The following is a 144,179-nucleotide window of genomic DNA, read 5'->3' as shown; positions in this document are numbered from 1 at the left end:
TGAGTAAACAAATTCTGGAATGTTCCTCCAAACAAAATTTTTAGGAAGGAAGCCTGCTGTGTCTTTTTTTTTCCTCTTTATTTGTAGGTGTCTTACATTGTGAAGGGGATTTAAATCACACAGCATACTCCATAGCAAGGGACTTTGCTTAGGAGCCTGAGGCTTCTGTTCTAGCTCAGTGATCTTATGACAGTCTTGCTCTTAGTTTCAGTAGTGTGAATAGACCAAAGAACAGCTGTTTATTAAGTTTTACATAAGATTAAGAAAGGGGTTTTAATATGAATATTTAAGTGTTTTAAATATCTGGGAAGAGCATTAGCAAATAAAAATTCTGTGTATGCAACAACTTCACATGTAGACAGGTTGACAGTTTCAGGAATACACACACCAATTCTGCAAAAAGGGTAGTGGCACCTTCAGTTATTTGCACTGCAATTGAAAACATTCTAATTTTGACATTCTTGCTCTGTACAGCAGCAGTGGTTCATGGAGGCTTACAGTACCCTTTCAGTTATAAAGCGAAAAAAGTTAAAATATTTCCAACTTTGAAGCTTCATTGCTAACAATTGTATGTGTGTTCTCTAATTGTGCATGGCATACTGCTAGCTACTTATCCCTGCCAGGCAGTGTTCTACTGTAAGAAGACATACATTGCTCTTCTAACTGATCTATACATTGAGCATATCAGACTTTTTGTCACTACACATTGGGTTATCTCTGTCCTACAGGGTCCTTGAGGACTCCTTGGTTAGTAGGATTTAAGAATGCTGTACAGCATGGAGGAAGTAATCCAGCTGAGACAGAATCTGGAATGCCTGAGAATAAAGCAGTGGTACTTTGAACCTGTCTTCAATCACGTCAGCCTTTCGTCAAAGCAGGAGAATGCAATGCTGTTGGTGGAAAGGAGAAACAATAGGAAATGTCAGATGCAACTTTGAAGTCAGTCCCAAAGATTATTTGAAGCCAGAGGTCAGAGGTTATATGTGACTGGTTATTGAAAGGGATGAAGATAACTGTTGGCTGTGTATTTTGTCACACTTTCCTTCTGTAGGCCCCAAGGAATCATCTGAACAAAGAAATTAAGTTTTCGCAGCCACATGTGGGATTCTTCTCAGTGCCTTTATTGACTCTATCTTTCCTTTATCAGTGTTGGTCTTTTTGTCTCTCACTAGGCAGGCTTTCTTCCCTATAGCTCATACCACTGTGCTCCTCACTACTTGCTGTTTGTAACTTTTGCTCTTTCTTCCTACTGTATCATTATTTTTTCTGTTCACTTTGGCCATCTTTAAAGACATCATAGAATGGGCTGAAACTGATAAGCATTGTAGAAAGTATAAGCATACCAGGAAGTTTTCATTAAGGTCTTTGCTCTACAGACAGGAATTTCACAGATATGTTGATACTGATTAGTGTGTCGTTCCAGCAAAGGCCAACTTCACTGGACAAAGATGATTACAGTAAAAAGTCAACTTAGTCACAGATCCTTTGGTTACAATGTTCTGACCATCTATAACTTATTGGGTTACTTTAGCGGCAGCACTGGGATAGTTTCCTAATGACAGAGGATTCTGCAGCATGCAGAGGTAACATTTTGATCAGTCTTCCATAATACATATTTTTCCAGTGATATTGTAGGCAATTTATTGTGTAGATGAAAGAACAAATTATGAAGGCATGGAGACTTAATGATGCTTTGCAAAAGGGAAACCTCTTTCAGGAGACAATATTTTTTGCCCCCCTATTTCATCACCACCCTCTCTGTCTTTTTTTTTTTCCTCTGCTCTAATTTTGAACCAAATGAAATTTCACTGCTCTAATACTTTAATACAGCAGCTACAATGTACTCCTGATCTGTGTTTAGGTTTTTAATTTTAAATATCATAATGATTTCAAAATATAGAAACAGAGTAAGAGTATGTGTGAAAAAGGGAGGTAATAGAAAAGCTTGTACTCCTCAGTTTTTAAACAACAACAACAAAAAAGATAGACTGGATGCAGAGGTAGATGGTGCCCCAACAGTTGAAGTAGGAATTGCATTTTATCTCTCAGGTACCTTTTGCTAGAAAGGAATTACTGTCTTTCTTTTGGTCTTTCCATATCCTAGTAGTCCTCCAGCTGCCGCGCTCCCGCCCCGGTTCCCTTTGTCTCAGCCCCGGCTAGCTCTTCTCTGGGGCGAGAGTGGGCGATTGAGGCACCCTCCGCCGCTCCCAGCTGGGGTTTGGAGAGTGCCTTTGTGGGTTCTGGGCAGCGCTAGCAAGCCTCGCGGTGGTAAATGAAGAGCGGATCCTGCTGGGGGCTAAGTCCAAGTTTATTGTAGCCCAATGGGGCCAAATATCTTAGAACGATGCCAGCCAACAGGAACAAGCACAAGGTGCTTGCACTGGCTTATAAACTGTAAGGGAGGGGTATCCAACGACCAATGGGGATAGCGATAGGGGGTGGCTCCGGGATGGGGGAATATGGTGGGGTCCAATGGGGGAAGGATATGGGGGGAGTCCCAGGTCCTCGCCCAATCACCCGGTGCCCTGAGTAGAAGCTTCTGGATGGATGGGAAGGGGCACCGAGTGATAGACAAGGCACCCGGGGGGGGGTAAAATGCCTCTTTCAGGGTGATGGATAGATACTGGAAAGTCGGGAAGGGAGGACAAGGTGGGAAAACTGGGGATAAACCAAGTTGCACACGGGGGTACAAAGGAATAAACCGATACATAATATAGGGATAATAAAACATACAAATAACGCAACTCCACATCCAGCATGAACTTTACATCCTTCTCCTGCACTTCAGGAGTTTGTAGAAGTCATTTAAGCAGTCTTTTATGCTAATTTTTAGTTTTAGCATATGATTACCTAACGGAGGCTATAGCTTCTTTACCCTGCTCAATGGCAGGGAAAGCTTCTCAGTACAAAGCCTTCATTCTAGAGTATACATTCTTTTATATTTAATTCTAATGGCTTCTGCTTGAGTCCTTAATATTATTGGAGAAAATTATTATCACTTGTGATTATGTGGTGTGGAATCCCAGCATATAAACTGTCATCCATTAACTGTGATTTCCCTTATTTCATATCTGGAGGAGGAATGGGAATAGATGGAAAAACATCCTTATCTGTAGCACTGTCATATTTTTTTAGACTGCAGCAGTGTTATCTAGGGAGACTAAGAATTAATAACTTTATTTTCCATGTGTTTATTTCATCCTGGCCCAGTCAAGGATCTTGCTGCAGTTAGGTTGGGTGCAGAGGAGCCTCTGCTGAAGTTCAGCCTTGGATAGCTAAAGGCACTGTGTCTTAAAGCTTCCAGCCTGCCTCAGGGGATGAGGGAGTTGCATCACCCTTTTATTCCTATCTTTCTCTCTCTCTCTCTTACCTACTTGTACCTTCCATCTCACTAGTGGTATAGTCAGACAAAATAAAATTTGTTTGCATAAGCATGACCACTTCTTAAATTAGATGGTCATTAAAGCCTCATGTTTAGGCATGAGGCCCCTGAAGTTTCCCTGAGTTTATCTTTTTTTTTAGCAAAGTTAAAAACAAAGGATCAAGTAATACCTAGGAGTCTATTAGATGCTTTTCTTGGCCATGTCTGAGGATTGCCTGTCTTGTTCATTCTGGAATAATTCAGCTTACTCTTGGGAAAACTAATTTCTGTTGATCTCAGCTCTGAGATTAGCTCAGGTGGTCAGAGTATGATGTTAAGAATGCCAGGTTGTGGGTTTTATCCCTGTACGGCCCATTCACTTAAGAGTTGGATTCGATCTATGTGGGTCTTTTCCAACTCAGAATATTCTGTATTTTCTGTAACTTCATACTCAAAGTACTAAATTTCTGGAGTTTACATGAATTTTAGCTTAGTGGTGCAAAATTTCTCAAACATTTAGTTTAAAAATTGTGTGTATGTATATATATATATATATATATATATATATATATATATATATACATACATATAAACAGAAATTTGCACATTGCACTGTCAGCATTACAAACATCTGTTTCAAACTTGGTGACATTGATATGGCTGCTAAATAGTGCATTTTTTTTTTTTAAAGAAAGGTATTAAGGGGACAAACCATTAGTTGTTACAGCTCCAACTGTATTCAACTACTGCATGCTTAAATTTGAAGTGAATTTATTATCAAGTTGTGTCGTTATGTTTCCCATTGTTTTGGAGTTCTTACACTAAAATAGATCTTAAGGCATCTGTTACTGTTCTATCAATATAGTTTTGACTTCTGTTAGCTGTTACATGGTGCAGAATTTCTTTTGTTAGGTACCAACAACTGTAAAGATGTAAAATGGTTTTGCAGTGTTGGAGGTGATAGTTAGAAAAATAACTATTTAAGTTAAAAAATTCTGTGGCAATACAATTTTGTATCTATTAAGATATTTTTTTTAGTTTTGGTGTAATTGAGTAGAAATGGATTCATCATATTTTTATTCAAAAAAGCATCTTTTTTACCAAGATCTCATAATAACACATACAGTAATTTTTTTATAAATCAGCATTACTTTTTCACTATCTATTCAATGTCCTATTCAAGAATCAAACAAAATACTTTAAAATCCCAGTGAACTGAACCATCAGGACAAACATGGCCAAAATACATAAATGGTCACAGAAACTTACTAGTGTTTTCAGTAAATGAATATTGTTGTGTAGCTCAAACCAATGAGTTAATTGTATCCACTGCAAAGATGAAATTTATTTGTTTTTACAGGTGATGTGAACCAACTTTCAGTTCTTTCATTTGTATGCAAAGTCATTTCTGTTCCTTTAAATTTATGTTTGGCAAAGCTGTTTGCTTACAATGGTAAGATGTTTTTACAGGATGGGCAAAGAAAAGGCAAAAAGAAATTTCAGTAGGAATACAAAGAGAAGCAGCAAAATAGGTTGATCAGGCAGCCATGTAAAGCTTCAGCAAGGAATGTTGCAGCTGGAGCTTCTGCTGGAGAAATTTTGCAAAAGCAGTTGTGGTGTGCATGTCATCAACAAAAAACTGGTCAAAGCCTCAGAGAAAATGTTTAGAATTTATCAAATTGTGAAACATTAAAGTTCACCTTAGGCTCTTACATTCAAGCTTAATTTGGCTTTAAATTGATTATTTTGGATGTTGAAAGCAGTGCAGCCATGTTGTTGCAGCAACCTGTGTCTTTGAATTATCTTGGATACCAGCATTTTCATAAGAATGTGGTGGTCTCCTGGACAGCACTGCTGGGCAGCAAACCACTGCACACCTAGTGTGTGTGTGGACTGATGTGTTTTGGCATAATAAAGTTTGTTTCCTGAATTCAGGCTTAAAAGTATTCATAAAAGCAAAAAGCTTCTTGCTTTCTATTTGAACTCTTTGTTTTTAAATTTAAATTTACATTACTAGTATCTCATAGGAACAACCTGGCAGCTTGAAAGATCTTGTCAGTTGTTCAATAAGAATTGTTCAGAATAAAGGTTAATGAGGTCAATTATTTTTCATTCATCTAAAGGGTAGGTAGTATTTTATCTACTACACCAAGTTCTTCACTAAAATTATAAAATAAAACTTATTTTAACTTTTTTTAAAAATTTATATAGCATCACAATTATTCTTGAATAAGAGGTGTTCAAAACCACATAATGGTGAAGTATAAGCAAAAGTAAGAATGCCTTAGGACCAAGATTTAATATTTATTTTATTTTGTTTGTCCTTTCTATTTTAAGAATAATAATCCACTCTAAAATGAGAGGAAAGTCAAGACGCAACCCTTCCTTTTTTCTTTGCATTATACGGTTGCTTTGTTCTGGGTTATGCATGAGCTATTCTTTTTTGTCTAATATGAATAAATATTTCACAAGATGATTTTAATATCTCATTTTATTCAAATTCAAAGAAGTTTAAAATCCAGTGTCTGTGTAGATATATATATTTTAAAATTTTAAGTTCCTGTCACTTAAGCTGTTAAATTGACACTGAAAACTTGGCATTGTACAAAGAACAGAAAATATTCAAATCTGCAATTCAGTGGCAAACTATTGAAAAAAATAGTCAGTGGCATACAAAATTTGAGGTATATTAAATATGCATGTGATATTTTCTCTATTATTTAGTATAAGAATTTTTATGTAAATGGCTACTACATATATACTTTTAAAAAAGGTCTAAAACTGTCACAAGGTACTTATTCCTTAAACTTTCAACCAGTATTTTCTTATAGCAACGGTTAAGGAAAAAAAATTGCTTATATCTTTCTTTTTAAGATTATACCACAGATATCAGGCTTTCTGGAATGTGTTGATTCTATGACTTTTGCTGGAATTTACTGCAGTATCAAATGAATTATGAATTCTGCCATTCTAATTAGTGGCTTTGTGTGGGAACCCAGACCTTATTCTGGGTTCCCATGTGGTGGTGAAATTTCTCCTCCAACCTTTGATTCCAAAGAAAAACTCCGCAGTCTCTTGTTGTTCGCTCTCAAGACAATTTATTGCTAGTTATCTAACAGATTATATTTTCGGGCTGTGGCTGCTTGGTCAGCGGCCTGGGTAGAGGCACACACACACCCTGACATCCTCTCTATCTGCTGTCTTCTTCGTCTCCCCCCACCCAGGGCTGCTGCTATCTTTTATATTATATATTACGTATTACATGTTTATAGTTTTCCCCCAATACCTACTACCTATATTACAAAGTGCTTTTCTACTCTAAACCAATCTGTGAATGCCAACATCACCAAGAACATGGAGGTAAGGAAAAAGAAAGAGGAAGAACAGGATCAGCCAACTTTCCTCCATCTTAGAACTTCTGACCCCCATGTACAAAGTAAAAGCCCCCCTGTACAGGTGCTAAACCCCCCCTGTACAATACTAAAAAAATTTCCCCTCTACTTTGTAACTATTTCTACTATACTATCTAACCTTTTGTGACTGCTTGTTACACCTCCAAAGTTGGTAACTCATTCCATGGCTCAAACTCAAAATCACAGCTGATTTTCCAGCTGCCTGCCAGGGTCTAAAATGCTTCTGACCAAGGCCTGGAACCTCTAAAAATGTCTGAGAGACATTGTGAGTTCCAACATTTCAGAAGAATTTAAGCTGCCCAGTCATAACCCTTACACACAGTAGATGGAGATAAGGTCCCTGTAGTACATATGAAAGGTATTTTAGGGAAAACTGTTTGGATTAATCCCACCTCAGGCAAAGACCAACCCATTCGTGGGATTGTCTTTGCTCAAGGACCTGGTTACACTTGGTGGGTAATGCAGAAAGATGGGGAGACCCGCTGTGTACCACAGGGAAACTTGGTCTTAAGAGAGAACTGGGTATAAGATTTCATGGTGTGCAGATGGAAATAGAATAAGGGGTGGATAATGTCCTGGTTTGTAAGATAAGCTTGTATTCTATTTGCCACCTGTTGGAGGTTGGGCAGGTTTGTTATCTCTTCCAAGAATGATGGTTTGCTCCGAAGAGGTAATAGTTTGTTAATGGGCCATTGACTGACTCACTGCAGGCCTGGTAACGTAACACCATCCCATTGTGAGATGCTCCACCCAGAGGGGGAAGCCAAGCACTCTTTTATTGTATAAAGGGGTACCTTTTGGGAGACAGAGCAGCTCTCTCTTTGCGGGATTGCCAGAGAAGCAGCTCCTTCAGCAGGATTACCAGAGAAACGGCTGGAGCGCGGTGAGGCGGCGGCGGCGGAGCTCGGAAGCGGCCCCGGTGCAGAGGAAGACCGGCCCAACTGCCACCAGATCTTCAGAGAAAACTATACCCTTCTAGAGATCACCACTTCAGCTGCAATTCATCAGCCACTGCAAGAGGATCAGCTATCATTTCAACTGGACTGCTACCAACACCCCGACTCCTCAGGGTGTCAGGTTGTGGACTTTATCACTAGTTTTGTTTGTACCGATTGCATTTGCCTTTTTAAATTGTTATCTAGTTTTCTCCTAGTAAAGAATTGTTACTCCCATTCCCATATCTTTGCCTGAGAGCCTTTTAATTTAAAAATCCTGGTAATTCGGAGGGAGGGGGGTTTACCTTCTCCATTGCACAGGAGGCTTTTGCCCTCCTTCACAGACTCCTGTCTTGTCAAACCAAGACACAGGAATGTGTGATTTACAGTGTCATTGATCAAATTTGCTTCTCAAGATCAAAACTGACATCATTTTTCAAAAACTTTCTTAATTAAACTTAATTTATATATATATATGTATATGTATACATATTAATTTTAAATCTTCTTCCTCTTTTAAATTATTTTTTAAATTTTAATCTGGAACTGCATCTTCTTTGTGGTATGACTGTAACACAGTGTCTTGGTTTCCACGATCATGAACTGAAGAGTATCATGATTGATCTTGGGCTTCAGTAATTTCCTAAACATCAGCTGACCCTCCTTATACCAATATTCTTTCCCTTTCCATTTTTTCTTTCACCAGTGTGTCCTTTTTTTAGGTTCTTGAACAGAAATAAAGCAGTTTGGAGTAGATATACCACTTTTAATTATTTGGTCGGACATATAACTTGATTGTGTAGTCCCTTTCCAAGCAGAGGCATCTGTTTGTTCAACAGTGTTAAATAATGGAAGAAAGCTTCCTCTTGAATTCTAGATTGCCTAAGAGCTGCAAAACTAAATTAACAGAGATGCAAACAGTGACTCAAAATCATAGCAGCACTGAAAGAATAGAAAGTAAAAGACAGAGTAAAAAAATAGGTTTATAGTCTCAAACAATGAAGCAACACAACTCTTGTTACTCATGGAATGACCCATTCTAGCACTCTCACCTCCATCTGTATTTGTTTAATATAAATTCTGGATAAGCTATTTAGTAAAGTGAAAGGAAAATGAAAATATATGTGAATTCTGCAGTTTCTAGAAAACTTTCTCTCTGAATTGGCCATGATATTAAAAAAATATATAAAATAGAGTTTCACTCTAAAAACTATTGTTTTTCTTGCACCCCTACCATTTTTAGAGTTCCTTTTTTTTTTCCATCCATCTGATTATATTAAAAAAAACCTGATTTTGTTAAAGATTGTTGTTTTTCTCCTTGTTTTTCAATGAAGCTAGTCTAATTAAAAAAAGATTAGATGATTTTATGGATTCTTCTCTAGTAGATTTTGCTTTCTTTTTTGATATTTTTCTCATATGATGATTCTCAAGCTGTGACATATGCCTGTGAATCTTCTCAGGGCTAATTTGAATGAAAAAAAAAAAAGAAAACTTCTAGCTATAGGGTGAAATTATTGTAAGCAGAAAAACTTTGCTTTAATTGTATTCAACACAATTTTGTACTTTTACAGCTTGACCAAAATTGAGTGACAATAGTCAAGGCTCATAATGCATTTGAAAAAAAATAGCTTTCTTGTTCAAAATGTTAAAGTAAAAAAAGTCACAGCATAATTAATACTAAATATTCTCTGTGGTAATGCTGTTTTTCTCCAATCAAATGCATAAACAAGTTTCTAGTTAACAGAACAAGTTATTTTTATTACAGTGAAGTATTTGCTATTTACCCCTCTGGTTTAAGCTGGCAAGCTTCAGTGGATAATGAGACTATTTCTGTCTTTTCTTCTTGTAAACAGAAAGAACATTTCAGACATTTCATATGCCGCGCTCCCGCCCCGGTTCCCTTTGTCTCAGCCCCGGCTAGCTCTCATCCTGGGGCGAGGGCGGGCGATGGAGGCACCCTCCGCCGCTCCCAGCTGGGGTTTGGAGAGTGCCTTTGTGGGTCCCGAGCAGCGCTAGCAAGCCTCGCGGTGGTAAATGAAGAGCGGATCCTGCTGGGGGCTAAGTCCGAGTTTATTGTAGCCCAACGGGGCCAAATGTCCTAGAACGATGCCAGCCAACAGGAACAAGCACAAGGTGCTTGCACTGGCTTATAAACTGTAAGGGAGGGGTATCCAACGACCAATGGGGATAGCGATAGGGGGTGGCTCCGGGATGGGGGGATATGGTGGGGTCCAATGGGGGAAGGATATGGGGGGAGCCCCAGGTCCTCGCCCAATCACCCGGTGCCCTGAGTAGAAGCTTCTGGATGGATGGGAAGGGGCACCGAGTGATAGACAAGGCACCCGGGGGGGGTAAAATGCCTCTTTCAGGGTGATGGATAGATACTGGGAAGGCGGGAAGGGCGGACAAGGCGGGAAAACTGGGGATAAACCAAGTTGCACACGGGGGTACAAAGGAATAAACCAATACATAATACAGGGATAATAAAACATATACATAACGCAACTCCACATTCATATATACTTAGCTGGACTTTACTCCTGCCAGAGAACAGGCAATGTGGTCAGAAATGTGTAAACCTGTTTGCTCAAGTTTGGAAGTGTAACAGGACTCATGCATTCTGCATGCACCAATAAGGTTTTTCCAGGTTCACTTTGGGAAGTTTTCACCTTAACGGTGTATTCAGGCAGGTTCCCAGGCATGATAAGGGACCACTTTGCAAGTGCCACAATTCCCCACTTCTATCAAAACAAACCTTACAGCAGTGGTGGGCCTGCTTTCCCAAGACCACTTCAAGGCTGGAATATGCTCCTAATCTGATTCAAATTTCTCTATAGCTATCTTGATACAGCACTCTACAGAGTGCCAGCATGCTAGCTTCATAGTTCCGGAGATCCAGAGATTGTGGACTTCATTTTTAAGAGACTCTGAGAGAAAGGTAAACTTTTTCCGTAGTTAAAATCAGTTGGTTTTTCTCTTACACTTAAAGCAAATTTTTAGGCTATGAGAATATGAAAGGCTGCTGGAAACTGACAAAGTGTTTTCCAGTATAATTCATTGCCTATTACATCTTAGGCAATTAAGATAAAAGGAGGTATTCTACTTATTTTTCCTACTCTTTCCATTCTACTTTGCACTAGAACAGGTCAGTGAGCATTCAGAAACAAGATGCTTTTATGAACAGCTTCTTTAACTTTTATAAAAAGTATTCTTTTATACAAAAGATAATAGATATTATTTCAAAACCAGGAGGTTATTTTCCTTTTCTTCTTTGGTGTGGGGTAAGAGCTGAAAATTATGTGAAATAATGTTTTACTCATAGTTGGTATTTCATTCCCAATATGTAGCAAATATGTATTAGAAATTATTTATACTTTAAAACAGAATTTTTAAAGAAAGCTCATTTCAGGGTTTCTTGAAGGAAAGGAAGTTCTTAGACCTTGATTATATAGCTATATAATTTTAAGTACCCTGTAAAAAGACAATGGACAAATGTAGCTAGTATATTCAGAAGCTAATGGCTTCCTGTGGGAAGTTTTGATTTTGTTGCATCAGTGCATTTCATTGGGACACCAATGCATATGAAAAAATATTTATTATTATTATTATTATTATTATTATTATTATTATTATTATTAATGCCTTTGATGCACTTATGTTTCAATAACACAATGTTAGAAGCAAGGCATGATGTCTAATCACATTTAACAAGTCTCTAAATCACTGAATTGTCTTATCGTCAAGGTTAGCAACACTGCATATGGAGGAAAAAAAATGTCCCCTTTTCTTCAAATTACAGCAATTATATCAGTTTATTCTGTACTAGTAATATATGTGACCTATGGATAAGGCTGCAGGCTAAGATTTTAGAAGAGCCTAAAGGAACATATTGCTCAAACCTGCTGATTTTCAGTGAGAGCTGAAATGTACTTCATATTTCTATCTGTGTACAATTTTTGTTCCTACATTTGACATATCTAAATTAAAATACAGTCTGAGATGGTTCTGTTACTAATTTAAAGGTAAATTTTTTTCACAGAGACAAACCAACAAAGACTGGCCTATGTTTTTTGGAAACATGCTGACCTTTGTGTATAGTTTTCTCATCCTATTTCATTTATGGTCTAACAAAACTATCAAAGGAGTGGAGCCCAGAAATAGTAATGCATTCCACTTTACACTAAGGAAATTACCCTTTCAGATGCACTACTCTCACTTACAAAATAAGTGGACTGTGTGTACTATCTATGGAATGTGCCATTTGGCCTTACTGATTGCCACTGGCAGTGTTCATTAATCTATTTGCCTGACATCATCCTATTCCTGAAATAGGTCTCTCTAGCATTGTTGCTTTTGCTAATGCTTAATCTTGTGCTTTCAATTTTATGGTGATGATGGATGTTATATGTATGTGAGTATAGTGCTCTATCTGATAGAGGGTTGCTACTTTGCCACATAAATGACAGACTCTTGTCTTTTTTTTTTTGACTGGGAATCTGTTGCAGTCATCAGTGTGACAGCCTCTAAGTGCATCAGTGAATGAAACAGAAATTCAGTGACCTAAGCTGGAAATAATTTGATCTGGGAAAATTTCAGGTAATATGAAGATACCTGCTTCATCTTGCAGGGTATATGATCTAATAAGCAGTTATACACATGGATTGTCGGAGGAAGAATTGATCACAAAATAAGATACAAAGACCAAATATATTACAGCAAAAAATAGCCCAACTTGCCACCCTTTCAAATCAGCAGGTTCAATCAGTGGAACCTTCCACTGAGCAGCAATTGGCATTGCCAGCTGTTTTAAAAAATCCATTGCAGTCGAGATGGGCGTCAGTAGTAAAAGATGCTATTTTAGATGGTGACTGGAAGGCTGTCAGCTCTCTGGCCTGTCCTGTCATAGTATCTAATGGGAATGCCATGTGGGAGCCCCATGAGTGGAAAATCCTACAATCAGCTAAGCAGACAGTCACAACTTATGGGATCAGGTCAGAAGCAGCAAGGAACATAATTTAATATATATTTACAGCACATGTGCTTTGTCCCGCTGATTCATCTAATATTGCCTCTCTGCTGCTGACACCCTCGCACTTCCTCATGTTTGAAAGGGAATAGAGACGTTTGGCAATTGAGGAGACCAGCAGACATACAGTAGTGGGAGATCCTTTCTATGGAATCCAGCCAGATATGCTGACTGGGTATGGTCTATATGCAACCAACAGAGTGCAACTTACCTTCCCTATTGAAATGCATCAATTGTCACAGCAGCTGGACCATCAAGCTTTGCTTTTAGTACCAGATAAGAAGCAATCTGCATCCTATGCAACCATAAAGCAAGGAGCCACCAAACTATATGGACAATTTATTGATAGGCTGTCAGCTACCTTGAAGGATGCTCCTGATGTACCACCAGATGTTCAAGATCATTTATTCCGCTCACTTGCTTTTGAAAATGCTAACTCACATACAAGAACCATCTTAGCCACCCTTCCTCAAGGCTGTCCAGTCGACGAGATGCTTGTTAGAGCCACACACACAGAACAAAGCAACCAAGCTGCGACATTTACAGCAACTATCCAGGATGCTATGCAACAACAAGGACACATGATTGCAGCTGCCTTGTCAAGCAGCAAGGGTAACAACTCTCTTCATTGCAGCAAAAGTCAACCTAACCTTAGATCATCTAAAACCAGCTGCTTTTGATGCGGTGGAACAGGTCATCTCTGGTGAGATTGCCAGAAGATTGTGTGGTGTCACAGGTGCAACAGTGACAGCCATGCTACAGAAGCTTGTCGCAGGGTGGAAAACGGCCAGCGCAGCACGTCAAGGCACCGCGTGAAGAAATAAATTGATACCCCGACCCCACAGACTCCAAGAACAGCTTCCTGTTGAACAACTCACCTGCCACCTGGGGAAGTCTTGGAGTCGATGTGGCCACAGCAATGGAAGTCACTCTGAATGATACAAAGGTAACCTTAATTCCTACCAATGTATATGGTCCAATGTACAGCACAACTTCTCTAGTTGGAGGTTTGTTGATGGGGAGATCTTCCACAAGTAAACAAGGTGTGATCATGATTCTAGGCGTCATTCATGCAGACTTCACTGGTCAAGTGAAAATAATGGTTCATGCCTTGCAACTACCTGTGACAATTCCCAAAGGAAGCAAGATTGACCAAATTGTAGCAATTGAAAATTTCCTGCCACATCGCCAGTGCCCAAAAGAGCCAACTGCATCTGAAAGACAAGACAATGGCTTTGGATCCACTGGCTACCATGTCTTCTTTACAACTAACCTGAAAGACCATCCATACAAGAAAGTACGACTACAATGTGGTTCACACTGCGTTTGATTGGAACCCCTCCATGATACAGGAGCAGATGTCTCAATTATCAATCAGATGTACGGGCCATCCAACTGGCCTTTGCGAGCTTCAAGTTCCCACATTGTAGGAGTGGGTGGAATGAAGATTCCTTCAGTAAACAGAAACCCCATCAGCATAATTTTTGAAGACAATCAATACCACGTCTCATCCCCACTTCGCAAGATCAGATCTCTTGCCATCCCCGGCTAGCTCTCCACAGGGTGATAGGGCAGCGAGAGGCACCCTCTCCTGCACCCTGCAGGGCTTTAGAGAGCACCTTCGTGGGTCCAAGGACATTGCTGATCCCAATGGCAATGAAAGGAGGTGGCACTCTTCTAGGGATAACTCGGAAGCTTAATAAGACTCCGAGGAGAGCCCCGGAGCCCAACTGAACCCGAATGCATCCAACAGAAGAGAGCGAGGTCAGGGCCTCAAACAACCACTAATATAGGGAGGGTGGGGAAACCTGATCAGCCAATGGGAGAAGACATGGGTGTGGCTCTCCGAGGGAAGGACAACTGGGGTGCTCACTTAAGAGGGAGAAGGGGAGGGACGCCAGGCCATTGTCCAGTCACCTAGCAACCCCGGAAGAAGCCTCCCGACAAAGGGGAAAAGTCGCCAAGTGACAGACAAGTCACCCGGGAGGAGGCAGGGGCATAAATCAAGGCTTTAGGGATTGATTGACACACAGGTACTGACAGGAAAACCTGGGGCGAACCAAAAGGGCACAAGGGGGGTACAGAGGGACAAACCATTTTGAACGGATATACAGTAGAACCTAAAAAAATCACGTTATCGTGACTCAACTATATGTCATGCCGTTACCCAAACTGCTTCCAGGACTGATAGGCAGAGTTGTGCTTTCCCAGCTTGGGATGGTTTTGACCACAGATCATCATTTTCCATGATGGTCACTGCAGAGCAGCCGCTCATCCTCAAAATTACCTGGTTGACTGAAACACCCATGTGGATTGAGCAGTGGCCAATGTCAGAAGAATGGCTGCAAATTGCTGACCAATTAGTACAAGAGCAACTTGAAGCTGGACACGTTCAGCTGTCTGTCAGTCCATGAACACCCAGATTTTCATTGTGCCCAAGAAATCAGTAAAATTGAGATTGGTGCATGATTTATGAAAGGTGAATGAACAGATGCAAGCAATGGGTGCTTTGCAACATGGGTTACCAGCACCAACCATGATTCCACAAGGGTGGAGCATTGTTGTCATTGATCTAAAGGACTGCTTCTTTACCATTTCACTTCATCCACAAGATACCCATCGATTTGCCTTCACTGTGACATCTATCAACAGAGCAGCACCAGCAAAACGGTATGAGTGGGTGTCCTGGGTTGTAAGATAAACTTGTATTCTATTTGCCATCTGTCGAAAGGTTGGGCAGGTTTTGTTATCTCTCTCAAAGACAATGGTTTGCCCCGTAGAGGCAATGGTTTGTTTATACACTATTGACTGACTCACTGCCGGGCTGGTAAATGTAACACCTTGAGGGGTCCCACCCAGAGGGGGAAGCCAAGCACTCTATTATTGTTTAAAGGGATAGCTTTTTGGGGAGAGGAGGCAGCTCTCTGGGCGGGACTCCGAGAGAAGCAGCTCGCTCTCTCTCTTCGCGGGATTCCCAGAGAAGCAGCTCTCTCTCTCTCTTCTTCGCGGGATCTCGCAGCGAAACAGCCGGGGAGGCGGCGGCGGCGGAGCTCGGAGGCAACCCCGGCGCAGAGGAAGACCGGCCCCACTGCCACCAGATCTTCAGAGGAAAACTATACCCTTCAAAAGATCACCACTGCAGCTGCAGTTCATCAACCACTGCAAGGGGAGCAATCGTCCCAGCAGGACTGATACTGGCACCCCGAATCCTCAGGTTCTAGACTTTTTTCACTGGTTTTGTTTGTACCGATTGCATTTGCCTTTTTAAATTGTTGTCTAGTTTTCTCCTAGTAAAGAATTGTTACTCCCATTCCCATATCTTTGCCTGAGAGCCTTTTAATTTAAAGATCCTGGTAATTCAGAGGGAGGGGGGGGGGGGTTTTGCCTTCTCCATTGCACAGGAGGCTTTTCCCTCTTTCACAGACTCCTGTCTTGTCGAACCAAGACAGATTTTGGCCCCCAACGTGGGGCCCGAGGGCATTGAGAGGGAAAAAGGATTAACAGTTCTTAAGTAATTTGGTTTTGGTTTTTTTTGTTGTTGTTGTTGTGTGTAGAAACATCTTAAGCATCACCATGTGGTCTAGTTTACCTTGGTTTGGGTGGCATGTGATCGTAGCTATACTTTTCCCATTTGCAGACCCTTATCTAAAAATGGGTCCTAAAACTACGGCTACGGTGTCTATTGTCAAGTTTGGCTTCTGGGTTAATTGGGTGAGGAATTCATGGATCTTTAATTTCCTCTGGAAGGCAGGTACATGGATTCATAGCTATCACACATTAACTGTATGTTTTTGGGGTTACTTTAATAACGGTACCTACTGCGAGGAAATAGCGCCTGGGCAAACTTTCTCCCAACCTTTTAACCATCTTTTTGGGTCTGCTCCACCAGTTCTCAAAGGGTTAAGATCCTTTCTAAGTGCTAATGATACCATACAATGGGTGGTGTTGCTGATAGTCCTGTTATATTTAGCATTCAGAGATAAGGGAAGATTAACCTGGATAACTACCCTCACACCTACACCACAGACTCCAGATGCTGCTGCTCCAGAGCCTGACCCTGCCCCACAGCCCACCTCAGAAATGAACCGCCCAGACTGGGTGAGGGTTCTGGTTAAGGAGATACGAGAGATGCTGAAGGAGTGCATTTCCCCAGCTGGTGAGAAACCGGCCCTTTGCCTTGAGGAGGGACAGTCTAATAGTACAGCTGTGGAACCCACAGATGTTACAACTGTCCAGGTTCCAGCTGAACCACAAAGGCAGTCACGGTCAGCAGCAGTTGCCCCGGTAGAAACAAGGAAGTCTAAGGTGAAAGCAGAGCACCCTGCAGATAGGGACAGGAATGGAGGAACCCCACAACCCACAGGGGAGCCAGAGATTGCTATCATCACCGAGTCCCTGACGTACGAAAGTCTTCGTAATCTGCATAAAGACATTGTGCGACGAGGGCGTGAGGCTTATGCTACCTGGCTACTCCGGGTTTGGGATCTTATGGGTACAGGCGTGCAGCAGGACGGTGGTGAGGCAAGGAACTTGGGACCCTTGACCCAGGACTCGGGTATAAATCAGGTTTTTGTAAGGGAACCAGGGTCCCTTTCTCTCTGGGAGCGGCTCTTAATGAGTGTCAGGGAGAGGTTTGTCCACAAAGAGAGAATGCAAGAGCACCATCATAGAATGCGCTGGAAGACCCTCGAGGAAGGGATCCAACAGCTGAGGGAAGTGGCAGTATTGGAGGTACTCTTTGGGAGGGATGGACGACACAATAATGACCCTGACAAGGTCAGGTGTACGGGACAAATGCTGTGGAGTCTGGCAAATATTGGGCCATCTCAATACACCACCTTCATTGCAACAATCAATGCTGATGCCCACCGGGAGACAGTGGGTTCTGTTGCCAACAAACTTAGGAATTATGAGAGTATGATTAATGGCCCAATGCAGGCTCATATCTCAGCTGTGATTAAGGAGTTTAAAGAGGAGATGAGGGAGGAGATAAGGAAGGTTAATGCAGCACCCGTGAGAGTCACAGGCCCCAGAATCAGCGCCCAACAATCCCCAGCTAGAGAGAGAGGGTACACCCCAAGGGCTAATCTGTGGTTCTTCCTGCGTGACCATGGGGAAGACATGGGGAGGTGGGATGGGAAACCCACTTCTGTCCTGGCAGCACGGGTCCGTCAACTTAAGGAGGGAAACTCTAACTGGGGGAGTTCTACCAAAGTGAAGGTAGCCTCAGCCTCCCATGACCAAGCTTGTGGGTACGATCTGTCAGACCCCCTTGAAGGGACCTCTAGTATGTATGCCCAGGAAAGGAATGATAACCAGTGTTAGAGGGGCCCTGTCTCTAGCCAGGGAGAGGCACGGGAAAACCGGATCTTCTGGACAGTGTGGATCCGATGGCCTGGCACATCAGAGCCACAAAAATATGATGCTTTAGTTGATACTGGTGCACAGTGTACTCTGATACCATTGGGACATGTGGGGGCAGAGCCTGTTTCCATTGCTGGTGTGACAGGGGGATCACAACAATTGACTCTGGTGGAACCCGAAGTGAGCCTGACTGGGAAGGAGTGGAAGAAACATCCTATACTGACTGGCCCAGATGCTCCGTGTATCCTAGGCATAGACTTCCTCCGGAACGGCTATTACAAAGACCCAAAGGGACTCAGGTGGGCTTTTGGAATAGCTGCTGTAGAGGCAGAAGACATTAAGCAATTGAACGCCTTGCCTGGACTGTCAGAAAACCCCTCTGCAGTAGGACTCCTAAGGGTGGAAGAGCAACGAGTGCCACTTGCGACCTCGACAGTGCACCGCCGGCAGTATCGGACGGATCGAGATGCCGTGATCCCCATCCACAAAATGATTCGGGAGCTGGAGAGCCAAGGGGTGGTCAGCAAAACCCACTCACCCTTCAACAGCCCCATCTGGCCTGTGCGCAAATCCGACAGAGAATGGAGATTGACTGTGGACTATCGTGGCTTAAATGAAGTGACTCCGCCACTGAGCGCTGCTGTACCGGATATGCTGGAACTCCAGTACGAGCTGGAGTCCAAGGCAGCAAAGTGGTATGCCACCATTGATATTGCTAATGCGTTTTTCTCCATTCCTCTGGCAGCAGAATGCAGGCCTCAGTTTGCTTTCACCTGGAGGGGCGTGCAGTACACCTGGAACCGACTGCCCCAGGGGTGGAAACACAGCCCCACCATCTGCCATGGACTGATCCAGGCTGCACTAGAAAAGGGTGAGGCTCCAGAACACCTGCAATATATTGATGACATCATTGTGTGGGGGAGCACAGCGGCAGAAGTGTTTGAGAAAGGTGAGAGGATCATCCAGATACTACTAGAAGCTGGCTTCGCCATCAAGAAGAGCAAAGTCAAGGGACCTGCCCGAGAGATCCAGTTCCTGGGAGTGAAATGGCAAGATGGACGGCGCCAGATTCCCACTGAGGTCATCAACAAGATCACAGCTATGTCCCCACCAACCAGCAAAAAGGAAACACAAGCTTTCCTGGGTGCCATAGGTTTCTGGAGAATGCACATTCCTGAGTATAGCCAGATTGTGAGCCCTCTTTATCTGGTTACCCGAAAGAAGAATGATTTCCACTGGGGCCCTGAGCAGCAACAAGCCTTCACCCAGATCAAGCAGGAGATCGCTCATGCTGTAGCCCTTGGCCCAGTCAGAACGGGACCAGAGGTCAAGAATGTGCTCTACTCTGCAGCCGGGAACCATGGGTTGTCCTGGAGCCTTTGGCAGAAAGTGCCTGGGGAGACTCGAGGCCGACCACTGGGATTCTGGAGCCGAAGTTACAGAGGGTCTGAAGCCAACTACACTCCCACAGAGAAGGAAATCTTGGCTGCCTTTGAAGGAGTTCAAGCCGCCTCGGAGGTAATTGGCACAGAAACACAACTCCTCCTGGCACCCCAACTACCGGTGCTGGGGTGGATGTTTAAAGGAAAGGTTCCTACTACCCACCATGCCACTGACACCACATGGAGCAAATGGATTGCCCTCATCACTCAGCGCGCCCGTATTGGAAACCTGAATCGCCCTGGGATTTTGGAGATAATTACGTACTGGCCAGAAGGTGAAAACTTTGGTCTCACTGATGATGAGGAGCAGGTACAAGTGGCAAGGGCTGAAGAAGCTCCACCATACAACCAACTACCAGCAGAGGAGACCTGCTACGCTCTTTTCACTGACGGTTCCTGTCGCATTGTAGGGATGAACCGGAAGTGGAAAGCAGCCGTATGGAGCCCCACATGCCAAGTTGCACAAGCTACCGACGGAGAAGGTGGATCAAGCCAACTCGCTGAGCTCAGGGCCGTTCAGCTGGCTCTGGACATTGCTGAAAGGGAGAAGTGGCCAAAGCTCTACCTTTATACTGATTCATGGATGGTAGCCAATGCTCTGTGGGGCTGGCTGGGAAGGTGGAGGAAGGCCAACGGGTAACGTAGAGGAAAGCCAATCTGGGCTGCTGATATATGGAAAGACATTGCCTCTCGGGTGGAAAAGCTGACGGTGAAAGTCCGTCATGTAGATGCCCATGTCCCCAAAAGTAGGGCTAATGAGGAGCACCGAAAGAATGAGCAGGTAGATCAGGCAGCAAAAATAGAGGTGTCAAAGATAGACTTAGATTGGCAACATAAGGGGGAGTTGTTCCTGGCTCGATGGGCTCATGATGCCTCAGGTCATCAGGGCAGAGATGCCACCTACAAGTGGGCACGAGACCGAGGGGTGGATCTAACCATGGACAGTGTTTCCCAGGTTATCCATGACTGTGAGACGTGTGCTGCCATCAAACAGGCCAAGAGAGTGAAGCCCCTCTGGTATGGTGGGCGGTGGTCCAAGTACAAGTATGGGGAGGCCTGGCAGATTGACTACATCACACTGCCCCAGACACGCCAAGGCAAGCGCTACGTGTTGACCATGGTAGAAGCCACCACTGGATGGCTGGAGACTTTCCCTGTACCTCATGCCACTGCCCGGAACACCATCTTAGGCTTGGAAAAGCAAGTCCTGTGGAGACACGGCACCCCTGAGAGAATTGAGTCTGACAACGGCACCCATTTCAAGAACAGCCTTATCAACACCTGGGCCAGAGAACATGGTATCGAATGGATATATCATATTCCCTATCATGCTCCAGCTGCCGGCAAAGTTGAACGGTGCAACGGACTCCTTAAGACTACCCTAAAGGCACTTGGTGGGGGAACATTTAGAAACTGGGAAATTAACCTGGCAAAAGCAACCTGGATGGTCAACACCCGAGGGTCTGTCAATCGAGCTGGCCCTGCTCAGTCAGAACCCTTACACACAGTAGATGGAGATAAGGTCCCTGTAGTACATATGAAAGGTATTTTAGGGAAAACTGTTTTGATTAATCCCACCTCAGGCAAAGACCAACCCATTCGTGGGATTGTCTTTGCTCAAGGGCCTGGTTACACTTGGTGGGTAATGCAGAAAGATGGGGAGACCCGCTGTGTACCACAGGGAAACTTGGTCTTAAGAGAGAACTGGGTATAAGATTTCATGGTGTGCAGATGGAAATAGAATAAGGGGTGGATAATGTCCTGGGTTGTAAGATAAGCTTGTATTCTATTTGCCATCTGTCGAAAGGTTGGGCAGGTTTTGTTATCTCTCTCAAAGACAATGGTTTGCCCCGTAGAGGCAATGGTTTGTTTATACACTATTGACTGACTCACTGCCGGGCTGGTAAATGTAACACCTTGAGGGGTCCCACCCAGAGGGGGAAGCCAAGCACTCTATTATTGTTTAAAGGGATAGCTTTTTGGGGAGAGGAGGCAGCTCTCTGGGCGGGACTCCGAGAGAAGCAGCTCGCTCTCTCTCTTCGCGGGATTCCCAGAGAAGCAGCTCTCTCTCTCTCTTCTTCGCGGGATCTCGCAGCGAAACAGCCGGGGAGGCGGCGGCGGCGGAGCTCGGAGGCAACCCCGGCGCAGAGGAAGACCGGCCCCACTGCCACCAGATCTTCAGAGGAAAACTATACCCTTCAAAAGATCACCACTGCAGCTGCAGTTCATCAACCACTGCAAGGGGAGCAATCGTCCCAGCAGGACTGATACTGGCACCCCGAATCCTCAGGTTCTGGACTTTTTTCACTGGTTTTGTTTGTACCGATTGCATTTGCCTTTTTAAATTGTTGTCTAGTTTTCTCCTAGTAAAGAATTGTTACTCCCATTCCCATATCTTTGCCTGAGAGCCTTTTAATTTAAAGATCCTGGTAATTCAGAGGGGGGGGGGGGGGGGTTTGCCTTCTCCATTGCACAGGAGGCTTTTCCCTCTTTCACAGACTCCTGTCTTGTCGAACCAAGACAGTGGGTTTCTCTCCCTCAAGGAATGCGCAATTCTCTGACCATGTGTCAGCTGTTTGTTGACTGGGCCCTGCGACCAATTCATCGACATTTTTCCAACGCAATGATTTACCACTACATGGATGACATTCTCATTTCAACCAAACAGTCGTTGGCAGATGCAGACTTGAATTGGCTCTTTTCACAACTGAAGCAGCATGGATTGATAGTGTCCCCAGAAAAAATGCAGCGATCAGCCCCCTGGAAATACTTAGGCTGGCTGATCACAGATGCACAAATTTGACCCCAGAAACTTACCTTACACGTTAACATTTCTACTTTACATGATGCCCAGAGACTCTTTGGATGCCTGCAGTGGGTTTGTACCATTGTAGAAATCACCAACTATGATCTGCAAGCATTTTTGCCATGGCTCCATGGCAGTGATGCCAACAGCCCTTGAGTCTGCACCCCTGAACAACAAAAACCTTTGATTCAGGTTTCAGAAAAATTACAACACGGTTGGCGTGCTCGTTGCATTGAACATTTACCGTTGTCTCTGTTCCTCTCCAATGCTGATGCTTCCCCGCTTGCCAATGTTTTTCAATGGCAAAAGAAAAAGAGTGAGTCCCAATGTGGATCAACAACAATCCTGCTTCAGTGGGTGTTTTTACCCGTTCAACCAAGAAGTCGTGTGATGGGCAGGACAGATGCTCTTGATGCGTTGATATGAAAAGGCAGAGACAGTATTTTAGAAATGGATGGAAAAGAACCAGCAGACATCAGTGGTCCCGTGAAGAATAAAGATCTAGAATGGCAGCTCAGACACTCTGCTGTGCTCCAGGAAGCATTGTTAGGTTTCACAGGAGTGGTGCACAACAAACAACCAAAAGGCCCGATGTGGCATTTCATCAGTCGTTATCAGTGGTTGGAAAGACCCTTGTGTTCACTGAAACGAGTTTAAGGAAAAACAGTTTTTGCTGATGCTGGCTGAAAAACAAAAAGAGCTGTGTGTGTTTGGCAACAACGAGGGAAATGGTAGAAACATCTAATCAGAGGTGATGTGAAAGATAGTCTACAAACCCTTGAGTTGAAGGCCATGTGTTGGACTTTCCACACCTGGAACAAAGAACCACTCAACATTGTTTCAGACTAATTATATGTGGTTGGAGTTGTGCAGAGGATTGAGGATGCACTCCTCAGAAGAACCCAAAACCAACATCTTGGAGAACTGTTCCTGCAGTTGTGGAGCGTGCTGAAACAACGCCAGCATGTCTTTTGTATCATGCACATTCGAAGTCATCAATGTAACAGCGGTTTAGGAGAAGGCAACGCACTGGCGGATGCTGTGGTCAATTATGCTGTCCATGTTCCCCCACAGAATAACTTTGAGAGAGCTCGAAACTGTCATGAGACATTCCACCAAAATGCGAGAGCCATGCACCGACAATTTCAGATCCCCATGAATGATGTACAAGAGATTGTTTGAGCCTGCCCTCAATGTAGTCATTATGGGCCTGGCCTTGGACTTGGCACAAATCCAAGGGGTCTGAAAGCTTTAGAGTTCTGGCAAATGGATGTAACTCATGTTCCAGAGTTTGGTAGACTGAAATATGTCCATGTCACCGTAGATATTAATTCTAGATTTATTTGGGCCACAGCATAAACAGAGGAAAAGGCTCTGCACATGAAAAGACACTTATTTGCCTGCTTTGCAGTAATGGCTGTACCTGTAGAAATCAAAAGGACATGCAGACAGGTGAATGGCAAGGGCCAAGTCCGGTGTTGTTTAATGGTAGAGGTTATATGTGTGTTTCAACAGGTACTTGTCCATTCTGGGTGCTGAGCAGATTCACCGGTGCATGTCCACAGGCAAAGATACCAACCTGCAGTGTTAATAATGTAAATAATGACAATTTACCTGGAACATCCCGTGATAAATCCAGTTCTGATGAAAATTAACTTCGTAGAGTACAGAGAAATAAGTTAGATTATCATAAGTGTGAAGTTAGGTTTATCAGAAATTAATTTATTAGAAGTTATAGTTTATGTTTAGAATTATGTTTGTTCCTTTTATGCTAAACAAGGCATTTAAGAACATGAGGAATATGTGGTGGGTCTCAATGTTTCTATTAAGTAATGTTTTAGTTATTGAAGTATATGGAATCCTTGACATTGACAAGAGAGAAAATATGTGGATCACTTGGGCCAAACAAACTAGGCAAGATTCATTCTCCCTGTCATTAGCCACACCATCTAACCCTTTTCGTACTTGTTTAATTGGAGTTCCGTTGGGTTCCATGGCAGAGTTCAAAACTTGGACCCGAGCTCAAATAAATGAAAAAAGCACACTGGGGGCGCAAGCTGTTGCCTTTGTGCAAAATCTTAAATTTATTGATGCCATTCTTCAAGAATTTGATCTTTTGGGTTCTGTCCCAGGAAATTACTGGTTGATATTTGGACCTTATGCTACCAAACCAGCTAAAGAAAAAAGAGAGTTAACAGATGGCAACACTTGGTTGTCTCCCAGATCACCATTGTATTATAATTATTCAGAATATTGTAACCATTGGACTCAATCTGTGACACCATCAAGAGGTGGTGCAGGAAAACTGCCCCCAGGAACCTTCCTCATTTGTGGGGACCGAGCCTGGTCAACAGTCCCACAAAATGCTAGGGGAGGCCCATATTATTTTGGTAGGTTAATGCTTTTTGCTCCCACCATACATCAGGTTCTCAGATTGCCCCAGAAGACTCAACGAGCCAAACGCAGTGGTCTCCAATTAGACCGCAATTGTAAAGATCAAGTGTCATTATGGGGGCACGCTTCTGTAGCACTAGCCTCAATTTTCACCCCAGGAGTTGCTTCAGCGCAAGCTCTCACACAATTGAGATCTCTAGCCTGTTGGACAGGAAAACAAATTAATATCACATATAAACTGATAAGTGAGCTTGCTGCAGATGTAGATGATACCCATCATGCGGTTCTGCAAAACAGAGTGTCCAAGATTAAAAAAAACAAACAAAAAAAAAAACGTTTTCCAATTACCATCTGAGTAGGAGTTGCCTTGGGGCAGTTTTCCTTATCTGCTGTTAATAGCCCCATCAATGCCTGGCCACATGACTCAGAGATAACACTGTCCAGGAGGAGGAGGTGATTAAGGACACACCTTGTGACTCATAATAACCCATTGTGAGATGCTCTGCCCAAGGGGAGGAGCTAGGCATTCCCACCTGGATAAAAGTGGAGATTTCTAGACAGAGGAGAGCCTTTCCACAGGTTCTCTGAGAAGACACAGCAACTACATCTGCCATCCCAAGAGGACTGCAGCTACTCCCATTCAGACTGCTACCAGCACGCTGGCCAGGTTGTATTCTGACTTTGTCAGTAGCCTTTCCCTTTGTATTATTGCATGTATTTTTGTCCTTTTCCCCTTTTCCCAATAAATTGTATTTCTGACTTGGAGTCTCTCACTGGTTTTGCTTTCAAACCAGAACATATTTTTGGCGCCCAACGTGGGGCAAGAAAGTACTGAGAGAAGTCAGAATTACAATCTTGTATTTTAGAGGGTACCTATTCACTATGATGCTTAACATGCTTTTTTGGGTCTTATACCTAGCTCTCTATATTTTCCCGAATGTGGGGAATTATTTGGCAATTGTAATGCTCATGTGTAGACCAGGGTATGGTATGAGAATTGCTTTATTGGTCTACTATGTCTATTGCATTATGACCTCTGAGGCAATGAACATGATTTGGAATATGTACTCAATTCTGTTTGCTTGTCCTAATCTAGGCTGCTACGTCTGGGGCCTCGGCAACCTCACCCAGCCCCTGGGGGGAGGGGTAAAGATTGATTTTTTCAAACCTTTCAGGCTTGACACAGCAGTTTTTGAAAATGTTAAGTTCCTTCTGGATGCCAAGGACAGCATAATGTTGTTGTTAGTTCTTCGTCTTCTCTGCACAGTCTGCAACATGCTTAGAAACAAAACACTACATAGTGTGGTGTAGCAAAACATACATAGTGTGATGCAGCGTCTTCTTGAGGAAGAGGAAACAAGAAGCAAAGCAGCAGTGTCTGTGCCTGCACAGAATACCACAACAGCATCCATGTCAACGCAGGCTGCCATAGTGAAAGAAGGAACCAAAAGGAAAACAACAGTGTCCATGTCTACGCAGACTGTCATGGAGGAAGAAATAAAAAGCAAAGAAAAAGTGTCTATGTCTACACAGACCGGCACAGAGGAGGAAGGAACCGAAAGCGCCATCAGCATCTCCACACAAACCATCACCAAACTAGAGCAGCCTGAACCCATAGTAGTTGCCCCCGTTCAGAAGAAGAAATCGAGGAGCAAATCAGTCCGCATAGTGACTGATGAGGACACTGCAGGACCCTCGCACCCAGCGGAAGAGACAGAACCAAAGATCATCACTCGCTCTCTATCCCTAGGTGAGCTATGTGATCTGCAGAAGGAATTCACCCACCAGACAAATGAGTCCATCCTGACCTGGCTTCTCCGCATCTGGGACGCTGCAGCCAATGACACCATTCTGGATGAAAGTGAGGCCAGGCAACTGGGATCACTATCCCGGGATGTGGTCATTGACCAGGGGATTGGGAGAACCCAAGAAACTCTCAGCCTCTGGCAGCAACTGCTTGCAAGTGTGAGGGACAGATACCTTTGTAAAGAAGACCTCCAGCTGCACCAAGGAAAATGGAACACCATGGAACAAGGTATCCAATGCCTGAGGGAATTGGCTGTGTTGGAGATAATTTTCACAGAAAACGAGAGATTTCCTAAGAGTCCAGATTGTGTCCAGTGCACATCACAAATGTAGTTGAGATTTGCACGGCTTAGACCAGAGATGTACTCTCGTTACCTGGCAACACTGCAGTGGAGAGAAGGCGAGGACAGGGTGGGCGTATTAGCGAATAAATTAAGAATTTACGAGGATACGGTCACCACCCCATTTCGTACCCATGTCTCGTCCGTGGAAACAAGGTTGGCTGAGCAAGTCCGGGACTTGATTGAACAGAGTCATAAGAAACTAAAAAAGTAACTTAAGGAAAAAGGCAACCATGTTTCATCAGAACCAAGAAGAATCTCTGCCATTAGGAGCCAGCTCTCCCAAGACAAGGAGAGGGGATACACTCCATGAGGAAACCTCCGGTTTTTTATTCAGGAGCATGGAGAAGACATGAGGAAGTGGGATGGAAAACCCACCTCTTCCTTAGCAGCCCGAGTACATGAACTAAAAAGAACACCTAACACAAAAAGAGTCAATGCTGCTCCAGTCTCTCAAACACAGAGTTCCAGACAATATAAGAATAATGATATAACTGATCCTCTTGAAGGAACCTCAAGAACCTGTTTACCAGAAGAGAGCAACGTGTACCATGACCAAGAATAGAGGGGCCCTGCCTCTAGCCAGGTAGAGGACAGGGACAATCGGATCTATTGGACCGTGTGGATTCGATGGCCTGGCACATCTGAACCACAAAAATATACAGCTTTGGTTGACACCAGTGCCCAATGTACTCTGATGCCATCAAGTTATGTAGGAGCAGAATCCATTTCTATTTCTGGGGTAACAGGAGGATCCCAGCAGCTTACTGTATTAGAGGCTGAACTGAGTTTAACTGGGAACGGGTGGCAGAAACACCCCATCGTGACTGGCCCAGAGGCCCCATGCATCCTTGGCATAGACTACCTCAGAAATGAATATTTCAAAGACCCAAAAGGACATCGCTGGGCTTTCGGGATAGCTGCTGTAGAGACAGAAGACATCCGGAAACTGAATACCTTGCCTGGTCTCTCAGATGACCCTTCTGCTGTGGGACTGCTGAGAGTTGAAGAACAGCAGGTACCAATTGCCATGACAACAGTGCACCGTCAGCAATATTGTACCTGCAGAGACTCTGTGATCCCCATCCATGAGATGATTCGTAAATTGGAGAGCCAAGGGGTGGTCAGCAAGGCCCATTCACCTTTCAACAGCTCTATATGGCCAGTGCGCAAGTCCAGTGGGGAATGGAGACTGACGGTGGACTACCGCGGCCTGAATGAGGTTACACCACCACTGAGCGCTGCCGTGCCACACATGTTGGAGCTTATGTACGAGCTGGAGTCCAAGGCAGGAAAGTGGTATGCGAACACTGATATTGCAAATGCCTTCTTCTCCATTCCTTTGGCAACGGAATGCAGACCTCAGTTTGCCTTCACCTGGAAGGGAGTGCAGTACACCTGGAACCGACTGCCCCAGGGGTGGAAATATAGTCCCACCATCTGCCATGGACTGATCCAGGCTGCACTGGAAAAGAACGAGGCTCCCGAACATCTACAGTATATCGATGACATCATTGTGTGGGGGAGCACAGCAGGGGAAGTCTTTGAAAAAGGAGAAAAAATTATCCAGATTTTACTGAAAGCTGGTTTTGCCATTAAACGAAGCAAGGTTAAGGGACCAGCTCAAGAAATTCAGTTTCTAGGAGTCAAGTGGAAAGATGGACGTCGTCAGATCCCGACAGAAATAATCAACAAGATCACCACTATGTCTCCACCTACCAACAAGAAGGAGACACAAGCTTTCCTAGGTGCCATAGGCTTTTGGAGGATGCACATTCCCGAGTACAGCCAGATTGTGAGCCTTCTCTACCTGGTCACCCAAAAAAAGAATGATTTCCACTGGGGCCCTGAGCAGAAACAAGCCCTCACCCAGATCAAGCAGGAAATCGCTCATGCTGTAGCCCTTGGCCCAGTTAGGACAGGTCCAGAGGTCAAGAACGTACTCTACTCTGCAGCCGGGAACCATGGGTTGTCCTGGAGCCTTTGGCAGAAGGTGCCTGGGGAGACTCGGGGTGGACCACTGGGATTTTGGAGCCAGAGCTACAAAGGCTCTGAAGCAAACTACACTCCCACAGAGAAGGAAATCTTGCCTGCCTATGAAGGAGTTCAAGCTGCCTCAGAAGTAATTGGCACTGAAACACAGCTGCTTCTGGCACCCCGACTACCAGTGCTGGGGTGGATGTTTAAAGGAAAGGTTCCTTCTACACATCATGCCACTGATGCCACATGGAGTAAATGGATTGCCCTCATCACTCAGCGCGCCCGTATTGGAAATCCGAATAGCCCTGGGATTCTGGAAATTATAACAAACTGGCCTGAGGGGGAGACTTTTGGATTATCTTCTGAAGAAGAGGAGCAAGTGGCACATGCTGAGGAGGCCCCACGATATAATGAGCTACCAGAAACTGAAAGACAATATGCCCTTTTTACGGATGGTTCCTGCCGAATCATAGGCACTAGCCGGAAATGGAAAGCTGCAGTGTGGAGCCCCACACGACAAGTGACACAAGCTACTGAGGGACAAGGTGGATCAAGTCAGCTTGCAGAGCTTAAAGCCGTCCAGCTGGCTTTGGATATTGCTGAGCGAGAGAAGTGGTCGAGGCTCTATCTCTACACCGACTCATGGATGGTAGCTAATGCTCTCTGGGGATGGCTAAGTCGCTGGAAAAAGGCTAACTGGCAGCACAGAGGGAAACCCATCTGGGTCGCCCAGATCTGGCAGGACATTGCCTCCAGAGTAGAGAAGCTGAACGTAAAGATTTGACACGTGGATGCACACATACCCAAGAGTCAGGCTACTGAGGAGCATCACAACAACGAACAGGTAGACCGAGCTGCCAAAGTGAAAATATCACAAGTAGACCTAGATTGGCAGCATAAGGGAGAACTATTCCTAGCTCGTTGGGCCCATGACGCTTCTGGTCATCAGGGGAGAGACGCAACATACCGATGGGCACGAGACCGAGGGGTTGACAACATCTCACAGGTCATGCACGACTGCAAGACCTGCACTGCAATCAAACAGGCCAAACAGATGAAGCCTCTGTGGTACGGTGGGCGATGGTTGAAATACAGGTATGGGGAATCCTGGCAAATTGACTATATCACACTTCCCCAAACCCGACAAGGTAAGCACTATGTACTGACCATGGTGGAAGCAACCACAGGATGGTTGGAAACCTACCCTGTGCCTCATGCCACTGCCCGGAACACCATTTTAGGCCTAGAAAAACAGGTCTTGTGGAAACACGGCACCCCTGAGAGAATTGAGTCAGACAATGGAACACATTTCAAGAATGGCCTCATCGACACCTGGGCCAGAGAACATGGGATTGAGTGGATATATCATATCCCCTATCATGCTCCAGCTGCCGGGAAAATTGAACGATGCAATGGACTGCTTAAGACCACCCTAAAGGCACTCGGTGGGGGAACTTTCAGGAACTGGGAACTGAACTTGGCAAAAGCTACCTGGATAGTCAACACCCGAGGGTTCATCAATCGAGCTGGTCCTGCCCAATCTGAACCCTTGCAGACAGTGGATGGAGATAAAGTCCCTGTGGTACATATGAAAGGTATTTTAGGAAAGACTGTTTGGATTAATCCCACCCCAGGCAAAGACAAACCCATCCGTGGGATTGTTTTTGCTCAAGGACCCGGTTATACTTGGTGGGTAATGCAGAAGGATGCGCTAACCCGTTGTGTACCACAGGGAAACTTAGTCTTAAGTGAGAACTATGTGTAAGGTTTCATCATGACGAAGATGGAAATAGGAAAAGGGGTGGATAATGTCCAAGATTAAAAAAAAAACAAAAAAAAACGTTTTCCAATTACCATCTGAGTAGGAGTTGCCTTGGGGCAGTTTTCCTTATCTGCTGTTAATAGCCCCATCAATGCCTGGCCACATGACTCAGAGATAACACTGTCCAGGAGGAGGAGGTGATTAAGGACACACCTTGTGACTCATAATAACCCATTGTGAGATGCTCTGCCCAAGGGGAGGAGCTAGGCATTCCCACCTGGATAAAAGTGGAGATTTCTAGACAGAGGAGAGCCTTTCCACAGGTTCTCTGAGAAGACACAGCAACTACATCTGCCATCCCAAGAGGACTGCAGCTACTCCCATTCAGACTGCTACCAGCACGCTGGCCAGGTTGTATTCTGACTTTGTCAGTAGCCTTTCCCTTTGTATTATTGCATGTATTTTTGTCCTTTTCCCCTTTTCCCAATAAATTGTATTTCTGACTTGGAGTCTCTCACTGGTTTTGCTTTCAAACCAGAACACAGAGCTGCCATTGATTTCCTTCTTTTGGCACAAGGACATGGGTGTGAAGAATTTGAAGGCATGTGCTGCATGAATTTATCTGACCATTCTCAATCAATTTATAAACAGTTAACGCAATTGAGGGACAACATGAAGAAATGTGTAGTAGTAGACACTCCATTTGATAACTGGCTCAATTCTTTAGGTTTTGCTGGCTGGATCAAAGATTTAATTCATTTTGGTATTGTACTTCTTTTTATCTTTATAATTATTTTGATTTTTATACCGTGTTTATTAAAGTGTATGCAAAAATTAGTTCATTGTGCCTTCATGTCAGCCTGGGTAGCTCAAAAAAGAAACAAGAGGGAATTGTTACAGAATTTCTGAGAGACAGAGGTCATAATTTATGTTTGGAATGAGATTTGAGCTACTCCAGTCAAGGCCTCAGATTTGGGCCTTGTGAGGCCTTCCATTCTGTGACGCAGTTAGAAATTAAGAGCTTGTGGTGCAGTTAGAAATTGTATTAAGGTGTGATGGGAAGCACTGGGCTGTATGGGTGTGAAGTAGTATAGGTTTATAGTGTAAGGTTTAGGCCACCTTAAGACAATGATAAACCATGTTAGCTTGCCAATCAGAGTGCCTTTGTAATCTGTAAACTATATTGAAGTGTATATAAACTGCCATCTTCTAACTAATAACGGGAGAACATTTGATTGACCATATTGGCCTGATCTGCGTTTGTTCAGTCCAGCTTTCCTGTCTAGTGAGGTCCCTGGCTTTGAGTAGGAAGTTTGAAAGCCCTACATCCTGTACAGAGCAAGACAGTTTGAGTCTAAAATGCTGGCTACATAGGAAGTGCAAGCATTGTGGTCTAAATCCTATTCAAGTTGCATTACTTAATTTTTTAAAGCAAAATCCTTCAGTTCTTGAGTGATCGTAACATGGTTTATTAATAACTTAGGCTAGCTATTTTTTTCAATGAAACAGACATGTTATAAATTTCTTACTGGAGCATAAATTGTTTGGTTTACAGAGGAAATATACTCCAAATGAAGCATTCTTAAGTGTGTTCAATACTGTTATGATTAATATTATTTCCAATTTTTATTCTTAAAACAGTTTCCTCATCCCTTAAACTCTTTTCCCAACTATCAGCATAGCTTCCTTTTTTTGTCCTTTATTGATCCATGATTTGGTCTTCTACTTGCCTTGTTTTCTCTGGCACTTGTGCTGACACAATTTGCTCATGACTCTGATTTCTCTATTAGCACCTAGTAAATGTTTGTAGTATTTCCCATGGTATCCCTGCAAATACTGATGAATAAGGATTTTATGATTTACAGGCAGCCAGAAAGGAAGTGTATACATGTATGTATTTGACTAACACAGTAGCTTCTGTGATATCAGTTGTGATCTATAGAAGAGCAGGAGCACAATTCATGATTCATCATTTGTCTGTAGTATGAAGAGCAGATTCTGCTAGTAAGGGTGACATCTACACTCTTATGGCTGTCATCTCTGGTCCAGAATGGTGTTTCAGCTGGCGCCAGTCCTCCAGCAGGTCAGTTCCAGTAAGTCACATGTTTAAAATCAGAACTCAGAGTACATTGGATACAAATTGGATATGCCAATAGATCCTTTCCTTACTCATGTTCCTGTTTATTTAAATGAAAGCTTGTTCTGAGGCATTATGCTCACAAATAGTGAGTTGCATAAAAAGAATGGAGGATATAGCTTTAGTACATTCAACATATATCATTAAGATATACTCTCACTGAAATTTAAGTCTAAAATATCAGTTGGCAGAGGAAAGTGTTTTGCCCTTTTATAGAAAGAAAAATGTCTTAAATATATTTCCGGTCTTAAGTTACAGCCTTTCCAGAATTCACATTAGAGAACATATAAATCTATATAATTTAGTAGTTTAAAAGCATCAGTTGATATGAACTTTGTATGTCAAGAATATTCAGTATGAGCAGACTACTCAGTTTTCATGTAAAACTTTGCAACAGGAGTTGGCTTCCTGTGTTCACTTTGTGAGGCAACTCTTGTATTTGCTTTGATGAGTATAACAGCTGTAGGTTTTCCTTTTAAAGTAAGTTATTTTTAATGCAGGGACTACATAAAATGCAACTCCTTCAGTTTCAGTATTCCTTTGGAAAGCAGAGTAAGGCTTTGCATTCTTACAAATTGTAATTATGTTTATTTAGTTGTCTGCTTTTCTAAGTGATTTTTCAGTATTCCTCAACCAGTAAGCATTTTAAATCTATGAAATCTTTTCTTCATACATTTTTAAAATTTTTTCTGTATCACACAATTGGCACATAACATTGTGCAATACGTGATAATGATTAACTTTAAAAGAAGTCATCATAATATGGATAGTTTATTATCTGCATCTGAAACTTGGGGAAAAATCCTCAACTGGTTATCTTTAAAGATTACAAATAATCCCATGTAATGAAACCAGTCTAACAGTGTCAGTTAGATGGTTGCTTACTTCAAGCCAGAGACAACAACTTGGTTTTGTTCTCCTCAGGTTTTTTTCCTCAAAAAAGAAAAAAAAAAATGCTTATATAGTACAGTTCCTCATAATTTGTGATGCTTTGGCTTACATTGCGTAGAGCTACTATTTTTTTTTCAAATGCAATTTTCATCCCCAAGTATGGATGGCTTCTAAACACAGAGTAAATACTATGACATATTCTGCAGCACCAAATTGTTCATTTTAGTTAAAGGTGCACTTAGGGCAAGAAAAGACAGAACTCTAAAAATATGTTTGGACTTAGACATTTCTTTCATGGTTTTCAGTTGCATCCTTTAGGTCAGCCAAAATTCCAGAATTTTCTTGACTCTTGCCTGTGAAAACAAGTTACCGTGTCATCTAATGTAGCTTGAATGTAAAAAAATGAGACAATGAGAAACACTGAAAATGGCATTCTTCAAAGGGTTGTGGTGATATTTTGATGGGGTTGGTTGGTTGGTTGGTTGGTTGTGGAAAGAGACAAAAAAGCTTTGGAAACATTTTAAGAAGTCCTTTTGGCTAACATCTAGATGGCTGTCAGGAGATGTCAGAAACATTTTCATCTGTGGTCTTAGGCTAGAATTAATTTCACTTAGCCTGAAGCACTAAACTGAGCTTGAAAGATTCCCTGAGAATATTCCACAGCTGATTCATAGAGCTGCATACCTTCACAGACTGATTTACCTGTCTTGCACTCCAGCTCACCAGGGGAGAAATATTTCTTTTTCCTCAGATTATATGAGGTGGTCAGGATGACACACTGATTAACTTGGTTGCTTCCATTCAAAGCTACGATTTATGAAAGCCTCCATTATATGACTCCCTTCTTGTTGCGATGAGAGTTGAAGCATTTTTGTGTATCTCAGCCATTTCCACCCATAATGAATGATAGACACAGAAGAGGGGAACTTGTTATTTTTTTTTTTTTACATTTGGCAAAGTCAGGACACAATGGATAAAATTCAGGTAGTAACAGAGGTTTGTGAGTGATTTTTGTAAAGTTGGTTTATTATTTTAAGAAGTAACTGCTGTTTATTTTCCCTGGTCCCATGATTTTCATAATGTTACGTCATAATGATTTCAGTGGCTTCAATATTCTCCTTAGTGAAATAACATTAAAAAGATTAAAAAATCAAAGGATTTTTTTTTTTTTTCAGAAGCAACACACAAACTACACTGGTATTGTTGGCATTACAGTCATTGTGGTACAGATCCAGAAAAAACAGAAGTAAATCTGTGCAATCACCAAAGCTAATATCGTTGTCTCATGTAAACAGTAAGACACTTCTGGCAAAATGTCATTTGAAGTCTAAAGAAATCTCATGTGAAGGAATCTGCTTTGAAATAGTTATTCTTACTCATGGTATTTGTATGTTTGTTTTGATCAGTCTCTCATGTCATCATTCTGGAATATATTTTTAGAGATGTGATTTTTTTTTAATTTAAAAATGGAGATTATTTTCAAGATCATTTTAGCTTTTATGTAATGCTAGAGACTTATAATATGAGGGGAGCTGGACCAGACAAAACACAGATCAAGCCAATATGGTTAAAGCTACGTTCTCCTTTTATTGTCTAAAAGACGGCAGTTTATATATACTTCAGTGTTATAAACGAGCACAATAGGCTGTCAAATCCAATTAAAAGGATTTATTAATAGCAGAAAGCGAAAGCAAACCAGCGCGCGCTGGGCGGCAGTCGTTTCAACTACCGCGCCTAGCTCTCTGTTTCCCCCCACTTATTGGGTTGTCTCTTCCGGATGTGTGACGCTCTGGTGACGCTCTGATGTCTCTTCTGCGCAGGCGCACCCTGTTGTTAGGTGGTCATTCTCTGCCTCTTGATGGCGCCAGTGGTCTTCTTTAAGGTTGTCTCTGCGACCTGGAAATTCCCTCAAAAACAAGAAATGTTATCTCTAGGCACGTTTACATGTTTTGCCAAGTCTGTAACGGAACTATCCTTGAAACATATCTATTTGCTTAGGTGTTTGGGTGCCTAGCAGCAGCTTTTTCAAAACAGTTTTAACTCCCTAAAAAGTTTGTAACGAAGTCGTCCTTGAGAGATAGTCACTGGAATGCATGAGATAGACACTGGAATGCCTGGCAAGATGAGAACATGTTCAGACAAGTAAAAACTCTAATTAAAACTCTATTCTGTGAATATGAGAGACTCTATATGAACAAAAAGGCCTTATTTTCCTAACAATATCCCCCCTTTTTATTTTAACCTCCTTTTTGTTCATTAAAGCGTTCTAATTCTCTCTTGCTCAATTCTAAATACTCTTCAGTCTCTACTTCGCTAAGTGGCTCATACTTTGGCCTTACTATCATTAAATGTGCAGCTTCTAACCTATTTTTCACTAGTGTAATAAGTTTGCTAAGAATGCATGGTCCAAAAGTAAGTATTAGAATTAGTAAAATTACTGGTCCTGCAAGGGTGGATAATAGAGTGGTCAGCCAGGGAGAATATGTAAACCAGGATTCATACCAACTTTGCTGGGATTCTCTTTCTCTTTTTCGTTGTTCTATTTGTTTGCGTAACTCAGCCATCGTGTCTTTTACAATACCTGTGTGATCTACATAAGCGCAACATTCTTCTTGCAAAGCAACACATAGCCCCCCTTGCTGTAAGAATAACAAATCTAATCCCCTTCGGTTTTGGAGGACTACCTCAGAAAGGGATTTTACTGATTTAACTAGTTCACTTATGGCTTTATCTATTCTACTCAGATCCTCATCTACAGATGTGCGCAGAGCTTTCATACCTTGGGTTTGACTTACCAGGGAGGCGACCCCTGTTCCTACTCCTGCTCCTCCTATGCTGAGCAAGATTGCTACCGTTAGTGCTGTAAGTGGTTCTCTCGTAACCAGGTAGTGTTCAGGGGTCTTTTGATGTTCTAACACATATTCTTTTGGGTGGTATACGATTCTGGGGATTATTAGAACTTGAATGCAGAAGTCTGAATTATTAAAGGCTTTTACCGATAGGCAGGGTGTAACTCCAAGTTGTTGACATACCCATTTAGTATTGACTGCTGGCATAAGCCAATCAAAAGGCTTGTCTGCTTTGCTAATGCTCATTGTTGTGTTGCAGAGGTGTCGCATATCTGCTGGAACTTTTCCTACGCATTTTCCTTGCCCACTAACTTGGGACAAGGTAATGCCTGGAACATTATCTCTTTCTTTTTTCCAGAGACACTCTTTTGGATTTGTACCATTTATTTCCCTTGCCTCAGATGTAATCCCAATAGCTTCATAAAAGGGTGGATTTATCATATAGCAAAGCCAACATCCTTTAGTTAGGTTAGGATGGGTATGATTCAGAACTCCAAAAGTAGCTTGCATGATTTTCCATAAAGTTGTATACTTCTGCACTAATAACTGAGGTTCTCGATTACCTTTGTCTATAACATTATCTCTGGCTTTATTACTTTCTTTTAAGTCATTGCTTATTACTGGGTTTGGGCCTATAGGGCTAGGGTCGTGTGGCGCTACTTCTTTTTTTATTTGAATCAGATTTCCTGGATCATGTCCTTCTATCCAATGCCTAACTCCCCATGTTTTGCCTATTAACCACCCAGAATCGCTTGGTTGAGTGACATTTAGGTAAAGAAAGGTGCAGTTCCCAAGTAAGTTTTTCCCAGTCCAAGGCCACTCTCGTGGTCGTTTACATCCTACTGGTCCATGTCCTACCTTTAAATATTTGTCTAATCCCCCACCCGGAGCCCACGCTGATGCTATTGTTTCACAGCCCCAATAGGCACAGTAATAATGTTTGGGGTAATTACAGTATTGCTTCCCTGGGTTTGAAGCGGGGCACATATAGAAGCTTGTTAAGTTTAACAGTCGCCCGCATTTTAAATTCCGAGTTAAATCACAGATCCCAACTTTGAAGCTCGGTGCTCCAGGTCCCGTTATTGTTTGTAAAATATGACGGGTATCGTGATCCTCCCATCTGCTTAAGGTCCATTTAAAGGGTTCATGTGAATTAACTGTAGCACTCTGAAGGGGAAACCATACAAACATAAAAACCCATAGGATTGAGTGATACGCACTGCAGGGGAGGATGTTACTTATCATGCTCAGTTTTACATTCCCATTTTCCCCCATTCCGTTGTCACCATTCTCATACTCATGATGATTTACGTTCTTTTTCAAGGTTTGGGAGGGCCCCTCATCCCCACTATCTACCTCTCTGTCTCGCCTGTCAACTTGGTTGCTACAAGTTACAGGGCAAGCCATCTTCCCGACAGCAGAGATATTCTTCAGGGGTGGGATCGTTCCCTCTCTCCCACTTTGATCTCCGGGAGATCCAATTTTTTGTATTCAACTGTGGGGTGTCGCACCTGAGTTTTTTAACTAATTTGCGACACTTGACCTGGACTATATCCGTGAGGAACGGACCCAGGGGCTCGTTGGAATGGTAACAGTGGAATTCAGGGTTTATTCCCTTTACGAAAACCTCCCACCACTCAGGGGATCCTTTAGTCAATTCCCGAGTGGCAACCTTGTAATTTAGTACTTCAGATGTCAATTTGCGCTGCTCCAGCCAGCAGCGTTGACATACACTTTTTGGAGCTCTCCCCTTTCTGCAGTGAGCCCACCACAATCCTTTACAGATTTTGCAGGAAAAACAGGCAAAAGGGTAACAATGACAATCTAACCAGCTACACCTTACTCTAATACTTTGATGTTCAGCGTGGCCCTCCCCTTCCCAAGGTCTCTGTTCTTTTTCAAGTCGGATGAACCGATAGAAGGGCTGCTGGGCTGAATCCTCTAGACGTTTACAGTATCCTGGAGGTTTTGTTTCTCCAACTAGTTGTACTTGCAGTTCCCAGTTATCTCCAACCCAAATGTCTTTAGAGCTGATAGAGCTCATGAAAATTATTTGTAAGTTCTCTTTACTGTTAGCTTTAAATCCCCCGGCTTCCCGTCAATTTTCCAGCTCGCTTCTTTGGAAGCTGTATGAAATCGAGTTGGATCCACTGGCCCCTTTATTCTGCTAGCATGAGTCCATCCCTTCTCTGCTGTACGGACTGTGGAGTCAGTGGTGATTAAAACCAGGTATGGTCCGTCCCACTTTGGGGTGATTGAATCTTCCTTCCAGCTCCGGATGAGGACCCAGTCGCCGGGTTGTACCTGGTGTAACACAAGATCTAGGGGTGGTCTTTGGGCCCACATCCCTTTTTCCCATAACTGTTTTTTATATTTCATTAAAATGGTCAAGTATTTATTAATACTTTGATCAGTAATATTAGGATTGGTTTGAACTTTTTCTAGGGAATAGGGCATCCCATATAGCATTTCAAATGGGGATAGTCCTATATCAGCTCGTGGCTGAGTTCGAACATTTAATAATGCCAACGGCAAACATTTTATCCAGGATAATTTGGTTTCTAGTGCTAATTTGGTGAGTTGTTTCTTAATTTCCCCATTCATTCTTTCTACCCTTCCCGAACTCTGTGGATGCCAGGGAGTATGTTGTTCCCATTTTGTGCCCAGAGCTTCTGCTAGCATCTGTGTTATTTTTGAAGTGAAATGGGGGCCTTTATCAGAGTCTATCGTTTCTGGGACTCCATATCTAGGTATTATTTCTTCCAGCAAGGCTTTTGTTACTGTCCGAGCTGTTTCTCTGGCAGTGGGGATTGCTTCTACATAATGTGTTAAATGGTCCACTATAACCAAAAGATATTTTAGTCTCCCTATCTTGGGGAGCTCAGTAAAGTCTACTTGTAAATTTGAAAAGGGCCTCTTTGCCACTGGCCTCCCACCCAGGGGTAGTTTCCTTAGGTTTCTTCTGTTTACTCGTAGACAGGTTGGACAACTTCTAGTAATCCCTTTCGCTAAGTCATGTAGGCCCACTGTCATATAATGGGTGGCAAAGTGATCCACCAGTCCCTGAGCGCCCCAGTGTGTTCTCTGGTGTAATTTACTAAGCATCCGCTGGGCTATGGCTCTAGGTAAAACCTCCCTTCCATCCTTTAACAGCCATTTCCCTGATTCCTCTTTTATTCCCAATTTTGTAAGCTTCTCCTGTTCTTCTATTGTAAATATAAGCTTATCCTGGGTAGTCGACCCAGGGTTCTTTGGGGTATCTACAAGGTCCTTCCTAATTCCCTCACTTAAGGTTAATGTCTTAATAATTGCAGCTTTCTTTGCCTCATAGTCTGCCGCATTGTTACCCCTACTCCGGTAATCCATTCCCCGTTGATGCCCTTTTAAATGGACCACTGCTATCCTGGTAGGGCCTCTCAAAGCCCTCAGGAGGGTTATTATTAGTTTCTGATGGATTAAGTCCTTTCCCTGTGAATTTACGAGGCCTCTCTCTTCCCATAATTTCCCAAAAGTGTGCACCACCCCGTATCCATATTTAGAATCTGTATAGATGGTCCCCTCTTTTCCTTTTAATAGTTCCAAGGCTCTTAGGATAGCGTATATCTCGCAGGCTTGGGCTGACCATGTTTTGTCTAGGGGTCCAGATTCGATTACCTTTAAATCAGGCCCCCCCACTATGGCATATCCTGATCTCCTTTGACCCTCAACTACTCTGGATGATCCATCAACAAACAATTTTTCCCCAGTCTCTAATTCCTCTTCCTCCAGGTCAGGTCTAATTTTGGTTTGTTCTTCTATAGTAATTACACAGTCATGTATCAGTGATTCAGTTTCGGGCTCTCCGAAGAGGAAGGAGGCTGGATTTTGTAATGAGGTGGTTTCTAAAGTGAAATTAGGGGTTTCTAATAGAATCCCCTCATATTTTAGGAGCCTGGCATCGGAGATCCATTTGTCTGCTTTTTGTTGCATTACACTCCGTATGTTATGTGGAGTTAATACCTTCAGAGTGGCATTAAAGGTGATCTTCCTTGCTTCTTCTACTAACTCCGCACAGCCTGCAATTATTTGTAAACAGCCCGGCCATCCCCTGCTTACAGGGTCTAAGATTTTAGACAGATATGCAATAGGTTTCTTTTTCCCCGCCCAGTCCTGGGTAAGTACTCCATAAGTTACTCCATCTGTGATATTAACAAATAAAAAGAAGGGCCTCTTTAAATCTGGGAGGCTTAGGACTGGAGCATGGACCAGAGTTTCTTTTAATTCTTGGAATTTAGATTTTTCCTCCTCTGTCCACTTGAGGTGCCCGTCTTGGGTAAGTTTTTGATACAGAAATCTTGCCTTCCCGCTATAGTTCTCAATCCACTGCCTACAATATCCTGTAAGTCCTAATACCTGACGAATTTGTCGTTTACTTTGCGGTAGAGGCAGAGATAGGATTGCTTGTACTCTATCTGGATCAATTCTCTTTTCTCCCTTTTTCAAATAATGTCCCAGGTACCTAACTTCTTCTTCCACAAATTGTAGTTTTGCTTTAGAGACTTTTAATCCTTTTAGTCCCAGGAAATTCAATAGTTTAATACTTTCCTTCCGGACTTTGTCTTCTTCTTTACCTGCTATTAACAAATCATCCACATACTGAACTAGCTTTACCTCTGGGTCTGTTTTATAGTCTTGCAAAATTTGTTCCAGGGCTTGCCCGAATAAATTAGGTGATTCCGTAAAGCCTTGTGGAAGTACCGCCCACCTGAGTTGCTGTCGCCTCCCCGTGTCAGGATCTTCCCATTCAAAGGCAAAATAATCTCGACTGGATTCGTCCAGAGGGCAGGCCCAAAAGGCATCCTTCAGGTCTATTACACTATACCACTCATTTTCAGGTCCCAGTTTGCTTAAAAGAGTATAGGGATTTGCCACTACTGGGAATCGGGCTACAGTTCGCTTATTAATTTCCCTAAGGTCGTGCACCAGCCGATAGGATCCGTCTGCCTTTTTTACCGGGAGTATAGGGGTGTTAAAAGGCGACATACAAGGCTCTAGCAGTCCTTGGTTTAACAGCCTTTCAACCTCAGGTTTTAACCCTCTCCTCCCTTCTAGTGAAATTGGATACTGTTTTATTCTTACCGGGATTTCGGGATTTCTGATCTTCACTGTAAATGGGGTTATATTTAATTTGCCCACAGTCCCTGGATTATACCACACTTCGGGGTTTATTTTCTCTTCATCTTCTAAACGGAGGGGACAGAGTCTGATCTTTAATTCCTTCTCTACCACCTCAATTTGAACTCCCAATTCGACAATCAAGTCTCTCCCTAACAAATTGTAATCTGCTTCAGGAACTAATAGGAAGTCACCCAACCCCACTTTAGTTCCCGATTCCACCACCACCCCTTTAATAATTTGTACTTCAAAAGGTTCCCCCTTAGCCCCTATTACCGTGGCTGTCTGTTTTGACAAATTACAGCCCTGAGGCAGAAATTGAATAGTAGATCTTTCTGCCCCTGTATCGACCAGGAAATCTATTTCCTGGCCCTGGGGACCCACCTTCAATTTTATCAAGGGCTCTTTCTGATGTTTCCTGGTCCCCATAAAATAGAGCCCCTGACTCCCCTATTCGATTTTGAACTCCTCCTCGTCCCTTAGCCTCCTCCTGCACTCCCTCTTGAAATGTCCCTTCTTACCGCAATAATAGCATACCCTTTCTCCTACCTTTCCCTTGTCACCCCCCCCCTTCCGAGTGACTCTCTTTTGTTCTTCCTCTACCCGCCTGCTTTCCCTCACTGCAGCAACCATCATTTTCACCTGTCTCTTCTGACTTTCATCCTCTCTGCGGACATAAACCTTCTGCGCCTCTCGCAATAATTCTGCTAAATCCCTATCCTGCCAATCATCCATTTTCTGTATCTTCCTCCTGATATCATCCCAAGATTTAGAGACAAACTGGACTTTGAGAATTGCCTGTCCCATTGGGTTATTCGGGTCTAACCCCGAGTACAGCTGGAAACTTTTCCTTAACCTCTCTAACCATTCAGTGGGGGTTTCATCCTTCTTTTGTCTGTCGTTAAATGCTTTATTTATATTCTGGCCCCTAGGAACGGACTCTCTTATGCCATCAATTAATATGGTTCGAAAGTCCTGCATGTTAGCTCTATGGGCCGCATCCTGGTTATTCCAATTAGGATTCTGGAGAGGCCATTTGGTGTCGGCTGGCTGCTGGGCATGCGCGGGTAGGGCATCCCAGGCTCGCATTCCAGCAATTCTTATCATGTTCTTTTCCTCGGCCGTGAATAAAATGTTAAGTATAGCTTGTAATTCCTCCCAAGTGTATATATTAGGACCTAAAAATTGATCCACCCGCTCTGCCACACCCAGGGGGTCTTCTAGCAAATTTCCCATCTCCTTCTTAAAGTCTCTAACATCCCCCGAACTTAAGGGCACCGAAATAAATCCAATCCCCGGCTGTGGTCCCCCCATCGGCATTTCCCTTAAGGGAAATAGTTTGCCTTGCGTCTTACTCCGGGTAAGAGGACCACGCGAGCCTGAGGGTTGATCAGAGTCTGAGTCTGATTCTTCCTCATCCGATTGTGGAGGAGGAGGGGGTGCATTTGGTGCAGGGGGAATGTAGGGCGGGGGTGCAATAATTACTTCTTCCGCTCGCCCCTTCTTTTTCTTTCCCCCTGAAACCTCCGAGAGTTTAAACACGAGCACCTCCGGCTTTTCTATCCAGACTTGGGCATAGGCACTCTCCTCAAGGTTAGAAGGTTGTTTAGCGTGTACCCAACCATTCAACAGTTGCTTTACCCAGTCCTCTGAGGACCCAAAGATGGGCCAAAACACACCTTTAGAAATCTCTTGTCCTCCCCATACTTCTATGCAATAGTGTATCATCTTTGCCTTATCCTTCCCAGGTGCCCCTGGAAAGTGCTCCCAATTTGTTAGCATAAACCCTAAGGGACTCTCCTTAGGAATTGGGGGAAGTTTTACCCCCACCGGGGAGGGGGATTTATCCTTGCTTCTCCCCTGCCCCATGTCCTCCGGAGTACCTTCAATCACTCACGACAGCACAATCGCTTCCCCTGGTTCGTGGCCCAGGCCCTCGCGGGCTCTGGAAAACGCACTACTGAGGGTCCACACTCGCTTGGAGAATCCGGCTGCCAGTCCTCCTCTCACACACACACACACTCGCCGTACTCCGGGATCCCGAACCCCGCCCGAACGGATCCCCTTTATACTCACGCGTCCTGCGCCTTCGTCCGGACTTTTGTGCACAAAAATTACGGGGTACCCTGGGCCCGCTTCCCTTTCTTTGCTTTCGCTCTCTAGGCTTTTAGGTTCGTCGGTCGGGATGAGGGTAAAAACCCCGGTCTGAGTCCGCTCAAGGGAGCGGAATCGTGGCGCCCCTCTCAGAGAGAGGTTCCCCAGATCCCGATCCGAGTCACGGCACCAAATTGTTATAAACGAGCACAATAGGCTGTCAAATCCAATTAAAAGGATTTATTAATAGCAGAAAGCGAAAGCAAACCAGCGCGCGCTGGGCGGCAGTCGTTTCAACTACCGCGCCTAGCTCTCTGTTTCCCCCCACTTATTGGGTTGTCTCTTCCGGATGTGTGACGCTCTGGTGACGCTCTGATGTCTCTTCTGCGCAGGCGCACCCTGTTGTTAGGTGGTCATTCTCTGCCTCTTGATGGCGCCAGTGGTCTTCTTTAAGGTTGTCTCTGCGACCTGGAAATTCCCTCAAAAACAAGAAATGTTATCTCTAGGCACGTTTACATGTTTTGCCAAGTCTGTAACGGAACTATCCTTGAAACATATCTATTTGCTTAGGTGTTTGGGTGCCTAGCAGCAGCTTTTTCAAAACAGTTTTAACTCCCTAAAAAGTTTGTAACGAAGTCGTCCTTGAGAGATAGTCACTGGAATGCATGAGATAGACACTGGAATGCCTGGCAAGATGAGAACATGTTCAGACAAGTAAAAACTCTAATTAAAACTCTATTCTGTGAATATGAGAGACTCTATATGAACAAAAAGGCCTTATTTTCCTAACATTCAGTATAGTTTACAGATTATAAACCCAGCTAACTAAACATTGTGCTGACAAGCAATCAATTATTAGTTAACTACTAACTCTTAACGTCATCAAGGCCTACTAATTTATTTTAATTAACTCTAGTAAGGCTTATCTCTAACTAAAATCTTAGCTCCTCTAAAATCTCTAAATTCCTTAAAATTTACATTTCACACCTTAAGGCAAAGACAAACAATGTTTGCTGACCAATGATAGTGTGCTCACAATTTGTAAACTATATTGAAGTGTATCTAAACTACCATCTTATAGACAATAAATGGAGAACGTAGCTTTAACCATATTGGCTCGACCTGCGATTTGTCCAGTCCAGCTTCCCTCATATTATAAGAAGTCCCTAGCTTTTTTTCCTTTTTTTTTTTTTTTTTCATGTTGTACTAGTGGCATCAGCTCTGTTCTATTTACAGTCATTCCCAAATTTGTTTTAAAAAAGTGGGAAATCCTTTTTTAGTTATTTTTTCCTCTATTGTCTTGATAGCTAAAAAATGTAGGCTTTCTTTGTTTTCTTAGTAAGAGAATCTCCAGCTTTAGTTTCCATCTGTACTTTGAATTCTAATTCAATAACTATTTTCCAGTTAACTGCAATGAGATCTGGACCAGATAAGCATGATAATCATTGGCGTATGGTTATTAGCAGTGCAAGTGTCTGTGATAACTTTATCATCTTCTTGTTTGCTTTGAATTAGTGTTTACACTGCCTTCAGCACATTGGTTGTGTTTCTGCAGTGATGTACAATTCTTCTGACACCACCATCCAATCTTCATTAATATTCTGTCCTAAACAATTCATTTACTAATGTTTCTGCAACAGTTCTGTTAACTATTTCTTTCTACCATCCCTGTCTTCTGGGTTTGACTTTGTGACTGTTGATTGTGCTCAGATCAGTGATCAAGGGCCTGAACATCAATAGAATATTATGAAACACAGGATAACTGGGTTAAGTTAAAATGGAATTTTAAAAAGCAGTCTGTATTTTCTTTTCCAGCCTTCTTACTCAAAATTAGAGATACAGCAACAACAAGCCAGGAAAAAATATGCCTGCAATATGTTTGAACATGTCACATTCACACATGATGAGCACATATTGAAAAGTATTTATTTTACAGTATCTGTAAGTCATTGGTCCTGTGTATGTGGACATATACAGTTGTGCATCAGCTGTACTGCAGTTGTCCATACTTGGTAGTGGAAATAATATTATTTACAATGTCAGATGTACCTGTCAGCCTTGAAAATTTTAATGAATGTATATCCCTACTTTTGTAGTTATCTGGATACTGGAAAGAAATGTTTTCCTAGAATTACCAGGTGTTGGCAATTTCTAACTGAATAGATTATCACTGACCATCAGTGTTTGGTAGATAATAAGAGGTGAATTGTCTACTAAGATGTGTGGAGAAGATTTCACTCTGATTTTCAAAAATAATATGATTTGCCAACAAGTTGCGATATTTAAAAGAAAGAGATAAAAAATTTTATAACTGACATCACTGTGTACTACACCATTAACTTAAGGAGTATGTTTGTCAGACTGGATAGCTTGAGAGAGAGTTGTAGTAAATGGCAGAAAATACTCTTAATTTCTGCTGCTTTATTAGTCTAGCCAGCATGGTATAGGTAATTTGCACAGACTCCTGCAAACTCCAAATGAAGGTGAAAGGCCAAACCCATTTGGTTTGGGGACCTTCAAAAAATTATTTCCTAAGAATTCTGTATCCTCCAGAATAAAATCACTTTATTATTCCTATATTTTCAAGAAAGTCACAGAAGTTTATGATTACTGTCTCTTCTAGTTTGTTTAGCATTATTAACTGCAAACAATGCAATTTTCTAGAACTGGGTAGAATGCTTCCAAGAATTAAAAACAAAAGGCAGAAGGTTAGAAATGCATTACACCTCCATCTGTACAAAAGTGAAGAAAAAATTGAGAAAATTTTATCTGATAATCAGGAAACATAAATAAATAAAGAAACACAGAAACACCACTAGAGATGATAGAGCTGTTCTGTGGAAAGCATGAGTTAGAAAATCCATCTTGCATAATTAAAATACTGGACCGTTGTGCAGGATACTGTGAAAATTCATACCGTGTTTTCTAGAGGAAGGTAAGGTAAATAATAAAACATATTACTGAGGAAGAAATTAACCAAGACAGCTGATGATACTTCCTTACACTAATAGATTTTAAGAAGAATCAATTGTATGTAAGGATACTCAGACATTTGTATTAAAAAATTCAAAACACATATTTAAGAAAATAAATATTTGTGTGTGTGTGTGTGTGGGGGGGGGGGTGTCTCTGGATATGTCTGCATGCAATTTCATATGTACCTGTGCACTGTTTTCTCAGGTTATAAAATCCAGTGGAGAACATTTTCATGGAATATATGGTCATAGTGATCTTATCTATGTCCAAAGCGTTAAATTAATTTATTTTAAAAATTGAAATTCAATTTTCCTTCTTGTCCTTGTTTAGGGCAAATTTGGGACAAAAAAACCTCTGGAAGGAGCCCCCAAAAAACAAACCCCCATGGCCCCTCCCCACCCACCTGGTTCGGGAAGATTTTTCTCAGAGACATGTGGAAAAGGACCTGTTTATTTAACAAACAAAACACTCCCCAGCACCAAAAAAAAAAAAAAAAAAAAAAAAAAATTAACAACACCAGATGACAACAAACTCTTAACTCTTTCACCACTCTGAAGAGATGACAAATTCAGAAAGTCTTTCCTGGGAGTGGTCGCCCAGGTCTGGGCGCTGGGGATTGCTCTCCGGCACTGGGGATGGCTGCTGCAGATCACAAAGCACAGGCTCTTGATGTTCCTCGGTGTTTCCCAGGTCCCAGTCCGGAGCAGGTTGGAGTGATATTCAGGAAAGGGAAAAGAAAAAAAAAAAAAAACAGTCCAGGGAAAGAATTGGACTGCTTAGCTAAACTAACTAACAAGCAAAAGCAAAGGCAAAAGCAGAAGCAAGCAAGCAAAGCAAGCAAGAGATAGCCAGCAAGCAAAGCAAAGCAAGCCAGCCAGCACTAGCCTCTTCTAGACAGCAGACAATGGGGGGAGGTGAACCAGCTGATAACAAGGCAAAACAAACCTTCACTTTCAGGGTCAGTTCTGAAAGCACAGAACATAATATCAAACATAAACAGAACACACGATTGGGGATACCAGCATCATAACGTCACCCCATGACACTTCTTCATTGAAAAATTGAAGAGACCTTTGGCTTTTCAAGGCAAACATATTTATAATTGTATCTGCTACTTTTTAATTTTCTTTTTGTATTTAGGTATTTTTAAGTCAGCTTAATCATTAAAGTGTCTCAATATGTTGCCATTTTATAATACTTATCATGCAGCAGCACACTCCAAATAATCAAGGAAGTGGAAAATAAGCTGACCTAGATCCTAGGAAATGTTAGTTAATAACTAACTAAATAAATAAATAGGAAGGGATATGACATCAACTGACAAGATAATAGAGAAAAAATTCAAGGACTGAATGAAAGTTATTAAGAGTGCATTAAAAAGAAAAAAAAAAGGAAAAAATATAGATACTTCTCCAAGGAAAGAAAACACAATTTTTAATTTTTTTTTTTGCTATTTATTGAATAGGGAGAAAATGAAGCGTTCCTCAAATTGAAATTGTCTGCTCATTTGTTCATTCTTTTTTTATCATCTTTTCTTAGTTTAATGAAGGAAAGCATCTTAATTTTAGCACAGCTGGATCTTATCCCTTGTGCTTCACTCTAATTACTTTCTGTGTAGAAGCCAGTTGTCGTGGTTTGACATGGGAAAAGAATTTTCTCAGAAGGAAGAAGTCAATCCAGTCAGGGGTCAGGTTTGGATACTGACACTTGGGGTGACCAATTGAAGGTGGACACGCCTCTGAGAACACAGAGGAGTTAAAAGCAGAATTCCCAGGAGAACTCTGTCTCTTTGGTTCCAGTCATCTGAGAGTGCAGACCTCCCCTGCCCAGCCCAGGCTGAGTGGGGGAGAGGACCCATGCGGCCTGCAGAGGTAGGCCAGGGGATGAAGGGTCTGGAACCAAGCTGGGCCACTCCTGCGGACAGAAGGGTGGAGAACGTCTGAGATGTCTTTATTCCCCCCCCCCCCCAACCTAGAGGGAAAGAGATAGAGAACCTGCAGACACCTGGAAGTTTGCTGGCAGAGGAGAAAGAGAAGGGGGGGGGGGGGGGGAAGATGCCCAGCGTGGGAGATGGGAGATGGAGTCCTGGGCTGAGATTTCAGCCATCCGGTGAGTCCGGGACTTTTAACTCTTTCCTGGGAAATGAAGGCTTTGTGAAATATTACTCCTCCTCAATTTGAAGGAAAGAGAGACAGCCTGGGACCTCAGATGTTAGAGAAAGAAAGTTAGGGGGAGATGATGGAGTGGCTTTTGGCTAGACTCTTCTTGTTAGCCATAAGCTAAACAACTCCTTCTTCCAAGAGGGACTGCATTTTAGGGGGATGCAATGGTGAGCCAAGAAACCTCCTTCAGCAACTACCAGTTCAAGAATAAACAGAGAAAGTTAAAGAAAGTGTGAGGATGCCCTCCGTCTTCAGAGAAGAAGACGATCTCTGTTCTTAAACCCTCAGCCCCAGAGGTAAATGGGGGGAACTGTAGTCCCGAAATTAGACACTGGACTGTTGTTCCTATTAGTCCTTAACAAAGCATCTTTAAAGGAGCCCTATAAGCAGTCTCTGTCCATGCACGGTGGTGAGAGCATTGTGACATGGAGAGGAGAGTGTCACACTGGCCAGTGTGTCTGGGCGATGCCATGTGTGACATGGAAGCACAAGAGGTGGCATCTGTGTTTCCTATGGGTCTATGGTGCAAAGGAGACTCCTCTCTCCCCTGATAGACTCAATATTGATTATACTGAAGGGTAAAGACTTGATTAAAAGTCCAAATGTGTCTCGCTGTAGTTTACTAGAATTGAGTAGTGAGAAGAAGTATGTTTTAAAAAGTTTTCATTTTAAATTTTGTGTGTGTTTTTTTCCTTTCTTTTTCCTTTTATAGTAGCAATAGTAGTAATGTAATAAAGTTTCTCCCTTGTTATTAAGTTTAACCTGCTTTGCTCAATCGCATTTCACAGCTTTCAATTAATAAGTTACATTTTTCATGTGGGTGCTGGCATTGTGCCAATATCAAACCATGACACCAGTCAGGAGACTTAAATGGTCTCATAGAGACTCTTGTGAAGGCAGCCAGATGGCAACATCTGCTCCAAACTGATACTAGAATTTCAACACTGAAGTTGTTTTTAAACTATCTATGTATTTCATTAGGTAAGAAACTTATATGCAAAGTTGTATATTTATATAACAGTTATATTTATACAACATAAAATTTTATGTTTATATAACAAGAACATTTTCATTATGCAAACTAAAATCTGGAGTTTGTATACTACATGACATTTCATGTATGAATAGTACAGAAATAAGCTGGTCCTAGTAGTAATCTTGAACATTTGGTTGGCAGATAGTTCTTAGTGAGAAGTAATGCTTAATTTGCAGATTAAAGACAGAGAATGGTATGGAAAAATCACTTTTCACAGTAGGTTTCATTGACATTTTAGCCCGCTAACACTACTCAAGAATGAAAGTTTGAGTCCAGAAACATCTGCACTCATATACTGAATCCAAAGTGCAGGACAAGGAGTAGGTTTTCAAAAGCAATATGTTTTCTTGCCCAGTTTATATGTATTTCTCACACACCCCTTCTGCTCAAATAATTCTGTTGAAAAAAAATTACATTTCTGAGGATCAGTGCATTGTAGTGATTTGCGGTTCTTATTTTTTGTCCTGTAAAAAATACTTTCTCAAGATCTTACATTTCATTCTTTGTGTAGTACCTGAGTGCCTCACAATCTTTTGAGCTATTCATTCTCATAATACTGAAGTGAAAGGAGGAGATCGAGAAAGCCAGATCATCTCTGAGGTTTCTACAAAAGACAGTGGAAAATACTAAGACTGAACTTTGATTCCCTTACATTCAAGTCACTGTTAAATTAAATTTCTTTACGTATTTTATGGAGGTTTGCTTTGATGATAGATTATTCTCTGTAAGAGCCCTTATGTTGCTTAAAAATAACTTTTTTCTTGTTTCTTTTTGCCACTGGTAGAATCAATGTAATTACTTAAAACAGCTATGCTAAAATCATGGATTGATGGATTATGTATAAGGTCTCCAGATGGTAATAGCTTTATATATTGTTTCCAGCTCCTCTGAAAAATTTAGAAAGAATCCAGAAAAAAAATCTAAAAAAATTGTCATTGAAGTTAGGAACATTTGTGACACTTGTTTTAGTGGTTATTATACAAAATACATAATGCATTATGAGTTGTTTTGAGGACAAAATTTTGAGGTCTAAATTGAGTCATCATTGGCTGGGATATTGTGGATATACAAAATTAGGTCACACATAAAAGTGAAACATTTTATACATTTAGTTGGCTGCAAAATGTTAATTTTTCCTGGGAGACAGGAAGGAGTGTGTGTTGTATTGTGGTTTTATATTTCTGTAACAGTTCTGTAATGGTTTGCCCCTCCATCCCCCATTTTCTTCCAGTGGTTCCACCCCGAGTTTTCCTGCCATTCCCTCAGTGCCAATCTCCCTGAAAATGCTTAGTCACTTCCCCCTCCCCTCCCTGGTACCTCATCCATCACTCGGCTCCCCATCCCATTCTTCCAGAATCTTCTACCCTGTGCGTCAAGCGATTGAATGAGGGGCCAGGGTCCATCGCTTAAGTTTTCCCCATTGGTTCTTGTATCTGTCTATCCTTTCACCTTCCACTCCCCCAAATCCCCCCATTGGTCAATGGGCGTTCCCTTCCCCTTGTTACCGCCCCAGTATTTAAGATGTTGCAAAAGCCTTAACGCCACTTTTGCCTGCTGGATTCTCCGTAGCTCCGAGCTCCATGGAGCCTGGATTAAAACTGAAACTGTTTCCCCAGCCTTGAGTCGACTTCCTCATTATCTCCTTGGACACTGCCTCTCCTCCAGACAAGGAAGACTGTGTAACTTTCTGCCTTAGCCACTCCCCGACTCTCCTCGAGATCCAGGGGAGTGACCCCCAGAGCTGACTGTGCCTCTGCTGGGCAGGGAAAGCCACGGGGCTTCAGCTTAGCACAGTGGCAAATTGGTTACCAGGTCCGGTTACAAAGCAGGTACTAATGGTATTTCTAAGTGTCAGTTGATCTTGTGTTGGTCTTGTGAATCTTGTGTACATTGAAACTGTAGTATGTTTGGGTTGAAGCCTCACAGGTGGGATATGTTACTGCAGGTAAGGAATACATAAGAGTGAAAAGGATGGCTTTCTTCCTGTGTTTTGCAGTTTCATGTAGTAGGTTGTCTTACATGTAGTAGATAGGGACAGGCGAATGGAAGATTTCGGGATGTGACGGAAAGCAAAACCCTTCCGCCTCATCCTGTAATACGTGATCCATTACCCCCAAGACATATAACCCCACCTAACTCAGTAGTTTTCCACTCCATACTAATCCTAGAAGACCCTACCTTCTTCCTTTGACGTAGCAAAGTCCCCCTTGACTATTTAACCTCATGAGATAAGATAATAAATGCCATTTGACCATCCACCACGTTGGTGTCTGTGTTTGTCTGTGGCCCGAGTGGCCTGGGTGAGGCCAGGCTGCCGTGCTGTTCCATGAAACCAGGTCACCTTGCCTTCCCCTGAAGGCAACATATCTGGTGCCGAAACCTGGGAAGATTCACTCGGGTAGCGGGTATCGCCTGGACAAGAGGCAGCGGCCAGGGTGGTGAGACCAATTCTTGGTGGGGGAGACATCCCCGGACCAGCGATTCGTCATGGACGCCATCGTGAAGGTCGTGAGTGCGATTCATAAGCAGTGGGGTATTAAGTGTAGGCTCAAGGATTTTTATCTTGCTATTGCGAGGCTCCTAGAGCTTGGGGCGGTTAAATGTCCCGTGGATGTATTACATCTGGAGGTATGGGACAAATGCACAGCCACGCTGGCCGAGGATACGAAATCTTCAGGCAGTGGCAGAAGCCTTAAGGCGTGGGGCAGAGTAGAAAAAGCCCTGCGCGGAGAGCTGGAAGAACAGGAAACATGGAGTGCAGTGTGCACATGTTTATTAGTTACACCCAAGCTAGGGGTAGGAGCGGCAACGCAAACCGCCCCTGAGGGCAATCTGCTCAGGAGTGGGGATCCAGGGGGGCCTGATGTGTTACCTCCCTCCCTGAGTCAGAACCCAAAACCCCCCACGGAACCTTCCCAAAAATCCATGGGTTCCCCATCCGTCCCGCCGCCACCGATCAGTGACCCGATGCCAGAGGTGCAGCGCACGCAATCCTTATGGCAGGGACTGGCAAAAGAAGCCAGAAAGGCAGAAACTGCAGCTCAGGAAGAAATCCGAGCCGCGCCTCCGCCCTACCTGGCCGAACATGGCCCCGGTGACCAAGAAGATGGACGGAGCGTGGGTGCACTTGGCGGGAAAAGCCTGGAGGCGTGGAGTTTTGCTAATGCGCATATGCAGGTAAAAGAGGAGGAGAGCAGCAGAGGGCACGGAGCCAATCGGCAGCCGTGCCTAACGCTGCTACAATTTAAGGGAGAGATCTCCCCCTGTGGGAGGCAGGGCAAGCTTGGGGCGCGGGAGCGGCGCCACCCCTGGAGGGAGGAGCGGGGTCAGAGCCGCACAAAAAGGCACCGAAGCCCGTAAGTGCTGTGGCATTCAACTTCCGGCTCCGAGTCTAGCAACAGCAGCTCCGGCAGCTCGGAAGAGATGACAGAAGCTGACTGGAGCCCAGAGCCGGAGAGAACAGAGCCAACGCAATTTAAAACAAAAACGAATAAAGCCTTAAGCCGCGCCGAAAGGCAATGACAATACGAACCAGCCCAGTATACCAATTGGGGAAAAATAAAGATAGCCTGTGCTGAATGGGCCCCTGTGGCCACTATTCAAGCCTTCCCGGTGAGGATCACCAGGCCGGAGGGGAACCAACAAAGGATATATACTCCGTTAAACCCCAAAGACGTACAGGCAATTGTCAAAGCCATTTCAGAGAAAGGGATTAACTCGGCCATGGTCTCCACCCTAGTCGACGGTCTCTTTGGTAATGACGACTTGCTCCCCTTTCATATTAAACAAATAGGTCGCATGATGTTTGACGGTGCAGGAATGATCGTGTTTAGACAGGAATGGGAAGATAGTTGTACAAGGCTACTAGCCCAGGCATCTGGGGCGGGGCAACCACTGCATGGCTCGAGATTATTCAGGCTGATAGGAAAACATGATGATATGATCACGCCTCAGCAACAAGCCGCACAGATGCAGGCTGAGGAAGTCAGGGCCACAGGCAGAATGTGGACAGTGGTCCTCAAAGGGCCAAGAAGGTGGGTGAATGTACGAATTATCAGGCTCCAACCGCCAGCACTTCAACCGGTAGGACCCAAGAAAGTTATTAAAGATGTGCTGAAAGGGAAAAACACAACCCACCCCAAAACCTTGCCCTCAAAGGTCACCAATACCCCGACCGGCCATGCAGATGCCTTCCAGATAGGCCGCTTAGCCGAGTCAGACCCCAACCCAATCTTTCGCATACTAGAAGCTACCTTTCTATCCTTGAACGAATCCAACCCGAACCTAAATGATTCCTGCTGTCTTTGCTATGATGTTAAACCTCCTTTCTACAAAGGGATTTCTTTAAACACCCCCTTCAGTTACTCCACAGCCAAAGCCCCCCACCAGTGCAGATGGGACACTCCCTGCAGAGGAATCACCCTGAGTCAAATCACAGGCCAGGGTAAATGTTTTGGCAATGCAACCTTGGCAAAGCAGAAAGGCATCTTCTGCACCAAAGTTGTCAAGCCCAACAGAAAGACCAATAAGTGGGTAGTCCCCTCCGTGTCTGGGATGTGGGTTTGTCAGCGATCTGGGGTGAGTCCTTGTGTGTTCCTTGCCAAATTTAATGACTCTATCAACTTCTGTGTCCAAGTTCTAATTGTTCCTAGGGTCCTGTACCACTCAGACGAAGAGGTATACCACCTTTTTGAGGAACCCGGCAGGCTCCACAAAAGAGAAATAATCACGGGTATAACTATCGCAATGCTGCTCGGCCTGGGAGCAGCTGGCACAGCCACGGGTGTCTCAGCCATGGCGACCCAACAACAAGGACTCTCTCAGATGCAAATGACCGTTGATGAGGACTTGCAGAGGATCGAGAAATCCATCTCCTATCTAGAGAAATCAGTCTCCTCGCTTTCAGAAGTGGTCTTGCAGAACAGGCGAGGACTGGACCTCTTGTTCATGCAACAAGGAGGACTGTGTGCAGCCTTGAAAGAGGAATGCTGCTTTTATGCAGACCACACGGAGGGCGTTAAAGACTCCATGGCAGAACTCCGAGATAGACTGCCTCAGAGAAAGAAAGACAGGGAAACCCAACAGAGATTGTTAGAATCCTGGTTCAACCAATTGCCATGGCTTACCACTTTAATTTCCACCCTCATAGGTCCACTAGCAATACTGCTTTTAGCAATTACCTTAGGACCATGCCTGCTGAACAAGCTGGTCTCATTTGTTCAAGCCCGTCTGGAACAGGCAAACATTCTGTGTATAGGCCAACAACAAATGCTGTAAACCAAAAACTGCGAACACTGCCAGTCGCAGAAGCCTTCTAAACTTGCCTTGCAAGAGTTACTCAGGTTTACCAAACCCCTTTCCCCTTATCAAGTTCCAACTTTGTACCTCACTTCAATGCCTATATCTACAACTACCTCATTTTATTTATGAAAAGGGGGGGGGGGGGGGGGAGATGTAGTAGATAGGGACAGGCGAATGGAAGATTTCGGGATGTGACAGAAAGCAAGACCCTTCCCCCTCCTCCTGTAATACGTGATCTATTATCCCCAAGACATATAACCCCACCTAACTCAGTAGTTTTCCACTCCATACTAATCCTAGAAGACCCTACCTTCTTCCTTTGACGTAGCAAAGTCTCCCTTGACTATTTAACCTAATGAGATAAGCTAATAAACGCCATTTGACCATTCACCACGTTGGTGTCTGTGTCTGTCTGTGGCCCGAGTGGCCTGGGTGAGGCCAGGCTGCCGTGCTGTCCCTTGAAACCAGGTCACCTTGCCTTCCCATGAAGGCAACACTTACAGAACTGAATCTCATGTATTTTCTGTTGATTTCTTTTGCAGAGTGTATGCATGTAAATCCTTGTCTGATTTTCAGATCAAGTCTACACTTTCTTCTTTTTTTTTCACCCCTCTCTACTTTTAACATGTGTGGATTCAAAAGGTCTGCAAGCTTTGAAGGCAGGTGTGAAGACCAGCATGCTGTAACAAATGTTATGTAGTGTGAGTTGATAGGAGTCATAAAAGGGAAAACAAAAAAATTGGAAAGTGACTGATGAAGCTGAGCATTATTTATCAGTCTAGTTTGGACTAAATTTACTCTTCTTCAGCTTCTGTGTTTAAAACATGAAGTGATGTAAAAGTAGACACTTGATGAATTTGTCTGTAAAGCAGAGCATGAATGGATTGTGTGGGGTTTTTACATCTTTGCACCATGTAGCCAAATGACATTTCAGGGAAGGGCCGGCAGTTGAGATATGAGTGACCAGAAGATGGCAAAAGGTTGTGTTGCTTGAGTGAACAAAGATAACACATAGCTAGTGAAAATGAATGCACTTGAACAACAAAGCCACAATAAGAATTCAAAGGTGTGTATGAAAGCTCAGAAGGATATTAAGATATTAAAAGAGCTAGTGAAGATGTATTACAAATAAGCTGGATGATTAATATATGGAAGTACTATGCTGGCAGAAGAAGAGGAAAATCAGGTGAAAATGGAATTACTGGAAGCAGTGCAGAAAATCCAGCTTGAGAAGTATCAATACAATTACTCCAGAGAAACACTAAAAGGGGGAGATAATAATATTTTGAGCTGTGGACAAAAAAAAATCTGGAGTGGAGATATTTAGAGGTGTTTATAGTAACATAGAAGTATAATTTTTAAGGTTTTCTTAACTCTTCCAGAGAAAAGCTGTAGAGTACAGTACAAAGGAACTTTTCATCTCCTTTAGGATGGCAGTACCAGAGGGAGTAATGACAATTACTGTTTTTATTGAGACAGCTAATTCTGCCCCAGGTATAGAATTGTAAGATTTCAGTATTTTGACCTCCTGAAAAACCAGAGGATCAAGCAGATGACTTTGTGATTTAGTCAGCCATAATGTATTGTCTTCAAGGCAAGGCTTTGGGAGCTGTGGGGAAGTTTCTGTGAGGTGGTGCCAGAGGCCTCTCCCGTGTGTGACAGAGCCGGTGCCAGCCAAGACAGACCTGCCTCTGGCTGAAGCTGAGCCCATCTGTGATGGTGGTAGTGCACAACAGAGGCAGCAGTTCAAGAAGAGCAGTGAGAGCATGTGAGAGAAGCAGCTCTGCATACAGGAAGGTCAGTGCAGGAGGGGAAGAGATTCTCCAGGTGCTGGTGCAGCCCATGGTGAGACAGCTGTGGCCCAGCAGGCCGTGGAGGTCCATGGTGCAGCAGGGATCCTCCTGTAAAGGATTCTGTGTTGGAGCAGGTGGATGCTTGAAGGAGGCTGTGATCCTCTGGGAAGGACGTGTTGAAACAGGCTCCTGGCAGATCATGTGGCCCCGTGGAGGGAGCCCACACAGAAGCAGGTTTTCTGTCAGGATTGTGACCCTATGGGGTCCCACACTGGAGCAAGCTGTTCCTGAAGCACTGCACCCTGTGGAAAAGGACCTGTGCTGCAGCAGTTCCTGGACAATTGCAGCCCATGGAAAGGACTAGTATTGGAGAAGCTTGTGGAGGACCCATGTTCTCCTTGTCCTTCTCTTGAGCCTGGGAGTCTTTTGTTGTGCTTCCTCTCCCCTGCCCATGGAGAGGACAAATAAAGTGGCTTGGGTAGGCACCTGGCGTCCAGACAGGCTCATCCCACCACGTGTAGACAAGTACAAAGGCTATATCCAAGCATAGGCTGAGGAACTGGAACCTGGTTTTCCACATGGAATTTTCTACTAAATTGAATGACATGCAGAGGTTTTTCATGGTTCTCTTTTACTTCCTTATTTATTAAAATTTGAATCTTATTTTTTCAATTAATCTGTTGTCCAAAGTTTTGGGGCGCAAGCACTACAAATTGTTAGGAAATGTCTGGGAAAAGGCATAGTTTAAAAAAAAAGTGGTGTGCATGAGTCTTTTGGGGAGAGAACTGTAATTCCTCTTCTGGTCAGCAGCTGCTTTAATTTTTGATCCATGGAAAGCTAGCTGCCTTTAAATGGTGCAAACCCCCTGAGTTGTCTCAGTGATGTGTTCCATAGGGTTTCTCCAAAGACACTGGTAACATTCTGCACTAATGACATGCTCCTTGGCACGCTGATGGCAGGAGACAGCACCCTCTCCACCGTGACCCATGTTATTTTGGTGAGCATTCTGTGGTCTTTCATGTGGGGTGGAGCAATATGTATTGCTCTGGAAAATGAGATCCTCATTTGTTTTATTTAGATTTGTTGAGCACTTTAGGGGTTTTTATTTGGTAGAAGCTGAATCAACTTTAAAGATTTCTTGAGTCCTTAGAGTAGCATGTATGTTTTGTGGAGTTTGGTATTTTTCAGTGTGTTTGTGTTTTTTCATGTAAAAATATCTTATTTTATTTTCATGCCAATGATTAATTGTGGAATCAGGAGGAGCTGAGGAGGACAGAAGTGTAAATTTTTCTGAACTTCCCTGGTCAGCAGAAAATACTTAGGGAGGCTTACATTGATATGGTTCAATGTGATCGTCTCAGAATTTCTGTTATCATTGTTTTAGCAATACCAGGTTTTCAGTCCAATTGTTTGTCCAGAGTTTTCAAGATAATGTGGAGTCTAATGGCTAGCAAATTATTCAGATGTGTTCATTTATGATTATGTTAATATTCCTATTGTGGAATTGAATAAGTAAGGGGAACTAGAATGTTTATGGCAAGATTTAAGTCCTGAAGATTAAAAGGTAACTTTAGGTGCCTGCCTGTTTATCAAAGTTTAAAAAGCATGAGAATTGTTATGAACAAAACAGCCTTGCTGGGACACTGCTGGGCTTGAGCTAAGTACTGACACTGAAATGTTAATTAGCTAATTGCTCCTGGGAATCACCCACACGCCTACCCACACTGCCATTCTAGGACTGGGATGCAAAATAGAGGGACCAGTGGAATCATGGGAGGGGGTTTTGGGAATGAAAACACCCCTAAATGGAAGGCTGGGCACAGTGGAGGGGGCTGGATGGGTGTGCTGGTTGGGGAAAAGGGAACCACATCCCTAGTTTATGTCTGACCTGTCACCATAGCCTCCAGAGGACTGGACTGGACTGGGCTGTGGGAAGCAGGAACAAAGGAGCAACTGTTCCTGGTGTTACCAGGAGGAAAGGAGAGGGGACAGCTGCTGCTGGACTTCAGCAACAGGCTCTGCACATCCCCTCACCCTTCGGCTACCAGTGTGCCAGTAGGAAAGGAGAGAGGACGGTCTGCTGATCAGGACTTCAGATACAGACTACACACCTCTTCACCTCTGGCTACCAGCGTGCCACGGAGACTTCAGGGAAAGACTCTGCACACCTTCTCCCCCTTCGTCTACCGGGAAAAAGCTACAACAGCGTGGGCGAGCTCCGTGTCGAGCCCCCTGCCCAGCTGATCTTTTTAATAAAGACCTGAACATTAATAAAGGCATAAGCCCTGTTCATTACAAGAATGATCTATACGTTCTTGATGTCAGCCTACAAACCTTGTTTTTTGAGTCCTTGTTTCCTTCATTCATAATAGAAATCAAAACAGAAAAATGACAAAGATGATTAATCAGTTATGTGCCTTAACTTACAGGCTTTGTGTATTACCTGTCTAAGCAATCTGTCTGTTTTTCTGATTATGTGGTGTCATACTTTTCTTTAAATGCTTATCAGAGATGAAGTGAGAATTTATTAAAATAAGATTTGTAGGATTTGTGGTTTGTGGCGTTTTCTTGAAATTTGGCTTCAAATACAAAATCAGAGAAGTTTCAGATACTTTAGCCTCTAAAGTGCGTACAGCTTCAGCATTGCAATGCACTCAGAGCTGATGAAAACTTTTTGAGGTGTTTTTGTTTGCTTATGGATAGTTTTTTCTAAAAAACCCTATTACTTAAAATAGACTTACACATTTTAAGGCCTCTGTAATGTGCCACCAAATCATCATAAATTATTTTTTTTTTTTAGAAAAGTTTGTTTTTGTCAGAAGTTATGAGCCTGAATCTGTGATGGATTTTTATCTCTTTTTTTCCCTTTTGTTACAGGATGAAGTACATGAGAGGGATAGTGTTGGGGGATTAATGGGGGCTATTACAATGCAGCCCACTTATAGACGATTCCCCTGAAACAAAGAATTAAAATTAGTCTGTCCTCGGCGTGAGAGCTAGATGGGAGACAGAGTCTCAGAGGATATGCTTCCTGGTAAACAGAGTCTTAAAGGATATGCTTCCTGGTAAACAGAGTCATAAAGGATATGTTTCCTGGTTAGGAACAAAGGCTGTGGACACCTGGCGATGAGATTTTCAGAAAGCTATATGATGTATTTAGTTTTAAGGTATATGATCAATCACTATATGCTTATGATGTAACCGCAAGGCAGGAAACCAATGAGAACAATCCTCATCACTTGGGGCTGGGTTTGGAAACTGTATAAAAGCCAAAGCTGAAAACAAATAAACTCGAGGTCTGATTCCTATTCATAATGAATAGTCGTCTGAGCCTCCATTCTTTTCCGGCATTCAGGCAGCGGCAGGTTAGGTTCAGCCCGACGTGATCTCTGTTTGAGTGCGTTACGGAGAAGAAGATGAAGATATTCCCGTGGCGGTTGCGACTGGGCGTTCAAGAGTGACGTGTGTGGCCACGGATTGACTGGTGAGTCGGCAGCTTGAAAAGCTGGATTTTGCACTAAAAACTGGAATTTGTGCTTGAACGCAGGATGGGCAATGCCGCATCAGCGATGGAGAAGGCTACAATTGAGGTGTGTGAGAACCCCGGGTTTGGTTGGGGTTCTCGTGTGGGGGTAGAGCTTCTCCTCCAACCCGTGTTCCCAAAGAAAAACTCCGCAGCCTCTTCTTGTTCAGTCTCAAGATGATTTATTGCTAGTTATCTAAAAGATTAGGTTCTTGGGCTGCGGCCCTTTGGTCAGCGGCCCAGGCAGAGAAGCACACACTCCTGACACCCTGACTGTCTGGTGTCTTCTTCTCCTCTCTCCCCGCCCAGGGCTGCTGCTATCTTTTATAAGATATATTACGTATAACATGTTTACAATTATTCCCCAATACCTATTACCTACGTTGCCAAGTGTTTTTCTATTCTAAACCAATCTATGAGTGCCAACATCACCAAGAACATGGAGGTAAGGAAGAAGAAAGAAGAAGGATGGGTTCAGCCCACTTTCCTCCATCTTAGAACTTCTGACCCCCATGTACAAAGTAAAAACCCCCTTGTACATGCACTAAACCCCCCTGTACACTACCAAAAAATTTTTCCCTCTACTTTGTGACTGCATTTACTATACTATTTAGCATTTTGTGACTGCTTGTTCCACCTTCAAAGTTGGTAATTCATTCCATGGTTCAAACTCGAAATCACAGCTAAATCCAGCTGCCTGCTGGGGTCCAGACTGCGTCTGACCCCGGCCTGGAACCTCGAAAAATGTCTGAGAGACATTTTGAGTTCCCACATCTCCCCTCCCTGTTTGAACCAAAAACACCTGCTTTGCCACTTTGTTCAAGGCCTTTCGAATACACATGAAAATGCATGGCATGACAAGCAGAAGAACTACAAGCCCTATAAGAATATAAGATATTACTTTCAAAATTTCTTTCCACACTGGTGAGAGATCAAAAAGTTTAAAGAAATCATCCCACCAGGACCCTGTTACTTTTTTCAACTTGGTGATACTACTTTCTATTTATTTTATATTTTCATGAATGGATTTTGAATGATCGGACAAATTCATGCAGCACATCCCCTCAAATTCTTCACATCCGTGCCCATGTGACAGCAGCAAATAATCAATTGCCGCCCTGTTTTGAAGCACTGCCTGTCTTGCACTGCTGATGTCTGTTAACATGTCACTCAGTGCAGACAAAATGGCACAACTGTGTTTACTCAACCAGCAAGTTATGTGGTCCAATTGTGTCAAGGCCACCCCCGATGCTGTTTGGGGCAAGAAAATTGCAACTGCAATTCTCCGAGCCTTGTCCCAGGTATAAACATCATCATCACAATTTGGACTATATTGATCAAGGGATCTTTTTTCCCTGTGTGTCTGTTCCTTTAAAGTTTTCAAATCAGGTGTTATCAATGAGAGCTCCCCAATGCTGCATGGACCGCCCTTGACTTTTGCAGGGATAGCAGGCCAAACCCTGTCCCCGCAAATCAAAAACACTCCCTTCGGTAAAGTGGCTCGGTGTTGAAGGGATGCTTTGCTTGTCACCTTGGTGTAATTGCACCAGGATGATGCATTTTTATAAAAAGACTGATTTGGAGTGACATCTATTGTATGATTATCTGTCTTTGCCACTCCCACTGGATTAAACTTGATAAAGTATTTCATTTTTGTTGACCCAAAAATGTCTAACTCTGGGGGTTCCAGGTGAGCCACAGGAAGGTATTGTGTCCAAACATGCAACCCTTCCATAGGATCAGAAAAAGTTTTCAAAACCTTTGGAGGGATATTTTTTTGAATTGGCCACTCCTTCACTGGCACACCTACCAAACATGTTGAAAATGGTTTCCCTGGCTTTGAATGAGTCAGACAAATACTGTCCAGACCCGCTGCCTTTGCCAAAGTTTCCCACACATTTTCCCTTGGTTGTTTCATGGGAAAGTCTGTCTCATTTTCCAAAGCAACAGACAAGAGAATGAGACACATGAACACTACCTGTCTGAACTCCATGTCCATGTCCCCAACCTTTGTGAAAAACCCTGCAATGCAGCAATGTTTAAATGACACTTAATTTCCCCGAAAAACCCCAAGTCTCTGAATAATCAGTCGTTGTCTGACGAGACGTCTGCAGCGTCCTTGTCTGCCTCCGTCTGCGTGCTCTCTTCTTTGCTCCTCGGGTCTGCGTCCACCTGCATCTGCACCCGGAAAGGTTTCACGTGCCTCGCCGACACCCACTTTGGTCCTCGCTCTGTGGAAACACAAGCGAAACCCTTGCCCCAAGTTATTAATGTAAATGGACCTTCAATTTGTCCTGATTCCGGATTTCTGATCAAAACCAAAGGATTTTCCCTTAACTTTGCTTGTGCACTGTTTGTAAAATGCCTGACAATTGGTGGTGTGGGCTCTGAGAAAGAACCATTTAAAAAATTCAGCACATACAGAGCTTTGTTCAGCCGCATATAAGGTGTTGAGCCTGCCTCTCCCCTTTTCTGTTTATCCAAAAGGGATTTCAGGGTGTGATGTGTTCTTTCAATGATTGCTTGACCTGAGGGAGAATAAGGAATACCAAAAATGTGCTTCACTCCCCATTTTTTCAGAAATTTGTCAAGCACTTTGCCTGTATAAGTTGGACCATTATCTGTTTTTATTTCTTGTGGCACCCCGAGTGATGCAAATGCTTGCAAAAAGTGTCTGCAGGCATGTTCTGCAGTTTCCCCTGTATGTAATGATGCAAAAATCGCCCCTGAAAATGTGTCAGCTGAGACATGGATATTTTTGAGCCTCCCAAAAGATGGGTATTTTGTGACATCAACTTGCCAGAGCTGAAGACTCTGCAATCCCCTTGGATTGACAGCTCCTGTAGACGCAGGAGGCTGCACAAACTGACAGTCTGGACAAGCATTGATGATCTCCCTCGCCTGACTTTTGAAGAGGAGAAAGGATTCCATCAATGCCTGTGCATTCTGATGGAAAAAAGCATGGCTCAATTTTGCCTGCTCAAAAATATCCGGCAATGTCTGAGATATGGTCATTGTAAGTCTGTCTGCTTGAGCATTTCCCTCTGCTAAGAACCCTGGGAGTGATGAGTGTGCCCTGATACGTGTAACAAAATATTCGTATTCTCTATTTTCCAGAATTGTCCTCATGCATGACAAATATTAATATAAAATTTCATTGTCAGTGTGTTTCAAAAGTGATCCCTCTAACCGTTTGACCACATTTGCAACATATGCTGAATCTGTGATCTGATTGAGAGGTTCCTGAAACAATTGAAAAACCCTGAAAACTGCTGCCAATTCCACAATTTGTGGTGAACCTTGTACCATTTTTATGTCTGATTCCCACTCCCCTGTTTTTGAATTTTGCCATGTAACTACTGATTTGTGAGTTTTTCCCGAACCATCGGTGAACACTGTCACCCCATCCACTGGTTCCTGGCTTATTTTTGTTTTTTCCCTGAAACTTACTTTGGCATTCAGCATCCTGTGAGCTGGAAAATGAACAGTACAAATTCCTGGATAACCTAACAAAGCAATTGCAAAATCCTGTGATTTCTGCATCGCCCATTCAAAATACACTTTTTTCAAAGGAACATGAATAACTGAGAAATCTCTGCCTGACATTGTCAGCAACCTGGTTCTCGCCTTAATAATAATCTGTGCTACCATTTCTAGATTCGTAAGAATTGCTTTTGAGGGCCTGTAAGCTAAGAAAACCCACTCTATCAACAAAAGAGGGTCCATTTGAGAAAAATCCCATTGAAAAATCAACCCATGTAACTGTGCTGTTTCCCCCAACACTGCTAAATGAAAAGGCAATGATTCTACAAAGCGATGTGCTTGTCTCTGCTGAATCATGTCTGTGATCTTTTCAAGGTCCCTTTTTGCTTCAGGCGTCAGTTCTGGGAGATTTGATGTTATTGTCCCCTCTCAAAAGATCGAGCAACGACGAGATGTCATCATTGGTGATTACCAGGATCGGTCTCATCCAGTTGATCTCCCCCAAAATCTGTTGCAAGTCCTGGAGATTGGTGACCTTTGTGTTGATTTCCAGTTTCTGTGGCCTTATTGTTTGTTTCGTGATCTTCCACCCCAGGTATTTCCAAGGTGCAATTTCCTGTATTTTTGGTGTACTAATTTCCAGTCCTGCTTTTTGTTCCTGCACAATCACACAGTCACAAACCTCTTGCACCTCCTGTTTTGTTGGTGCTGCAATGAGCAAATCATCCATATAATGGATAATTTTTGGTTTTGGATGTTTTTTCTTGGGCTGGATGCAAAGCTTGGGCCACGTACCATTGGCAAATGCTTGGAGAATTTTTGAGCCCCTGAGGAAGAACCGTCCAGTGGTATCTCTGCAAAGGTTCTTCTCTGTTGATGCTTGGGACAGAAAATGCAAAGCGTGGAGCATCATCTGGATGAAGTGGAATGCTGAAAAAACAGTCCTTGAGATCAATGATCACAAGTGACCAGTCCCTCGGGATCATTGAGAGAGATGGATGCCCAAGCTGCAGTGGCCCCATGTCCTCGATGACCTCATTGATTTTCCTGAGATCATGAAGCAGTCTCCAAGACCCTGAAGTTTTCTTGCGAATGACAAACACTGGGGAATTCCATGGGCTGTCTGTTGGTTTGATGTGTCCCTTTTGCAGCTGTTCTTGGACCAACTTTTTCAATGCACTCAGTATTTCCACTCCAGGGGCCACTGATTCACCCAAACAGGATCATTTATTTTCCAGGTCAGTTTCAAAGTGGCGAGTGTCACAGTGACCCCTGTAAAAAATCCAGTTCTAATTTCAGTCCCCATTGTGCCAAAAGGTCCCTTCCCCATACTGTGATGGGCTTTTGCACGATGAAAGGACGGATAACTGCTGTCTTTTTTCCCGGACCTGTGACAACAATTGCGTTCTCACTTTGCATGCACAGGGAACTCCCCCCTATGCCTGTGAGAGGACCCAAAGGTGCAACCAAGTCCCATTCCTGAGGCCAAAAAATGTATGAAATAACTGTAACATCCGCTCCTGTGTCAAGCATCCCTGTAATAGTAATTGTCTTTTAGTTACAAGTCAGCTGACAAGTAATAATGGGCCGATCCTGGCTCAAATGTTTCACCCAAGATGCATGCACCTCTGCTTGATCACCAGGAAAAGAGTCCTGTTTGTTGAACACCGGCATGGCTTGCCTTTCTGGATGAGATGGCAAAGCCATAGCTCGAGCAATTGGTGTGTTTTGTGGAATTGTCAGAGGTGGTCGCAAGGCTTTTGCCGTGACCATTAACTCCTTATTATGGTTTGCTGAAATCAAAGATGGATAAACAACAAGTCCAAGGATACTGCTCCTGTCCCTGGCCATTATTAAAAAGTCCTGCCTTTTCCAAGAAGTCCCTGTGACACCTGTAGGTATCACAGCATGGCTATTGTCCAAAAGACACGTCAATTTGGAGGTTGCCAAGACGCATTGGAATCCGGGTGGTACCAAGTCTGGGTCGCTGGGGATTTTGAAGATTGCTATGCTGAGGGGTTCTGTTTGTTGCTCCCCGAGGATTGTTCCTGCTGGTTCTGTGTCACTGCCAGGATTTGTGTCTGAGCGCGCTGGTGTTGATTCGTGCTCTTTTTCCCGTTTCCCGGAATTGGAAGAAGTTTCCCATCCACATCTGTCTGTGAGTAACACTCACTTGCGAGATGTTTCCCTCTCCTGCATCGAGGGCAAAGGTCTGGTGGCTTGTTGGGCTTTGCAAGCTGTGGGCAGTTCCTTTTAATATGTCCTTGTGCCCCACACCCAAAGCACCGTCTTTCTGCATTAGGGTTGCCCTTTGTATAATTTGCAAGAGCTTCCCTAACACGTTTTTCAATTCGATCCCCCAAGTGTTCCTCCATGATGGAAGCAACATGCTGTGGTGTCCCCACCTTGCTGCAAGCCTCGATCATGTCTGCCAAGGTGGCCTGGTGCGGCATCATGCTGATGATCCGTCTGCACTCCAGATTGGCATTGGAGAACGCGAGGCTTTTGACCAGGTGTGGTTTCGCTCCCTCCTCGGTCACCTGCCGCTCCACCGCCTGAGAAAGATGATCCACGAATTAAGAAAACGGCTCTGCAGGACCGTGTTTGATCTCGGTGTAGATGGTGTCCTGGACCCTCGCTGGAGCAATTTGAAGAATCGCCCTCCGTGCTGCCTCTTTGATGTCGCTGAGCACGTGACGTGGGAGCCTCACCGCCTGTTGAGTTGGATCGTCCTCAGGAGGATCACCAGCAAGCTGCACCATGGTGAAGTTCGCATTCGGCCCGCCCTGGTATCTGGCTCTCAGCTCCTCCAGGGATCTCCTCCATGCCTTCTGCCACACGAGAGCTTGGGTGTCTGTAAGAACTGATGTCGCAAAATATTTAAGATCATACGGTGTTAAGTCATACATTCCAAAAATACTTTTTAACATCTGCTTGAAATATGGTGATGACAACCCATTGTCCCGAATGGCCTTAGCTAAATCTTTGATTGCTCCACGGTCCAGCCGTTCCCATCTCGGGTTTTGGCCCTGAGCGTCATCGTTCACCGGCATCATTATATTTCCCGAGCCCTGCAATAAACCTTTCTCTTTCTCCAACTCTGCTCGAATGTCCTGCCAGTCCACTTTTGCACTCTGCAAAGCTGTAAATTCAGTGGGTACTTGCCTGTAGAGTGGAGTCATCTGCTGTGGCTGCAGTTCTGGTGCAGCAGCACTCACCGATACCAACGGCGTCTGCAGCATCTGCGAAGATGAAGGCTGGAAGTCTCTGGAGAAAAGTGAAGCATCTGCTGTGGAGGAGAACACACGACTGCCCTGCATTATTTGAAAAATTTTTGGAAGATGAACCAACAGTTCTGGCTGTGACTCCAAGGCTGTGCTTAAATATCGTAAAAGAAATCCAACAACCCCCTTTGATATTAAAATTGACTCTCCCTGCCCCGAAAGTTTGGCAGACCTTGATTTTGGAATTGTCCAAGCTGGGACACCCTCCGAAGCGGTGATGCGTATCGTTTCCTCCCGTTGCTGCGCCTCAGCAGAAGTGTCCTGAGTCCCGCACTGTTCCGGTGTCAGTGGAGGTTCCTGCTGCCGTGCAGATGTGACTTTTTTCACCCTGGATTTTTTCTTATAAGAGACTGGAAAAAAGTCCTGCAATGTTACAGTCCCACCACGGGGTGGCGCAGTGCCTCGACCGGACAAGTTCTGCGAAGCCTGTTGCAATGTTGTGGTTCCGCCGCTAGATGGCGCTGCCGCCTGACCAGCTGAGGTCGGAACCGCACTTTGCTCTTCAATTTGCACTTCTGACAAACATTTTAGCATCTCTTCTGTCAACTGATTTACATTTGCAAATCCCGCACTAATTCCCGATAAACCTTTGAGCATTTCTCCTAATAACTGATTCACGTTTGCAATCCCTGCAGTTGATGAAACTGACTCTTGTTGTAACAACTGTTCTAATTTGGTCATGTCAGAAGCTGACAGGGATTGGCCGTGGGCTTGGGCTGTCTGTTGCCATGGGAACTGTGACGGAACGGTGCCCTGAGGAATGTTTACCTCCTGGCCACGCCCCATCCCTGCCTTCGTCATCTCAGGGGAGTGAACACTCCTGCAACAACCCAGGCTATGCTTTGGCCTCGCTCCGCCCCGCACCGCCTCCGAATCAGAGCCACTGCCAACTCCCCCAAGACTGACGTAATCACCCTCCTGTTCCCATTCCAGCCCCGATGTTTCCGTCTCACTTTGCCTGTCTCCTGGCTCCATGCCAGCACCTACAGCCGGCGTGTGCCGGCTCCGCCCCCTGTGTGCCTGTCCCGCGCGTTCGAAATTTGAGAAATCCCCTGCACCCATGGCTGTCGGGTTCTGCTCAACCTTCGCGCGCATGCCCACCGCCTGAGCTGCAGCGAGGAACGCCTCCCGCTGTCCTTCTGCCACTTCCTCAGCAGCCCTGGCTGCCGCGGTCAGGGAGCTAAGTTCCCACGCCCTTTGGGCGGCCGCTTCTGCGGCCTCACGGATTCTCAACATTGAACACATCACCGGGTGCTCCGAGCGTACCACCATCGCACTCGCACCCCCCGCTTTCACCCCGATCCGTCCCGCCCCCGCCGCTCTCCCCGGCCTCGCTTTCTGCGCGGGCTGTTTTGAACTCCCAGCCTGCGCAGATGTGGAGGCACTTTCCTCTCCCTCCTCCCCCTGCTCTACACTCACGTTCGCACCCTCCCCCACTGGGGCTGCTGCCGCCGCCGCCGCTGCCCCCCCCCGCCCACCATGGGTTTGGACTTGGGCAATGTCTTCACCCCACTGAGGGTCGCGGCTGTGCCTGGCTCGCCCGCCTCCGTCTGGGGAATTTCTGTGTCGGAGGAGCTTAGGGACTCTTGGGAAACTGAGGAACAGTGAGAACCTGGGGACATGGGACGCGATGGGGTATCATCTCCCTGATTTTCCACAGGAAGCAATCCTGCCTGACCTGTGTCTGTGTTGAGAGGGGCTGTCCCAAGCTGCTGGCCGGACTGTCCTCCCCCCTGTTTGTCACCAGGAGCTGTAGCTGCCTGGCTTGAGCTGCCACGTTGTGAGAGTGACTCTAAAACTGTTCTTGCTGAAGATAAAATTTTGCGGCAAGCTTATTATTTTTTATAGCCTGATAATATAATTGCTTATTAATTTCCTGCCAAAAATTTGGCTCATAGAATAAATCTGGATCTGAGTGTGGGAAGTTACACCTCACCCATAATAATAAATCTTTCATCTCCTTTTGAGCAATCTCCACCGGATGGGCAGAGATGATGCCCTGGAAGGCAGATACTATTTCTTTTTCCTCTTGGGAGGATTCCTCCCCCATGTTCTTAATTTTGACCGTTCTCACCAAAAGCTGTGTCGGCCCGAGGTCAGTCCGGAGATGGCACTGATCACCGTCCAGCAGGTCACAGGTAAGAGATCCCAGGCGCGCTTCTGGGTTGTCTCCTCCCTGGAAAGTCCCCGAGGCGAGTTGTTTCGGTGAAGGTCAGGTTCTTATCTCGAGCTGTCCGCTCCCTCTCTTCTTGGAATTTACGGCGAGTGTGTGCTCTGCTCTTCTCTTTTTTTTCTTCACTGCTGATGCAGGTTGGAGGTTGTTTGATGTTTCTTTTCGGTCTTCTTGCTGGTGCCCACCCAGAGGGACGCCAGATGTGAGAACCCCGGGTTTGGTTTGGGGTCTCGTGTGGTGGTAAAGCTTCTCCTCCAACCCGTGTTCCCAAAGAAAAACTCCGCAGCCTCTTCTTGTTCAGTCTCAAGATGATTTATTGCTAGTTATCTAACAGATTAGGTTCTCGGGCTGCGGCCCTTTGGTCAGCAGCCCAGGCAGAGAAGCACACACTCCTGACACCCTGACTGTCTGGTGTCTTCTTCTCCTCTCTCCCCGCCCAGGGCTGCTGCTATCTTTTATAAGATATATTACGTATAGCATGTTTACAATTATTCCCCAATACCTATTACCTACGTTACCAAGTGTTTTTTCTATTCTAAACCAATCTGTGAGTGCCAACATCACCAAGAACATGGAGGTAAGGAAGAAGAAAGAAGAAGGATGGGTTCAGCCCACTTTCCTCCATCTTAGAACTTCTGACCCCCATGTACAAAGTAAAAACCCCCCTGTACATGCACTAAAACCCCCCTGTACACTACCAAAAAATTTTTCCCTCTACTTTGTGACTACATTTACTATACTATCTAGCATTTTGTGACTGCTTGTTCCACCTTCAAAGTTGGTAATTCATTCCATGGCTCAAACTCGAAATCACAGCTAAATCCAGCTGCCTGCCGGGGTCCAGACTGCGTCTGACCACGGCCTGGAACCTCTAAAAATGTCTGAGAGACATTTTGAGTTCCCACATTTTTAGTCCAAGGGAGACCTTCTGAAGTTCAAGAGATGTTTCTGGAGGACATTTTACAAAGCACTGGGTATACAAACAAAGAGATAGTGAAGTACAAAGAAGAGAATCAGCAAGGTGGGTGGACTTGTTAATTGTAAGGGTTGGCAATGAGAATCATTGATTGATTGAACAAAGAATTACCAGGATTATTTTCTGTTAAAATTCCAAAGTGAGGAGATTAAATGAGATGTGATTAGATGACAGCAAGTATCTTTAAGCTCTCAGTATTTACGTTATTGAAATAGTTTATGCAATTTTAAAAAATATTTTTGATTCAGTGGTTGCATTATTTTTTCTTTCAGTTGATGAATGTTATCTTTTTTCTAATTATTATGTTGTAGAGTTATATATAACTGGGGGCTCTGCCCACATGAATTCTAAAGAAGCATAGCATGCTCTGTACCTTTGGGTGTAAATTAAAGTGCAGCTATTAAAGCAGGCAGGGTTTTGCACATCTTGCACTAAATGGACAAGTTGTTCCCTTTAGTAACATTTTTCACTGCTTTCTTCAGACATGGATGTATTTTTTCGTAAGTGTTAACACCCTTGAGCTAAACATCATTGATTTTCAGTTGATTAAGTAGATACTGCTTCACAAGTTTTCCTGGCACCTGAAAGTAATGATCCCAGTGATTATTTAAAGAAAAAAAATTTAAAAATTCAAACCCCAAAACTATAACATACAGTCCAAACTGTATATTTATCACAGTGCTCATCTCTGATCACTGGGGACAGAAGAGTTCAGTTAAGACACTGGTGTTTTCTAATTTTTTTTCCACTTGTGTAGAAAAGTGAGTTGTTACATGCAGGGACTGTATCACTTGTCTTCAGCATTCCATTTCTGGAAAAAGATCTGGGCTGAGATTGTGGGGAAGGTGATTACTTAAGGAGGACCCTTTGAATGCATTGGTTTGGAATAATGGAGGCTTCGGGGGTTAAACACCAAAGTGGTTGGTTTAACCTCATTCTTATAGCTCTTGTTTGTAGTGGTGCACTTTGAATACACTTAAATATGTCATTTATGTTGGACTTGTAGTGACATTCTAGATTAAATAAGAGAGGTTGGATAGGTAAAACTTGGTAAAACCTGCTGTAACTATCTTTTTTAGTAGAAAACAATGGATAATAAAGATGACTCTAAAACTTTCTTGGGGAATACTTTGCATTCTAGAAGAGAAACAGAAGAACACTCTTGCTGAGTGGTGTTCAGCTCAAGATAACACTAACAAAGGGACATCTGGGAGACAAAAATCGGTTCCAAGGGCAAATGAGTAGTAAAATGGTTGGATGATGGTGGTGACACAGTATTTAATCAACTGTTTTTTTTCTTTTGTTGGAAGAGACATTTATATTTGTGTTGTATTATTAGCCATTTAAAATCTGTTTTATAAAGTTAGTTCTGTTGTGTCTTTCAGGATATTAATGTATTTTAAAGATTACTTGATTAGGATTAACCGCTCTAGCTGAAGTGTGCTCTTCAGTTAGGGTGGTTGTACACAGCTTTTCCTCAGATCAAATGGCTCGACTGCCATTGTGTTCGTACTTGCATATGACAAAATCAATGCATTAACTGATACGTGAGTGCTGGGTTTCTGGTTGCTGCTGGGAAAAATAACCATTCCAATTCTTTACGGGTAATGTATGAGAATAACGACAACTCTTGGAAAAGATTAAGCTTTCAATATTGTTTTTTATCTTCAGACTGAAAAAGATGTGAATTGCCTTGAACCGTGAATAGTAAAAGAAATTGATTCCTGTCTTTCTGACATCTGGTTACATAAAAATATTGATTCGTTTGCTCATCTGTAATATTTTAACTGAAAATGTCCGTGGTAAGTTTCATGTGTTATTACATAAGAAAAAAGCAACCTCAAATTTACTTAGATTTTTATGGCTACTTTTATCTCCAGTTTCAAATATTGTTACCTTTGCATTCTGATGCCTACTGAAAAAATGGATAGGGCTAGCAGAATTAATGTGTTGTTTAGTTAGTTGTTTTGATGTATTGACAGAAGTGTGTTTCTAAAACTGTGTGGAATTCATATGAATTGACTGCAGAGATAAAGTGACGAAACAAATTATCTTTGGGCTGGAATTTGAAAGCAATGTTTGTACCATATTTAGATGAAAAAATAACATTTCAATTGGGCTTGCTGGATTTTTTTTTTTTTTTTTTTTACTTCTCAGTTGATTATAGGCACAGTGATGTCAGTCTCAGATTCATTCAAAGAGAGAAACGGAAAGTTTCTAACCAGGCAGAAGCCTGAGAAAGAATGTAAATAAGGTTCTTTATCTCTCTAATTGTTCATATTGTTTATAGTTAAGTTCTACCACCATGCGTCATTCACTCTGCACCAATGGGTAAGTTGTTTTCACTTCAGGACCAATAGAGTTGGTCTGCATGAAGCTCTGTATAAAGAGTGATGCATTTTGAAATAAATCAGTTATACTCTCACAGCCTTCTGAAGTGGAGTCATTTCATCCCATCCTGCCCCAACAGCATCATCTGGTGACCTGACGTGGAATTGCCAGCCTCGGTTGCAGACCTTAACCTGGCGTCTTGCGGGGGGTCTCCCTCTGGCGCGGTTCCACGCCAACAGCCTGGACACTGTGCTCAGACACCTTTGCCATCTTAAGAAAGGTAACGCTGAAACCGCATGCCTTCCGGAGAAGGCTTGGTCCTATTTGGACTGTGTATTGGCTTTTAAAAGTCGGAACTGCGTGGGACGGGTTTTCCCTGGAGTAGCGGACTGTCTTGTCTCTAAAAGTGGATGTCTGCTAACGGGAGGTTTCCTAACAATGGGAAAACAGCCATCTGCAGTGGAGCGAGCAGTCTTGACTGCCAAGCCTGCACCCCTCTTGTGGGAGGTTGGCTCTCTAATGAAGATCTGGTCAGACTCCGGGGTTGGGCTCGGTACCAAGGATTTTCTGCAAATCCTAGGTGCCCCTTTGATCATAAGGTCTGGCTCGACTTGGGACGCTGTCTCACAACGCAGATGCGCAAAGGGGTCATTATAGCGTCCAAATTGGCTTCAATCTGGGTGGGCATCGACATAGCCCTGGACAGAGGCAGCGGTTCCTACCTGGACATTTCGGGATTCCGGACACAGACCGCACCACAGCCCGTACAGCGACTGGCTGCACAGGCGCACCCTGCCCAGAGCACGGTGATGGTGACATCATCTGCCTTTCAGAAGGAAGCCGGGGTGCCTTGGCCACAGCTACCAGCTTCAGCACACCCAGCATTGCAAAGACTGCACGGGGTGGCCCCAGACTGGCAGGAGCCGCCACTGCCCGTGGCTCCGCAGCTCCCTGCTTTCCAAACTGCATTTGCGAGGGGGCCAGCGCTGCCCGTGGCACTTCACGGAGGGGGGTTTGCCGCCCCCCTGACTCCTTTGCTGATGGAGCCTGCGCAGACGCCAGTGCAGCCTTTGGCCCATCCCCTGGCACACCCACCGCCACCCGCAGGGGTTTCAACTGTGTTGATGGGGCAGATGCAACTGCCATTCGGTCTGCCCCTCTGCACGCCGTTTGGACCGGCTGATTTTATTTCCTTTATGGTGCCAGCGGCGGCCGTGCAGTAGAACACCTGGGGCGGGGCCCCCATGTTGTTCTCTGCCCTTCCCTCTGTGGGACTGGCTCCCACGCCAGGGGCGATGACTGTTTTCCACGCTCCGCCTGCCATGGCGCCGCCCCTGCCAGCAGCAGGGTTCGCCGCGTCGCTCGCTGTTGGGGAAGATGAAATAGGAAAGCCTTATAAATATGATTGCCTGGAAAAATACTTAGAAAATACAAAGATTGAGTTGGTAACAAGTTTTGAGATACCAAACCTTAGTTACTGAACAAGTAGAAAACAATAGTACAGCCAGGATGAAGACAATTCCCCCTTCTGGTTGAACAATGTCCTTACCTAGAGATAGGCCCAAAGGTTAAAAGGAATGTTCTATCTCACCCCCCAGTGTATAGTTCATCCCACATCTGTAACCCTCCCTTGAAGCATCTGGTATCTGTGACCCCATTGGCCTAAGTCTTGTTCCAGCCCACCTTGAAGCCCCCTGATAAGGAGTCCCTGAGGAGCCAGACACTCTCTTGGAACTTCCCCTCTCCTGGAAGATTGTCTCCCTCGGCATCCTCTCTTATCTCCCTCTACCCCTTGCCTCTCCCTTCCCCCAAGGCCTGCCAAATGTCGCGTCTTGCGACTCCAAGCAGAGCCTTTCACCCTCTCTAATAAACCATATATTCTAAGAGCAGCCTTCAGAGATCTCTCATCTCCATCCATCCAAACCGTCCTGGAGTCCAGCGTCCTCGCAGCTCGCCGTTCCAGCAACAGCAGCAGCTGTGCCTTTTGCTCCTCCCACCATAACGGAACTGACAGCATGCCTGCTGCTGCAGTCACCAGCGCCAGGAGCGCCGCCGCCAACCCCAGAATCGGTAGAAGTGCCGCGGCCAATGCTGAAAGACGCGGCCACGCCACCCGCACTGCCGGAGCTGGCGGCGTGGCACACCGTGGGGCAGACTGCTCCCCCCGCGCTGCTCATGGCGGGGGGGCATTGCCCGCAGGGTGCAACAGCTCCTGCCGTTGCGCCCTCTGCAGCCTATTCATCACCAGCAACTCCGCCCTGCAATCAAGCAGCCGAGAGCTCGGTGATGGACAATGAATCCAGCCTGTTTGTTTCAGAGCCTGAATCCAGCCCATCACTCCCTTTGCTTCCTCCAGACTGCACCGAACTCTGTCCCTCTGAGGCAGAAGCGGCGGGAGGGAGCACCGGCTTGGCTCGCAGCAGCACTGCCGGCTGCCAGTCCCAGAGTTGGGGGGGGAGAGGGATGGGGCCGCGAATCAGGGAGCTGAGCAATGAGTGACTGTGGACCGCAGCAGCGCAGACACACTGGGAGAGAGGAGCAGCCCCTTGTACTGGGCAGGCATGGGTGGTGCCAGGAGCCCCGGAGCCTGGCTGGAGTTTTATATTCTCCAGGAAACCCCCCCTTTCTCGAACCCTGCGCGTCCTGCTCCTGTTCGCAGAGCGGGATGCAGAGAAGCTGTGGAAAGACCCATTGCTAGGCGGGGTGGGGGGAGGTCGGAAACCCGAAGGAATTGCCGGGTTTCTCGCAGCCTGTTGGGGGCATGCACTGAAGTATAGGATTGGGAGGGGTCGCCCATTTGTCGGTGGTCATGGAGTGTCCCAGGGATCTCAGATCCAGGGGCCCCAAGAGGTACCAAAGAGAGGCTGGGAGAGGGTGCCGAGCTGAGCTCATCTTGGCTCAGCAGAGAGCCTGGGCTCCCTGCCCACCCGGCCGGGTTTGGGACACTTGGCCCTGCCCACTGGGCTGGGTCCCCCGCCTTGCTAAGCACCGCTGGGTTCTAGAGCCTGCAGGTGCTGCTGGCTCTTTTGAGGAGAAAGAATAAAAAAAAGGCAGAAAGAGCTGTGTTTTCACTAGCAGCTCAAAGTACTGAAAAGCCACAAATCAACCTCAGCCTAAGTGATTGAATTAAGGGCTGTGGCCATGGCATTTCAGAGATTTCATGGCATTACAGAGGTTTCTCAAGTGTTTTGAATTTGGTCCTTTCTGAACTGGGTCAATTTCACTCAATTGTTTTGAAAGCTTTGAGGATGCAATTTGGACCTGAGTTCAATTTCATCACTCAAGCTGTCCATTGAGGACATGATTGCATAGGCAAAGCCTTGCATGATTCTTCTATCAAGTGCACACACCTTGCAAAAGCAATTCTGATCAGTGCCAACCAAGGCTTCACCTGCTGCACCTTACTGGTTGGGACAAATCCCAAAGTCCTAAAGGCTTTGCAGCTGTGGTGAACAGATGTTATTGATCTTCCCAAAACCAAATTTGGCTGATTGGGTATGTGCATGTGTTATAAATACCTTCTTTTCTGTCATGTCATGCTCACACTGGGAATTCGGTTTTGACAAGTTGGACTGCCAGTCCTCTGTGTCTTGGTTTGACAAGGCAGGAGTCTGTGAAGGAGGGCAAAAGCCTCCTGTGCAATGGAGAAGGTAAACCCCCTCCCTCCGAATTACCAGGATTTTTAAATTAAAAGGCTCTCAGGCAAAGATATGGGAATGGGAGTAACAATTCTTTACTAGGAGAAACTAAATAACAATTTTAAAAGGCAAATGCAATTGGTACAAACAAAACTAGTGATAAAGTCCACAACCTGAGGATTCGGGGTGTTGGTAGCAGTCCAGTTGAAATGACAGCTGCTCCTCTTGCAGTGGCTGATGAATTGCAGCTGAAGTGGTGATCTTTAGAAGGGTATAGTTTTCTCTGAAGATCTGGTGGCAGTTGGGCCGGTCTTCCTCTGCGCCGGGGCCGCTTCCGAGCTCCGCCGCCTCACCCCACTCCAGCCGTTTCTCTGGGAATCCCTCAAAGAGAGAGAGCTGCTCTGTCCCCAAAAAGGTACCCCCTTATATCCAATAAAAGAGTGCTTGGCTTCCCCCTCTGGGTGGAGCATCTCACAATGGGATGGTGTTACGTTACCAGCCCTGCATTGAGCCAGTCAATGGCCCATTAACAAACGATTACCTCTTCAGAGCAAACCACTGTTCTTGGAAGAAATAACAAACCTTCCCAACCTCCAACAGATGGCAAATAGATTACAAGCTTATCTTACAAACCAGGACATTATCCACCCCTTATTCTATTTCCATCTGCACACAATGAAATCTTACACCCAGTTCTCACTTAAGACCAAGTTTCCCTGTGGTACACAGCGGGTCTCCCCATCTTTCTGCATTACCCACCAAGTGTAACCAGGTCCTTGAGCAAAGACAATCCCACGAATGGGTTGGTCTTTGCCTGAGGTGGGATTAATCCAAACAGTTTTCCCTAAAATATCTTTCATATGTACTACAGGGATCTTATCTCCATCTACTGTGTGTAAGGGTTCTGACTGGGCAGGGCCAGCTCGATTGACAGACCCTTGGGTGTTGACCATCCAGGTAGCTTTTGCCAGGTTAATTTCCCAGTTTCTAAATGTTCCCCCACCAAGTGCCTTCAGGGTAGTCTTAAGGAGTCTGTTGCACCATTCAACTTTGCCGGCAGCTGGAGCATGATAAAGAATATGATATATCCATTCGATACCATGTTCTCTGGCCCAGGTGTTGATAAGGCTGTTCTTGAAATGGGTGCCGTTGTCAGACTCAATTCTCTCAGGTGTGCCGTGTCTCCACAGGACTTGCTTTTCCAAGCCTAAGATGGTGTTCGGGGCAGTGGCATGAGGTACAGGGAAAGTCTCCAGCCATCCAGTGGTGGCTTCCACCATGGTCAGCATGTCACGCTTGCCTTGGCGTGTCTGGGGCAGTGTGATGTAGTCAATCTGCCAGGCCTCCCCATACTTGTACTTGGACCACCGCCCACCATACCATAGGGGCTTCACTCTCTTGGCCTGTTTGATGGCAGCACACGTCTCACAGTCATGGATCACCTGAGAAATACTGTACATGGTTAGATCCACCCCTCGGTCTCGTGCCCACTTGTAGGTGGCATCTCTGCCCTGATGACCTGAGGCATCATGAGCCCATCGAGCCAGGAACAACTCCCCCTTATGGTGCCAATCTAAGTCTATCTTTGACACCTCTATTTTTGCTGCCTGATCTACCTGCTCATTCTTTCGGTGCTCCTCATTCGCCCAACTTTTGGGGACATGGGCATCTACATGACGGACTTTCACCGTTAGCTTTTCCACCCAAGAGGCAACGTCTTTCCATATATCAGCAGCCCAGATTGGCTTTCCTCTACGTTGCCAGTTGGCCTTCCTCCACCTTCCCAGCCAGCCCCACAGAGCATTGGCTACCATCCACGAATCAGTATAAAGGTAGAGCTTTGGCCACTTCTCCCTTTCAGCAATGTCCAGAGCCAGCTGAACAGCCTTGAGTTCAGCGAGTTGGCTTGATCCACCTTCTCTTTCGGTAGCTTGTGCAACTTGGCGTGTGGGGCTCCATACGGCTGCTTTCCACTTTTGGTTCATCCCTACAATGCGACAGGAACCATCAGTGAAAAGAGCGTAGCAGGTCTCCTCTTCTGGTAGTTGGTTGTATGGTGGAGCTTCTTCAGCCCTTGCCACTTGTACCTGCTCCTCATCATCAGTGAGACCAAAGTTTTCACCTTCTGGCCAGTTCGTAATTATCTCCAAAATCCCAGGGCGATTCAGGTTTCCAATACGGGCGCGCTGAGTGATGAGGGCAATCAATTTGCTCCATGTGGCGTCAGTGGCATGGTGGGTGGTAGGAACCTTTCCTTTAAACATCCACCCCAGCACCGGTAGTCAAGGTGCCAGGAGGAGTTGTGCTTCTGTGCCAATTACCTCCGAGGCGGCTTGAACTCCTTCAAAGGCAGCCAAGATTTCCTTCTCTGTGGGAGTGTAGTTGGCTTCAGACCCTCTGTAACTTCGGCTCCAGAATCCCAGTGGTCGGCCTTGAGTCTCCCCAGGCACTTTCTGCCAAAGGCTCCAGGACAACCCATGGTTCCCGGCTGCAGAGTAGAGCACATTCTTGACCTCTGGTCCCGTCCTGACTGGGACAAGGGCTACAGCATGAGCGATCTCCTGCTTGATCTGGGTGAAGGCTTGTTGCTGCTCAGGGCCCCAGGGGAAATCATTCTTCTTTCGGGTAACCAGATAAAGAGGGCTCACAATCTGGCTATACTCGGGAATGTGCATTCTCCAGAAACCTATGGCACCTAGGAAAGCTTGTGTTTCCTTTTTGCTGGTTGGTGGGGACATAGCTGTGATCTTGTTGATGACCTCAGTGGGAATCTGGCGCCGTCCATCCTGCCATTTCACTCCCAGGAACTGGATTTGTCGGGCAGGTCCCTTGACTTTGCTCTTCTTGATGGCGAAGCCAGCTTCTAGTAGTATCTGGATGATCTTCTCACCTTTCTCAAATATTCTGCCGCTGTGCTCCCCCACACAATGATGTCATCAATGTATTGCAGGTGTTCTGGAGCCTCACCCTTTTCTAGTGCAGCCTGGATCAGTCCATGGCAGATGGTGGGGCTGTGTTTCCACCCCTGGGGCAGTCGGTTCCAGGTGCACTGCATGCCCATCCAGGTGAAAGCAAACTAAGGCCTGCATTCTGCTGCCAGAGGAATGGAGAAAAACGCATTAGCAATATCAATGGTGGCATACCACTTTGCTGCCTTGGACTCCAGCTCGTACTGGAGTTCCAGCATATCCAGTACAGCAGCGCTTAGCGATGGAGTCATTTCATTTAAGCCACGATAGTCCACAGTCAATCTCCATTCTTTGTCAGATTTGCGCACAGGCCAGATGGGGCTGTTGAAGGGTGAGTGGGTTTTGCTGACCACCCCTTGGCTCTCCAGCTCCCGAATCATTTTGTTGATGGGGATCACGGCATCTCGATCCGTCCGATACTGCCGGCGGTGCACTGTCGAGGTCGCAATTGTCACGCATTGTTCATTCCACCCTTAGGAGTCCTACTGCAGAGCGGTTTTCTGACAGTCCAGGCAAGGTGTTCAATTGCTTAATGTCTTCTGCCTCTACAGCAGCTATTCCAAAAGCCCACCTGAGTCCCTTTTGGTCTTTGTAATAGCCGTTCTGGAGGAAGTCTATGCCTAGGATACACGGAGCATCTGGGCCAGTCACTATAGGATGTTTCTTCCACTCCTTCCCAGTCAGGCTCACCTCGGCTTCCACCAGAGTCAATTGTTGTGATCCCCCTGTCACACCAGCAATGGAAACAGGCTCTGCCCCCACATGTCCCGATGGTATCAGAGTACACTGTGCACCAGTATCAACTAAAGCATCATATTTTTGTGGCTCTGATGTGGCAGGCCATCGGATCTACAGTGTTTAGAAGATCCGGTTTTCCCATGCCTCTCCCTGGCTAGAGACAGGGCCCCTCTAACACTGGTTATCATTCCTTTCCTGGGCATACATACTAGAGGTCCCTTCAAGGGGGTCTGACAGATCGTACCCACAAGCTTGGTCACGGGAGGTTGAGGCTACCTTCACTTTGGTGGAACTCCCCCGGTTAGAGTTTCCCTCCTTGAGTTGACGGACCCGTGCTGCCAGGACAGAAGTGGGTTTCCCATCCCACCTCCCCATGTCTTCCCCATGGTCACGCAGGAAGAACCACAGATTAGCCCTTGGGGTGTACCCTCTCTCTCTAGCTGGGGATTGTTGGGCACTGATTCTGGGGCCTGTGACTCTCACGGGTGCTGCATTAACCTTCCTTATCTCCTCCCTCATCTCCTCTTTAAACTCCTTAATCACAGCTGAGATATGAGCCTGCATTGGACCATTAATCATACTCTCAAAATTCCTAAGTTTGTTGGCAACAGAGCCCACTGTCTCTCGGTGAGCGTCAGCATTGATTGTTGCAATGAAAGTGGTGTATTGAGATGGCCCAAGATTTGCTAGACTCCACAGCATTTGTCCTGTACACCTGACCTTGTCGGGGTCATTATTGTGTCGTCCATCCCTCCCAAAGAGTACCTCCAATACTGCCACTTGCCTCAGCTGTTGGATCCCTTCCTTGAGCGTCTTCCAGCGCATTCTATGATGGTGCTCCTACATTCTCTCCCTGTTGACAAACCTCTCCCTGACACTCATTAAGAGCCGCTCCCAGAGAGAAAGGGACCCTGGTTGCCTTACAAAAATCTGATTTATACCCGAGTCCTGGGTCAAGGGTCCCATGTTCCTTGCCTCACCACTGTCCAGCTGCACACCTGTACCCATAAGATCCCAAACCCGGAGTAACCAAGTAGTATAAGCCTCACGCCCTTGTCGCACAATGTCTTTATGCAGATTACGAAGACTTTAGTATGTCAGGGACTCGGTGATGATAGCAATCTCTGGGTCCCCTGTGGGTTGTGAGGTTCCTCCATTCCTGTCCCTATCTGCAGGGTGCTCTGCTTTCATCTTAGACCTCCTTGTTTCTACCGGGGCAACTGCTGCTGGCTGTGACTGCCTTTGTGGTTCAGCTGGAACCTGGACAGTTGTAACATTTGTGGGTTCCACAGCTGTACTATTAGACTGTCCCTCCTCAAGGCAAAGGGCCAGTTTCTCACCAGCTAGGGAAATGCACTCCTTCAGCATCTCTCGTATCTCCTTAACCAGAACCCTCACCCAATCTGGGTGGTTCATTTCTGAGGTGGGCTGTGGGGCAGGGTCAGGCTCTGGAGCAGCAGCATCTCGAGTCTCTGGGGCAGTGTCAGGTTCTGCAGGAGCATCCCTAGCCTCTGGTGTAGGTGTGAGGGTAGTTATCCAGGTTAATCTTCCCTTATCTCTGAGTGCTAAATATAACAGGCCTATCAGCAACACCACCCATTATATGATATCATTAGCACTTAAAGAGGATCTTAACCCTTTGAGAACTGGTAGATCAGACCCAAAACGATGGTTAAAAGGTTGGGAGAAAGTTTCCCCAGGTGCTATTTCCTCGCAGTAGGTACCGTTATTAAAGTAACCCCAAAAACATACAGTTAGTGTGTGATAGCTATGAATCCATGTACCTGCCTTCCAGAGGAAATTAAAGATCCATGAATTCCTCACCCAATTAACCCAGAAGCCAAACTTGATAACAGACACAGTAGCCTTAGTTATAGAACCCATTTTTAGATAAGGGTCTGCAAATGGGAAAAGTATAGCTACGATCACATGCCACCCAAACCAAGGTAAACTAGACCACATGGTGATGCATAAGATATTTTTACACACAACAAAAAACCAAATTACTTAAGAACTGTTAATCCTTTTTCCCTCTCAATGCCCTCGAGCCCCACGTTGATGCGCCAAAATCTGTCTTGGTTTGACAAGGCAGGAGTCTGTGAAGGAGGGCAAAAGCCTCCTGTGCAATGGAGAAGGTAAACCCCCTCCCTCCGAATTACCAGGATTTTTAAATTAAAAGGCTCTCAGGCAAAGATATGGGAATGGGAGTAACAATTCTTTACTAGGAGGGTATAGTTTTCTTTACTTTAGAAGGGTATAGTTTTCTCTGAAGATCTGGTGGCAGTTGGGCCGGTCTTCCTCTGCGCCGGGGCCGCTTCCGAGCTCTGCCGCCGCCGCCTCACCCCGCTCCAGCCGTTTCTCTGGGAATCCCGCAAAGAGAGAGCTGCTTCTCTGGGAATCCCGCAAAGAGAGAGAGCTGCTCTGTCTCCCAAAAGGTACCCCTTTATACAATAAAAGAGTGCTTGGCTTCCCCCTCTGGGTGGAGCATCTCACAATGGGATGGTGTTACGTTACCAGGCCTGCAGTGAGTCAATCAATGGCCCATTAACAAACTATTACCTCTTCGGAGCAAACCATCGTTCTTGGAAGAGATAACAAACCTGCCCAACCTCCAACAGATGGCAAATAGAATACAAGCTTATCTTACAAACCAGGACACTCTGGCAGACCAAAAATGAGTTCTTGCTATCCTAAAGCTGGTAACTAATTCCTTGAAAATTATAAGTTTAGAATCTCTTTGACCGTTCTTAGCCAACATACGATGAGGTTTTGAATTATCAACTAATGAACCTCGGAGTCGTGTTTGTCCTCTCTTCTTCAAGGGGCCTCACAGAAAGGAGACAGACACTGCCTCCTTCTTTAAAAAAAAAAGGGCGAAATGTTGGTCTCAGATTCTGTCAAAGAGAGAAACAAAGTTTCTAACCAGGCAGAAGCCTGAGAAAGTGCTGTAAAGAATGTAAATAAGGTTCTTTATCTCTCTTGTTGTTCACATTGTTTATAGTTAAGTTCTACCACTCTTTATCATGCACTGTGCACCAATGGCCTGGATTGTTTTCACTTCGGGACCAATAGAGTTGGTCTGCATGAAGCTCTGTATAAGAGCAATGCATTTTGAAATAAATCAGAGTTATACTCTCACAGCCTTCTGAAGTGGAGTCATTTCATCCCGTCCTGCCTCAACAGCGTCACAGTGAAACTGGTGTGACTGCTCTGATTATTTCTTAAGGGAGAGGCTTTTTGAGTCAAGAAGAACATGTTGATCAGCATGGGAACAAGTATCCACTTCAAATTATCTTATTGCTGGTAAAAACAGAGAAACCAAAAGATAGATTTATTTGTGAATATAGGAGAGAGAAAGAAAATTCTTTAACATCTAAATTAATTTGCTAACTTATCACACTGCTGTAAGAACTATTGATTTTGACAGCCTCAACAGTTTCTAACTCCTGATAATCACTTTGTTTTCTGTAAATTCTAAACAAAATTCTTAATTACATGGTCTTGATTATGAGTTGTAAACTTTGTTTCAGTAGGTCTTATTTAAGATACTGGTTAGCAGAACAACTGTGATCTACTGAATTGGACCAAAATGTTTGGCAATTCTTATTTTCATGGAGTTACCTATATCAGAAGATCTTTCTGTTATGTTTCTAAATATGTTGTAGCATGTAAAAACTCAAGTTTTGTGGTCATGGAGTATGTCTTCATATAAACAGGGAAGTACAGTGAATAATTGTAGTATGGAATGATAAGAATTAGGATTCCAGGGGTCTGATATTTTGTACTAACTTTTGAAAAACTTGGGAAGAAATGCAGTTTAAAGGTAAAATAGGGAACTGCATTGTGAGGAGGACAGCTTCTGAAAGACATGAAATAGCCGAATGTTACGCCTGGGGTATGACTTTTTGAGATGACTTCAAGGGTACTGCAAACAGGCAGGTCTGATCTCTGCACCTTGTTGTGGACTTTTTAAAGGAATGGCACCTTCTTCCTCCTCACTTCCCTGTGCATGTTTGCTCCTGTGTAAAACTGACATTCTTTTGTGGTAAAGAACTGTAGTCACCTACAAGTCAGATAGCTGTTAACACCTATTCAAGCACTTTTAAATGGGAAGTTGCAGATCCAGCAATAACAGTACTGATATCAATACAGAAATGGGTACACAAGTCTGGTGTCAATTGCCTCTCCTGATGTGCTCTTCATATTCATCTTTTGCAGTGAAAAATTAATAAAAAATACTTGTGCAACTCTTTCAGGATGGCTGTGGACTGGGCTAGGCAGTTTGGACAGACAGAGGTTGTTGATCTGTTGGACTCCTACTGGTAAGCTGTAACTGTTTTGCAGAAGGAGTTGTATATGATAGTGATGGGGAATTTGAAGTTTGTGTTCTTTTAATCAGAACAGGTTTTAGCTTTTCATGCTGTAAAATCTGGACTGAATAGCAATACCTTTTTTTTAAGAATAGGAATATTTCAAAAACAAACAACAAAAAAGTTTGTACTCAGTATTGTATTGTTTATGTTTGCACAACTTGCTAATTCTATACTATGTACCATTTTCTTTTCACATGCTTACTTTGGAAACAAATCTGTCATGTGTTTTCATCTGTATATTTTTTATATGCAATAGTCATATTAAAGAAAATTTACAGAAGTAATATGTACACTAGGCCATTAAAGAATGATTTTCTGATTAACTTACAGTTATTGTAGTTGAGGTAGTGTTTTGTAAAGATTATCTCTATTATAATTTCTCTTAGTGTAGTTTCTGCTAATGGGAAATTTTTGGAGAATACGTATCTCTTAAATATTTTTCCTTGAACAGATAAATGAGAAGTATCTTTATACTTTCATTTGCTTATGGTTGTGTTTCAATGAAGCTGAAGAAAGCTAAAGTTAACACTAATAAATAAAGTGGCATCCTTTGTTGGGTTAACATTGAAATCAGTAAACAATAATAGTATGGTGATTCCCTTCTGCTACACTTAACATTAGAATTCAAGACCAATAGTCCTGTTGGTCTTGATCTAAGTTTGAGTGAAAGGGGCAATGCAAACCCGAAGGGGCAGCTTTGACTCTGCTGTATTTTTCTGTTACAGCGCTTCATTCGGATTTGGAAATCTGGATGAAAGTTCCCTGGTCCAAAAAAGTGATAGTGACCTTAGTGCAGAGGACAGAGGACAGAGAAGTACTGACAGCTTATCATCACAGTTTTGATGATGAAAAAGTGGATCTGGATCTGATAATGCACTTCACAAGCATCTGTCATAGTTCTGATGCAGGTAGGTAAATACCCAACCAGTTGTTGTGAATTCAGCTTCTGATGAATCCTGCTCTTTTTTCAGCAATCCCCAAACATTAAAACCTTCTGAGTGCTAGTTGACATGTATTTGAATTTTCTGTTTAACTTTGCAAACCCACTTCCTTTTTTAGGAGCAATTTTAATATTTCTTCCTGGGTATGATGAGATAGTGAACCTAAGGGACCACATTATTTTGGATGACAAGAGATTTGCTGATAATGCTCACAGGTAAAACCTTTAGTTACTGTGGCTTTTCATTGCTTCTTTTAAGGATCCTTAAAAGGTTCCTTTTGTCTTGCATTAGATACCAAGTTTTCATGCTTCATTCAAGTGTGCAGACTTTGGATCAGAATAAAGTGCTTGAAACTTCACCTTTTGGCATCCGCAAAATTGCAAGTATTAGATGACTTTGTCCAATGCTACAATGACCTATTTTGCCGTTGCTTTTACAGTTACCATAGTTTTGGTGGTTTGGGGTTTTTTTCTTTGCAGATTCTTTCTACTAATATTGCAGAAACCAGCATAACAGTCAATGATGTGGTGTTTGTCATTGACTCAGGCAAGGTGAAAGAGGTATGACTGCCTTAAATTTTCCTAGTGCAATTCTAAAACACACAGTGCATAAATTTTGAATAACTTTTTTTTTTTTTTTACTTTACAGTAAAGTGAAAAAAAAGTTTTTAATAGCTGAGAGCTAGTGTTTGTCAGGCAACAGTCCTCGCTGAAAAGTTCCAGCATCCATTTGTTTTAAGACAAATACTGTAAATAGCTAGCTGTCTAAAAAACCTTGTAAAAGCTAATCTAGGTGGATGTATTAATGTATCTTTCTCTTTCATAATTTAGTATTTCTGTTGGATTTTTAAAACAAGTTCTCACTTTAGACCACCACCTTCCTGAGACTTAGAGAGCACTGGGAGTTCCTTTTGTCCTACTATTGTATCAAGTCTAAAACTAATACATTAAGTTTTTAAGCAGTTTTTTTGGTGTGTTCAGTTCCCATTCCTAATTACTTGTTCAAGAAAAGTGAGAACACATAATGAGGCAATTAAGGACCTAGTGTATGGATTTGAAAATGAAATTGGATTTCATAGGCGATATGCACACCAAATTTCTGGAGTTCTCATAAAATGAACTTTCTTTTTTTTATTATTTTACATCAATCTAAGAAAATAAGTAGGTAATTTCCAAGTGAGATAAAAAGGAAAACTTTATTTGGTATAATAATGTATTTTTACTTGCTTTGTGATATCTCAGAACACAGATCTGACATACCTTTGTTTGACTTGCAATTACCTATTGACTAGAAAATGTTGAATTTCAAAAACTGTGGAGCATTAAGATACTACAAAGGAGACAGCCTCATAAATTCACTTGAAACTGAGAAGATCCCTTTGTGCCAGAAGCTGCTGTATATATTACTGTTTCATACATTTTAGAAAACTTCTGTTGGTAATCTAAATAGCTAGTAACTTTTATTTAATGTAACCTATTGAGTTTTCAGTTTATATTTCTTTCTTTGTTTTTCTAGAAGTCTTTTGATGCACTGAGTTGTGTTACAATGCTAAAAATGGGGTGGATTTCAAAAGCCAGTGCTGTCCAGAGAAAAGGCAGGTAATAAATGCCTCGTAGCAGTTTCCATTTTGCAGATATCCATAGTCCTTTATGTTTAGAATAAAGCACACAACATAGTAACTGTTTCTGGCCTAGTCCAGTGTCGTGTTGGATAGTGGCCAACACTCATTCTCTGCAGACGAGTAGGGGTCAGCATGTATTTCCTTGGAATAATTTCCCAAGTTGTAGAGAAGTGACACTCAGGCATTTCCTAAAGGTCTGGGTTGTTTTCCCCCCATTAATTTGTTCTCCTTCCTCTTTCTCCCATGTAGCACCAGCAGTCACAGTGTCCAGTGGGGTGTTTTCACATCTTGTCTGTGGGCAGAGGACTGCTTATTTCACTTTCTCCAAGCTATCCATTACTTAACAGGCCATGATTATATTCTTCCCAGCACTGTGGATGAGGGCTCAGAAGTTTATGTAGCAACAAATGCCTGTTTAATCAATCATATTGGCATTAAGCTGCACGTATGCACATAGATGCATATGAATGAGAGAATTTGCTGTCTCATTCACTCACAAGTTACTTCATTTTATTCTACCTTTTACTCCAAGCATCACTTCTGTTTGGGGGATGTGAGGGGAAGCAATAAAGTTTGCAACTGATTCCTTACAACAAAGGATGATTGAGATTTGGACTGGTCTTAGGTTAGCAAAAAACTCACAGCACTTTACATTAGATAAGCCTTGGGTTTTTTTCTCCAGATTTCTCAGTGTTGGGTTAAAATTACAGTAAAAAATTGCCACACTCTCAAAAATAATTCACTATCGGAAAACTCTCACTTTGCGTGTGACTTACAACACTTTCTTCATAGTACTGCTGCGGTGGTGTGTCTTTAATTTGATATTTGTTTAATATCTGTTTCCCCCCCCCATCCCTAAAAACCCCCTCATCTCCAAGTTGCCAATCCTCCCTTTCCCTGCCCCTTTCCCTGGAACCTTCCCTGTCATGTTAGTTCTGCCCTAAACTCCTCCCCTGCTATTCCCTTAGTGGTTACTGTTCCTACACCCCTCCTCCTGAGTTCTGTATAAAACCTCTGCTCCTGCCCCCGAGGGGGTCTTGGGGCTCACTGAATAAAACCATCCCATTCACCCCCCATGTCCCGTGTCGCCTTCGTCTGTCCCCCGCGCGCCACGAACTGAACTGCAGAGCTTGCAGGGGGAAGCGGCCGCCCGTTCTCTTCCCTCACCGCCCAGCACGGCACGGCTCGGAGTGCCGCGGCGAGAGGAGCGCATGCCGCGCTACAACATATGGTAGCGAGAGGATGGTTCCCTCCTTCGTCTTGTAAAAAAAACGGGCAAATTCGTGGGGGCGCCCGCCTCACAGAAGAAGAAGGAGGGAAGAGGAAAATCTACGGCCGTAAAAGCTCTGCCGCATGCTATGAGGAGCTGAGCGCCGAGCGAAAAAGATTGAGGCTCCGGGACCTCTTTGTTCTCGCCATCTACCTGCCCTGGAGCAGCCGCGCTGCACGGGCAGCCGGGCTGCAGAGCTTTTTGGCGGGCAGACTTACCCGAGGACACAGAGGGCGGTTTTGGCAGCGGCTCGGGGGAGCCTGAAGAAAGGCTGACCGAGAAGAGGTTCCTTGGTCAGCATCTGCAGTGAGACCACCGGAGGCTGATAGTGGCCGAAACCAAGGCTTCGGGGACAAGTCTTGGTTTAACGGGAACACCCAGGCCTCCGGAAGGGCCAAAACCGGGAAGGAACATCCCCAGTTTTTAGCGCGACTTTTCCATCGAGTCGAAGAGAAGATTCAAGCCATCTCCGTCCGAGCCTGCAAGGTAAGGTAGGCTACACGGGGTGGGGATCGCCCCGACAGGCGGCTGGGTCTGCCACTTTTTTTTTTTTGCGTTTTAACCCCCGTCTGCGCCCAGACTGGGGCTGTAGCCTTGCATGTCCCTGGCAGGCGGGTGGGTTTTCCTTTTCTGGGGGAAGCTAGCACTGAGTGCTATTCTTCGCCTAGTCTTCTGTGGGGACCTAGATTGGATCGCTTTTTCTTCTCCTCAAAAATATTGTCTTCTCTATCCTCCCCTCCCCATTCTGAGCTGGACGGAGGGGGTAGAAAAGACACCAGTAGGGAACAGCTAAGAGGGCGACACGTTAGCTATAGGAGAGTTGTTAAAACGGGGCCCTTTACACCCACGCATTGCGCCGACATCCAGCTGCGTTGGCCCCCCCCCCCCCCCCTATAAATTTCCCCTTTTTGCTTCTGTGAAGCTCCCTATATCCCCATCCCCTCGGACTTTCCTGAAACCCTTTCCTATCCTCCCTTGGGAATGGCTGTGGCCGAGCCGCCCCAAGTGCCCTGCCGGACACTGCTCAGGCCAAGTGCAGTGTGCCCGGCACCCCCTCCCAAGATGGCGCTGGCCACGCCGCTCGGGACCCATTTTCCTGCCTTGACCCTTCTTTTCCGCCCCTGGTTTCCCGCCAGTCCCATCTCTCCCCCAATAGCCCTGCACCGTCCCTGCACGAGGCTAGTCCCTATTGTGGGGAGGCGGGGTTGGATATTCCCCAAACCTTCTTCTGGCTCTTCCTCCGGGGGGAAGGTCGGGAGGGATCTTCTTCTGAGGAAATGGAGCCGAAACCCGGGACTGGGGATCCGTCATTTTGTCTTCCCCCTAAAATGGCAGCACCCCAGTCCACCCCTTACTGATACCCCCTGTTAATCATGGCAATCACTAATTAAGTGATTGTCTGATTCCCCTATCCTATTCCTTAATGTACCCTACCCAATACTCCTTTTTATTTAACTACAAATTCCTCTTTTTGCTTTTAATTATTTTTTGAATAATCTATTTGTTGAGTTATATTTTATAGAAAGAAATATCATCCCAGTTAATTAATACTCAAGATATTATGCCCACCTCGCAAACAAACATTCAAATTGAACAAACCACATCGCTATCCGCTGACTCTGCTTTAAGACAAGCGCCGTTATCCGCTGACTCTGCTTTAAGAATTTAAGAAGCTGAACATCGCAAACGCCGTAACGAAGCAAGTTTTAAATCAGATGAAGTCACAAATCCTGCTGTGCTTTGTACCCTTAATTTGGACTTTCGTTTAGGACAATTTTATATATTCCAGATGAAGTTTTTATATGTTTCATGTGTTGTAATCACAATTAGTTTATCATTTTTTGATGTCTTTCAACTTATATTTTTTTAATAATATGTAATGTTACAATTTGATTTTATATTAAGCTGTTTTATTGTAATTATAATTAATTCAGTCTTTTCTAATATTTTTTTACTTAAAGGCTGTGTTTTTAACCATTATTGCTACAGGAATCACATAACTAGTGTATCGCTTCAGGCTTGCTGCATTGCTGCGAGGTTTAAAAATTTATTAGTTATATTTAGTTGATCTTTTATTGTATTTAATTCCGATAATTCCATTTAATTATTTTATTTAAATTAGATAGTTGTAATTTTAATCATTCTAATTAAATTTTTTAGTTTAATTTCTGTCAATTATTTCATTCTATTTCAATCACCTAGTCTTTATCTGATTTCAATTCTATTTCAATTATTTCAATTATTTGCATTATTCTAGATTGTTACTCAGAGCAGCAAAACAGCAAGTTTTGTGCAGTCTTATGTCTGATTTAGGATGTTACTACTCTTCCTGCCCTATAAATGCAATAATGTGTCTTTCATGTCCTTTAAGTAATTTACAATGTTATCATATGATTTTATATTATTTGTATGTTTTATTAATTTGCTTAAACCACAGAATTCTCCTTCCTTTTGTAAAAGAAAAGAGGGAGATGCGGTGGTGTGTCTTTAATTTGATATTTGTTTAATATCTGTTTCCCCCCCCATCCCTAAAAACCCCCTCATCTCCAAGTTGCCAATCCTCCCTTTCCCTGCCCCTTTCCCTGGAACCTTCCCTGTCATGTTAGTTCTGCCCTAAACTCCTCCCCTGCTATTCCCTTAGTGGTTACTGTTCCTACACCCCTCCTCCTGAGTTCTGTATAAAACCTCTGCTCCTGCCCCCGAGGGGGTCTTGGGGCTCACTGAATAAAACCATCCCGTTCACCCTCCAAGTCCCGTGTCGCCTTCGTCTGTCCCCTGCGCGCCACGAACTGAACTGCAGAGCTTGCAGGGGGAAGAGGCCGCCCGTTCTCTTCCCTCACCGTCCAGCCCGGCACGGCTCGGAGTGCCACGGCGAGAGGAGCGCATGCCGCGCCACAACATACTGCCTCTTCCATTCTGAGTTTCTCTGTCTGTTTGTTGGCTTTTGGTTTTGTTTTTAGACAGAAATCCTCATTTTCACAACTTCCCATATTTTATTTTCAAGGGCTGGGCACTGTCAGCCTGGAGTCTGCTTTTGTTTCTTTAGCAGGCTCAGATTTCAGAATATGTTGGAATTTCAATCTCCATAACTTCTAAGAATGCAGCTTCAGGTGCATGTTCAGTTAGAAACTATAAAAAATACAATGTCCTCAAACCATAAGATTAATTGCAACAAATCACGTGTTTGGGGGTTGTTTCCAAATCTTGGTAATCTTTTTTGTTCTGCCTTTTACCTTGCAGATTTGTTTGTACACAAAACTTCTGACTCCAATTAATTGTCTACTTGTAGACTTTTTTATGAAAGCTCCTGATCCTCTGCCTGCTGTAACTGTGAGAAATGCTGAGCATATGCTTAAGGTCAGAAAAGGAATAGGTTTAGATGGTAATTGTATTTGATCCCAAATATTTGGTGTAGCAGTCTGTCTTACTGACTTCAGTTTGTACTGAAGCTGGTTTTAATTACTTAAGGATGTTTTGAATTTTTGTTTATTGTCTGTTTTCATTTTGTGTGTGGGGATGTGTTTTTCCATGTCAAGGGAAGAGAATGCTTCAAAGTCTTGTCTCTGTTAATAGTTTGACTTGCTTCTTTAGTATTTGGAAACAAGTCTAGTTAATGCCCAGTATTGACATCCTTTCTGCTTTCACTATAAATTGATTTTGTCCATTGTACCCGTCCCCCTCTCCTTTATTTGCTTGTTTGTTTATAAACAGACCATAGATGCCATGGACCCTTGGGAAGGTCTCACTGAGCTTGGTTATCAGCTGACTGAATTACCTGTAGAGCCACACCTCGGTAAAATGGTGTTGTATGCTGTAGTTCGGAAGTGCCTGTATCCTGTTCTGACCATTGCCTGTGCTCTTGCCTGCCAAGACCCTTTTGTGCTGCCCACACTGGCCTCCCAAAAGCGTGCAGCTGTGCTGTGCAGGAAGCGTTTTGCTACCAGGACGTTCAGTGACCACATGGCCCTGCTCAGGGCTTTCCAGGTAGTCTTTCATTTCAGAGAGTACTAATCACAGCACATCAACCAAGCAATGCAGATGTACCAATCTACTTGGATGTAGAGTGGTGGACTGTGATTAAGTCCTCAGAGAAGACTTTCTTTTTGCCTAGTGGCTTTCCTGTGTATTGGACTCATAAATTTGTGAGGGAACCCTTTTTGTAGTATGTTTTGTTGATATTTTCAAAACTTACAAAATTTTGAATGTTCCAACAATGTGCCTCTTTACATCCTACTGTACTGAACTTCAAATCATGTTCATAATGTAATGATCTTTATTGCTTTAACTTGACATAATCATCATTCTAGTGAACACATAAAAAGAATCTAATTGTTGAACAGAAAAAAGAATCTGGTTTGATACATTAACTTCGAGAGTGGGTTTTGTGTTCATTTTACTGCATAAATGTAATCTTTTTTTTAAAATTCAGTTTTTAGTTTAAGGCCTTCAAACTAATAGGCAAATATAAAAACATTTTCAGGCATGGCAGAAGGCACGCAGTGACGGCTGGGAGAGAGCCTTCTGTGAAAAGAACTTCTTATCCCAAGCCACAATGGAAATCATTGCAGGAATGAGAACACAGTTGCTTGGCCAGCTTAGAGCCTCAGGTAGAAAAATTGGAAACAATTTCAACGTTGTTTTAAAGTCAAGCATATATAAATTGTAACAAAAATCATGTTCACTGGTGTAATTTTCCTTACTTAATTTGAAATACACCTTCATGTACACATTCATGCAGGGTATGGTGTGGATGAGGAAGTGTGGCTGATCTCACTGAAAGAACCCTCATCTTCACATGCCACTGCATTTCATGTTTTAATAAATTATTCCCATAGGAAATGTCTTTATATTGTAGAAAATAGTGATATACTGTGTTAGTATGAAACCCCTTATCAGGAAGTATTTCAGTGTAATGGTTTCTTCTTGGTGCTGTTAAGGTTGGCAGTGGTGAAAAATGCAACAAATAAGTAGTTTATTTCACCTTTAATTCTAACTCCTTTTAAGAACCAAACACAAGCTAACATGGCACTGTTTTGTCTTTTTCATTTGTCAGGTTTTGTGAGAGCCAGAGGAGGAGCTGATATTAGAGATTGTTGGAGTTTATTTTTAGGTTAGGGGTGGCTCTGTGTGGTGGAAAATTATTTTTAACTTGTGCTTTTAAAGAAAAGCTTAGTAGTTTTTTGTTGTTTGGTTTTATGGTTGTTTATTGTAAGTTATTTAAAATATTGGTTTTTTGGGCTGCTGCGGTTTGTTTAGCAGCTTAGGTAAAGGTACATACACTTTAGATTTTTTTTTTTTTGACTTCTGGTTTGTTTTTTTTCTCCCCCTGCCCAGGGTTGGTGTTATCTTTTATATGGTATATTATGTGTTAAATGTTTATCTTTTTTTTAATGCTTATTACTTATATTAAATGGTGCTTTTTTACTTTAATTTGTGAGTGCTAATATTACTAAGAATATGGAGGTAAGGAAGAAGAAAGAGGGAGGATAGGACAGGCTTAAATCCTTCTATCTTAAAACTTTTGACTTTTATGTATAAAACTAAAACTTCCTTGTATAGGATTTAAAATTCCTTTGTATAGTACTTTAAAATTTTTCTTTTTATTTTGTGACTACTTTTACTATAATATTTAAATTTTTGTGACTTCTTGTTTTTTTTTGTAAGGTTGGTAAATTATTTTATGGTTTAAATTCAAAATCACAGCTGTTTCTAGATGCCTGCCAGGGTTTCAAATGCTTCTGACCTGGACCCTGAACATCTAAAAATGTCTGAGGGACATTTTGAGTTTCGACAAGAGATGTTAATGCTAACCCTTGAAACGCGGATGAAAAATCAAACCCCACAATTCTAATAAAGATTTGTAGGGAATGGGTATGTTTATTAACAGCGCTGGACGCATGTGGGGACTCATTGCCCTTCAATGGACATGCACACCTCTGAGAACTCCCGATCCTTTTTTATTATCCTTACTAATTTCCATATGCATAGAATTCCACAATAGGTTCATGCATATTCATTTGCTAATTTCACATTACAATTACAGCTAGTTACACTTGTGCTCAGTTTTTGTCAGAAAGTACAGAAAGAACTCCTGGGTCACTCTGCCCTGTCTGTTTCAAGGTCCAAAGAGTCTTTCTTATCTCTTATCTTTTAGTGTGGAAATTTGCATTCTTTCTCCTTAGCTGGGGTAGTTCCCAAACTAAACAGCATATTTAGCAAGCTCAAAGTGGCACATTTCACCTAAATCCAAATGGATTTCTACCTTGTCTCACTCTGAGAACTGGGCTGTAATTAAAGCTGCCATAGTGGCTGGGATGTATTCCAATCTTGTGCATGTAGACAGAGAAAGCCTGGTGTTGACTGAACCAAAGGAGAAGAAAGTGCGATTTCATCCTACCTCTGTTCTTGGTCAGTCTCAGTATATAAAGGTAAAATCACTTTGAGTTCATAGATCAAAAAAAAAGGGCACTAAAATCTCTCACATTTTAGAAATGTCTTTTCCTAGTTGTCAGTACTTTTAAAGCAGGATGGGCATTTAACACTACAGCTTTAGAAAATACTGTTCTACCCAGCTGATAGAATTGGAGTTGATTCATTTTTCCATTGTTTCAATTAGTCCTTTGTCTAGATGGAACAAGGAAAAATGGCAAAAAAAACCACCCCAGTTATAAAATTGTTTTAAAGATATAATGATCCCTACACATAAAAGCATGTTTTTTTCTGAAACTTTTTTTTACACATATCTTTATAAAGAAAAGTATTTTGTTTTATCATGGTAGGATTATTTGTGGATCTGGTTGAATTCTCTCATGCTTTCTTATTTGCATGTATATTTTATATGTATATAATTATACATGCATTTATTTCCCAAAATACAGAATCATAGAATGGTTTGGGTTGGAAGGGACCTTAAAGCTTATCTCATTCCAACCCCCTGCCACAGGCAGGGACACCTTCCAATAGTCCAGGTTTCTCAGAGCCCCACCCAGCCTGGCCTTGAACACTGCCAAGTTGAGTCATCTACAATGTCTCTGGATAAAGTGAGAAATACATTCAAATTTGCATTAATTACATGTAGAGGGTATAATAGCCTGGTTTTACCTGCTCTTGCACAGATTGCCCCAGCAAATGGACAAGCTGCAGCCATCCAGGCCCTACCTACAGACTGGCTTATATATGATGAAATGACGAAAGCTCACAAGACAGCAAACATCAGGTGCTGCTCTGCTGTGACATCTGTCACTGTGTCCCTCTTCTGTGGACCAGCCAGACTGCCAAGTAATGCCTTGCAGGCATCTTCATCCTTTCAAGGTACACTGGTGACGTGCCTATCCCTTGCAGCCCCAGAAATCACCAAGCTAGCCCAGATATATGGGACCTTGAGGGAAGGCAGGTCAGGAGTTGGGCAAAGATTCAAAAGAGGCTCCAATTCCCCAATATGGTTGTCCAGCTGTTTATTCCATGAGATGAAGGGGAAAAGAGATAGAGAACAGGAAGGGACATGGCCTTATCTAGGCTCTGGACAGAGAGGGCTTTCTGGCTCTCCGCCAAACCCATTGGGGCAGGAAGGAGAGGACCATACTTATCAGATCCCAGTCACAGGGGTCCCTGGAAAGGGAGAAAGCATAGCCCGAGCACACTGTAACACCTCCCCCTTATTTGTTTAACAAGGTTACCGGAATTCACAAGGTTCAATTTAACCCTGAGTATGTGTTTACCACCAACTACAGTTGGCGGCGTAGTCAGACCTCCTTAGGTTTGTCAACTCTATTTGGTTGACTTCTGAGGTAGAAGGTATGAGACCTTTGATAGCTTTGAAAATCAAGTGACATAGGATCCTGAACGCCAAGGTTACAAGGAACAGAATAACAAGAAGTAACAAAATAGATCTAACAACAGAAGTCCACCACCCCGTGAATCCCCAGCCCTTGAAGAGTTCTCTGAACCAATCCTCAGATTCTTGATTCACTTGTCTGATCAGGCTGTTCATGCTTTGAAGGGCAGCATGGATGTTTGGAGCATTTGCAGTCAGGTTCATGCAACAAAGTCTTTTGAATTCCTGGCATTCATGTCCATGCAGTAACAAAAGAAAATCTATAGCAGCACAGTTTTGAAGTGTGGCCTGTCTGGTAATTTCCTCGTCTTCTAGGAGGAAGCTGATGGCGGCAGACATCAAGTTTACCTGTATGAGTACCCAGCACACTAGGTGGCCCAATTCACTTAGAGTTTTGGCTGCTGTGACCCATGAAAGGAACAGGGACACAGCAATTATTTTTGACGTAGCCCAATAAAAAATTTCTGAGTTACAATTTGGGTCCAGATTGTCCGCACGCCTCTTTTGAATTTTGTTTGCCAATTTGATTTTGTGAGTCCATACACCAATTAGTTTGGTTGGGTGTCAATACAGACAGCCTCCCTATGATACATGGCCCTCCTAAAAGCCAAGAAGGAATTCCTGCCCACACCCAATCCCCAAAAATCAAGAACAATCCCTTAGGGAGACCTCTGGGACTGGAGTGAGATGGGTTGTCTGCCCCGATATGGCTTGTGTTCTGACACCACCTTCTTGCAGTAAACTCCCCACAATGTTGTTTTATAATGTGGTACTCATTAGTGTTAGAAGGTTTTGGGAGGACCGAAAAATGTATGCAGTAAGCTGCAGGAGAGGAACCCAATAGCTCTAACTCTTGGGGTTCCTGAGCCATCCTGGGCAAACCTCGCAACCACTCCTCTAAGGATTTCATGATCACCCCAACTTGCCTCTGATGATCTTTGTGTGGTCAGGGGGTGTGTGACTCTGGGATTTCATTGGACCTATGTTTGTTAAGGCCTGATGGAATTCTCCAGCCTGGCATGGAATTCCTACCAGACAGGTGGACATAGGGTCCTTTGCTGCTGCAGTGGACAAGCAAATGTTTTCCTGCTGAAGTGTCTGTGCCAGGGTCACCCAGACATTTTGACGTGGCTGAGGGACGATCCATGCAGCTGCCTGATTGTTCAGCATTAGCAGGATGACAACTTGGATGAGGTTCATCACAGGGTTGAGTGGGAGGTAAGTTTTCTCTAAAAGGGAAAAACAAACATTTTAAGAACATGTTAAAAGTTTCTGTTTCTGCTGGAAGGAATTCACACTTAGGAAGATTCTCCTTCTTACATTCAGCGGCGTCTTCTCTTTGAAGCATCAGCTACTTGCTTCCTGTCCCCTTTTGTCTGACCTGGATTCTTGGGGACAAAAGGTTTCACCCACTTTTGGGGAATCCACCGTGGGCCTGAGGGAGTAGCTACACACGCACAGCCACGACCCCAGGTCATGAGCTCATAGGGACCCTTGGTGTCCCAAATTTCTGTATCTCTAATCGAGACCAGTGGACACAGACAATTTGAACTGATTGCCACTGTTAAAGTGACGTACAACAGGTGGACTCATGTTTTCAAAAGAACAGTTCAGAAAATTGATGGTAAACATGGCTTTGCAGAACTTCTTCTGTGGAGACATCCACAGAGCTGAACTGCTCTGTGTTTTCAATACCTGCTTGAGCATCTGGTGTGCATGCTCGACCACAGCTTGACCTGTGGGGGAGTGGGGGATGCCAGTCTTATGTTCCACTCCCCACTGCTGGAGAAATTGCAGAAACTCCTTGGATGCATACACTCGCACATTATCCGTTTTAATTAGTTTTGGAATCCCCAATACTGAAAAATCTTGCACTAGGTTCTGTTTGGCATGTGCAGCCTTTTGTCCTATATGAGCCAAGGCATACATTGCACCTCATAATGTGTCCATGCTTACATGAACACATTCAAGGCGACCAAAACTTTGCATGTGTGTGATGTCTGTCTGCCACACCTCACAGCTGCCAAGGCCCCGGGGGTTTGCCCCCATGCCCATCGATGGCACGGCCTGGAGCTGGCAATTGGGACAGTTGGCCACAATGGCTTGAGCCTGACTCCGTGTTATCTGTAACTGTCGGATCAGACCTGGAACATTCTGATGGTAATGCTGGTGACTCAATTTGCCTGTTGGAAGATGTCAGGGAGACGTGCTTTTTCAACGGGAGCAGCAAGGGTGTCTGCTTTGCAATTCCCCTCTGCAATCTCACCTGGCAAATCAGTGTGTGACCTCACATGCATCACAAAGAATGGATGCTCTCAGTGAGAGATTAAATAAATCAGCCTTGAGAGCAATCTGAAGAGATGTTCATTCTCTATTTCTTTGAGCACTGCCTGCTCTGCCCTGGATACTACTCCTGCCACATAGGCAGAGTCTGTCACCAAGTTGATTGGCTCAGAGAACCTCTCAAAAGCTCTTACCACTGCAGCCAGTTCAGCCACCTGGGGGGATCCCTCCACAAACTCAACAACAGCTTCCCAATGCTGAGTCTTTGGATTTCTCCAGGTCATCACCGACTTGTGGGAAGCCTCAGGTGCATCCGTGAACACTGTGAGAGCATCGAGTGGTCTCCGATTCCTTTTCTCTTGAGGAATGAGGTGGAATTCCTCCTTGAACAACTTGTTAGATGGGGCATGGACTGATATTTGTCCCCTGTAGCTGTCCAGAGATAATTGGAGACTGGCACTGCTCTGGAGCAAATGCTCAAACATCCCTTTGGTCAGTCTCTCAGGAGAGCTCCTTCCCTCCTCAGAAAGCCTGTCTGGGAGGTAAATACATGCAAAGTCACACCCTGCTAATTCACACAGTCTCACCCTGGTCTTCCGAATCAGCTTTGCTATCAGCTCTTGTGGCCTAGTGTTGGTCTTGGAACTTTGGTGCGAGAAAACCCACTCTATGATCAAGAGTGGATCCTTCTGCCCCTCGATCCATTGGAAAATCAACCTATGCAAGTGTGGCAGCTTTCCTAGAACAATGAACTGCAAAGGAATGTTTAGTTCACACCGATGTGCCTGCCTCTCTGACAAAGCCTTCTGTACCTTTTCGATTGCTGTCTTTGCCTCTGGGGTCAGTTCCCTGGGGGAGGCCAGCTCCCTCTCCCTCTTCAATAAATTGAAGAGAGGTTCTAGGTCCTCATTTGTGAGGCCTAGCCAGGGTCTTACCCAATTCAAAGACCCACACAAAGAGTGGAGGTCCACTAGCGTTTTGGGGTTGCAATTGATCTCCAATTTCTGTGGTACAATGGTCCTCGCAGCAATCTCCAAACCCAGGTATTTCCAAGATGGCATACTTTGAACTTTGTCTTTCTGCAGTTTAAATCCGACAGAGGTAAAAATTTTAACCACTAGGTCAGGTGTGTATTGGAGTATAGTCATTGGGAACATACACAAGCACATCATCCATATAGTGGAAGATGATGGCGTCCTTTCTCTCTGCACGTACCGGAGACAGTAGCGAGGCTATGTATTGTTGGCATATGAAAGGACTAGATTTTATACCTTGGCGCAAAAGTTTCCAGTGAGAGCATTTCATTGGGGCTTCTTGATTGATGGTGGGAACCTATAATGCAAACCTCAGGACATCTTCAGGGTGCAATGGAATTTGGAAGAAACAGTCCTTGATATCTAGGTCAGCCAATTGCCAATCTCGAGGGAGCCTTGTTGGACTAGGCATCCCTGGTTGGAGTGGATCCATATCCTGTACAATTTTGTTTATTTCTCGGACATCGTGGAGCAATCTCCACTTGTCCTTCCCAGGTTTCTTTATTACAAAGACTGGGAAATTCCAAGGGCTATCTGTCTCTTGTAGGTGTCCTTGAGCCAATTGCTCCTCCACAAGTTTCTCAAGTGCCTCGAGTTTCTCAATACTCAAAGTTCACTTTGCTACCCACCTTGGGGTGTTATCCAACCACTTCAGCTTGTGGGCAGGGCGCCTCACAGTGGCTATTTCCAAAAATCTTGGGGTGTTTTAGGAATGATTAACTGGACTCCCCACTGGAACATGGTGTCTTGCCGCGCTCCCGCCCCGGTTCCCTTTGTCTCAGCCCCGGCTAGCTCGTCCTGGGGCGAGAGTGGGCGATGGAGGCACCCTCCGCCGCTCCCAGCTGGGGTTTGGAGAGTGCCTTTGTGGGTTCCGGGCAGCGCTAGCAAGCCTCGCGGTGGTAAATGAAGAGCGGATCCTGCTGGGGGCTAAGTCCGAGTTTATTGTAGCCCAACGGGGCCAAATGTCCTAGAACGGTGCCAGCCAACAGGAACAAGCACAAGGTGCTTGCACTGGCTTATAAACTGTAAGGGAGGGGTATCCAACGACCAATGGGGATAGGGATAGGGGGTGGCTCCGGGATGGGGGGATATGGTGGGGTCCAATGGGGGAAGGATATGGGGGGAGCCCCAGGCCCTCGCCCAATCTCCCGGTGCCCTGAGTAGAAGCTTCTGGATGGATGGGAAGGGGCACCGAGTGATAGACAAGGCACCCGGGGGGGGTAAAATGCCTCTTTCAGGGTGATGGATAGATACTGGGAAGGCGGGAAGGGCGGACAAGGCGGGAAAACTGGGGATAAACCAAGTTGCACACGGGGGTACAAAGGAATAAACCAATACATAATACAGGGATAATAAAACATATACATAACGCAACTCCACATCTCCTCCTTTTTTTGTTTAAAAAGAAAGAAAGGTGAAGAGGATAAAGTAAGTCTTTAAACGGGGGCTTCACAGTCACTGGGCTCATTTTGAAACTAGATGTTTCCTTTTTCTGGAAATTCTTTTTTTTGAAACCCTTCTTTGTTCAAGGGTTTCAGTTCATCACTATGTTAAAGCTTGTAATAAACACAATGAGTCCCAGCAGCAGCAAAAGTCTTGTTTCTTTAGAAAGCAACTGAAATTAATAGTCGAGGTAGGGGAGGTCTAACTCAAAGGGGAACAGAGAATCTCCGGAGCCAGGGAGGGAAGAGGGGGGACCAGGTGAGGGGGACCTTTTCCGCCGTCGGAGGGCGGCGTACCCAACTTGAGGACTGTCCGGTTTTCTCTTCTGGGTCTTAGGGACATATGGTCTGACGAATTTGGAAGGGACCCATCTCAGGCCTGAGGGCGTGGATACGCAAGCGTACCCCCGTCCCCAGGTGACCAAGTCATAGGGTCCTTCCTGCCGCCAGGTCTCAGGGTTTTTAATGAGAACTGGCGGCTTTTCCCTGACCTTGCTCTGCTCGTAGGAATTAAAGTGCCTCGCGATGGGGGGGTTGAGGCACTCGAAGGAACAGTTTAAGAAATTGATGGTAAAAAGGGCCCGCGCTAACTGAACCTGGGGGGACTCATTTTTAGCTGACGACTGTTGTTGTTTAAGCATCCTTTTGATGCTTTGATGAGTCCTCTCTACCACGGCTTGACCTGTCGGGGAATAGGCGATGCCAGTTTTATGTTCTATTCCCCATTGCTGCAGGAAGCCTGCGAATTCCTTGGATGTGTACCCGGGGGCATTGTCTGTTTTTATCTGTTTTGGGACGCCTAGCATGGAGAAGGCTTGTATCAGGTGTTTCTCTACTTCCTTGGCCTTCTCCCCTGTGTGGGCAGAGGCGAAAACTGCTCCGGAGAAGGTGTCCACGGAGACATGGACGTACTTCATCCTCCCGAAGGAGGGGATATGAGTAACGTCCATCTGCCACACCTCACAGGACTTCAGACCCCTAGGGTTAGCCCCTGCGCTCACTGATGGTAGTGGGAGCGACTTACAGGACGGGCATGTGGCCACAATGGCCTTGGCCTGGTCCCGGGTTAGATGGAACTGCCGGACCAGACCAGGCGCATTTTGATGGTAAAGCTGGTGGCTGATCTTTGCTTGCTGGAACTTGTCCGGGAGCGGCGCCAGCTGTGCGGGGGCGGCAGCGAGGGAATCGGCACGCCGATTACCCTCGGCCAAGAACCCCGGCAGGTCGGTGTGTGACCTGATATGCATCACATAAAACGGTTGCTCTCGGTGGGAGACTAGCCTTATCAGCTTAGAGAGCAACCTGTTAAGGGCATCGTTGGAGACACCTTGCAGGATTGCATCCTGTGCTCTAGACACTACACCTGCTACATAGGCCGAATCAGTTACCAAATTAAAAGGTTCAGAGAACCGCTCAAAAGCTCTAACGACTGCGGCCAACTCAGCTACTTGAGGGGATCCTTCTACTTCAACAACATCTGCTTCCCACTGCTGAGTTTGAGGATCTTTCCAAGTCACTACTGACTTGTGGGACCCTCCGGACGCGTCCGTAAAAACTGTTAGAGCCTTTAAGGGTTTTTTGCTCTGAATTTGTTTTGTTGACAGAGTGAATTGGATTTCGGAATTGAAAATTTTGTGGGCCGGTCTCAAAACAGAAATTTTTCCGGTGTAGCTGTCCAGTGCAAACTGCAATGATTCATTCTCTTGCAGCAGGTGTTCTAACATTGCCTTTGTGAATTGGCCCGATTCTAATTTCAAAGGAATGTGGATGTGATCAAAGTCACACCCCGCCAGCTCCCGAATCCGCGTTCTCGCTTTGCGGATTAGCTCTGCCACCAGCTCTTGTGGCCGTGTCAACCTTTTGGATCGTGAATGACTCAGGAATACCCACTCTATGATGGAGAGTGGGTCCCTTTTGTCCTGATCCTTGCCCTTTCCTAGGGTGTCTGCCCATTGGAAGATGACACCGTGGAGGTGTGGCAGTCTGCCCAATATGATGAATCTGAAGGGCAGGCCCGGATCGTACCTGTGGGCCTGCCTGGCAGACATTGCCTCCTGGACCTTCTGCAAAGCAGCTTTGGCCTCTGGAGTGAGTTCCCTGGGAGAACTAGGCTCTTCCCCCCCTTTCAATAAATTGAAAAGAGGGGCTAGGTCTTCGTTGTTAATACCTAACCAGGGTCTCACCCAATTTAAAGACCCACACAGCTGCTGCACGTCGGCTAGAGTCCGAATTGAATTTTTTATGGCCAATTTCTGCGGAACAATGGTCCGCTTGTTTATCTCCAAACCCAGGTACTTCCAAGGTGGTATTCTTTGAATCTTGTCCTCTCGCAGCTCGAACCCTACAGCAACCAACGCACTGGTTGTCAGTTCAAGCGCGTGTGTAAGTAGATCGCTGTTGGGGGCACAAATAAGAATATCATCCATATAGTGCTGGATGATCACGCCCTCGGTGGCTGCACGCACAGGGGACAGCAATGAAGAGACGTACCACTGGCAAATGCTTGGGCTGACTTTCATGCCTTGGGGAAGAACTTTCCAGTGGTATCTCTCCATTGGGGCTTCTCGGTTGATGGAAGGAACCGAGAAGGCGAACCGTGGTGCGTCATCAGGGTGTAGGGGAATTTGGAAAAAACAATTTTTGATGTCAATGACAGCTAATTCCCAATTTTCTGGTAACATCGTGGGGGACGGCATCCCTGGCTGGAGAGGACCCATGTCTTCTATTACATTGTTGATGGCGCGAAGGTCATGAAGGAGGCGCCACTCGTCTTTGCCAGGTTTTTTTAGGACAAAGACAGGGGAATTCCAGGGGGATGTTGTTTCCTGGATATTCCCTTTGGCGAGTTGCTCCTTCACGAGCTCCCGAAGCGCTTTTAATTTCTGTTTATTGAGCGGCCACTGCTCTACCCACACTGGTGTATCTGTGAGCCAATTAAGTTTCCGGGTAGGACGCTCCTCAGTGACTGTTGCCCGAAAAACCTGGGGGGTCGGGATGTTAATTGTGACCCCCCACTGGGCCATCAGGTCTCTCCCCCATAAGGGTTCTGTGTAATCTAATACGAACGGGCGTAAATAAGCCGATTGTCCGTTCGGCCCCTCAAATTTTACGATGTTTTTTGATTGCTTTGCCAATTGAGAACCCCCTACACCTTGAATTTTCCCTGCCACGTTTTGCAATTCCCAGCGTGACGGCCAATCCCGTTCGGGAATGACTGTTACGTCTGCTCCTGTATCTAGGAGACCGCTTAGGTGTTTGTACTCCCCATCCTTCCGCATATAGCAGGAGAGCTTTGGTCTTTCCTTCCCTATGACCTGGGCCTGGCACATCTGGTAGCTCTTCTTCGCTGACTTTTTCCATAGATCCTCAGGGTGTGCCGGAGGCCCAGATGCTGGAATGGCTTGGGCGATGATTTGGCCCTTGGGAAGGAAGACTGGAGGATGGGGGCAGTGCAGCCACACCACTAATCGCTCGGTGTTCCTGGATGTCAGGGATGGTGCAATAGTGACTTCGAGAGGCGTGAATTTTGTGTCCCCAAGAACGATGTACTTACTGTGGAGGTTCCTCCAGGTTCCTGGGTCCTCTGTGTCGACAGCGATGGAGTGCCAGTCGCTGTCCCTTAGGTGCAGAGCTTCAGTCAGGGCCAACCTATATGGGGAGAAACCAGATACGATGTTAAGTATCGGCTTGGGCTGGTTCGGGCCTCGACCCAGCCAAGCAGTGGGAATGAAATCCACATCTTCTCTCATATAGGCTGGTTTGTCAGCCATAATCTGGTGTGTCAAGTCCAGTGAAATGTCCTCAGGTGGGCATTGCAGGTAGTCGTCCCTCCCCTCCTCTGATGTTATAGAACCCACCATATTTATGTCCTCGCGCAGGCAGGGACTGCGCTGATGACTCAGTTTTTTTGTTTTCCCCCCGAGTTGGGGGCACTCTTTTCTTGTCGCTGCTGTTTAAACCTAAAAAACTCGTCCCTCAGCGGGCATTGGGAAGCCCAATGTCCCTTCTGCCTACATAGATTGCAGGCCTGATGGTGCTGTTGTCCCCTCGGGGGTGCTCCTGTAGGGCGGCGATCTGGAGAAGGGGTGGCTGGCGGTGTCACGGCTGCAGCAAAAGCCACTCTCCTTGTTGGTGGTTTAGGAGTCTCTGGAATGTCTTTAGCAGGAACTGTCACCTTTCTCGCACAGACTTGCAGCATGCTTTGAAGGGTAGGCTCAGGGTCCAGGGGCAGACTGAGGATTGCTTGCCGGCAAGCGTCGTTAGCGTTCTGCCTCGCAACTGTGGCAAGCATCCCCTCTCGCAGCCTCTCGTCTGGGACCTGAGCCTCCATCGCGTGATGCAAGCGATCCACGAACGCGACAAAAGGTTCTAGGGATTCCTGCTTTAGGGACAAGAAGTTAATAACCGTACCGCTGGGTCTTAACTTAAAAAACGCCTTTTCTGCTGCCCTAGTGCTGACTTGCAGCGCCTCTCTGGGGATTTTTTCCGCCTGCTTGGTCCCCATTTTCCAATCCCCCTCCCCGCACAAGTGGTCTAGCGATATTACAGCCCCATCCTCATCCCTAGAGCTATCTGCATTGGCCCAGAGGTCAGGTAACACCTCTCTGATCTCCCGCTTCCACTCGGACTCCCAGATGAGGAATTCTCCGTGGGTAATTAAACAGGAGAAGAGAGTTCGCATGTCTGCTGGGACATATTCTTTGGAGGAGAGGGTTGCTTTTAATAAGCCTCGGAAGTATTCGCTTTCCATCCCGAACCCCTTCTTGGCCTTGCAGAGCTCTTTGATGGTCTGCTGGGGGATGGGGGACCACTGTGCAAGGGGCCTACCCCCCCGCCGCGGGGTACAGGTGACAGGTACGGCCGAGAAGGCAGGTAGGGACTGGGGTGGATCGGGGTTCCCACGCTCCCCCCCCCCGGAACCGAAAGCGTGGGAACTGGAAGTGGGGTCGTGGGAACCAGGGGACGAGGCGTGGTCTGGAGCAGGGGGAGTGGTATGGTGGGGACTCCCCTCCCCGGGGGTGGAGCTGAGGGGTGGGATGTTGAATAATTCAAGGAAGGGGGAGTTGACGGGGGGTGGAGGAGGGAGGTGGGCGGAGAAATCCGGGGAGCAGAAGGGGTTGGTCTGCCGGAAGGGATTATGGGAGGGGGGAGGACAGGGATCATGGGAAGAAGGAGCACGAGTGGCGGGAAAACCCACGCGGTCACCTCCATCTTGTGTCCTGGGGAAGGGGGAAGAAGGGAAGTCATTTCGTGGGGTTTGGGGATGGAGGATGGGGGATGAGGGATCTTCGGGGGTCTGGGATAACTGAAAACGAACGGAGTCTCTACGGGACGGGGCTGTACAGCGCGGGGAAGAAGGGGAACGGGTAGAAGCAGAGACAGTGCCTGCACCGCTCTGCGGGGTGTCTAGGGTATTCTCAGAGGGGCCAGAATCTGCCTGCGGGCAATGCCGGGATGCCTGTCTGATAATACCCGACTTCGGGAGAGAGGGAGAGTTTTGCCGCAGTTTTCCCGCAGCGCCCGCCGCAGCCGCAGCCTCGGGAGCAGCGACAGCAGCTGCCCCGCGCTCCGCTGCAGCGGCGAGCGCTGCATCGTACTGCAGCGACCGGGCTGAGGGACAGGGAAGCGGAGTAGGGTTATATGAACTATCCGCCGAACTGGGGATCGGTTTGTTTGCGGCTGGCTGTGGCAGACTTTCGTAGTGATATTTAATTATATCGCGAATTTGGAGAGCCAAATGGGTGAATATGGAGAGAGAGAGATCTGACTGTCGCAGGATCTTCTCCGCTACCTGTTCCCAAAAAGGGGCTTGGTATAATTTAGCTGGCGAAATGTCAGGGAAAGTTTGCGACAACCACTGAACGAATTGTTTTACTTCAGATTTTTTAACCTTAATTCCCCCCACTAAAAGGATACCTACAACTTGGGAATAAATGCTCTTCTGCGGCACGGACAGCCTTGCACCCATGGCTGTTAGGTGTTAAATCGTGCTGCAGCGCCTACGATTGGGAAAACACGAACGAAAAACAAAAGACCACACTTCCGGCTTTGTTGCGGTCCTTAAGCTTCCCGCCCGGAAAGGGAAGCACCAAAAACAGGAATTTTTTCCCCGAACCCCGGGGAAAAAGAAACCCACCAAAAAGGTATCCTTCCCCTAAAACTTAGGGGAAAGGAACCAACCAAAAAAAAGGACCGGGAAAGCCCCAGGGGCCCCTATACTCACAAACCACAGGGGTCCGAGAGGGAAGGGTGGAAAAGAAAAACCAATCGCAGGGCTTCTCCGCGAGAGAATCGACTCCGGAGGTGCTTTCCAGAGCTGCCGATCCTGTCCCCCAGAGTGCCACCCACTAAAACGTGGGTCTGCTCTCGCCGGGGTAGCTGACGGCCAGGAGGACGATTCTTCAGGTCTGCGCGACCCTAAAATCCTCAAACAAGGGTCCAACGCCGCGAAAACGGGGCCCCACGTTGGGCGCCAGCTGCCGCGCTCCCGCCCCGGTTCCCTTTGTCTCAGCCCCGGCTAGCTCGTCCTGGGGCGAGAGTGGGCGATGGAGGCACCCTCCGCCGCTCCCAGCTGGGGTTTGGAGAGTGCCTTTGTGGGTTCCGGGCAGCGCTAGCAAGCCTCGCGGTGGTAAATGAAGAGCGGATCCTGCTGGGGGCTAAGTCCGAGTTTATTGTAGCCCAACGGGGCCAAATGTCCTAGAACGGTGCCAGCCAACAGGAACAAGCACAAGGTGCTTGCACTGGCTTATAAACTGTAAGGGAGGGGTATCCAACGACCAATGGGGATAGGGATAGGGGGTGGCTCCGGGATGGGGGGATATGGTGGGGTCCAATGGGGGAAGGATATGGGGGGAGCCCCAGGCCCTCGCCCAATCTCCCGGTGCCCTGAGTAGAAGCTTCTGGATGGATGGGAAGGGGCACCGAGTGATAGACAAGGCACCCGGGGGGGGTAAAATGCCTCTTTCAGGGTGATGGATAGATACTGGGAAGGCGGGAAGGGCGGACAAGGCGGGAAAACTGGGGATAAACCAAGTTGCACACGGGGGTACAAAGGAATAAACCAATACATAATACAGGGATAATAAAACATATACATAACGCAACTCCACAGTGTCTCTCCCCTACAGAGGGGCCTTGTAGTCTGCAACAAATGGACGAACACTTGCCCATTTTCCATCAGGTCCCTCAATTTGCACAACATTTTTTGAAATCTTAGGCAATGTAGTTCCTCCTATGCCCTGATGTTTGCCTGCCACAGGTTGCAATTCCCAATGTGATGGCCACATGGTCTTAGGTATTACCGTGATGCCTGCACTCGTGTCCAGAACCCCTTCCACATGAAAGTGCTGTGACCCATGGGCTAGGTTGCATGCCATCGAGGGTTTATCCTCTCCCACTACCTCTGCTCAGTAGAATTCTGGTGATTTTCCTTCTACTGTTATTTTTACTGGGATGGGAATGGCTTGGGCCAAAATTTGCCCTTTTTCTAGGTAAAATGGTGGGTGCAAGCAGTGTGACAACAGCATAAAGCTTGATATCTTTCCCTTAGTAGTCATGGGAGCTACTTCAGTCTCTGAAGGTATGTGTGCTGTATCTCCAATGGCAAAATACTCACTGTCCGGTTTCATTTGGTACGCCTGCAGGTCCTGTGAGATGTTTGACAGGTCCACTATAATGACTTCCCAATCAGTGGATCTGAAATGAAACCCTTTGGCAGTCACTAGGTGAGTTCTGCCTAGCGACTGTCAAACCTTGTTAGTTGTACATTTTACATTTTTATTTTTCTGCCCCCTCCCCCCCCCCACCATGAGTCCTGTCCCTCCCCCTTATTTGTTAAGAGAGAGGTGTTTTCCTGTGTGGGTCCCTCTATATTTATATCTTTGCGCGCAGTTGTATTAGTAGCGGGCACACACTGTACACTCAGTTTTTTTGTTTGTTGAACTTTCTTTGGTTCTGGATTTGAGGACAGTTTCTAGCAAAGTGTCCTGGTTTCTTGGAACAGAGGCAGATGATGTGCTGCAGCTGGTCTCATGACATTGGTTGTCTCCTTGGACCTGGTGCGGCCGGAGCAGCAGGCTGTAGTTGTGCAGATGTTGTATTTCTGTCAGGGGTATTGAACAGCTCTGCTCTCCTGGTGCAGGCTTTGATCATCTGAGCGAGACTAGATGATGTGTCAAGAGTAAGTGTTGCCGTGCGAGACCAGGTCCGGGCGGACACCTGTGGGAGCACGGTGGAAGGAGGGGAGAGGCGGCGGCCGCTTTTCCCCTTCGGCTCTGTGAGGCTTCGTTCTAGCGTGGGAACAGACAAAATAGCAACACGGGGCTCAGGTGCAAAACACGTGTTTATTGTAGAAGCATGTTCTCAAGACCCCGGGCACCGACCGGGGGTTGGTTATACCCTGTGCCGGGGGCGGGGGGTGGGGGGGAAACCTCAGCCGCGGCCAATGGGAACAGGGCGGGAGACAGGGGCAGGGAAACCCCGGAGACCCTGGGAACAGCGATGGCAAAGGCGGGGGGGGGGGGGGGGCAGGGACAGACCACGTGGCGAGGGGGAAGGACAAGGGAACGCAGGGTCAGGACAAGGAACCGTGGGGGGAGGGGGGAGAGGGAATGGGGGGGGAAGAAGAGAAAATTACAAATCCCACAAGGAAGGCTGAGGATAATTCTGTGACAGGTCTCATTCGCATTCCTCTGAGCCATCTCTTTAACCAAATCTGTACCACAGGGTCTTGCACCTGTCTTTCGACTTGTGTTCTCAAACGATCCACAAACTGGAAAAAACTCTCTGAAGGAAACTGTTTAATGTTAAGATAGCTGCCCTTAACCTCAGTTATTGGTAATTGATAAAACGTTTTTCTGCAGCATTACAGATCTTCTCTAAGACCAACCTAGATAGCACTTGAGTTTGTTTTTCTGGACAGTGACAGTCACCTGTACCGCATAGGTGGTCTATTGTAATAGGGATGTCCTTTAAAATTTCTGTTAGAGCTACCTTCCATCTGTTTTCCCACATCTCATATTCAGAAGAGGTTAGTAAACATTTAAACAAGTCTGTAATATTCCTTGGTATCATTTCGTTTGAATTATAGGTTGCCCTCATCATCACTTTGAAAATCTTACTCAATCTCCCAAATTGCCTCTGTATTTTACAAATCTCCATTTTGTCTCTATATGGTAGTGGTTGATAAGCTCTGGTCCCGTTTCTTCTGCCTAGGTATGCAACAGGTGTTACAGATGGTATGAATTCATCATAATTTCCCTGAGTTGCAATAATTTCTGCTGCTTTTCCAATGCCCATAGAGGCAGGGGTGTTCCCCCACCCCTTGGGTCCCGGTAAGAAGCAGCTCTCCATCCCTCTCCCGGGCTGCTGGTGCAGTGGATGAAAGTCCAGCCCCGCCGGTGCTATGGGCTGGGCTTCCCTGCCCCCCACACGGTCCGGATTGGGAGCTGTGAAGGGGTTGGCCCCTCCCCCAGTCTTGTGGTACCTCGGAGGGAGGCGCTGATAAGGAGGGTGGGGCGGTGCTGAAGGAGGCCGGAAAGGATTGGGGGAGGGATAGGGGGTTGGGAGGAGGAAGGGATTGTGGGAAGAAGACAGGAGCAAATGGCCACTGCCATTACTCTGCCACATGTGTCCCACTGGTTCCAGAGACCCTGCCACATCACCAGGGCTCTGGGAAGAGAACCTTTCATTTTTGGAGAAGTCCAGACTATATTCTTGAGAAGAACCAGGTGTTACAGGGGGATACAGGGTGGGTAAAGTGATATCAGGACCAGGGTGTTATAAGTTTGGGGAGTAATTCGATTCAGCCTTAATAGGTCAATTGAGAATTTATTAATTACAGCAAGCGATAGCAAGCAAAACAGCGCTGGGTGAAGCCGGGGGGAGGGGGGGGGTGTCTCTGCTCGTCCAGCGGCTCACCCCGCACCTCCCGGTCTTTAAGTTCTTATACCTGAAATAAGAGATTTTCCAAAGATCAATTGAGCTAACAAAATGAATGTATCAAAAATGAATGTATCAAAAATGAATGTATCAAAATGAATGTATCATGTTTGTAGAATCATGTGTTGAATTTTAAGAAACCTCTGCCATGGCGCAAATGACATAAAGAAAAAAAATTCTTTAAAGCTTCTTTCAAAAAGACAAATACCAAAGAAGACCAGGAATGCAAAGAATTCAGACAAGGAGGCTCCTCTGTCGAGGATGATAAACTTACCCAGATAACAGAGCAGAAAGCCAAAAGCGCATGCGCACAGGAGAAGAGTTCAAAAGTTCAATGCAGAAGAAGTCTATGGTTTCAGCTTCAGAAGAACACCAGCGACCCCTGTAAAGACCACCACAAAAAACCACGCATGCCCAGAAGGGCGTAGACCTATTTAGCATGAGAGGCGAAGACAGGCGGGGCCAGGGGTTGAATATGCATAGAAAAGTTGTATAATGTATTGCATATGGAACACCTTTGTGAATAAAATTGTGGGACAAACTCCAGCTCGGGGTACAAGACTTTAGAGAGCTATCTCACTTGTGCCGGGCGCTGGCATACATACCCACTTCATAACTACATTGAGTTGTGGAGTCAATTTATTTATTCCGCATATCGCTTCATACCCATTCAGTTCCGGACTTCGTGACATTCTCGATGTGCTCTGCATCTGCACAGTGTGTTGCTAGGGGTCTTTTTTCTGCTGTCCGGTGGTCGTTTGAGGAAAGTTTCTATTCTTCTTCCTCCGAGGTAGCGTTAACCCTGCAATAGCTTCTCTAAATATGGTTACGCAGCTTGCAAAGATCTCTCAATTCCACAATCTACTGATACCAGTACATCCTGCCTTCCTGCCCCACTGTTTCCTGCGTCTTACATGTTATGAGTGAGCACAAGAGGCCATCTGAATTTATTTAATTCATTTAATAGCGTATATGAGAGCAAAGCAAAAAGCAGCGCTGCAGCGACAGAAGGGAGCAACTGCTCCGCCAAACTGCCGCGCCTGTGATCCCCTAGTTCGCTCTTTTTATCTTCTTCCTTAGTTCACTCGTTTCTTCTGCGCAGTCGCATTCTGTTGCTAGGTGGTAGTTTTCTGCCTTCTGGTGGTCGTGGGATGAAGGCTGGTTGTCTTCCTCACAGGTGTCCTTTGATCTGGGGATTCTCACAGTCTCAAGTATACGTGTTATCTTAGAAATGCGTGTTATCAGTTAAGCAATGCAAAGCCTATTGCCTACTACCGCTGTAAAAGCTTAGGAATGCGTGTTATCAGCAATTCACAGCCTGTTGCCTATTACCGCTGTAAAAAACAAACTTCCTTGAAACAAATTACTATCTGCAGCTGCATCGAACAAAAAGGTCACCCTTCTCTTACAATTTCCCCCCTTTTCTTTTATCCTTCTTTTTGTTTGTTGAACCGCATTAATTCTTTTCTACTAAGCTCTAGATAGTTTTCGGCCTCTACCTGAGTGAGTGATTCATATTTTGATCTTACTATCATTAAATGAGCGGCCTCTAACCTACTCTTTACTATAGCAATAAGCTTATTAAAGATGCAGGGTCCGAAAGTTAGCACTAAGATGAGCAGAATTGTCGGTCCTGCAATGGTAGACAAAAGAGTTGTTAACCAAGGGGAATGAGTAAACCATGATTCATAGAGCTTTGCTGAGCTTCTTGCTCTTTTTTTCTTTGCTCTATTTGTTTGCGTAGTTCAGTCATAGTATCAACCACAATTCCTGTGTGGTCTGCATAAGTGCAACATTCTTCTCGTAAGGCAACGCAGAGCCCCCCTTGTTGTAAAAATAATAGATCAAGTCCCCGTCTATTTTGTAACACAACCTCAGAGAGGGATCTGACTGATTTTACTAACCCATCTATGGCCTTTTCGATTCTGCTTAAGTCTTCATCTACGGATACTCATAAATTTTTCATACCTTGTTGTTGATTTACTAGGGAGGCTACCCCCGTTCCCACTCCAACTCCACCTACACTAAGTAAGACTGCTACTGTTAATGCTGTGAGTGGTTCTCTTTTGACTAGATGGTGTTCGGGAGTTATTTGATGCTCTAGTACATACTCCTTTGGGTGATATGATATGTGAGGGACAATTAACACCTGTACACAATAATCTGAACTTTCATTGAAAAGCCTTATGGATAAGCAAGGGGTGGTTCCGAGTGTATTACATACCCATTTGGTGTTGGGCGCTGGCAGGAGCCATTCTGCCAGTTTATCTTTTCTCTTGATGCTGATTGTCGTCTCACACAAGTGTTGCATTATTGCGGGTACCTTTCCCACACATTTCCCTTTCCCTCTTACTTGTGCTAGGGTTATTCCTGGGGTGCTATCTTTTCCCTGTTTCCACAGACATTCTCTTGGGTTTGTCCCATTAATTCTTCTGGTTTTGGCAGAGGATCCTATCGCCTCATAAAAGGGTGGATTCATCATGTAACAGAGCCAGCAACCCTCTGTCAGATTCGGGTATGTATAGTTTAAAACGCCAAATGTGGCTTGCATTATTTTCCACAAGGTGGCATGCTCGGGTTTAGGAACACCTGGCTCATCTATGTTAATATGGTTGGTAATAACCTCTGTCTCTGTGTAGTTAATTGTTTTAGTTTTAATGTCACTTATTACTTTGTTGGGTCCAATTGGTGCAGGGTCATAGGGAATAGGTTCTTTCTTAATAAGTATTAGGTTTCCCAAATCGTGTCCCTCTATCCAATGCCTAATTCCCCATGTCTTTCCCAACAGCCACCCTGGGTCATTTGGATGAGTAACATTGAGGTATATGAAAGTACAGTTCCCCAGTAAATCTTTCCCTGTCCATGGCCATTCTTGTGGCTTTACACATCCAGCTGGTCCATATCCCACCCTTAGGTATTTATCTGACCCTCCTCCCGGGGCCCATGCTGATGCTATTGTCTCACAACCCCAATAACCACAGTAGTAATGCCCGGGGAGGTTACAATATGACCTCCCTAAATTTGAAGCAGGGCACATATAGAAACTTGTCAAATTTAACAGCCGCCCACAGCTTGGATTCTTGGTCATGTTACATACTCCAGCTTTAAAGCTTGGTGCCCCAGGGGTTATCACAGTCTGCAGGTTGTAATGAGTATCATGATTTTCCCACCTACATAATGTCCATTTAAAGGGTTCATGGGTTTCAGTAGCAACACTTTGGAGAGGAAAGCATATCATCACAAATGTAAGAATCTTTAGGGCTGAGTAGTACGCACTGCAGGGGATGCTGCTTATCATGCCCAATTTCACATTCCTACTTTTTCTCATTCCATTGTCACCATTCCCGTGCCTATGGTGGTCAGTGTTTCTTCTTACGATTTGGGAGGGTCCCTCATCCCCACTAGCTACCTCTCTGTCTCGCCTGTCAACTTGGTTGCTACAAGCTACAGGGTAGGCCATCTTCTTGACAGCAGAGATATTCTTCAGGGGCGGGATTATTTCCTCTCTCCCACTTTGACCTCCGGGAGTTCCAATTTTTCTCATTTAATTGTGGGGTGTCGCACCTAAGTCCCTTGACCAGCCTGCGACACTTGACCTGGACTATGTCCGTAAGAAATGGACTTGAGAGCTCGTTGGAGTGGTAGCAATGGAATTCAGGGTTTATTCCCTTCACAAAAATTTCCCACCACTCAGGAGATTCCTTAGTCAATTCCCGAGTGGCGACCTTATAATTCAATATTTCAGAGGTCAACTTGCGTTGTTCTAGCCAGCAGCGCTGACACACACTTTTTGGAGCCCTCCCCTTTCTACAGTGAGCCCACCACAGCCCTTTACAAATTTTACAAGAAAAGCAAGCAAAAGGGAAACAATCACAATCTAACCAGCTACATTTTACTCTAATATCTTCATGCTCGGCATGACCCTCCCCTTCCCAAGGTCTCTGCTCCCTTTCGAGTCAGATGGGCCGATAATAGGGCTGCTGAGCTAAGTCTTCTAAATGCTTACAGTATCCTGGGGGTTTTGTTTCTCCTATCAGTTGTGTTTGCAATCCCCAGTCATTCCCGACCCAAATGTCCCCGGAACTGGCAGTGTCCATTAAGATTACTTGAGGGTTCTCTTTACTGTTAGCTTCAAATCTCCCGGCTTCCCATCAATCTTCCAGCTCGTCTCTCTGGAAGTTGCATGGAATCGAGTCGGGTCCACTGGCCCCTTTATTCTGCTAGCATGGGTCCATCTCTTTTCTGCCGTACGAACTGCGGAATCAGTGGTGATTAAAACCAGATATGGTCCGTCCCACCTTGGGGTGATTGAATCTTCCTTCCAGCTTCGGATGAGAACCCAGTCACCGGGTTGTACCTGGTGTAATACAAGATCTAATGGTGGTCTTTGGGCCCACATCCCCTTTTCCCATAACTGTTTCTTGTATTTCATTAAAACAGTTAAATATTTGTTAATACTTTGGTCAGTGATATTAGGATTAGATTGAACTTTCTCTAGGGAGTAGGGCATCCCATATAACATTTCAAATGGGGAAAGCCCTATGTCTGCTCGTGGTTGAGTCAGAATATTTAATAATGCTAGTGGCAGACATTTTATCCAAGATAACTTAGTTTCTAGTACCAATTTAGTGAGTTGTTTCTTAATTTCTCCATTCATTCTTTCCACCCTCCCGGAACTCTGGGGGTGCCAGGGAGTATGTTGTTCCCATTTTATGCCCAGGGCTTCTGCCAGCAGCTGTGTTATTTTTGAAGTGAAGTGGGGGCCTTTATCAGAGTCTATTGTTTCTGGGACCCCATACCTGGGTATTATTTCTTCTAGCAGGGCCTTTGTCACTGTTCGGGCTGTCTCCCTAGCGGTGGGGATTGCTTCCACATAATGTGTTAGATGATCTATTATAACTAAAAGATATTTTATCCTCCCCACTTTAGGAAGCTCTGTAAAGTCTACCTGTAAATTTGTAAAAGGCCTCTTTGCCACGGGTCTCCCTCCCAAGGGTGGCTTCCTTAAATTCTTCCTATTTACACGTAAACAGGTTGGGCAACCCTTAGTAATACTTTTTGTTAGATCATGGAGACCCACAGTCATGTAATGGGTGGCAAAGTGGTCTACCAGCCCTGGAGCGCCCCAGTGTGTTTTCTGGTGTAATTTATTAAGCATTTGCTGGGCTACGGCCCTAGGCAGAACCTCCCTCCCATCCGTTAACAGCCACTTCCCCAATTCTTCTTTTATCCCCAATTTTTTAAGTTTCTCCCGCTCTTCTACAGTAAATACAAGTTTCTCCTGGGTGGTTAACCCAGGATTCTCTGAGGTATCTGTAGGATCCCTCCTGGCTCTCTCGCTCAAGGTCAGTGCCTCGATAATTGCAGCCTTCTTCGCTTCATGGTCTTCTGCGTTGTTACCCCTACTCTGGTAATCCATTCCCCGCTGATGCCCTTTTAAATGAACTACAGCTATCTTTGCAGGGCCTCTCAAGGCCTTCAGGAGGGCTACTATTAATCTCTGATGCACTAGGTTCTTTCCTTGTGAATTCACAAGGCCCCTTTCCTCCCATAACTTCCCAAATGTATGTACTACCCCGTACCCATATTTAGAGTCTGTATAAATGGTTCCCTCTTTTCCCTTTAATAATTCTAAGGCTCTTAGGATGGCGTATATTTCACAGGCTTGGGCTGACCATGCTTTGTCTAGGGCTCCGGACTCAATTACTTCCAGATCAGGTCCCCCTACTATGGCATACCCTGATTTTCTTTGGCCCTCTACTATTCTGGATGATCCATCTACAAACAGTTTTTCTCCAGTCTCTAACTCCTCCTCTTCCAAGTCAGGTCTAATTTTAGTTTGCTCCTCTATAGTGATCACACAGTCGTGAGTCTGTGGGTCAGTCTCTGGCTCTCCGAAGAGGAAGGAGGCTGGATTTTGCAATGAGGTGGTTTCTAAAGTGAAATTAGGGGTTTCTAATAGAATCCCCTCATACTTTAGGAGCCTGGCATCAGATATCCATTTGTCTGCTTTTTGCTGCATCACACTCCGTATGTTATGTGGAGTTAACACCTTCAGAGTGGCATTAAAGGTGATTTTCCTTGTTTCTTCTACTAACTCTGCACAGCCTGCAATTATTTGTAAACAGCCCGGCCATCCCCTACTTACAGGGTCTAGAATTTTAGATAGATATGCAATAGGTTTCTTTTTCCCCGCCCAGTCCTGGGTAAGTACTCCATAAGTTACCCCATCTGTAATATTGACGAATAAAAAGAAGGGCCTCTTTAAATCTGGGAGGCTTAGGACTGGAGCATGGACCAGAGTTTCTTTTAATTCTTGGAATTTAGATTTTTCCTCTTCTGTCCACTTAAGGTGCCCATCTTGGGTAAGTTTTTGATACAGAAATCTTGCCTTTCCGCTATAGTTTTCAATCCACTGCCTACAATACCCTGTAAGTCCTAATATCTGACGAATTTGTCATTTATTTTGCGGTAAAGGCAGGGATAGGATTGCTTGTACTCTATCTGGATCAATTTTCTTTTCTCCCTTTTTCAAATAATGTCCCAGGTACCTAACTTCCTCTTCTACAAATTGTAGTTTTGCTTTAGAAACTTTTAATCCTTTCAGTCCCAGGAAATTTAATAGTTTGATACTTTCTTTCCGGACTTTGTCTTCTTCTTTACCTGCTATTAACAAATCATCCACATACTGAACTAGCTTTACCTCCGGGTCTGTTTTATAATCTTGCAAAATTTGTTCTAGGGCTTGCCCGAATAAATTGGGAGATTCCGTAAATCCTTGAGGTAATACAGCCCACCTGAGTTGCTGTCGCCTCCCCGTGTCAGGGTCTTCCCATTCAAAGGCAAAATAATCTCGACTGGATTCGTCCAGAGGGCAGGCCCAAAAGGCATCTTTCAGGTCTATGACACTATACCACTCGTTTTCAGGTCCTAATTTACTCAAAAGGGTATAGGGGTTTGCCACTACTGGGAACCGAGCCACGGTTCGCTTATTAATTTCCCTAAGGTCATGCACCAGCCGATAGGATCCGTCTGCCTTTTTAACTGGGAGTATGGGGGTGTTAAAAGGCGACATACATGGTTCCAATAATCCTTTATTTAGTAATCTTTCAATTTCGGGTTTTAATCCTTTCCTTCCCTCTAGTGAAATAGGGTACTGTTTTATTCTCACCGGGACCTCAGGGTTTCTGATCTTTACCGTGAATGGAGTCATATTCAATTTCCCCACGGTTCCCGGATTGTACCATACTTCAGGATTTATTTTCTCTTCATCTTCCAATCGGAGAGGGCAAAGCCTGATTTTCTATTCCTTTTCTACCACTTCGATTTGAATTCCCAGTTCAACAATTAAATCTCTCCCCAATAGGTTGTAATCTGTTTCAGGGACTAATAAGAAGTCACCCACCCCCATTTTAGTTTCTGATTCTACCATTACCTCTTTAATAATTTGTACTTCAAATGGTTCCCCTTTTGCCCCTACTACCATAGCTGTCTGTTTTGACAGGGTACAGCCTTGGGGCAGGAATTGAATGGTAGATCTTTCCACCCCTGTATCGACCAAGAATTCTATTTCCTGGCCTTGGGGACCCACCTTTAATTTTATCAAGGGCTCTTTTTGATGTCTCCGGGTCCCCATAAAGTAGAGCCCCTGACCCCCCTAGTCGGCCTTGAATTCTTTCTCATCTCTAAGCCGCACTCTGCACTCTCTCTTGAAATGTCCCTTTTTGCCACAATAATAACAAGTCTTTTCTTCCGTTTCCCCCCCCCCTTTCTTTATTACCCGCTTTGTCTCGAGTAAACTTCTTCTGTCCTGTCTCTATGCTCCTACTTTCCCTTACCGCAGCAACCATCATTTTAACTTGCCTCTTCTGACTCTCTTCCTCTCTCCGGACGTACACTTTCTGTGTCTCCCGCAGCAGCTCTGCCAAATCCCTATCCTGCCAGTCCTCCATCTTTTGTATCTTCTTTCTAATATCGTCCCAAGACTTGGATACAAAATGCACTTTTAATATTGCCTGCCCCATTGGATCATTCGGTCTTAATCCTGAATATAATTGGAAGTTCTTTCGCAGCCTCTCCAGCCACTCAGTGGGTGTTTCATCTTTCCTCTGCCTGTCATTGAATGCTTTATTGATGTTTTGACCCCTGGGGACCGATTCCCGAATACCATCAATTAATATGGTTCGGAAGTCCCGCATATTGGCCCTATGATCCTGGTCTTGGTTATTCCAATTAGGATTTTGAAGAGGCCACTTAGTGTCAGCTGGGTGTTGAGCATGTGCCGGCTGGGCATCCCAGACCCGCATCCCAGCAGCCCTAATCATGTTCTTTTCTTCAACCGTAAATAGGATATTCAGTATGGACTGCAGTTCTTCCCAAGTGTATATATTGGGGCCCAAAAATTGATCCACTCTTTCTGCCACACCTAAAGGATCCTCTAATAAGTTTCCCATCTCCTTCTTGAAATCTCTCACATCTCCCGAGCTCAAGGGAACAGAAATGAATCCTATTCCTGGTTGTGGCCCCCCCATGGGCATTTCCCTCAGGGGAAACAGTTTGCCTTTTGCCCTGCTCCGGGTGACTGGACCGGGCTGTTCAGAATCTGAGTCAGACTCATCATCCGATGAGGGGAGAGGGGGTGCTCGTGGTACAGGAGGAACATAAGGGGGTGGGGCTACTATCAGTTCCTCTGGTCGTCCCTTTCTTTTCCCCTTAGGTTTTTCGGAAAGTTTGAACACAAGCACCTCTGGTCGACTCACCCAGATCTTAGCATAGTCACTCTCCTCTGGGTTAGGGGGTTGTTTAGTGCTCACCCAGATGTTTAGAGCTTGTCTAACCCATTCCTCTGAGGACCCGAATATGGGCCAGAATGCATTTTTGGAAACTTCCTTCCCTCCCCACACTTCTATACAGTAATGTATCATTTTTGCTTTATCCTTCCCCCTCGTTCCTGGGAAGTGTTCCCAATTGATCAACATGAATCCCAGGGGACTGTCCTTAGGAACCGAAGGGAGTTTTACCCCCACTGGGGAGGGGGATTTACTCTTCCCCTGCCCCATTCCTCCGGAGTGCCTTCTAACACACACAAATAATCAAATAATCACAATCACTTCCCCTGGTTCGTGGCCCAGACCCTCGCGGGCTTTGGGAACCGCACTACTGAGGGCCCGCGTTCACTTGGGGAGTCCGGCTGCCGGCTCCTCTCTCATGCAACTCACACACTCGCCACACTCCGGGATCCCGACCCCGCCCGAACGGAACCCTTATACTTACGCGTCCTGCTTCGTCGTCCGGACTTTGTGCACAAAATTTAAGGGGTATCTTGGCACCGCTTCCCTTTCTTTGCTTTCCTCTCAAGGCTTTTGGATTCGTCAGTCGGGATGAGGACAAGACCCCCAGTCTGAGTCCGCTCAAAAGAGCGGAGTTGTGGCGCCTCTCCCAGAGAGGGGTCCTCCAAATCCGCGATCCGAGTCACGGCACCAAATTGTTATGAGTGAGCACAAGAGGCCATCTGATCCGATTAACAGAATTTATTTAATTCATTTAATAGAGTATATGAGAGCAAAGCAAAAAGCAGCGCTGCGACGACAGAGGGGAGCAACCGCTCCGCCAAACTGCCGCGCCTGTGATCCCCTAGTTCGCTCTTTTTATCTTCTTCCTTAGTTCACTCGTTTCTTCTGTGCAGTCGCATTCTGTTGCTAGGTGGTAGTTTTCTGCCTTCTGGTGGTCGTGGGATGAAGGCTGGTTGTCTTCCTCACAGGTGTCCTTTGATCTGGGGATTCTCACAGTCTCAAGTATACGTGTTATCTTAGAAATGCGTGTTATCAGTTAAGCAATGCAAAGCCTATTGCCTACTACCGCTGTAAAAGCTTAGGAATGCGTGTTATCAGCAATTCACAGCCTGTTGCCTATTACCGCTGTAAAAAACAAACTTCCTTGAAACAAATTACTATCTGCAGCTGCATCGAACAAAAAGGTCACCCTTCTCTTACATTACACAATCCCTGGGGCTTTTCCTGATGAACAAAAACTATGCTATTTTCTTTCATACAGGGTATCGGGGGGGGGGGGTGGATAGGAATGGGAAAAGGGTTAATCGGACTCTTTGTCAGTGTGCTTTTGTCTGCTTCTAAAATCTGTTTTTGAGCTTGTAAAAATATGGGAATAAATAGAGAAGCTTTATGTTCACCATTTTCAACTTTTAAAGTTAATATCTGTCCAATTTGGTCCCAAAATGAGATTTAATTCATTTCTTGCTCAGTGAAATTTGGTAATTCCTTTGTTAACCAGCATACAAAATGCAGTAGAAGCTTATTTGGGAATGTAACATTGGTTAAAATATTGTTAAGGTGTTTTAATGTGCTCTTTTGGTGCACTGATAACTCAATGCCCATTTTATAATCGTATCGATGCACTTATCCACCACCAGACTTTTCCACAGCACTAATTTGAATTCCCCGCTCTTAGAAAGCACGGGAAATGGAGGGGGATGGTGTCGTGCGCTGCCACTGGGGCAGCTCCTGCTCTTTTTCTCGGCTCCCCTGGAGTACGGGGGATTCCCTGCCACCCTCCCGGGGTTAGATACGCCTCCCGTGGCTTCCCCACCCCATGAAAGCGGGGTCCTTTGGTTGGAGCGGCTCTCTCCACTCTGATCACACAAGCCCGCCCCTGTTACAAGCTGCGTGCACAGGGTCCTAGCTTCCCTGTCCTGGCTGCTTTCCACGGTCACTATGATAACCCCACTCCCAACTAGGCGCACTCCCAGGAAAAACGCAAAATGAAGGGGGATTCTTACCAATCCTTTCAAATCGTGGGTCCTTCATCGAAAGGTCTGGGGTCCCAGCTCCAGCCGGCTCACCTGGGGCACTCAGGCGAGGTCCCGACCTATCCCCATCACTCAAAGACACCCAAAAGCTGCTAATAAGCAACAGGGTAGTTGAACTTCCCAAAGAGCTTTTGATACCCCTTAAATAAGGGCTCTAGCTCCTGTGTGGGCTATTAGCAAACCCATGTTGGGGGCCAACTGACACGCCTATCCCTCACAGCCCCCGAAATCACCAGGCTAGCCCAGATATATGGGGCCTTGAGGGAAGGCAGGTCAGGAGTTGGGCAAAGATTCAAAAGAGGCTCCAGTTCCCCAGTGTGGTTGTCCAGCTCTTTATTCCATGAGATGAAGGGGAAAAGAGAGAGAGAGAACAGGAAGGGACATGGCCTTATCTAGGCTCTGGACAGAGAGGGCTTTCTGGCTCTTTGCCAAACCCATTGGGGCAGGAAGGAGGGGACCATACTTATCAGATCCCAGTCACAGGGGTCCCGGGAAAGGGAGAAAGCATAGCCCAAGTGCACTGTAACACATTGGAGTATGGATTTGGAATGTTTCCATTGGTATACATCAGTGTGTGACATGGAAATCTTATTTTTCAGTAATATTTAATACATATATTGGCTGATTCTGAAAACAGCGCTGTTATAATTCCTGTAGCTATTCAGAAAGTTTGTCGGTTATGTAACAAAGCTCTCTGTTTTGGGATTCTTTACATATTCAAGTCCATAAATTACACAGTTCTAGGGTCTCAGAAACTGCAGTATAGCTCGTAAGGAAACAATCCAGCCACAATGTCTAATGATAATACTGGTACTGAGAAGTGTAGTATGCATGTTCTTTTTCTACAGACTACTTTATTTGATACATTGAACCAGATTATTCAAACAGAATAATTTAGAAACAATCAATATGGCAAACAAGTCATGTTGCTTCTAACACATACATTTTCAAGATATGTTCTATTGATAATTTTAATGTCAGTTAACTGTACTATTAACTGTAAATAATAAAGAATATATAGAAATTTCCTTTTTTTCTCATTTGAGTCCTGTTGGAATGGAATAAAAAATAACTGCTGCTAGTTGTCATAGTTTGAATCAAACTAAAAGTCCAACTTTTTTCTGAAGCTTTCTGTTGCAGAGGATAGATAGATATGATTGTTATCTTAGCTAGCCGAATGTCACTTCTGCCCTTGGATGAATCCTGGAGTGAAATGGACTGTTCCATCCTACCCCCCAAAAGATTGTGGCTCATCCCACATCTCTGTACTTGCCCCTGAAGCATCAGTGTCTGTAACCCCATTGGCCCATGCCTTGTCCCAGCCCACCTAGGAGCCCCTGATAAGGGGGCTCCAAGGGGCCATGCAGCCTCTTGGCCCTCTCCTCCTCTCTTGGCCCTCTCCTCCTCTCTTGGACTTCCTCCCCCCCTGGGGCTTCCCCTCTCCTAAACCCTCCATTTCTCTCTTCCCCTCCCCCGTCCTCCTAAGCCCGGCCACGTACTACGCCTGAGAGCACGAGGCTCGGGCATTCCTGAATCCTCCAATAAATCTCTCTCCCCAAGAGCAAGCTTCAGAGATCTCTGCCTCCCTACACCCCCACCCTGCAGGAGATTACTCTTCACACAGCTTTCCTGTCTTGCTTTTAAGCTGTGAACCTTAGAGTAGTGTTCATTCTGATTGAATTGCACTTTTAAAAAATAAGGAATCCTAATTAATAGTCATATGTATATATATTTTTTCTTAGTAGGTCTGATGTTTTACTAGGAAATAGAGCCACTTGTGGTTTTGCAAACAGCTTTAAGCAAAAGTTGGATTAGTGGCCTGTGAATACTGGTGAAGGTACATGAGTTGTGTCACATCATAGCAACACAGGTTTTTACATAATAGGACCTTCAGCAGGTCTGGCTACTTGATTGCTGTGATCTGGAGCAAAGTCTTTTCCGTGTATTTGCAGAAAAGAAGAGGTAGTTTTACAAATGTTTACATTTTAAAGTCAATTTTAGAAGGAAAAATATTATTGCTGGTAATACAGTAGTATGCAGGTTTTTGTATATAAGTAGAAATAATATAGAAATGCTAATGCACCTTTTGACTTTAATTCAGGAGGAAGGATTGTGAGAACCCTGGGCTTGGTTCAGAGGTCTCGTGTGGTGGTAAAGTCTTTCCTCCAACCCGTGCTTCCAAAGAAAAACTCCGCAGCCTCTTGTTGTTCGGTCTCAGGGCAGTTTATTGCTAGTTATCTAAAAGATTGTCTTCGCGGGCTGCAGCTGTTTGGTCAGCAGCCCAGGCAGAGACACACACCCTGACACCCTCACTGTCCCCTGTCTTCTTCTTGTCCCCCCCCCGCCCAGGGCTGCTGCTATCTTTTATATGATATATTACGTGTTATATGTTTACAGTTTTTCCCCAATACCTACTACCTATGTTACAAGGTGCTTTTCTACTCTAAACCAATCCGTAAGTGCCAGCATCACCAAGAACATGGAGGCAAGGAAGAAGGAGGAAGAACAGGATCAGCCCACTTTCCTCCATCTTAGAACCTCTGACCCCCATGTGCAAAGTAAAAACCCCTCTCTACAGCTGCTAAAACCCCCCTGTACAAAACTAAAAAAATTTCCCCTCTAAGGGCTCAAACTCAAAATCACAGCTTTTTCCAGCTGCCTGCCAGGGTCTAAAATGCTTCTGACCAAGGCCTGGAACCTCTAAAAATGTCTGAGGGACATTTTGAGTTCCAACAAAGGATATCTAATGATAGCAGTGATAGTGAGATGGGGAACAAAAAGCTGCTAATCTGGCACTACTGAAGCCTGGCACTACTGAAGCTGGATGAATGGCTCCATCTCAAACTGGACCCTGAAGTAAGTAAGAAGTTACTCCTGGGTTTGCTTCATGTAGAGGAATTGTAAAAAGATGTGAAAAGGTTTTTGTAACACTTGAATTTTTTCCAAGAATGTCATGGTCCATTTGGGTCTCTCAAACTAGGTACTCTGTGATTTAACCTTTACTTCACAAGATCATAAAGAATTAAAGGGCTTCAATCCCCTTTGGCACAAAGTTGTCTGTCACGTGAATTTGTGTATTCAGCATCCAAGATGCAATGCTTCATCACCTATCACCCATACCTTTCTATTCTTTTACCTGTGAGAAAAAAGAAAGAAAATAATTAGTCACCTAAGTCAACAGTGAGAGTGCTCATCCCTCTTCCTCCATCTTGGTGTGGGTGTCTTGTCTCTCACACAAGGGAGCAGGAAAGCCTCAGCAGTCCAGATGCTGTTGGATCTGCTTCAAAAACTTTCTGGGCAGTATGATGTTTTATATCTGAGCTTGGCAGTTTTGTCCCTTTCCACAAGTCAGCAGATTCTGAAGAGACTGCCAGACAAAAGATAATGGCTGAAAAGGACAGCAAGCTGCAGGTGACAGTGGCTGCATAAGGGCCCTTGTGCTCCTTCTGGCCTCCTGTCCTGCCTACATAGTGCTCCATCAAGCCATAGCATGAGCTGGGATAGCCAAAATCTGAACAGGGGCTGAGAGAACAGTCACATTGGCATATTGTGTTCTTCTTTCTCTGAGAGGATAACCAAAATCGGATCAAAAAAGGAGCACTTGAAGCTGGAGTTGCTGAAAGAAAGTTGCTGTCAGATTTTGGAAGGATAAATTTCAAAATCTCTTTGAAATAGAAGTCTTTATGTCATTGAGGAGCTGTGGCTATGGTAGGAGGTAGTTTATGGGTCATGAAACACACAACTTTACCAACTGTAATAATAATACTGTCTCTCCTAGACATGTCCAAAAGAGTTATTTTTTAAAAATTTATTTTAATGGAAGCATTTCTGATAGCATGAGAATTAGACAATAGTCTTCTGAATCTAGCCATCACATTTCAGCAGATGTCTGTGTAAGACAAATGTCACTTAGAGCTCTTTTCCCTGAAGTATGACTGAAGAGTACATGAGTAGAGACTGATTTGAGAGGAAGGGCATAAAGCATGAAAGGATTGGGTTTTCTCAAAAGATAAAAAGGAAAAAAAGTCTGTGGGTCTACAATACAAAGATAAGTTTAGTACAGAGCTAAATTAAATATTTCCAGAATTACCTTGCATCCAAGGAAAAGAAAGCAAATTAACATCTTAGTTTAAATATGGATTATTTCCCTTCCCCAAGACCTTAGTCTTTCCTTTCATTGTGGGCCCTGTTTATATTAGAATGCCAGGTGCTGCCTGATATGAAAAAGACAGGGTCCTCTTACCTGTGTGATCTAATTTTCATCAGTATTTAATAGAATTGGAATTCATTGCAGGCTGCTGGTTTACTGCTGCAGCTCAGGCAGAAGTGGCACAGCTTGTTCCTGCATCATATGTGAACTCCTTCTAAGCTGTGGTCTCAGGCTGATGAAACAACTGTAAGAGCAATTACAGCTGTTCTGAGTGCTGAAGAACAGTCTGCAGGTCTGCAGCAGCCTTCAGGAATTGGCCAAAGACCAAGACCTGTGACTTGTGAAGAACTTCCTTTGGCATCTACATGGAAGTCAACCAACAGCAGAAAAAGCTCAACAGAAACGGAATTGTCTGACTCCTCTCATGCTGAAAAGTAAGATGTTGAGGTCTGCTCACTGTAGGTTGCAGGTTATGTATACAAGCATCACTTAAGTTTCTGCTAGTAATAGGAGGTGGGAACAGTGAAAATACAGTTGAAAGGTGTTATACTGTTGTATGCTGCATTGTAATCCCATAAAGAAGTATTTCATACCTGGGGCTGCTGTTTGAGAGAGCAGTCAGGAATATTGTCCGTGAATTGTGATGTTTGAGAAGTAGCAGAAGAGGTTTAACAGTAGCATGGTCAGTATGGGTATTTTAGTTAGGGTTAAATAGATTTTGTAGTTGCTGTAATACATGTGGTCATGCAGTAGGCTGACAGGTCGATATAAATTGTTCAGTGACTGCTTGTGAAACTCAAGGTATGTCCTTTCTAGGGTTTCAGTGAAATCTACTCCTTCTGCACTCCACCAGCCAAAGAAGTACAAAGAAAAAGACATTTTGCTCTCCAAATGATCCTCAGATGACAGATCAGCTCAGTCCTCAGTGAAGCCTGCAGACAGCAGTAGCTATTCCAGCCCCTGTGCTAGTCCTTCTTCTCCAGTGTCTGGAAAAGTAGAGGTCTCTAACATATCACCCTGCTCTTCCAAAGTAATAGAATTTCTTGCTGATATCATTCTGCAATTAGGTATTTTACTGATAAATTAGGAACCTAACTTAACTTTTCATTTGTAACAGCTGCATAATACTTCCTTCTGGAACTTAAAATCTAGATTAAATATCCTTGTCTCACTAGTTTAATACAGCAAAAATAATTTGTGGACTGCTGAGGTAAAGCTATTCAAAGTAGAAAAAATGAGATTTAAAAAAAAAATTGTTCTAATAAATGTGTATTAGTTTTTTCCAACTAAATGAGTATATTATACGCACACTTCTGAAGTTTTTGGATTCTGTCTTTCTCTGCTTCTGTAATAGATTTTCAACATCTATACTGATTATGTCTTATCTGCCTTGCTATGACTGCTTGGGGTTTTTGTGATGGTTATTTTAACAAAGCACACATTTTTAATGAGATTATTGTGACAGTTTTCCCTATATACTTAAATATTAGACTGCAGTAAGACTAAAGAGATCATTGAGAGGAAATTTCATGGACTAATTGGAGTATTTAGTAATTCCTCTTGAATCTTCCAGCTTTTAAATTAAGACAGTGTAAAAGGAAGGAAACATGTTTCCTAAATGTAGAAATGTGAGTAATGTGCTGTAGGCTGCACTCTAGGATGATTAATTATGGTGTAATCTCAAGGTGTGTCAGACATAAACCAATTCTAATTAATCACTAGACTTTTTAATCCTATTCTGCTCTACTTGTTTTCTGTCTCTCATGGCTGAATTACTATTTTGAAAAGTGCTTTAAAAATGTAAAATAGATGTGAAATACATTTCAAAGCCATTTCAGACAGGACCAGCTGATAGATTTTATGTTTCTTCTAGAACCTAGATGAGGAAGGGAGGAGCATGGTCAAAGGATTTCTGTCCTCATATGTGTGAAACTTTAGAAATAAAGCCTGTTGCATTGTATTCATTAATTGAACTTATTTTTTCCAGGGTTGCAAATCTTCTTCACCAAGACAAAATATGCCAGTTCAGTACTTTATAATGAAAAGTAACAACCTGCAAAGTATTGATATTTCTCATCAGAAGGGAATATAGTCCACTACACCAAGTAATGAATGGAAACTGAATGGAGACTTTTGGGAGAGCAGCGTGGTTTACTTAATATTTTCTGTTCAAGGCTCTGGATGCTTTCATGTGAGTCTTAATATAAAACTAACTATTAGCAGTGGTGGATGGTTTAGGAGGATGCAGCAAATAACTGTGTGTAGTGTGGACAGCTTTGCTTATGGCTTCTGACTTTCTGAGAAGCAGAGCAATGTGCAAATGTCTGTGCTTTCTGAAGTAAGAGTATTTCATCCTCTGAAATATGCTTGTGCCTCAAAAGCTGAGATGGAATTTTCTCCAAACATCATGAGTAAGAAAAATGCTTGTACCCTCCATTAATCCTCTAAAACAACAACAACCAGGAAAAAAAATCCTAACAAAGTAGGAGTTTGCTACTGTTTGCATGCCAAAATCTGTATTGTGAGCAAGCACTTACAGTCAAGCCACAGCTTTCTAAAGCCAAGAAACTCATACATTTCTTTATTCAAATTTTGATTAAAACTGGTTTTATTCACTGTCAGTTAGGAAGCTGGTCTTCCAGATGATTCTTGCAGAGCTCTGTCTTGACTTCATATACAGTGAGATATTTGTCAACAGTTTGTTGGTCAAATCCATGGTCACTTGGAAGTAAAAACTTGACCTGGTAGTGCAAAGTTATAGCTTAGCTGTGAGCCAGCTAAATTCAGTTGTTCCAGGTAAAGGAAGTTTAACTTACTTCTTAATAGATAAGTTAGCTATAAAAGCTGAACTTAAAATCTAATGAACCATCTAAAACAATGCTGTCTTGGCAATACCACTGAAGGACTGCAGTGACGTATTACATATGATGGTTTGGCAAATGCAGATACTGGAAAGTAATTTTAAGCAGGTCAGTTTTTCCTGAAAATGGGCTGTTGCACTGGTCCTCTCAGACAAGAAAGTGGGGAAGACACCCTCAAGTCAGGAGTGTAGGTGGCTGACCTTGCCCTGCCCTTCCATTTTTGACAGTGCATTGCACCCTCATGGGAATGTGTGATTAATTTCTCTATTAATCTTCTCTTGTTCCAACTTCCTCTTTCTGTTCTACATATATTTTTTCCTCTGTTCCTTTCATTAATTCTAATTTAAGTCTGGCTTGAGCTATCTAGGACTGCTTGTCTTAAAATAGCAGTGTGTGCTGGTAATTTACTGAACTGCATCTTGGACTGCTAAGTCATAAATGGCAGAAATACACCTGAATAGTTGATACGCTGTGTGTGGGGCTGGGTTTACTTTCCATTTGTTTGATGTGTGGGTCAATCGGGGTGTCCTTTAGTAAGTTAGATGCTGTCTCAGTTTGGGAGTTTAATTTGTTTTCTTTTTGAACACTTGTGCTGGAATTTCCTCCAGCTTCACTAAAGCAGGAAATAAAAGTAACTTTGACTTCTTTCTCTGAAGAACAGCTACACTCTCCTAATTCTGTGTGAAAGTTTGTTAACATAGAGGGAACATGAGAAGGAACAAATGGATTTCTGCAAAAATTACCTAAAAGTAACAAGGAATATGAATATCAAATGGACTATACTGTAGTAGAATTTTCATCTCAATTTCCTTCTGCTTCAGGCAGTTATGCAACAGCTTTTTCATCTGTTACAAAGCTCAAAAAACCTTTAGTGATAATTTTGTCATTGAGAGATATTCCTTATGGTCAAACCCTACAAGGCATATTTGAAGTGGAAAAAGAAGTGATTCTTCTAGCTTTCTAGATGTAAACATTTTGGAAGCTCCAGCTTCATGGTGGAGAGTGTGTGAATCACTTTGAAACTACTTTGAATGTTTCATAGGAAGTTTGGTTATTTCTCTCATTCCACTATAGACAGATATGGTCTCATTATGGCTGTTCTTTCATATTTCAATTTTTGTCCCAGGGTTTTGCTAGAATCGGTTCAGTGATCGGGTGTGAGAAAAGTCAAGATTGGGGATCTACAGGTTTTGGAGGTGTATTTAAGGTGGACTATATCAGAAAAGAAAGCATTCCTTTTCAGTTTGCACACTATTTGCTCAACCCGTGGAATGACAATAAGAAAATACAGCTAAGTAGAGATGGCCAGGTAATATTACTCTCTTCTGAAATTTTCTTTATTTGGTAGAATGTATTTGGTGTATTTTTTTATTAGATTGTCCAGCCTTGACATTTATCACCACTTGTTTGTGTATCTGCTTGTCATGGTTTGACATGGAAAAAGAATTTTCTCAGAAGGAAGAGGTCAATTTGGATATTGACCAATTGAAGGTGGACACGCCTCTGAGAACACAGAGGGGTTAAAAGCAGAATTCCCAGGAGACCTCGCTCTCTTTGGTTCCGGTCAGCGTGCAGTGCAGGACTCTCCCCTGCCTAGCCTGTGGCTGGATGGGGGAGGGGAAGGCCCATGGCCTGACTGAGGTAGGCCAAAGGGTGGAGGGACTGGAACCGGGCTGGCCCCCTGCAGATGGAAGGGTGGAGAAATCTGGGATGTCTCTGTTCCCCCCCCCCCCCCCCCCAGAGTCCCGAGAGAGAGAGAGAGAGAGAGAGAGAGAGAGAGAAAGAGACAGCAGCGGTTTGTCAGCAGTACACCGCAGGGAAGGAGAAGAGCGGGGGGGGGGGGGGGGGTGCCGAGGGCCGCAAGTTGCCCAACCGCGCGTGGGAGCCGGAGAATTCGGGCAGAGAGCCAGCCAGGATGTCTGGACTTTTAACCCTTCCTTGAGAAATGAAAGCTTTGTGAAATTTCACTCCTCCTTGGTTTGAAAGAGAGGAAGAGAGAAATTCTAGATGAGAGGAGATGATGGAGTTTTTATTTGGCTGGACTTTTCCTTGTTGGCCACAGACTGAACCAATTTTTCTCCTCCAAGAAAGACTGTATTTTAGGAGGATGCCAGTGAACCAAGAGACCTGCTTCAGCTGGGAAAAGACAGAAGTGGAGCGAACAGAGAAAAGTTAAGGAGGTTTGTGGTGGTGCCCCCTGTCCTTAAAGAAGGAGAAGAGAAGATCTCTGTTCTTGGACCCTCGGCCCCAGGGGAAAATGGGGGGACTGTGGTCCCAAAAAAATGAAAAACTGAATTGTTGTTTTTTTCCCCTCTTGGCAGGGCATCCTTGAAAGGAAAAATCCTAAAAGCAGTCTGTCCATCCATGCATTGGTGGTGAGAGCACTGTGCATGGAAAGGAGAAGGGTCACCATGGCAAACTTTTTCTCTGGGTGGTGCCATGTGTGACATGGAAACACATGATGTGGCATCTGTGTTTCTTGGGGAGTCTGTGGCACAGAAGAGAGTCCTCTCTCCCTCGATGGACTGAGTATTGATTGTCTGGAGGGTGGAAACCTGATTGGGGTCCAGATTGTGTCTTGCTGTGGTTTGTTGGAGTTGGGTGGTGGGAGGAGGAATGTTTTCCAAGGTTTTCATTTTAATATTTCTGTGTGTTTTTTTCTTTTTTTTGTCTTTTATAGTAGTAGCTTAATAAAGTTTTTTTCTGTTATTAAGCTTGGGCCTGCTTTGCTCTGTTCTCAATTGAATTTCACAGCATTCAATTGAGAGATTGCATTTTCATGGGGGCACTGGCATTGTGCCAGTGTAAAACCATGACACTGCTAATCTGAATTCACAGTTCACTTTTGTATTGTACCTTCAGCTAATGCAGAATTACTGCTGAAGTAATGAAACTATTTTGATAAAATCAGAAGTTTCTTGCTTATGCATTAACAATATTATTTAAAGGTGGACGCTTCCAAAAATAAGTTGTTTGGTTTGGTTTTTAGTTTGTCATTTAGTTCTGGAGGTTTGTTCCCTGTTTGGTTGAGATGTATTCTCTTAGATAGTCTGTTACATCCAAATATCTGTTCAAAATTATGAGTTTTTTTTCTGTAAAGCCTGAAAAGAACCCTGAGATTTAAGGGAGAGTGAAGCTTAGGATAGTTCTTGTATTTTTTTACAGCTCTAAATGCAACTACAAAAAACCAAAGAATTGGTACAAAATTTCTGTGTGGCCTTTTCTGCCCTCTCCCCATCCCCTCCATGAACATCTCTTTGATGATTCAAGAGCTAAAGTTTTTGTATCACTTTGTCTCCTTCAAATCCTCTCTCCAGCTGTAAGAAACTGGAGGAAAGGAGAAGTACAAGGAAAGGATGGCCACTCTATTTCCTGTGACCTCTCTTTCTATATTCTCCACTACACTTGATGGAATTCAACTTAAAAGATGTGGAAAATAATGATCTTTAGTTAGTAAGTGACTGATCTGTGGAAGGTACAAAGTGTCTGGTGCATCTGTTCTTGTGTATGGTGGTAGGGTGTTCACTGGGAATTCTCTTTGTGAGAACTGACAACTCACTGTCAATGAAAACACCCCAAACAGCCTGCAGGCCAGGATGGCTTGTGAAAGTTTTTATCTCCTGCTGAGCCCTAGTGAGAAAACCTTGCTCTGCTGGGAGTTCTAATGTTTGTCTCAATAACAAAAGAGATAAGCTCTTCTAGAAAGGTTGAAAGCAATAACCAGCAACCTCATCTAACAATTCAGGATGAAATAGTTTCTGTATGCTCAGTAGTAGCAGTGCAGGTAACTTCCCTGATTTCCTGATCATTTCTAGGAGCTGGAACCACAAGTGGGAGAGCAGTTGCTGAAGCTTTGGGACCATATTCCTTTGGCAGGAAAAGAACTGACTGAGCATTCAAAGTAATGTGGCAGAGGTAGCTTTCCATGCACTGCTTGCTGGCTTTGTGGTAGAGGAAAAGCCATGCACATACAGTGTAACATCACAGTACTGTCATTCCTTTGTAGCTTTTGGAAGAACAAGTACACTTGGTACTAAATATTCTATTCATTTTGATTTTTTTTCAGCTGGTGTAGGTTGTTGAAACATCAGCCGTGAGAACCAGCAGTATATCTACAATAAAGATGAAGAAGAATGTGACGCAACAGCGTCCTGACATTCTTCCTCATGCTGGGCAGCTAGAAGTGGAAAAATAAGAGGGAATTGTGTTGTTTTCAGTGTTTACTTACCAGCCTGTTTTTTGACTGAGTTGTTTTTTTTTACAGTAGTGTGCAGTTGATACTTAAAAATTCAGTTAAGTTGAAAACCAAGTTTGAAACAATGGACCTCATGTAAGTTGTCTGTGGGTTTAAAATAGCATAACAGACAGTTTAAGTATGCAGCTTACAGTTACAGCTTTCTCAACCCAGTAAAAGGTATGAGAATGTAAACGTTAATTAATCACAATTTCCCCCCACTTGGGGGATACTCACCTGTTCCATAGAAGGGCATGGTACAGGTGTGGTCCCAATCCCGGAGACGATCTCTGGTGCCGCAGAGGTTGCTGTCTCCATCCCCAGGAGCACTGCCAAATAAAACTCGGCCTGCTTCTACCAGGGTAGCTGCTGTCCCAAAGACTTCTGCAAATCCTTGGGAAGGGTCTTCCAGTCCTTGATGGGGTCTTGGATCCTTAGAAACACCTCAGGAACACCCTCGGAGAGGCCTCACGTTGGGCACCAGCTGCCACTGCCTGCCGGAGCCCAGGCTAGCTCTGTGTTGTTCCGGGGGCAATGGCAAGTGTGGGGAACTGACTCGGCTGGGGCATTGCCAGAGACAGAACCTTAGAGCCAAGTGCCCTACACTCGAGACTCCACAGCAGTGTGGCAGGGATCAAGTAAAGAAGTCAGGAGAGTGTCTCTTGCCATGTGAAGTCCAGCAGGTTTATTGGATGAGGTGAGGGAAGGGTACACAGGAGAGGAGAGCTGAAGGGAACACAGGCAAGCAGAACCCCAAGAACAGCTGTGCATGGGTTTTTAAAGCTTTGCAAAACAGAGGGTGGACACAATGGGACAACCAATGAGTAACTCTTAGGGTGTGGTTTTCAGGGATACCACAAATCAGGGTAAGGGGAGGAGAGAGGGTTCAATCAGGGATAGGTCCCAGAGGTGAGGGTGTCACAATCCGTTAGGACAAGAAGGGTTGTGATGGTTTGTTTGCCAATCCCAAAAGTGCAAAAGACAAACAGCAGGGGAATATCAGTGTAATCACAACAAATGCACTTTTTATTTAGTGGCCAGAGCAAATGCAATAGAAGGATTAGAAAGGAGATGAAGGATAGAGAGAGGGAGAGAAAGAGGGGAAGGGGATATAGCTACCAACGGAGAGACAAAATCCTCATGGTCCAGCCAATAGATTCGCTGTGTCCATTGCGGAGAGTGTCAAAGTCTTGGTTAACTTAGGGGTTTTTTATAGTCCTCCGCCGAGGGGGGGAACAAGTATTGAAAAATGGGTACAGACAGTCCATGTTCTGAAGCAGGGCAAGTCAATTTCAGCATTGAGTGGGACCCATTATTTCCTTGGTCCAGCAAACACACCTGAAGGTAACACTTGGCAAACATCCTGCTTCAGTCAGGCCAGCACCCCTGTGTTAGGATTATAGGGGTCTCTGTCCTTGGGAGGGAGATTCAATCTCCGTCCATCACGGTGGTCGTGAGGCAGATGAGGGATCTTCCGTGGGAGTTCACCAAACTTACCCCAGAAAGTTCATTTGGCCAAGAGGTGGAAAAATTCATGGCTTATTGTGATGAGCCCATATTGTGAAGCAGGTGTAAGTGTACAGAGCAAGCCACTCCTTGTCAGGCCCTGCTCTAAGCAGTGTAGCGTGGCAACACAGCAAACACACCTGAAAACAATCACTTGGCAAGCATCCACCTCAGCCAGGCCAGAACTCCAATCCGGGTCTTCAGGATCTTAGTCTCTGCCATTGCAACAATCGTGAGGCAAAAATGGGGGGAACTTCAGACCATCCCTTACAGAGGGACAGGGAACTTTCTAGAACAATGGGTAGGGTTTAGGTTGACAGACAGGGCAAAGGGGCTATTACATTGCGCTCAGGCCATGTTTTCCCCCATTCCCCAGGACCCCTGTGACTCGGATCAAGATAAGCCTGGACCCCTCCTTCCAGCCCCAACAGGGTTGGCAGAGAGCCAAAAGCACCCTCCCTGTCCAGAGCCTAGATTAGGCAATGCCCCTTCCTGTTCGCCCTCTTTCCCCCGCTCTTCCCCTTGGACCATGGAATAAAGAGCTGGACAACTACATTGGGGTGAAAGCCTCTTTTGGAAATCTTTGCCCATCTCCTGATGTTACTCCCCTCAAGGCCTCGTATTTCTGGGCTAGACTAATAATTTAGGGGCTGAGAGAGGGAGAAACATCAAGGGGCCAGGTTGCATTGACAGACAGGGAAGGGTCTGGAAGGAAGGGAGGAGATCCTTTGAGGGACAGCTGGGTAGGAGGGTACAACTTAGAGAGGAACCAACTTAGGGAGCACATGGGGGATAACAGAACATACCACTTTAACAATCAACTTAATAGAACTTAGTAACATAAACACGAACTGCAACATCTCCCCCTTTTCAAAAAGAGGGGTCAGGGCAGTATTCAGAGTCAGGGTAATGCACATAAAACCAGTGGGAAGGAAAAAGGTGAGAGGGAACTTCTAAGGGAAGAGGACCAGAGGGGGCTTCTGCAACATTAACATTAGGGGCAGCAACTTGGCTTGTAACAGAGACACAACATCTAACCATAATGGGGAACACAATAATCAGGGTACCAAGAATAAAAATGAACAAAAGAATGGTCCAGAGGATTGAGAAGAACCATCCCAGGATGCCCCAACTCTGGGTCACATTGTTATACCAGTCCTCAGATCTCTCCTTGATGTTGGTGATAAGACTGTCCATCTTCCGGAGGGTGGCATGGACATCCACGCTCTTTGAGGACAAATTCATGCAGCAGAGACCCCGGAACTCTGTGCATTCGTGGTTATGCAGCAGCAACAGGAAACTGATGGCTACATGGTTTTGTAAAGTTGCCTGCCTGGTGATTTCCTCATCTCCTAGGAGGTCTGACAAGGCATGAGATGTTAAGTTTGTTTGCTTCACTGCCCAACACTCTAGGCTGCCCAATTCACCCCGAGCCTCTGTGGCAGCCACCCAGGGTAAAAACATGGAGACCGCTGTCCTTTTGAATTTAGACCAATGGATAATTTAGTCATCGCAACTTTCATCCAAATTCTTTAACCTTCTCTTTTGGATAGCCCAATTATTCTTGTGCTGCCAATTCTCAATTTGGGTCTTGTTGGGTGCAAGCAGGGTCAATCTGCTGAGAACACATGGGCCTCTGAGCAGGCGAGAAGGAATTCCAGCCCAGACACGGTCAGCACAAAATAAAAAGACACCGGTGATGGAGTTGGTTGCATTGACCATCGATGGTGGAGGCCATATAGATCTGGCTGATGACCCCACACCACTGATTTGCCTGGAATTTCTTATTGTTTTGTCTCACTGCCATGTATAAATCTTTTTCATGGGGGTAATACTCAAAATGAATACAAAAGGGGGCAGGGGAAGAACCTAAAAGGTGAAATTCTTTCCCGAGCCAACCATGACAGGGTGCAATGCCAGTCTCTCCAGAACAGGAGTGGGTTGGTGGCAGTTGTTCTAGAAGGGCTTGTCACACCGTTCTATGTGGTGGCTTGCCATGGTTGGAATCATCCCTAATTTGAATCAATTTGGGAGGGTAGTCTTCCAATTTAAATGGAATCCCCGCCAGGCAGGTGGACATCGGATCTCCTGTTGCTGCCATGGATAGACATGGATGGTCTTGTGTCAGGGTCTCTGCTAAGGTCCTCCGAACATTCTTATGTGGTTGCGGGACAATTCACACCTCCGAGACTAGCCAGAATGGGATGACAAGCAAGAGTATCAGCCTGATGTTTATCATCTTGGAAGTAGCTCTCCTCCTGAAATAAAATTGCTATTTTTTATATGGTATATTATGTGATAAATGTTTATAGTTTTTCTCTAATACTTATTACTTATATTAAATGGTGCGCTTCTACTCTAATCTATGTGTGATAACATCATTAAGAACATGGAGGTAAGGAAGAAGAGGAATAGGACTGGCCTATATTCTTCTATTTTAAACTCTTTGACTTCCATGTACAGAACAAAAAACTTCTTTGTACAGGTGTTAAAATCTTTTTGTGTAATACTAAAAAATTCTTCCCTCTACTTTATAACTACTTCTACTATAATATCTAAACTTTTGTGACTTTTTGTTCTTCTTGCAAAGTTTGTAAATCATTCTATGGGTTAAACTTAAAATTACAGCTGTTTTTATCTGCCTGCTAGGGTCTCAAATGCTTCTGACTAGGGCCTGGAACCTCTAAAAATGTATGAGGGACATTTTGAGTTCCAACAGTGCTCCAGTCCCCATTCTTGCAGGAACTCATAGAGGACCTTGGAAGTATAGGCAGAACCATTGTCCGATTTTATTTATTTTAGGAACCTATAACACACTAAAGGTGATTGGCCCATTGGCCTGGTTCCTAATTCTGGGTCTCAGATTCAGTCAAAGAGAGAAACAGAGTTTCTAGCCAGGCAGAAGTCTGGTAAAGAGTTGGAGAAGAATGTAAATAATTCTTTATCTGTCTTGTTGTTCACATTGTTTATAGTTGTTGTGGTTTGACACAGAAAAAGAATTTTTCTTGGAAGGAAGAGGTTAGTTTAGATATTGACTAATTAAAGGTAGACACGCTTTTGAGAACACAGTGGGGTTAAAAGTAGAATTTTTAGGAAAACTTGTTTTCTTTTGTTCTGCTCAGGGTGCAGTGCAGATTTTCGTCTGCCCGGCCTGTGGCTGGGTGGGGGAGGGGAAGGCCCGTGTGTCCTGGGTTGTAAGATAAGCTTGTATTCTATTTGCCATCTGTTGGAGGTTGGGCAGATTTGTTATCTCTTCCAAGAACAATAGCTTGCTCCGAAGAGGTAATGGTTTGTTAATGGGCCATTGACTGACTCACTGCAGGGCTGGAAACGTAACACCATCCCATTGTGAGATGCTCCACCCAGAGGGGGAAGCCAAGCACTCTTTTATTGTATAGAGTGGTGCTTTTTGGAGACAGAGCAGCTCTCTCGCTCTTTACGGGATTCCCAGAGAAGCTCTCTCTCTCTTTACGGGATTCCCAGAGAAGCAACTCTCTCTCTCTTTACGGGATTCCCAGAGAAGCAGCTCTCTCTCTTTGCGGGATTTCCCAGAAAAGCATCTCCTTTGGCAGGACTCCCAAGAGAAGCGGCTGGAGCGTGGTGAGGCGGCGGCGGTGGAGCTCGGAGGCAGCCCCGGCGCAGAGGAAGACCGGCTCAACTGCCACCAGATCTTCAGAGAAAACTATACCCTTCTAAAGATCACCACTTCAGCTGCAATTCATCAGCCACTGCAAGAAGAGCAGCTATCATTTCAACCGAACTACTACCAACACCCCGAATCCTCAGGTTGTGGACTTTATCACTAGTTTTGTTTGTACTGATTGCATTTGCCTTTTTTTTTTTTAATTGTTATCTAGTTTTCTCCTAATAAAGAATTGTTACTCCCATTCCCATATCTTTGCCTGAGAGCCTTTTAATTTAAAAATCCTAGTAATTCGGAGGGAGGGGGTTTACCTTCTCCATTGCACAGGAGGCTTTTTGCCCTCCTTCACACACTCCTGTCTTGTCAAACCAAGACACCGTGGCCTGACTGAGGTAGGCTGAAGGGTGGATGGGACTAAACTGGGCTGGCCTCCTGCAGATGGAAGGGTGGAGAAATTTGAGATGTCTCTATTCTTCCCCTAGAGTCTCTCTCTCTCAAGAGAGAAAGAGACAGTGGCAGTTTTGTTAGCAGTACACTGCGGGGAAGGAGAAGAGTGGGGGGGCTGCAAGGTGCTTAGCTGCCTGTGGGAGCTAGAGAATCTGGGTAACGAGCTATTTTTGGGAGTCGGGACTTTTAACTTTTCTTTGAGAAATGAAGGCTTTGTAAAATTTTTTTCTTCTTCAGTTTGAACGAGGAAGAGAGACAGCTTGGACCCTGGGATGTTAGAAGAAGAAATATTAGGTGGGAGGAAATTATAGAGTGGCTTTTTGGCTGGACTTTTTTTAGTATCTATAGACTGAAATGATTTTTTCTTCTAAGAAAGACTATGTTTTAAGATGTCAGTGAGCTAAAGAGACTATGCTTTAGCTGAGAAAAGATAGAAGTAAAGCAAATAGAAAAAAGTTAGGGAGGTTTGTAGTAGTGCTCTCTGTTTTTAGAGAAGAAGAAGAAGAGAAGAAGATCTCTGTTCTTAAATCTTCGGCTTCAGCGGAAAATGGGGGGGACTGTGGTCCCAAAAAAATGAAAAACTGAACTGTTGTTTTTTTCCCTCTTGGCAGAGCATCCTTGAAAGGAAAAATCCTAAAAGCAGTCTGTCCATCCATGCATTGGTGGTGAGAGCACTGTGCATGGAAAGGAGAAGGGTCACCATGGCAAACTTTTTCTTTGGGCGGTGCCATGTGTGACATGGAAACACATGATGTGGCATCTGTGTTTCTTGGGGGGTCTGTGGCACAGGAGAGACTCCTCTCTCCCTCGATGGACTGAGTATTGATTGTCTGGAGGGTGGGAACCTGATTGGGGTCCAGGTTGTGTCTCACTGTGGTTTGTTGGAGTTGGGTGGTGGGAGGAGGAATATTTTGAATTTTGTGTGGTTTTTTTCTTTCTTTTTCCTTTTATAGTAGTATAGTAGCAGTAGCTTAATAAAGTTTTTTCCCTTGTTATTAAGCTTGGGCCTGCTTTGCTCTGTTCTCGATTGAATTTCACAGCATTCAATGGAGAGGTTGCATTTTCATGGGGGCGCTGGCATTGTGCCAGTGTCAAACCATGACACCATGTTCTCTGCCCTGCCCACTGTGGGACGGACGCCTGCACCGGGGTTGGTGCCTGCCTTCCACACCACGTCTGCCAGGGTGCAACCTCTGTCGACAGCAGGCTTCACCATTCCGCCCACCACTGCCCCAGCAGCAGCAGCAGCCTCGCCTCCGCCCACCCCGGGACCGCCAGCGTCACTCCCGGGAGAAACTGCCACAGCCGCGCTGCTGCCCGGTGCGGCTCCAGTGCCTGTGCTGCCTGCTGCGTTGCAGCTGCAAGCACCAAGATTGCCGCTGCCGCCACCGACCTTGGAATCCGCAGAAGTGCTGCGGCCGCCACTGCCACCGCCACCGGGAGACACACCCATGCCGCCTGTCCCGCTCCCTGCGGGTGAGGGGCACCCACAGGGCACAGCAGCTCCCGCCACCACGCCCCCTGAAGCTGACTCATCAGCAGCGACTCCACCCTACGATCCAGCAGCCGAGAGCCCCGTGCTGGACATTGAGTCCAACCTGTTTGTTTCAGAGCCTGAATCCAGCCCTTCATCCCATCCCGACTGTACCGAGCTCTGCCCCTCCGAGGGAGAGGCGGTGGGAGGGGGAAGCGGCTCGGCCAGCGGCAGCGCCATTGCTGTTGGTCCCGAAGCTAGGAATGAGGGGGGTGGGGCCAAGGATCAGGGAGCGGTGCAGTAATTGATTGTATTCCGTGGCAGAGCAGACACACTGCGAGAGAGGAGCAGCCCCTTGTACTGGGCAGGATTGGGTGGTGCAGGGAGCCCCGGAGCCCAACTGGAGTTTTATATTCCCAGGGAAACACCTCCTTCTCGCACCCGGCGAATACTGCTCTTGTGGTTCGCAGAGAGGGATGCCGAGAAGCTGTGGGAAGACCCATGGCTAGGCTAGGTGGGGGAAGGACAGAAACTCTGAAGAATTGCCAGGTTTTTCGCAGCCTGTTGGGAGCGTGCACTGAACTATAAGGTTGGGAGAGGTTGCTCATTTATCGGTGGTCTTGGAGTGTCCCAGGGACCCCAAATTCAGGAGCCCCAGGAAATACCAAAGAGAAGCTGGGGGCCGAGCTGAGCACATCTTGGCTCAGCAGAGAGCCTGGGCTCCCCGCCCACCCAGCCACGGGACCGACCGGGTCCCCCGCTTTGCCTAGCATCGCTGGGTCCTAAAGCCCACCGCTGGCTCTTCAAAAACAAAAACAAAAACAAACAAACAAACAAACAAAAAAAAAAGGCAGAAAGAGATGTGTTTTCACTAGCAGCTCAAAGTACTGAAAAGCCACGAATCAACCTCAGCCTAAGTGATTGAATTAAGGGCTGTGGCCATGGCATTTCAGGGATTTCATGGCATTTCAGAGGTTTCTCAAGTGTTGTGAATTTGGTCCTTTCTGAATTGGGTCAATTTCACTCAATTGTTTTGAAAGCTTTGAGGATGCAATTTGGACCTGAGTTCAATTTCATCACTCAAGCTGTCCATTGAGGACATGATTGCATAGGCAAAGCCTTGCATGATTCTTCTATCAAGTGCACACACCTTGCAAAAGCAATTCTGATGAATGCCAACCAAGGCTTGACCTGCTGCACCTTACTGGTTGGGACAAATCCCAGAGCCCTAAAGACTTTGCAGCTGTGGAAAACAGATGTTATTCATCTTCCCAAAACCAAATTTGGCTGATTTGGGTCTGTGCACGTGTTGCAAATACCTTCTTTTCTGTCATGTCATGCTCACACTGGGAATTGGGTTTTGACAAGTTGGACTGCTAGTTCTTTGGCAGTCTGACAATGAGTTGTTACTATCTTAAGAGTCGGTAACTAATTCCTTGAAAATTATAAGTTTGGAAGCTCTTTGACGTTTCTGAGCCAACATCCAATGAGGTTTTGAATTTTCAACTAGTTAACCTCGGAGTCGTGTTTGTCCTCTCTTCTGCAAGAGGCCCTGCAGAAAGGAGACAAACACCACCTCCTTCTTTAAACAAAAAGGGGAAAATGTGGGTCTCAGATTCAGTCAAAGAGAGAAACAGAGAGTTTCTAGACAGGCAGAAGCCTGGGAAAGAGTTGGAGAAGAATGTAAATAAGGTTCTTTATCTCTCTTGTTTTTCACATTGTTTATAGTTAAGTTCTATCACTGTACGTCAAGCACTCTGCACCAATGGGGTGGGTTGTTTCCACTTCAGGACCAATGGAGTTGGTCCTCACGGAGCTCTGTATAAATGAGCGGTTTATTTTGAATAAATCAGAATTTTTCTCTCAGCAGCCTTCTGGGTCAGAGTCTTCTCATTCCCGTCCTGCCTAAACAGTGACACCTAATAATATAAGAAAACAACTATTAAAGATAATACCTGGGATACAAGCTGGCCAGAGCCAATTCTTAGCTATCCCATAACTTGCCTTTCTGTGCAGACACAGAGGTTTCAGTTGCCCACCTTTCAGAGTCAGGAGCCTGCCAGACCAGGTTGAATATTCAGCAATGTCTACTTGAATTATCTAAAATGGTCAATCCAGAAGCCCAAGCTTATGAACTGTGATTCTTCATTTAATTTCCTATATTCAAAACTGATTATTTCTATCTACTCATGAGACAGTTCTCAAGATCTATTGATGATGTGGAATGGTTTAGAAAGTAATCTAAGGACAAGGCACAAAACCAAATTTTACAGGACTAGGGAGAAAATGCTAAGGGGGAAAAAGGGCAATTGTGTTTTTATTGCACTGTATTAGCTATAACTTGCAATTGGTGTGGGGTAATTAGTAGTTTATTCAGGTTGAAAACTTGAGTCAAAACTTTATTATCTCATTCCTGAAGATGCACACTTGAAATTCTTCAAATTCTTACAGCCCAGGTGAATCCTGTATGCAAAATACTTGAAAACATATTCTTTATCAGAAAGGAAAATAGATTTAAGCATCGTTACTGTTGTTACAAGCATTTTATATATTCATAGAATTCTCAAACTACCAGGTTAATTCCTGAGACTATTTTTATATTTTGCTCTTGTGCTTATTGTTTTCTTTTTTCATATTCTGTCACTACTTGTAACCTACATTAATCCTATCTCACTGCAGTGCAATAATAAAACTAATAATTACCTAAGGGATGAAAAGAGTCTATTCCTCACTATCTTGCATAAGGCAGCAAGCTTTAAACACTCCACAAATTCTAGCTCAAGTAAGAAGCTCACAAAGGGCACTAAGCCATTAATGGAGACACATGCACACCATCACCCCATCTCACAAAAAAGAACCTGTTTCTCACCACCAGCCAGTTCATAGACCCAAACTCCTTCCCCAGCCCTGTGTAAAAGCAGTGTCAAGGCACAGGAACCAGGAAGTGTCCCAGGATGAAGAGATAATGCTGCCAACAGCACTGGCTCAAACACGCTGAAGTTAAGCAGTTGCTGTAATGCAGTTTCTTCAGACTGCTAAGTTTTATGGTCCTGGCTATATTTTTCACAACAGACACTTCAGTACAGGGCCTGGTGTAGTGAAAAGTTCTGGGGTTCTGTTTCCTGTCTCGCAAATTCCTATTTCTCTTCTTCTTTAAGACATGCAACTTGAGACACCTCAGGAGGCAACACTTAATTGCAACCGGTTCCCAAAGTGAGCTTGTAAAACATGCTATATGTTTACATCATGTACTTATGGGGATTTCAAAACTCTAAATTGTATTTTTCCACTTAAAAACAACATCAGTTAAAAAGCTTAAACTTGGCCAGTTTGAACTACAGAGGAGAATACTTTCTGTCCCAGACCACCATCCAAACACACCCTTGCTTGTAGCTTTTGGGTATCTTGACTACACAATGAAAACATCCAAGAAAAGGGGTACAAATACAAACACATAAACAACTGGAAACAACTAGGAAGTCGTTGGGCTTTTCTCATTTTATAGGAAGAATTAACACAGCAGTAATAGAAATCACCTTTCTACAGAAGCAACTCTCACAACTAGCACTCTTAAGACTGCACCACAAGTAGTTACTAGGTGCGAAATCTACTTGTTACATGCCACCAATAGCATGTAGAACTGCTACAGGAAAACACCACAGACACATTTTCTTCTCTTTTTCCTTCAGTTCCAAAGAGAGTCATAAAACCTGTCTGGCTCCCTGGGTAGCTCTGTTAACACTAAAAACACTGACCAGCAGAAATTATTGCAATCACACCACTACAGTCTTTCACAGACAAGGGCAGTCATACGCATAAGTGTATGGTCAAATTGCCCCCTAATTCTCATCATGTCCATCTACTCTGAATACCCTTACTTTGTATTTTTGTTTCTCAGTCATCATAGAAGTGAGAGCTGCAAGAAAAAGAGAAAGAAACATGAATAGTCCTTGGGTAAGAGCAATACTGCACTATCAGGAACTAAAAATCGTTGATAACATCTGTGATGGGCATTTTTTTTACTCACCTACCAGTGTCCATTTCAGGCATCCCATTAGCGTGATTTAGGATTTTGCAGCTAAATACAATGGGCTGGAATTTGAGAGGCCTACAAGAAAAAAAATCTTATCAGACTTTTTTCCCCCCGCAAGTGACAGGTGTAAA

At 44.6% G+C, this 144,179-nt stretch overlaps 1 pseudogene; it reads left to right on the top strand.

Annotated features, from left to right (window-relative positions):
* The first annotated feature begins 72,767 nt into the window (after positions 1-72,767).
* LOC144245861 (3'-5' RNA helicase YTHDC2-like) lies at positions 72,768-134,930 on the top strand (annotated as a pseudogene).
* The last annotated feature ends 9,249 nt before the right edge of the window (positions 134,931-144,179 follow it).

This window comes from Lonchura striata, chromosome W, assembly GCF_050655825.1.
Source record: "Lonchura striata isolate lonStrDom1 chromosome W, ASM5065582v1, whole genome shotgun sequence".
Classification (NCBI taxonomy): Eukaryota; Metazoa; Chordata; class Aves; order Passeriformes; family Estrildidae; genus Lonchura; species Lonchura striata.
This window is presented reverse-complemented; position numbering and strand designations above follow the sequence as displayed.